Source organism: Thermobia domestica, chromosome 18 (assembly GCF_964235325.1).
Source record: "Thermobia domestica chromosome 18, izTheDome1.hap1.1, whole genome shotgun sequence".
NCBI classification, from domain to species: domain Eukaryota; kingdom Metazoa; phylum Arthropoda; class Insecta; order Zygentoma; family Lepismatidae; genus Thermobia; species Thermobia domestica.
The window spans coordinates 153,309,948-153,454,126 of record NC_137471.1 but is presented as its reverse complement, the minus strand read 5'-3'; the positions used below and the strand labels follow the sequence as shown (position 1 = coordinate 153,454,126).

The window sequence follows — 144,179 nt, the reverse complement described above, 5'->3', positions numbered from 1 at the left end:
TAATGCGATCGGAGTTTCACCATTGATTTCAGCGACTGCGAAAACTATAAAATCGACACTAATATCGGTCATTTTCTACTACTTTTACATGTCTCTCTAAACGCCCCCCTTACACCCCCTCGTTCGAATTTTGTCAAAAACGCTTTTCCTTGGTGTGGGACCAAGGTACCCGTGACCAAAATTTGGTTACTCTCGGTCAACTTGTCTGGTCCCTAGGCCGTTCCCGGAAAACGTCCCCCTGAGACCCCCTTAGTTCGAAATTTAAAAAAAAAACTCTCCGTCTTGATCTGGGCCCTAGACCAAGCTACCCGTGACCAAATTTTGAAAAGATTCGGTCCACTCATCTGGTCCACAGGCCACACAAAGATAGACAGACAGACGCAAACAAACTCATTATTTTATTTATATTAGAAAGGTCAGATCCGCCGTTATTGTAATAGAGCGGTACTTGAGCGATTGATTGAAGAAATTCAAACTCTGATGAGTGATAATTTCATAGGCTTGTTTTATTACAAGTTTAAACTCTTTAGTCAGTAGAGAAGAGGGCGTGAATCATGGGTCAGAGTTGATGACAATAGGTTTTGGTGGGTCTGTGGGTCACAGTGGGTGAGAGTGGTTCATGGTGGGTGGTGGGTCAGAGTGGGTCACGGTGGGTCATGGGTCACGATGGGTGGTGAGTCAATTGGTCGTGGCCAAAGTTTTCATTGTCCCACGCCCTCTCTGAACTACAGTGTTGAAAATTAATCAGTGAAAATCAATTGCAATTGATCAATCAATTGAAAGTAATTGCTGTAGAAATCAATTGCAATTGAATTAATTGCCAATTGATTTCAATTGCAATTGAATGACTGAATTCAATTGCAATTACTTTCCACTGCAATTACTTTCAACCAATTGATTAATTGCAATTGATTCTCCATTATTAATGGCCAACTGCAATTAACAATTAACCATTAGACCTACTTACTTCAATTGTCAATTGCAATTAACAATTAATTTACAGATTAATTGTTAATTGTTAATTCAATTGAAATTTGCCCAACACTGGCAAGGACTGTCAGGTGTAATCAAAATACAATGTGTGACAGAATTTATTCCTAACAAAGACAGCGTATTTCTATGTATAAATTTCTAATGTTACCGTACTATAATTCAAGTATTGTTTGAAAGAATCACGAGCCGCCACTGACAGTGTATACTGCGTATAAAATGTACTGTAATATAAAGAACGATCAGGTACATTGCCCTTTTCATTGTACGTTAGAAATTTGAACTCCCTGAATGAAACTTGATACATATATTTCTTACAAGAAGCAGGAATGGGTCAAAATAACTCACTTTACCTAACATTGTAAGCTTGGTATTCTAAGGGTTAATCCACTCTAATCTTTACCACCAATTATTCAACTCGCAATTGAGCAGTTCATCTCTCAAACCGCATATATATCACCTCATCATCCTAAAATTCCTCCACGCTACTTTCGTCTAGTTAAACACTCACATCAAATGTATACAGAATATGTTTGCACTGGCAACCACGAAGCTCTTTAGCATCATAGAGCCCTCCACCGAACAGTGTTTAATTATCTTAAAGTATATAAATTACGACAATGGATTAAAATTTGAAACAATTTCCGTCATATCACACCCTTCGCAATATTAGATGCGTTTCAACGCATTAGCTGGTAAATTTACCCAAACCTCTTATCCTCTCTTACATCACGATCAGGAATTGCACAGAGACCAAGAAGAAGTTAAAACCTTTGCTTCCTAATTATAGGAGATTTTCACACCTCTATCATTCACTTAGCATTTTTATTATCATGCTGTAGACCATTTCAACTTCAATTCACCACATATTCATCTTCAACCCAACATATCTACTCACAAAGCACTCACTACCTTCATTTCTACCACGCAAATCACTAATGTCATCTATCATAAATGTTATAATGACCCTGAAATCAATAACATCTATCGATATGTAAGACAAAGTATACCAATACTGCTCAATCTTAGAAATCATCCAAATTTATCTTGTTTTTTAAAATCAAGAATACCGTCCGATACAGCTCAACAGAATCTTCACCAAAATCCTAGGAAAAAAATATCCTCAAATGACTTCATATTTATCTTTCTCATTACCATCTTTAACACACCATCAAGCAGGCTCCCGCCCACAAATTAGCATCAACGATCAGTTTTTGCGTCTCCTCAACTGCATCCATAAGCAGTATAATACCACCAAACCATCCTGTCTGGTAATCTTTAATTTAGAGAAGGCATTTATTGACGTGTAGCGTTAGGCCAGTTTTAGACGAAAGCATTTATCGTAGCATTTCTCGTAGCAGATGTGCTGCAAAAATCTCGTATAATGTTCTATGGCATCAAAAGTATATTGTGGTTTTACACGGTAGCATTTTGATAAGCATTTTGTTGTGACGTAGCAAACAAATCACTGGAGAACAGCGCAATTATGGCTCCAAAACTAAAAACAGATATTTCAGTCACTATTTCTTCTAAAGCCCTTTTTCGCATATGCTTATTATGATACAAAGGACTTTTAACGGTGCAGTTATACTATACAGATCCATAGATTTTAAAATTTACAGAAGAAATTTCTAATATTTTAATAGAGTAGTGTATAAGTAATGGAAATATGGTGTGCACTTACATCTGAGATGCGTATTTACGTGGAAATATAGAAATTAAAGTCGAACCTGAAATGCACGTAATCTTCAAAAAGCTGCCATAAAATTTTGGAAAGTCTGTAATTTCCCCATTTTGTATCGAGAACAGAACCCAACAAACCCCTTCGGGGCTTCTAACCCGTCCCACTACTACTACTACTACTACTATTACTTACTCCAGCAACTACTAATACACCTACTACTACTTACTCCTCCTCCTCCTACTACTACTACTACCACTACTACTACTTATACTATGGATCCGTATAGTAAAACTACACGTTGCCACTAGTTAAAGTGAACCTGCACCGGAGAATACAAGAGCACACCTCAGAAATGATTGCTGAAGGTACAATAAATGAAACGATAATTTTTTTTATGAATTTTTGTGTGGATCCGTAAAGTGAAACTGCACGCTTTTAACTTTGAACAAAATAGGATGTTCCTCATATTTTTTCATCAACGTAATAATAGTATCCCTACTCCAACTCATTTTTCTTTACTACCGGTGCAATTCAATTTCCCACACAAAACAAAGAGCATGGATATTTGACATAAAATCAAAAATACATCGCTTCCTTTTAACACACCACGGCGCTGGAATCGGAGCAGAAATGCTGGCGAAAATGCTACGAAATAGAGCACGTTCTATCGACAAGAAATGCCATAGGATATGCCATGGAATGGGAAATGCTATAGCATTTGCTACTTTACACGGTAGGATATCGATGATAGGGTTTTGCTACGAGAAATGCTACGATAAATGCTTCCGTCTAAAACTAGCCTTAGGGTTTGTTTACAAAACTGCTACATTTTCGCCTTCTTATCGCATATATCCGTTATATTTACAATTTCTTATTTGGCCACCGTACTTACGAATACATTAATCAACAGTCATATCAAATCATATTTATGCACTCAGGCATATCTAAGGCTCTTTACTTTCACCCTTTTTATATCTACTTTATGTTGTTGATATGCCTCTTCCTCCACAAAAGATTCAGTTATTTCCATTCGCTGATGATACAACTTTTCTTGCAATTTTCCGTATTATTCACTAAGTAAACAACGCCTTACAACCAATAATACACACTTTTGTTCTGTGGTATAATAAACGGCGACTGAAATCCAATGCTGCTAAAACCCAAACTACAGTATTTCTGCATCATAAGAAACTCTCCAGATTTCACAATAATTCACACTTACTTCCACCACTCTTAACGACAACCGTGTTAGAATCTCCAAAACCGTTACTACTTAAGACTCACCATAGATAGATACCTCAGATGGAAGACCATGTCCAGGACATCAACAAAAAGGCATATAATCGACTCAATCTATTAAAACGACTTACTCGCAGAACCTGGAGTATTTCTGCAAAGCTACTGTTAAGCACTTATATAGTCATTCTTCGATCTGTGCTTAGTTATGGCCATACAGTTAGGTTTCGGCAGTTACCCGCTTTTATCAATATCTTAAGGTTCTCGAACATCACACACTCAGAATTCTATACCACATCAAACTCCCGAGCTCTGCTCCAGAGCTCTATGCTCGCGTGACTTTTCCATACATTTGGTTCCATGTAGAAAAACTTTGCTTCAAATACGTCTGGAATGCTCAGTCCTCATCATCTACCAGGTGCTGAACGTGCACAAGGTTTTAGAAGCAAAGACAAATTTTCCTTCACCGCTGATAACGATTATGTGAGATGTATATTATAAAAATATTTGAGAATATGAAGAGGTAGTAGAGAATTTAATATAAGAGTAGAGAGTTAGGTATTGAAAGTATATTTAGAACATTTTTGTATCATTCTAATACCAGAGTTCGTGGCTTTATAGTGACAGTAGTAAAAGTGGGTATACAGGGAGGATTATGGCATGATGAATTGAGGAGGATTGGGATACTGTCCCACTCCTTTCTACTCACAAGTGTGAAAACATTAGGTAGCTTTATTATAATTCCTGTGTTTCCGCTTGGCTAACGCTATATTTATTTAGTATTTTTCACATCTGTTTCAGAAAAATGCCACGCAAGTGGAAGAAGATAAACCTAGACTAAATACAATCACCAAACAGTGATATTCTGCAAGATGTAAAGATAGTAACAGAGAAAAAGAAAAGTATACAAGAGGTAGCAAGAGAACACAACATATCGAAATCAGCCTTTGCTAGACATATTAAAAAGTACAAGGAAGACACAAATAGAGATTCTGTAATATTTCAAGAAAATCTATTTTGTGGGAAACTCTCCTTAGTGCAAGTAAGATGAACTATGTGCTTATAACGAGGGGTGGACGAACTTTGACTTACGCATACGAAAATACCTTCAAGAAAAATATGCCGGAATCTTAAACTGTGCACAAAAGTGCGAATATGGATGGCTTAATGGTTTTATGGAGCACCCCCTTCAGTTATCACTGCGATCTCTGGAATCAAAAGTTTATCAAAAAGTACCAGCTTCAATAACCAGAACGTGGACGACTTTTTGAACAATTTGATGTTATCATATAAGAAATGTAACTTCACTCTGAAGTATACTTTTAACTGTGATCAAACTGGATTTAGTACCGTACAAATAACGCTACGTGTGATAGCTTCACGAGGACAGGAAGAAGTCGGACAGGTAACTTGAGCGAAACGTGCTCTACAAGTGACAGTCCTATGTACCTTCAATGCCGTTAGGAATAGCATTCCTCCAGTTTTTCTATATTCGAGAGTAGGGTACAAGGATTTCTTCCTGAAGAAAACACCACCTCATAGCAAGGATCACTGGATGGATGATTGCTGAGATATTTGGTGTTTGTTTAGAACACAATAACCAAATTTCAAAATATTCGAAAGAAAATCCAATCATATTGCTCCTCGAACATCACAAAACCACGTGAACATCATTGAATTAGAGAATGCTTAACAAAATGGCGTGTAATGAACATTTTCTCCGAATTGAGGTCACAAACTGCAACTGTTGGACGTTTCGGTTTGTGGACCTCTGAAGACCTATTACAATCGGGTGTGCAATGACTGGCTGATTAATAATCCAGGAGAAAAACTATTTCTCCTCATTCTATGGATGAGTTTATAGGACGGTTATACTCCTGTGCTACGACACAATAGAATATCGTATCTGAATTTAAAAAGGCTGTAAAATACCCTTTCAACAGTGTTCCTTTTATAGAAGACTAATACCTGATATCTTCAGTAAATGACCGTCCAAATCCGTCGTTGCAAAGAAACGCACCATCTCACCAACGAAAATTATAGACAACCTTACCGGACGGAATGTTGCTGGCACATCTGAGGGTATGGACCATGGTTCATCAGAGCTTCTGCCTCAAAGCTCGCTTACATTAGCTATCCAAGAAACTACATTTGTTATATTTTGGAGCAATATCTTCCACTACGTTAGTAACCACTCAGAATATCCGTCCTTATCCGAAGGCTGCCTACCCCCCTTAATAAAACCAACCGTGGGATAAATAGTAGTGGTCGAACAAGAATACTAACAGCAACTGCAGAAAAGATGAAACCAAACAAGAAGGCTTTGCAAAGCTAAAGCGAAAGAGATGTCGGTATTAGAATTCATTTACAACAAGTAATAGGAAGGTTGATACAAATTCAGAGTCCTCAATCGAAGACAGTATTTTCTCTCGAGAACACTGTTGATATATCCTTTAGTAATTCTGTTAGTGATGTAGATCTATCAATGAACGAAATAGGATGGGAAAACATTAATGTGAATGTTGGAAACTGTAATATTATATTTCTTAAATTTTACATCAAAAAGTGTGTAGTGTATTATGTAGGAATTCTCTAAAATGTTTAGAGCAGTGGATGCGAAGTGAAAAGGATGCGTAAGAAAGTCGGATGTTCTAAATTTGTTTCTCGTAAACAGCAAGATACTAGTTCGGTTGAGCTTCAAAATATAGTTCTGAAATTAACTTATCCTGTCATGGGTAAGATAACAGTACGTGTGCCGTCTTCGTATTCGTTTTGCCTTAACCTCTCTGCATATAACATCCATTAAACAGTAATCTCTAGAATAGAGATTCTTGTCTTCTTGTAATTCAATTTATTTTCATATTCGCTGTATACTGTCCCAGAAAATTCGAATTCGACTACAATAACGTGTGCATTGCTTTGTTGGCGTTTTTTGTTTTCTTTTTAATTCTAATTTTCGGCTTTAACCCTATTTTTGGATTTTTGGAAAAAAGCAAAATTATAGTCACACAGGAAAGTGGTAAGATGCCTGCTTACCTTTATTGGCAGAACTATTATTGTTATTCTCAAACTGAAATATTTAGTAGGATGATAGCGTAGTACACAATGTTGTTTAATCACTTTCAGTATAGCAATATAATATACTGTATTTCTCGCCACTTTGTTTTATTTCTGAATATCATTTCAGTCTGTCCCATTCCTCTCTAGGGTCTACAGGAACGAGACAATTGGGGTAGTGCCTAAAAGAATTCAATATTTTCAGAGTAATAAACAAACTGCATGGCTCTGGATAAGTACAGTAACAAATAAAACACAGTTCTGACCAGAGCAGACTGAAATATATTAAAAACTATACTTACAATGTGCTACAGTTTCAAGGACCTAACGTCCTCTTCATCAGATACAGAAGAAGATGCCTGATGAAGAGGACGTTAGGTCCTTGAAACTGTAACACATTGTAAGTATAGTTTTTAATATTTTCATTCTGCTCTAGTCAGAACTGTGTTTTATTTGTTATTTTCAGAGTACTTCAACTTAAAACGCTGTTAGTGTATATATATACAGAGTGAATCAAAAGTCTAGAAACGGTGGAATAACTCGAGAACTTAACCTCGAATCGAAAAACAAAAAAAAAAAAAAACACTCGTTTAGTAATATTTAAAAAATCTGAAGAAACCAAACTCGCCCCTCTAGACCCACCCCCTGGGAGCTGGGGTAGGGTCAACTTTGAAATTTCAAAGGGAAACCCCAATTTTTTATTGCCGATTTGGATTCTACGGCCCAAACTATGTAAGGTTTCATCAACACTTTTCCGTCAATGCGTAATATGGCGCTATAATCGGCGAAAGTAAATTAACTGTTTGGGATCAAAAAGAAAAACATTTTGCTGTTAGACCGACATTTGTTACCAACAGTTCCGTCACCGTTAAGGACACGCCACTTATAAACGAATCGTTCAGGTGAACGTCGCTTTAACCAACAGGTTTCATTGTGAGCCTCTCCGTTGGGTAGAAACACGGAGAGGAGGGGAAAAAAACAAGTCAGTCTGACGATTGTTTCTGGCGTGATAATAGCATGTAACCACGCAGTGTCTAAATCAAAGACTTAGACGAACAACAGTGTTACATACTGGTTACATATAGTGAACTATGTTACATACGTAATGCACTCAATTACAATTCTTAGCGCATCAAAAGTTTAAAAAGTACAACGATGAGCCAACACTAAATATAAAGTGCATTGATTATGACTATAATGACGTCGAGAAAAGAAAACCTAATGCCTGTCTCAGACGGGACTGAAGTAAGGCTGCATTTCACGATCTAAAACTCACGACCTTACTTAATGATTGTGTGAGAGGTAACTTGCCATTAGGTCATGTTGAAATTTTCTGCTGTTTTTATTTGGATCCTGACTTGGAAGAAATAGAAGAAGTTTCTATTTTATTCTGGACTTATTTATTTATTTATTTATTTCATTTTCCGCCGTATGAACTTAGCGTTCATGGCTTCGTCAAGAGATACAGTTACTGTTACAATTAATAATAATAATAATTACAAGAGAAACGCTACAATTAATAATACAGTTATTTAAAAAAATATTATATAATAATACAATATATAATAATAATAGAAAATATATACGTAACAATAAAACTAAAAGTACATTTTTAGAGAAAATATAAATTGTACCTTATTTTATATATTTTAAAATTCAAGTAAATCGTAATATTTATACTACAAAGAAATATCACACTGAAGATATTCATCTAAACCATAGAAAAGATGTTTAAGTAACAGCAACTTGAGGTGTCTTTTAAACTGCATGCTTGGCATTCGTTTGATAAGATCTGGTAATTTATTATAAAGTTTTATTCCTATGTGGTGTAACGAATTTTGAGTTCTTGTTAGACGGAAATTGTGTATATGAATATGATTCGTTGTTCCTGTGTTGTATTGGTGTAGGTCCGAATTGAGTTGAAAGTTCCTTTTATTCATACGTATGAATGATGTTGGTTCGAGAATGTATATACACGGCAATGGTAATATTTTAAGTTTCTGAAACAGTGATCTACTTGGTGTATGAAACGGAACTGATAACATTATTGTAACATTTTGTTATGCATTGTAAATACTTTCTTCGCATAACAGGTATTACCCCAGAAAATGATTCCATACGATAGAATTGACTGGATCAATCCGAAATAAATTGTTTTCAATGTTTCTGTAGTTAGAATCTTACTAACGTTACGTATAAGATATATTTTCGCGCTTAGTTTTCTCAACAAATCATTCACGTGATCATCCCACGTTAACTTAGAGTCTAATTTTAACCGTAAAAATTTAGAAGTGTCAGATACCTGCATGAGTTCCCCGTCTATACGTATTTGGTGTATATTTAGAGAGTTCAGTTTTCCTTCATTGAAACTCGTTATAGTTGTTTTCGCTGTATTTAAGTTAAGTTGGTTTGCTTTTATCCATTCTGTAATTTTATCTGTCCTGTTCTTAAATATGAATTCCTCGGAGCTAATGTTATCTGGAATTTCAACAAAAATGTTTGTATCATCCGCAAAAAGTATGCTTTTGTTTGGAACTATATAATCGGGAAGATCGTTAATGTATAGGGCCTAATGTTGATCCTTGTGGAACTCCGTGCCTAATGTGTCTTACCTCTGACTTGGTTGGACCTATTTCTACATATTGCGTGCGGTTAGTCAAATAGGATTGGAACCATAAATTAGCATGACCTCTAATGCCATAACTACGCAATTTATTCAATAAAATTTTGTGATTAACAAGGTCAGAGGCTTTTCTGAGATCCAGAAAAATTCCATATATTTTATTTCTTCTCTCTCCCGCTTTATATATATCACTTAGAAAGCAACTACAGCATTGTTAATTGATTTGCACTTCCTAAACCCGAATTGGCTCTTCGTGAAGATATTATTCTTTTCCAAAAAGGGCACCAATCTGTTATACATAACTTTTTCTCAAATTTTGGAGAAAACAGATAGAATAGAGATAGAACGATAATTTCCTGGGTCAGTAGTTGATCCTTTTTTGTGTATAGGTCTTATTTTTGCAAGTTTAAGATCTTCTGGAAATGTTCCCGTTTCAAGGGAGGAATTGCATATATCAGTCAACGGTATAAGAAAATATTCGGCACACATTTTAAGCAAATAATAAGGAATGTCATCGGGCCCAGAAGATCTTTTCGTCTTCATTTTTTTATTAATCGATCTTATTTCTAACTCTGTGATAGGTATTAAATATATAGATACAGAATTACTAGATAATTTTATGTTGTTCGTCTTTTTAGACTCAGAATTTGAGTATGTTTTCGCAAATTTGGCAAAAAATCATTAAGTAGGTTTGCAATATCGTGTTTATTGGTTATTTCTTGGCCATGATGTATTATTTTTTTAATTCCTATATTTTGCGGTTTTGATGCGATTGATTCTTCGTTTACTACTTGCCAGTGTTTTGTTCTTGTTATTAGATTTAGATATCCTATTTGATGTGTGCATTTTCTTTGCTTCTTTTATTACTCCTTTAAGAATATTTCTATATTTATTAAAATATTCTTTTAGTTTCCTATTATTCGTCCTTTTTACAATTGTATGTAGTTGTTTCTTTCTCATGCAGGCATTAACTATGCCTCGTGTTATCCAGTTGCATCTAGTTTTGTGAGAATATACCTTTATCTTCTTAAGTGGAAAGGCTATTTCGAAATAGTGCCTAACGGTATTAATGAACTGTCTGTATTTATTGTTTACGTCATTTTCTAGTAACGTGTCCGTCCAGTCTTTCTTGCTAAGAAGATATTGAAAGTACTTAACGTTCGTTTCATGAAAGTTTCTTGCCCATTTACATTCTTTCCTATCAATTTTCCGATCTTGGGGTTGAAGTGTTATGTTTATTTGAACTGCATTATGGTCGGAGAGGGATGTGTTAAGATTATTTACTTTAAAGAAAGTAGTTTCATTATCTATTATAATTTGATCTATACAAGATTCTGAGTTTTCTGTAATGCGGGTTGGAGTGTTTATAGTGTGTTGTAGGCCGAAGAATTGCAAAGTGTTTGATAATAATGTTAGGTGATTTGATGGTGTCAGGAAATCAATGTTTAGGTCGCCACATAATACGATTGGTTTACTTTCTTTCTTAACTAGAGTTAACAGTTCTTCTAATTTTTCAATAAAACGGGGAAAGGAGCTGTCAGGTGTTCTATACATGACAATTATAATGAACCTATATCCTAATTTTTCGATTTCTATCACTGCATGCTCAAATGTCTGTTCCTCATTTAGATACATGCTGTTGTTTTTTACCTTATACTTTAATATTTTTCTCACAAACATTAAAACACCACCGCACCTACTGAAGGTCCGGCAATATCCACCAACACATATATAATTTGGTAGGACTGTATACTCTATTTCACCTTCCCTCAACCAGTGTTCGGTAATACAAATTACATCTGGGTTCATCAGCTCACTGTCGTTTCTAATTAGTATGTCTAGTTCATCTATTTTATTTCTAATGGATTGTATATTCTGATGTAGTACCTTTAGTTCAACTGTATTACATTGGTTTGATTGATAGCATACTGACCTAGAAGAGGTATCTATGTCGATGAGTGGAGCATTTGTTACCTCTTTGATGGTTAGATTTTCATCTAACTTAGATACGTGTTCCCCATTAACTACTTTAGAAGTGATATTATAGTCTCGTCGCATAAAAAATCATTATTCCTGAGTTTTTCAGGTAATCCCCTTTGTCGATTTGTCACACGCATACTACTACTCGGGACGCCTACTGTTGAATGTGTATGTTTCTTGTGTGGTGTCATGCATTGAGAAATTGGGAGGATAACTTCCGCGTTTCTTTTGTTGTGTTCCAAAACGATTTCATTGCCTTTTGCGTTTTTGTTTTGTTCCGAAACGTTTCCATTCCCTTCTGCGTTACCATTAAAGAAAGCAGCCATGGATTGCGAACTCACAGTTGATGTATCTGTACTCCTTTTTTTAAAGTTACATGTTTGGTTGTGTACTGTCTTTCCACTATTAAGATTTACTACTGTTACTGATGTACGCCCCAAATTGTGTAGCATCTATTTTGCTACTGATAACATTTGGCTATCCTCACTGCGCATTTCAAGCAATCCATTCCCCATAGCTAAACTAAAACTTACGTTGGAGAACTGAAATGTGTTCAGAACTCTAGAGGCATCTTTTACAACTGTGCATTTGGACGTTACATTTGTATTACTAGTAACCTGTTTGCAGGCTAAAGATCTTGTTTTCCCATTTCTGTACTGTACTATACTATATAACAACCTTCCACCGTCGTGCCTAGATTGCATGGGGATGAAACGATAATTGACGGTCGAAGATCGCTGCTACTCACCATCTATAATGAGTAGGTTGAGGAGGAGAGAAGTAACCACATAAATTAACTTTGAATTAAATCTCTGTATTTTCAGAAATATCGTGTAATACTGTTGTTGATCGTAGACTGTGTATAAACGCAAGATCACATATCTTAAGCATCTAAGAAGTTAACCACGAATAACTCGAACATAGCTGAGATACACATACCTTCGAGCAGATGATGCCTGGAACTGATGTTGATGGTCTGGAAGATGAATCTCTCGATGTCAATAGTCTGTAGTAGTTGACTATTGTTAAATCATAATCCACTTTAATGGTTTACTGGAAATAGTAGATCTCCTGATCTAATCGTAGACTGGAATCACAGCTAAATGACAACTGTGATCTAAGTATCAGTGGTTCTCGATGTGAATACTCAACGTATGACGGTCCACTTCTGATCGTAGTCTGATCCCAATCCTTTAGGACCATGAGTTTTTATACTCGGGTTCCAGACATCCTGGAATTCATTGTTGTTGACTTTCTGTATATCTCAGCTATTGGTAAAACATTGGTTTCACCCGAATTACATCGTGATCAAATTCTCAGACGAACAAATTTCTGCAAACGTAACGATTATGCCACAGTCAAAGTGTGTCAATGTTATAGTATTACAACTTGATGACAATTCATTCCTGAATCAAAACATTACAAATTACAAATTACAATAGCATACGAACTGACGACTTAGCGTCTAGCCGTAGCAAAACATAACATTCATCACATATACAAAACATTGATGTAAACACACAAACACACACACGTGTTTACGTTATATGACAACATTGAGTTTCTTTATTCTGACATAATATTCAATAATTAAATATGCTTCCTTTCCCAAAATAATATATTCCTAAATAATATCAATCGTATGTATCAACATGCCCTTCCTTCAAAATGAGGGAACTCCGTTCTCGAATCAATTTCTTCCTTGAAATTGACCATAAAATAATTGAGTATAATTATCCATCACCCTGTATATATCTTTATATTCCTTTAACTATTTATCACATTTAAAATCTTTAAAAACATCATTTATTTACATTCATTGTTTTCTTTTTTTTTTAAAAAAAATACTTGTCAAGAGCCCTCATAAAAGTATGGGCTCCTGCCATCTGTTGAGTTATATACATAACTACTTGTAATTGTCTAGCACGTCTTGTGCTCTTGAACACACATACATATAGTTTCCTGTTCTCGTTCTCGGAAACTTTCCGCTACATTCAGTCGCAAAGTCCAAACCAGTGTTTATTATCTCTGCGCTTTCTTACTAGTATCAGTGTCCATATCACCGATGCTTCCAATGAATAAAACGCACTTTATTATACACTATTTAACTTGTTGTAGTACACTAATATACTAATAAACAACGTCTCTTGTCGTTGCATAATTTTAGAACACAAAAATAAAATTTGAAAAATATTAATCACTTCCCTAATGGTAAGTTTCTTATCCGTAGAGTTAGTAACTCTGATTCACTTCCTTCCGTAAAATGCTATATCAGCAACGTTTTTTTGACACTGACATTGAAAAGTCTCCACGTCTCATCCTATTTGCCGCGTCGCTTCGATAGTTCTAGTTGACTTTGAATACGGGCTCCGCACTTTTCGTTAAAATTTTGGAAATTTTTCACAGGATTATCACGTCGCACGGTCTCATGTACAGTTTTTCGCTTTTCGAGTTCGTAGATGAAAGTCTATCCGTTTTCCGTTTCGAAATTGGATAATTTCGTGATTTTTAGTGCATCCCTCTTATTTTTGGTGCAGTGCAACCTCTCGTGTATTTCAACAGTGTCTGAGTTATTTTGTGATACCTCTGTTTGCTTGTGATTGTGATCTGCATTATTTTCAGTGCTTAATGTGTGTTTTTTATCGTGATTTTTATCTACTTCTGCATAGATTGGAAATAATTCGCAATTATCTATGTTACTAATATCGTCATATACCTTTTTATTCTCTACACCTCCTTCCTTTTCTTTCTTTCTACTAAATCTACGTAATTTAATAACTATATACATTATAATTATAGACGTCGCTAGTACTAATACTGTTAAAGATGTTAACGCAATAGTAAGTACCATAAACTTCTTCTCCATAATGCCTGTAAATATAAATAACTAAGTGTGAAATCGCGTTCTTATTTTTCTTAAACACTAATATTGCTACATCTCGGTCTATGACTCTCTTCTGTAAAAATACTTACATACTTTGTGCATAGGCCTAGTCTAAATGTTCAAAAATCGTTCATTATTCTCTATAAAATGCATAATCGATGCATATTCTAAATAATGACTAGTGTTCTCATAGTTATGTAACCTATTCGGATACAAAAATGCTATCCTCGTTACATTTTCACTCGTTTGACGCTGTCTTTGTCATTTTTTTAAAGTCGTAAAGCCCTACATTTTCGTGCATATGTATGTTCTTAAATACACTTTACTGCTAGTTTTAACGTTGTTTGTAGGTACTATTATCTTTATTGATGTTTAATCTATCTTTCTTTAACATTCCAACATTCTATGTACTTAGAAATCATTCATAAAGCATCAAAATCATTGTGAACGAGAGAGACTCGTCATCAGTGGGAGTGGCCTGTTGCTATATGGCGGCCATGTTCTTATAAACCCCGCCCCCTAGCAACCGCTCCAACTCTCACACGAGAGAGGCGAGCGCACGGGCTCAGCCGGCCAGCGAGTAATAACTAACTCGTAGTAGACGGAAACGCTACAAAACAGAATCTTGTATCCACATGAATATTGAAGATATTCATGAACTGAATACTTTAACTTATTATTATACAAATAATCCATATGCCAATTGATCATTCTATAATAATAACAAATCAATAATTTTCCTCTCTTTCAAAAAAAAACTTGAATTTAGAAAATGAATTTTGACAAAATAATGTGTTTACATACAACTTAATGATGATTATAGGCATGATGCGTTATGACTGTATTCTATTTCCGACTATTTCTCGTCTATTATCTATGATTTTCTTACTTTTCTATTCAAACTATTTACTTCTTTTAACGAGTTTTTCATACTTTTTCGTACTTTTTAACGACTTTTTATTCTAGATTTGTAAGCTTACTGTACTAGTTTATATCACTAGCATCTACGTTATCTATGATTTGTCTATTTATCTAGCCTTACTAGTAGACAATTATTTCTATTTTTTCTTCTTTTCGCTTTTGTTTTCTATAGCTTGACGCTACTGATTTCACTCCTATTATGTTGTTATTTAACCTAGCTATTATCTATTTACACGCTTGTATCTATTTTCATCTATGATGATCTATTAACTATGCTTATTTTCTATTGCTTATTTTTTTCTACCAAAACTAAGAGTTTTGCCGTATTAGTACTGCGTAACCATTTTTATTCAACAACTTATTCGTTTCACCAAATCAAATAGACCAATCCTAGTTTTATCTAGGATGACATAACCAAAGGCTTTTCAACTCACAACTACCTCATGCTGTAGGTAAGTATCTCTACCTATTACCAATTGTTTTAAATATTAATCCGATATTCCCTTTCAGGTTTTATTGCAACTTCGATTTTTTCTTTTTTTTCAAATAAACTCCATTCTTCTTCATATCAAAAAATGTAAAAACTTTTTTTTTCATAACCCAAGGCACATACAATATTGATTTACATACTATGCTTACTTTATTATTACTTTTTGATGATGATGATGATGATTATTATTATTATTATTATTATTATTATTATTATTATTATTATTATTATTATTATTATTGGTTTTCAATTTTATACTTCCGTATTGCTCTATAAAGCTTACAATACAGTACTAATAACAATATTGTCATCAAAATTAATGATATTATTATTCCAAAAATTACATACATAATATAATCTGTTTTTAGATGTAGTTGTGGGATTGACGTATCGACTTTCAATTTTAACAATTTTTCAGTTAAACTCTTTAACTCTTGCGTATGCAAGGTGAAATTTATTTGTCTCTCGGTCCAATTACCGAACAATTTAATATGTTTATTCTGAATCTGAATTATCCTCTTGGTTGGAATGACCAGTTCTCCAATTATTATGTTATCAAATTTATCATAGTTTATGAAATTTGATTTAGATTTAGTTTGATCAAGTTTTGTTGAAGTAACTTCTTGATGTACACCCACTTTTGTCATGTACGCTTCTTTCTCAATAGAAGAATACATCACACCAGCGTGTGTATATCTGAATATCACATTCCCCAAAAATTTCTCAGAATACTGCTGGCATCCTTCCAAAGAATTATTTAAAACGATATTATTCAAGCATTTTGCTTCACGATCCATGGTTATGCTTTCACAAAAATATAGAAAACTTTTAAATTCGCATTTACTTTTGTCTAATGAATGAAATTTACCTTCCGCCAAATAAACTGCTTCCGGTAATTCATAAAATATTCGGGTATTATTTATTAAGTAGCCCATTGATGTTACGTCATACATTATTGAAATACTAGTATCATATATTATCGGAGTTTTTATTATTAAATCCACATTATTTTCTTCGTAATGATATTTTACTAAATATACGCTAGACATTTGGTAAAACATCCCAATGTCTGACCTATAAATAGTATTCTTCAATACGTCATGAAGACTAATTAACTTTTTAACATCAGCATTAGATAATATATGATATGTTAACTGATTATTTAATATGCTATTTACTATTTTATTCACTCTCTCCTGTACAAGATGAGCAAACAAGTTCGCCATTATCTTGCGTTGGGATTGATGCAAATAACAGTATAGCTCCTGAATTTTATTTTTAAAATCTTGCAATACATGTTGCACTTTTATTACAATCCCGTGGACTACTGTAATTTCATTATTAAAAGATTCTTTTAGATTTTTAATTTCATTAGTTAATACATTCTCATGTTTATTTAATTTATCAATAGACTGAGACAACTGTTTATTATGTATTAAGTTATACGTCGATAAACCAATAGCCGATAATCCCAGTAACCACGAAAATATAAATCTTTTATTTCTGTGATTATTATTAAACCTAGTTTTACCATTTTCATAGACAAAATGGCAGGGTAATAAATGTACTATGTTTTGTCTGAATTCTCTCTCTTTTACTGCATAGTCGTTAAGAATGTCGTATGCGTCAGTACATTTATCGTGTACTGGCACCGATTCTTGGAAATTCAAATGCATTTTTACAGTAGTAAACACCATATTCGTAGCATGAACAGCATAAGCATTTTGTGTCAAAGCTAGTCCAATCTCTGTTAATGTTATCTGTTGATGTTCTTCTTCTGCTACCCCAATACTAATCAATAGTATTTGAAAAACGAAAATCTTGAACATGATGATAACTGTAAACAATTAAAACTTAGAATTACTATCTGAATTCAAATTATTTATTTTAATTATTTCTATATCTCTTATTTATTTAATACTTATGTTATTATTTATTTAATTTACTTTGTATGTGTACCTTGGATTATTTCACAATTTAAACAAATTTACTACATATCTCTAATTTTTTTAAAAAATTCTCTAATTTCCTAATCACTTTACACTCTGTAAACAATATATTTTTACCAGTTAAGGGATTTTCAGATGGAAATCAACATTTACTTTGATTCCGGGACACGGACTTTTGTTGATAAACAGCGGTCCAACTCGCTGTTTCACTGATAAAAACATTTTGTCTACAGATACCTAACAAAAAAATACAAACTTGTATACTAAAACTTATTCGTGTTTCGTCGTTGCAAATATTTTTTTTAACTTTTCGTGATGTAGTCCTTTGAGTTTTTAAAACCTCTTGGTTTTTACACGCTTTTTTTTTCTTTTAGACCTCACTGTCTAAATCCGACTCTTCCTCTTCTTGCCTATCCGAATCTTCCTCATTCGCGCTGACAAATGATTTTAAACGTCTTATATCAATGGTGTCCGTCTTCTCTTGTCCTTTCTTAGTCTCGTATTTCACTTTATATGAATTATTATTCATCTTTTGCACTATTACTCCTCGAGTGTTGAATCTCTTTCCAAAACAAGCAGGAATGCCTGCTCTTGGCATTTCACGAATCCAAACTTTTTGTCCTACGTCGAAGTTCGGTTGAGAGAACTTCTTCTCAACCTGCTTGTTTTGGGATTTAAACCGCTTCTGCAAATTCTGGTACGCTACCTTCCTTGCTTCCTTTACAGTTCGTATTCGCTCTTCGTTTTCTACATACTCACAAGGTATGTCCAGATCCTGTTCCAAAAACGTTCTGGGTTCACGCCCTGTAAGCAAATAATATGGCGAGTGTTTGGTTCCGTCATGAATCTGTGTATTCATGGTAAACACTATGCAAGGTAATATCTCGTCCCAGTTTGTGAATTCACGGTCTATATAGTGCTTCATAATCTGTTGGATTGATCCTATAGCTCTTTCCGATGTTCCGATATTATAGTGGGCATCTGTATTATCAAAATTTAACCTCATACCAAACCGCTCAGCCATCTCTTCCATTACTCGGCTTCGATGTGTACTATGCCGGTCCATGGCTAAAATCTCAGGAATACCATGCTTTGTAATCAATTCTTCAAAAATTACTTCTGCTATAATTTCGGAAGTTATAGCAGGAACTGCTCTAGCAATTACGTAACGAGTGGCACTGTCTACGAATACAATTACGTATTCATTCCTGTGATTTTTCGATCTTTTAAACGGCCCAATCTCATCCATAGTTACATGCTGGAATGGCATATAACTAGGATATGTTTGCGGATGCAGTGGTGTCCTACCAGCTTTACGTTTCTGAATTTGGCAACTGATGCACTGGCTGACCTTCTCTTGGAAAAATCTTTTCATATTCGGGAAATAAATTGATTTCAATGCTCGATTATAGCACTTCGTGTAGGAATAGTGTCCACCTCCGTAAATCGAACAATGCAAGTTCTTGAAAACTTGTTCCCTTAAAGAAAAAGGAATGCATAATAGAAATTTCTTTCCATTAGCCATCTTTTGAGTTCTGAAAAGTTTTCCGTCCTTAATTTCATACCAGCGAGCTTGCTTTTCCGATTTTTCGTCTGCTTCTTCCGGATGTTCTATAGCCTTCATTATTGGCCCGAAGAAAGAATCTTTCCTCTGCAACTCAGCTACGTCCACATCTTCGTCGAACGTGATGTTGACGTCGAGGTCTTCGGTCCTTACTGGTAACGCATCTAGATCAATGTCTTCTTCGGTTGGTTGAATATCCGTGTTTCTTGATAATACATCGCTCGGGTTTTTCTCACCTGGACAATGCACTGGCGTATATTGATATTGAGCCATCTCTAAACTATACCTTAACAATTTCGGTGATAATTTTGGCGTTGTTTGTAGATATTTGATACATCTACAATCAGTGTATAACTCGAATTCTTTATTATACAAATAGTAGTTGAATGCTTTAAAGGCACTCACCAAGGCCAAAATTTCTAATTCCACTATATGTCTTCTTGTTTCATTTGGTCTTAACACTCTGCTATAATATGCTATAGGTGTCCACTCTCCATTCACTTGCTTTTGCATGAGTACAGCCCCTATTGATTTTGTAGACGCATCGGTATACACTCTCGTTTCCAGATTTTCGCGGAAAGGTGCTAATAAAGGTGCATTCATCAACGCATCTTTTAATTTTTCAAAACTAAGTTGGTGTTCCTTGGTCCATACGAATTTATGGTTTTTTCTTAATAATTGTTGAAAACTAGCTGACATCTCTGCATAGTTTTTACAAAACTTTCGTACGTAGTTAGTCAACCCAAGGAATGACTTAAGTTCTTTTGCGCTTGTAGGTGGCTTACAAGCTTTTATTGCCTGAATCACTTTAGGACTTATTTCATAACCAGCTTCGCTCACAATGTGACCTAATGCCATTACTTTTTCTTCCATGAAGTGACATTTTTCTACCGATAACTTTAAGCCATATTTTCTTAGTCTTTGAAAAACTGAATGTAATACCGATACCATCTTCTCCTGATTGTTTACATATAGGAATACATCATCCATGTAATATGACACCGCTTCCGGATGAACGTTAGCTAATGTCATTGCCATGATTTTTGTATATATAGCGGGCGATTGGATGTAACCCATGGGCAGCTTAGAGTATTGATACGCCCCTACGCCAGGAATATTGAATGCCGTGTACTTCCTAGATTCCTTAGAAATCGATACCGTGTGATAAGCACTCTTAATGTCCAACACGCTAAAGAATTTGTGACCACCCATACATGTCAGAATCTGATGTATAGGCGGCAACGCCACGGAATGGAACTTTACGTGCCGATTTAGAACCCTACAGTCCAAACAAGCTCTGATCGATCCATTAGGCTTCTTGACAAATAGCATGGGTGAGTTATAAGAGCTATTACTCTCTTCAATGATGTTTTGCTCGAGCAGGATGTTTATCTGTTCTTTAACTTTATCTCTCATAGCTATAGGTATCGGATATTGTTGACGTCTGAACGGGACTTCCGTTTCCAACTCTATCTTATGTTCTACTCCTTTAACTCTTCCTAATTCATTCTCTCTCCACGCAAAAACATCTGCGTAATCATAACATAACTTCTCTAATTTCTTTTTAATTTCTGGTTTAGTCTTATCGCCAAATTTTAACCGTGTTTTATCGTAGTTTTTCCTCGCATCTAACACCTCTTCAATTTCATCTTCTGTTAATCCTTCCTGTCTTAATTCTGATTCATTAATACATGCTTCTGCATCTCCAACTTTCAAATTTCTCGTTAACATGATAGTCTTATTTGATGGATTGATTACTTCTAAATACCGATTTTCTTTCGACAATATCGCTCTAGGTACAAATATGTTATATTGAGACTCTAACAATTTATCTGGCTCTAATAAAAATTCGTTGTTCGCCCAAGAGTTGACTAGGTTAACTTCAACAGTTGTCCTAGTTCTTGGTAACAACTTCACTCTATGTCCAAGGACCCATTTCGGCTTTAAACTTGTTTTCATACTTATAGCGATACTATCGGAAACTGTTCTGGTTTCCTGATCATTTCTACAATGTTTACTCGGTTTCCCAAATCTTTGAACTATGATTTTACCAGTACCATAATCTATTCGACAATTCTGTGTCTGCAAGAAATCATTTCCGATCAACATTTGATATGGGAAATCTTTTATTATCCTAAATTCTTGGTGAAAAGTTTGATTTGAAATTTTGAACTTGATTACAGCTAATTTATTAATTACAAGAGTGTTTTGCGTGATACCTTTGATCTTAGTTTGTCGTGGAATTATTTTCGCACTCGGTGGCACTAATTTCTCATTAATAATCGAAATTTGCGACCCACTATCGAGTAACGCTTTAATCTGTCTATCATCGATCTCTAATGGTAAATATACCATATTGTTTTCCAAATTAACTGAGGCAATTATTTCTCTTGTTCGTACATTTCGATTCCCTGTAAATGCGCCTCGCCCATTTACAGATGTGTTCCGTTTAAATTACTTGGACCTGCTGCTTGATAATAAGTAGTACCATTTACTTGTGCTGGTACCACTTGCACAAATCTCTGCTGATTCTGATTCTCAAAATTATAGGATTGGTGACAACACGAATTCTGACAATTTCCTTGCCAGTCTCCTTGTTGACCACGTCCTCTATTATTTCTCCAATAACCACCACGATTATCACGTTTATTGTAAAAACCGTTATTTCCTCTACTGCTGTTTTGACTTCTGTTACCATTATTGTACCAATTCTTATTCTTATTTCCATTTCCGCGGAAATTATTTCGGTTATTACCTCTATTCTGCCTATTATTTCTATAATACTGATTTTTCCCTTGTTTTCTTCCGTTATTTTCGTTTTTCTCTTCGTCTTGTGTTTTCGCCGATAATGCAAGCTGTAATTTGTCTATCTTCTTCTCTAACTCCGCGATCTGTGTAATACTCTGCGGCTCTTGTTTGATTTTACTCTCTTCCTTATTTTTTATTACGACTACGTGATCTGAATCAGATCCACTTTCGTCATCTTCTACTTGCTCCCTAATCTTTTTAACAAGATCTTTAATCGTGACTTTACCGGATTCTTTTTTCACACGTTTTGCAATCTTACATTTATTCTTTTCTATCTTTTGCAAATCCTCAACGAATTTGTCTAGGCTAGAGTATTCTCGTGTTCCTACTTTTTCCATATAGTATGGATGTAATCCTCCAACTATAATACCTATTTTCTTAATATCAGTCATGTTCGAATCTAACCGTTCACAAAGAACGAGCATGTCATATACGTAATTTATGACGGCTTCGTCTTCATGCTGTAAACGCTCCTTAATTTTACCTTCGATATCTATCGTTACATTAGATTTGGTAAACTCTTCTACTATTTCTGACTGCAAATCCTTGTACTGTATTTCTGCCGTATTTTTCCGTTTCAGGAACAATTTAATCCATTAACTCCCTACTCCTTTGAAAATATTAGGCAGTAATTCCTTTCTTTTGCTTTCGGCGATACCTGCCATTTGACAAGCATCGTCGAATTCATCGAAAAACGAAACGATGTCATTATCGTTCTTGAGATCAAATTTAGGTAGTTTGTTAATATCTGCATAAAATGTTATATTAGACGCCATTTTACAATTCTTATTATTACTATTTATTAATTTCGGATCTAGATTTATGATTGAAGGAAAGTCTTCTGATACGGATTTAGTTACCGGACTACTTGGGAAATTACAAACTGGTTCTCTACTCAAAATAATTTTAGGACTTGCGACTTTGTCCTGACTACAAGAAGTATTTCGTCTTTCCGGTTTCCTCACAGAAATAAATTATTCACATCAATATTTATTCCCTTACTCGCTTTCTGTGCTCTAGTTAACACAGTATTTTCATTCATTTATCTATATACTTAATTCAACTTTGATTACGAAGTGAGGGTGGGTGGTGAGGGTTAACGTAATTACTTATTCTACTTGAGTCAATTGCCTTAGTCATTCGAGATCCGAACCAAATCTCGTATTCAATTGGTGAACGATGATACTACAAAATCTTAACATACTAAATTCCTTAAACTATAAATATTTAAACCGGACTTAAACCATAACCTATTAAAACCTATTCTTACAACTAACATTATTCCGTTTCGGGATTCGAACCATAGCTTTTATCACCATACCAATGGTGAAAGCTACCCTAGAACCGTTACAAAACCAGCAAATCTCCACCATAACAACCTTCCACCGTCGTGCCTAGATTGCATGGGGATGAAACGATAATTGACGGTCGAAGATCGCTGCTACTCACCATCTATAATGAGTAGGTTGAGGAGGACAGAAGTAACCACATAAATTAACTTTGAATTAAATCTTTTCAGAAATATCGTGTAATACTGTTGTTGATCGTAGACTGTGTATAAACGCAAGATCACATATCTTAAGCATCTAAGAAGTTAACCACGAATAACTCGAACATAGCTGAGATACACATACCTTCGAGCAGATGATGCCTGGAACTGATGTTGATGGTCTGGAAGATGAATCTCTCGCTGTCAATAGTCTGTAGTAGTTGACTATTGTTAAACCATAATCCACTTTAATGGTTTACTGGAAATAGTAGATCTCCTGATCTAATCGTAGACTGGAATCACAGCTAAATGACAACTGTGATCTAAGTATCAGTGGTTCTCGATGTGAATACTCAACGTATGACGGTCCACTTCTGATCGTAGTCTGATCCCAATCCTTTAGGACCATGAGTTTTTATACTCGGGTTCCAGACATCCTGGAATTCATTGTTGTTGACTTTCTGTATATCTCAGCTATTGGTAAAACATTGGTTTCACCCGAATTACATCGTGATCAAATTCTCAGACGAACAAATTTCTGCAAACGTAACGATTATGCCACAGTCAAAGTGTGTCAATGTTATAGTATTACAACTTGATGACAATTCATTCCTGAATCAAAACATTACAAATTACAAATTACAATAGCATACGAACTGACGACTTAGCATCTAGCCGTAGCAAAACATAACATTCATCACATATACAAAACATTGATGTAAACACACAAACACACACACGTGTTTACGTTATATGACAACATTGAGTTTCTTTATTCTGACATAACATTCAATAATTAAATATGCTTCCTTTCCCAAAATAATATATTCCTAAATAATATCAATCGTATGTATCAACATATATGATTTTGCACTTGACTTATTACTTATTAATTGATTTACCTTGTCTACAATGAAAAGCTTACCTCTGCGGTTTAAATGTAGATCATGCTGAGTATGGTGCGTTCGGTCGAGAGACTCAAGATCGACAACATGTACATTAGTATATTTGTTACATAATTTCCTAATTTCCTGATTGGTTTTCCTCACTTCTAAATTGACACATGATTTATCAATTAAGTCGTACCGGTGAGGGACTGTACAAACCAGAACATTTGTATTACTTAATTCACCTAACACACTTTCATAAGCAGCTATTACACTATTTGCTTCGTTTTTTAGATACATCATTAGTTCCAGTGATTATTAACACATAATCCTCTTTTGTGAGTTTTTCTGTTTCTTGTACGCAGTCCTTCAACACTTGCTCAGATCGAGCTCCTGGCTTAACAAAGTTAACTGTTCTTACCTTATTTAGTTTGTTGTTCGTAAGTCCTAACCTAACCGACGACCTTGGCTATCTGATAATATAACTAGTTTGTTCAGGTTACTTTCCTGTCTATTACTCCCTTCAGCATTCCTATTTCTACTGTTATTTTGTCGAGTCACATTTACGTCTAATTTTGTTCTCAACTTGTTATGGGTTTCACCGTCTTGAAAGAATTTCGGGATACTTTCCCTGTCCTGCGACGTACTACTTTTAAAATGTTCTTTGTCCATTTCATCTTCAAGCACTACAAATCTATTCTGAGTTCTAATGCCTTCTGGTGAACCTACCTGTTGATATTGTGTGCTGTTTGCATTACGCGTACAAATTTGCGACTTCAGATTATATCGCGATTTACTTTTATTTGTTTCTACCTTTTCTTTGTCCTCCAATAACTGCGTTTCGTATTTACTGTTGGATTTTACATTTACATTGTTTTTCTTTTGCCGAACATTTCCAACAAATTTTGCTGAGTTTTTAGCTATTGGTTGGTTGACACTATTATGCACTGAATGAGAAACATTGTTTCTTTTCACCTGTTGAAGGGTGTTGCTTTGTTGTGAATTGGGGTGTACATTAATATTCGTTTTACAATTTCACTCCAAGATGCACTTCCATTTTCGTTTTGAGAGATTTGTCCATTATTCTGCAGAATGCCTTTAGATAATATGTCTATTATTAACTGTTTCGATAGAATTTCTTCTAGTTTTGCATCTTTGAAAGCCCAGGTGACACCATACGTGAACCTAGATTTTAGTATGGAATCCTAATCACATGAGCTATTACTAGTAATCAAACCCGATTATCCGCTTTCAAACGCTTAGATACATTTTTTTTTATCTACATTTTCAGACTTCCAAATTTTGCTGTGCACAAGTGTCCGAAGTCTTATAAAACAGCTCCGCCCACCAATCTGTCGACATTCATCAGAGACAAAGGATAAGAGATATCAACAAACGGTTTTCTGCAATCAATTTAGTGTCCCAAGAATAGGTCCCACTTCCTTCGTTAACACTGTATTCTAACAGAACTAGCAGAAAGCAACAATTTCCGGTTTGAACGTGGATAGAAGAGAAACGGTAACAAATAGCGACAAACGATTTTTTTGCAATCGATTCAGCGTCTCAAGAGAACATACAATCCGCACCCACAAAACTTTATGGAAACCGGAAGTGGTTGAAATTTAGTTGTACTTCTGGTTTTATTATATTCATTAACAGTGGCGGCTGGTGACAATTTATTAGGTAGTGACAGAACTAGATTATTATTATTATTATTATTATTATTATTATTATTATTATTATTATTATTATTATTATTATTGTTGTTGTTATTATTATTATAACATATATAGAATTTCAATTTAATTATAATCGATTGTGCTTACATTATCAGTAATCAGGTAGGTACTGGTTCTCTTGCTCCTTTCACTGAAGTTCTATTCTTCTTCATGCCAGTCAGTTATATGTTGAAGTGAATTCAGAAATCAAATTTGGGGAATAAATCTTGAGATGCTCTTATTTAACTAAGTTTGTTATTTATCTTGTTGATAAAAAGGACACATACACACTGATATTGAATAAAACACGAGAACACTGTTTAAAAAGAAACACTTCAATTGCACTGTTTATTCTCTTCGAACTTTCAACTGAACACGTTTGGTTGACTAGTTAAGATGCACGATACTGAAACTCCATGCGACGATTTTTCTTGCTGGAAAAGACGTCGATATATATATATATATATATATATATATATATATATATATATATATATATTGTTAAAATTACCTATCTCATTAACGAATGTATGCTCACATAACAACATGCCTAACGCAGTTAATCTTCCCTCGTTCATGGTATTTCTTAGGAAAGTTTTTATTCTGTTCAACATCGAGAAACATCTCTCTGCTTCTGCTGTTGACATTGGCATAGTTAACAATAACTTTAAGAGTTTAACTGTTTCTTGAAACGTGTCGCACAATTCATCGTCTATAATGAACATTTAAGAGTGACACCGCGCCAGACACCGTTCTCAGTTCGCGTCTCGAATAGCATACTTGAAGTTCGCTTTTTAATTTCTTTTCCTCGAAGAAGGGATATTTTTTAACCATCTCACTGAGATAATTATCTGGGAACTCCTTTTTGTAATTGTCAAATTTTTGTACAGCAAATAATCTCGTAGCTAGAAGGTGCTCAGTGAAGTGAAATCTAGATTTGAGCTCCACTAGGATTGCATGACAAACTTCTAATGCTTGTCTTTTTTTGTCGTTATAGAATGCCTCACTTCGCCATATTTTTGCACATGGTCCGTCTCTTGCTGTTTCTAATTCTGTTTCTACTTCCTGAATAATGTTGTCAATTTGTTCTCTGGCTGACTGCATACCAAGTTCAAAATTATGCAGATGTTCTCGCACTTTGACAGGATCAGTACATTTCTTCTGTAGTCTGCTGAAAATAATTTCTACGTGTGGCATAATCTTGTGGAAAAAAGTCAACCAAAATACGAAATTTTCTTCATTTAATAATAGCTTGTACGCGGAAGCTTGAGTTAAGGTGGTTTGTACTGTTATATCTTCACAGTTTTCTATTGCTAACATAACATCAATTAGATCTTTCCGAAACTCGTAAACTGTATTTACACCACGAGACTGAAAATTCCACCTGGTGCGAGAAACCCGCGGCAACCCCCAAGCAGTATATATGAGATCGTGAAATATCGGCTGCTTTCGGATTCTGCGTGACAAGCTTTTGTTGTCACGAGCTAGAAGCAATGGAAAGCCTTTCCCGTACACAGCTGATAGGACGCGTATATGGTGATACCACTATGCCAAGCAGCATTCAGAAGCAAGGGCCTGGTGACAGTCACCGAAGCAGAGTTGCCACCGCCAGGTCTTTCGCGCTAGGTCTTGCGACTAAAGAGATACGGCAGCGGGCAGAAAAAAGGAAGAAATTCAGAAGCAGTTATGAAATTTAACTCGCTTTCTTTTAATATTCTGAATCTTCTACCTCTCAAGGTAGTGACATGTCACGGCGTCACTGCCTCAGAGGCCGCCACTGTTCAATAAGCAAAAACGGTATGATATATCGAGAAGTGATTTTATGCAATTGATTCATCGTCCGAAGAATAGATTCAAACTGGAAGTAGTAGAAATCAACCGTTTCTAGTTTTAACATTTTTCACCATAGAGCCACAACGATAATATGTATCAAGTTTTTTTTTTTTTTTTTTTTTTTTTTTTTTTTTTTTTTTACAAATCGATTCAGTATCTCCAGCTTCGCCATTTTACTGAAACCGCTTAATTTACTAGTACTCCCGGTTTCAGTTCTTATTTCAACAGAGACAAAACGTTAAGATATGAAGAAATTAAGTTTCCAGACTCAGATTCATCCCAGGAATGAGTTTTGTCTAGACTTTTATAGTATCTATCTACTCATACCGAAAGTGTGAAAAACTACGATTTTTCGGTTAGAATACTGACCGCATAATGGACAAAACAAAAATAGATAGCGGTATTTTTTTTATACGGGTTCAGACCGCAGCAGTTTCACCTCTGATTTTATTCCTCTGTTGTAACCTGAAGGGATATATAGGATGTCCGAGAATTCTTTCTTTGATTACAAACATTCATAAGGCATAAAATATGACACATAGACAAATACATATAACTTAAATTCCATGTAACATGTTCAAGTTTTTGTGCACATATTTACTAATTGTCTGTTACAGGGTCCAGTGATGTAACAGCGAAATCTGACACCATTTGCAGAAACAAGTACTCAAACCAGGGGAAAGTCCAATGTATCCTCTGATACCACGATACACATCCACCAAGAAAAGACCAGAGACAATTCCAGACGGCATACCATAGACAGCCACCAGATGTTAAGAGCATCAAGATGAGGTATGCTAAGTTTAAACAAAAGGCAGCGTCAGTGATCTCCCTAGAACAGGCAAGCCTTGACCTAAGGCTTACGTAATTCAGAGAGTGAGAGGTGCCTTCGTGAGAAGTCCCAACAAGTCAGTCCGCAGAGTCTCACGTGAGTTGCAGTCCTTAGACATCAGTTCGCCGCATCTTACATAAACATCTTTTCCGTGCGTACAAAGTCCAGATCGTGCAAGCTCTACAACAGACGGATTACAGTGCTCGTTATGACTTTCCTGTTGCCATGCTGTCTGAGATTAAGGAAGATGTTGACTATCTGAAACGTGTCCTTTTCTCAGATTTAATTTGAAAAATGAAATGAAATGAAATCTTTGAGTTTTACGTCCCACGGTTATGCCGGTTAGGCTAAAGGAGACGGTGATGATGAGTAATGAATGAAATGAAGAAAGTGGGAGGAAACGAGAGAACCCCGTGAAAACCCACGCACACGGTGTTTGTCCACCACAAAGTTCACAGATTTAATTTGAATGGTGTTGTCAACCGACACAATGCTAGGATCTGAGGGTCCGAGAATCCCCACGTTGAGTTTGAAACCGTCTGAGACAGCTCTAAACTGAAAGTGTGGTGCGATCTTATGCACAATAAAATCATAGGACTTTTTTCTTCAGTGAAAAGACGACCACAGCCAACACCTATCTTGATATCTTCCAGTTAGTTGTTGTCCCACAGATTCAGGACATTCCGGACTTAATTTTCCAACAAATTGGTGCGCACCTTGTTGGGTGTTAGATGTCCGTCCCTATTTGGATACAATATTTCCTGGAAGATGGATTGGGCGTGATGATCCCATAAACTGGCCTCCGCGATCACCGATCATAACAGCACTGGATTTCTTCTTTAGGGTTATGTCAAGGACTAGGTTTACCAAACAGCAGAGAACGTCATCGCAGCATTACGGCATAGAATTACTGAAGTCGTAACATCCATCTCTCACGTAATGTTGACCAACACATGAGTGGAATTGGAATATCGCCTGGGTATCCTTTGGGCACCGAAAGGATCAAATGTAAAAAGTTTTAATTGTGTATATAAAAACTTGGATATGTTACATGCATTCACGATTAGTGATGCGCAGTGTGAATATTCCCGGTGGGAAGGAAAATAAAAAAATGAGAATATTCCCGGGTTTTTTCTCTGGCATACAAATTTCCGGGAAGGAATTTATTTTTGTTTCTCTATTTTATCTTCCAAATTATAAGAGCCGTATGACTAATTACTTTACTTCCTTTTTGTTATGATTTACTTCTTGGCTTTAAATAATTTGGAGGTTAAAAAAAATAAAATTCGTTGACTGTACTTTATATAACTAATCATATGTTGAGGGAGAGGTATATTAGAACATCTCTCCCTCAGTTCCATTTCCATTTGCACTAAAATGTAGCAAAGAACTAATTTGCAAATGATGAAAAGGAACCAGTTTGTAAAGTAATGTGGAAATTATGTAGAAATAGAGATGAAGTACAATTAATACACCCCGAACCATCGTTAGTAATACACGTCGGTCTTTCTCTTGTCTTTGACTGAATTTCTGAAGAGGTACTCGGACTTCTTTTGCATGTGAATTAATGCATGGAATTTCGAGAAATAGGTAGGAAGAAAGGTCGTGTGTGGTAATATTATGTGGTAAATTATAAAGATAGTTCAGTATCTTGCAAATTTTGTGAACATAAATATGTATGTACAAATGTTGATAAATTGGTGAGACATGAATCTTCTGGCAGTTACCCAATGTAATTTATTTATAACGTGTAAAAAGTTAATATGTTTGAAATATCAGTAGTAGAGTGAAATTTAGAAAATCCACTTACTTATAAATTTAAACTTTTTAGCGGTGTAAAAATATGTGGACTTACTATACCATTTTTTCCACATATTTACTTTCATATAACATATTGTTAGTAAATACGCATTTATGCGTACTCTCTAAATATAATAAAATATTAATAAAGTAACAGTACCGTTCAGAATATACATTTTAAAGAATCCTCTGGAGACAACTGTAATAATATACTGCGATAAAAAGCGAATTTAACTTTGAAATCATAATATAGTAGTAGAATGCAATTTTCTTTGTGATTGTACATAAATTCCCGGATAAATTCCCATTTTGGAAATCTTCCCCCCAAAAAATATCTTCCTGGGAATTTACCCATCACTACCTGTCTATTTGTCATATTTTCTGCCTTATAAGTGCTTGTAATCATGGAAAGAATTCTGGGACACCCTGTACATCAATTAGCACCTGTGATTCCAATAATAATTCCCACAGGAAAAGAGACAGTAAGAGATTGCGAGTTATGGCTTTTTTTTATGTGGATCATGGTTCAAGGAACATGTTCTATCTTTGATTTTATTCTTCTATTGCAAACAAATAATTATTGATCAAGTTCGACTATTCAATTCGCATAGTTTGGAAGTCGCCCGTAGTTTTACCCCGTGAAACGTAACTCATCTCTTTTTCAAACAGAAGAGGTCTCCTCATTTGGAACAATCGTTTGGCCTATTGCACCCCATACCACATCACTTCATGTGCTACTCACTAGGCTATTACTCCATATATTATTAACATAAGACGGTGTCAGCGTACGAATGTTCAGTGATAGGGGAAGTGGGGGCATAATGACCCCCAGTGGTCTCCCCAGTATATAATGGTGTTTCTCTGATGACAGAGAACTGGTACTACTGCACAAGCCGTAGTTAGGGTGGCGTGAAGTGTTGCGAAAGGGAACCGTCGCTACCTTCAATAGAATGTGAAATAAGTGGAGAAAACCATTTTCATGGTACGTCAATATAAGGTATGTAGTGAATATTCTACCAGTTGGTGAAAAAAGTAATTACTTGAATAAAACATATTACACACATTGATAGTGAGAAAGGTTTGGCCATCAAACATCAGGTATGATTTCCTTGTGAAAGATGGCGGATAGCAGATAAAGGGTTTTTAAAAGTTATATTGGGATTGGTGCAAAATGGCCCCTTAAAATTGTACACGAGACCGTAATGGCTCCCTGATCTTTCTTCGTCTTCCATTGATATTCTTCCAATCCGGAAACGCCCATGCCACTTAAGCTTGTCGTTCATGTTGAAATCGCAAAGGGGGTGACGCATCCACGGAATGCACAATCGATGCAACAATAAACTCTCTCTTAGTCCACTGATGTATGAAAGTCAGTGCTCCCTGTGACCCAAGGTTTGGCATTGTTCTGTCATCTGTTGGCATATTAGAGACCTAGTCTCGATTTTTTTGATAGCCCAGTATTTCACTTGGTATTTTCTTTTCCATTTAGTTTTACTATTATTTTCGTTTTCATAGTTTTTCACTCATTGTTTTATAGTTGCACAACTAATTGTTTCATTAACATTTTCAAGGAATAAGAAAACTACCATTTCTTTGTCGAATCAGAACATAATTATGGTTAATATGTATATGTTCTAAGGATGGAGCCATTTTACCCAGGTGAGTGGGGTGAAACGGTCATTCACTATAGGTCAATTTATTTGCATATACAACTTGTTTGGTAAAACTTTTACGACTTACACCTCTTTACATTGATAAGAGAAAGAATAAAAAATATTATATTGCAAAATCATCGACTTTTAATTCATAGCAAGGTTGCTATTTCAATTTTAACCTTAAGGAGTCCATTAAGCCCCCGCCTCCCCTACTAAGTTACATAGATTATTTGTTCCATACACGGGTATTTGCATTATTTTGATAACTTTCAATAGTTTATCACAACATGTGGAGACTTGCTGACATGCAAGAAATTATTTTCTCCAACAACTTATACTTTTAGGAGAATTAACTTTAATCTTATTTGATCAATTTAGGATAGGTTTTTCTTTCATATCATCCTTCGACTTACATGCAGTGGCGAAGCGTAATCCGATATGTAGGGTAGGCCTGATACACTAATAACACAAATAATATTACTGTATCATAAAATGTTTAAAATTAAAGTCAGAAGTATATTTTTCTTAGACAAAAGAAACTACCAAATCTATTTATTTTGAAGAACATTCTTAGCTGTATTTCTAACACTGTTTAGAGTTAAATTTGTTTGCGTGTATATATAGCAGTTTTTTGTTTGACAAGAAGGAATGAATATTTATATAAGCAAAAGTAGATGGAAAGTAGTCTATTATTATTATTGTTATTGTTATTGAGCATATATTTACATGCTACGCAATATGTATTAGTGGAATATTCGCATTTAGCTCCACTAAAAATATTTTGAAGTACACTTAATATTTTCTTCATTCTGGGGTTTGCAGGGGGTAACGGGAATTTCCTCCTCACTAGCTATTTTAGTTTCCTGCATATTTGAAAATGGACGGAGAGAAAAAGAAAGTACATCATTACAGTTATTCTTATTGAATCTCTATTTATATATACTGCAGAACTTTCACATTTCCAGGAATAAAGTTAGCAAAGCTCCTCCCGAAACAAGCAAAGCTCCACCGAAACAAAATCTTAAATATCCCGCTGACTCTATGAAATGGAAAACTTAACTAAAATTGCACACAAATATTATTTTATCCTGTACAGTAGCGTTTAGTAAATTTATACATATGTTAGTGTATTCTACAAACTATTATGGTCCAGGCCCCATGTAGGAAAAAGAAAAAAACAGCTACTCTGAATAACTTCTGAGAGTATATACCTAAATTAAACAAGTTATCACTAATAGAATTGCATAATTTTCCACAAAAATTTCTTACTCTGTGTTAATGAAATCATTTTATAGCATATTAGCACTGAAAGATGCCTTGAACGCTAAAACTAAACTGCCAGAGGCCAGTGTTGGCACCTTCCCAACAATGCGTGCAATCCACAGCGATAATAGCTTCGCTCACTGAGCAGCATAGCCTGCAAACCTGTCTAACGAGCTGGTGAGGCTCAGACGGAAGGGTCTCCGAATGTTTCCAACCTAATATTTTGTTACCGGAAAAACCGAAATGAAGTATTCACTTTATTTTATAACAAATCAAAGACACAGAAAATATATGGTAGAAAGCTGGGTAGGCTCGGCCTCAGAGCTTTATAGTACGCTTCACCATTGCTTATATGTACTTAGGCGAAATATTAATTGACTATTACCGATTGCAAAAGGTTCAAATTGTCTTGATCTCAATGGTGAATGTAGCTTCACATTTTTAGTCTAAGTGGTTGAGTGGCATTACCTCCAAAGAATGAATGCATACACTTATGTATTGATTCAACATTTGTCTTTTATACAATTATATTTATCTTAAAAGCTATCTTTAGGATTATTCTACAATTATATCTATCCTAAAAGCAATCTTCATAATGCTTTAATACTTAATACTCAAACAAAATTGGCTAAACGTCAAGAAAAGCACTACAGTTCGATCAAAGAAAGACACGAAATACATTTATTTTCTTCTTTATTTTATTTATTTTAAAGTTTAACAAAATATCACTCAGTACATAAAGAAGCTATAATCATTAATATACAAGCAACTCTTTGCAGAAATTCTTTGTATAAAAATAAGTTTATCTCTATTCATATAAAATCAGTCTGTCCCGCTATTTATATACCATCTTTCTCATATCACTGCTTAAAGAATACAACCCAATTTAAATATTTACATTTACATCATTTTCGTTTACTGTTACTACAATATTTGAGAAGTGTTTCTAGTCAATGAAAATGCGCCTAAAATAAGTTGGTTGAAGAAATATCTGAACCAGTTTTGTTTCGGAGCTACAGGGTTTACAGCACACGTGAAAACCTTCGAGACTACACAGCAGACCACTAATGACTTTAGACAAAGTACGTAGTCACCTTTGAGATACCAAAATCCAAAGAGATAACATTGTACTCTACAAGAGATTTGATAATAGTATATCTTCGCCGGAAGATTATTAAAGATTTGCGGGATCCTCTTGCATACGCTTTGAGTAGTATCTATGAGATGTTAAATTGAACATTATTAGCTAATTAAAGCACGACTGGCTCTGAAATTTCGCACGCCGCTTTCTCTGGAGCCAGTAGTGTTTGTGCTATGTAGCATCAAAGCTTGTTTTACATTTCCCAAAACATGTCTTGGAAGCTTGTAACATAGAAACGAATCGGATTTCGACTTCTCTTCACATTGCTTCTTTCCTTTCTTCGTCAGTAGAATCATCTCGAAAATGTAAAATGAATTTTATCACATTTTAAACTAATATTAATATTATTTATACTTCAGTCTTTGGAATAGAACAAGAGTCTCGTTAGAAGCTACGCAAGGAGTACATTCGTTTTACGGGCAAATGCTCGTTTCTACAATGTGACGTACTGAATGTGCATTTATTTAGACCTCAACAAACGATTTTTATGAAGTCAGATTAATGTGAATTATGCCTCGGATATAAAATTCTTTGATTATTGCTGTCTTCTGAATGGTATAGGTTAAAAGATAAGACTTCTCCTGTTGTAAGAGTCTGGCAGCTTACGCCAATAGGCTTTGTACTATTGCTAGTTTCACCATTGTTTTCTTTATTACAAGTTTCTGTTGTTGGTTTCGTAGTCGTTCCCATTGATTCTATAGAGACGCCGTTCCATCTGCTCAGACCAGCAAGAAATTTAAATGCAAGAGAACGAGCCTCTCTGTTTTTCTTCACAAATCCATTTTCCAACAAAAACTGTCGTACATATTGATATAAGTTTGGGCATTTAAATGTCAACGATTTACTCATTAAAGAAACACCATCATTAGAATCTAAGAATGTAGACGCAGATGATGATGATACTGAGCGATCTGCTTCTACAGATAATGACGATTTCTCATTAGGAACGACCGACACACTCTTCGTAGCTTCTATGCATGTGTTTATGTTGAATTCATCAACATTTAGACAATCATGACACTTTTCACATAAAAACAAATGATCTAGAACTTCGGAAGAGATGCTGTCATCTGATGAATCGGTGTCCTCAGTGCTTTCCATTTCCTCCTTTTGGCTATCAGCTATTACTGCAGTAGCACCTATCATAAGGAATAAATAAACAGAAGTATATTAAGATCACGAATATCACTTTCGAAAGATCGCACTAACGATATTTAATTGATACGCACTAACGATTGAACGGTACAAAACTAGAAAAGGTCAACTGAGAGGTTTCTGGAAAGCCCGTATAAATAACCTACTTTTAAAAAAAGTTTAATTATTTACATTATGTGTATAATAGTAGTCAGATCATTAACATTAACAATGTTACACTACGGATTACCGTACTTCCGTATTAATTACAAGCCTCCACTCTAAGCTCCTTATTTGAATCCTAACATAAGAAAGAATATTACATATTTTCGCATCCATCATACGAACCAATTCCCCCTAGGAGGAATATTGTCCCTTATACATACAAAGTGACTGGTAATTCGACCTATTTCTTGAAAGGGGTTATTCTACAACTAATTTCTAACAAATCTGTCCCTATGAACCGAGAGTCGGGATTCAATGATTTCGGAATAATTCACATGTTTGTCATGCTTTTGACGTTTGCTGATTTACAACCAAAATGCAAATGGAGAAGAAACTACCCCACTTTAACCACGAACGTAATACTTTCTAATAGCTGACGAATGAGGTACTACTGCGAAAAAACAATATATCTAAAATCACCAGTAAATCAGACGTGAGTCGGTCATAAATCGCAAATAATGGTATTATTTTTTTAAAAAAACTCCTTTATATCAAAAAGAATAACCAAAAAATATTGAGACATTTCGCGCACAAATTGCTTTAAAAAATGCCAACTAATTTTATATGCTTTCCACAAAAGTACAAATATGAAGTTTAGAAATAGACGAAAGAACAGCACAAAATGCACTGTAGCACTAATGTGAATTTGATTCGTAAATTTACTTGAGAAAGAAAACGTTGTCAGCAGTACGTCAATGTATTCTATGCATTTATTATTTATAACGCCTTTATCTTTCCACAATTGGTATCATGTTTGGTCATCTGCAATAATATTATTCAGGATTTTGGGATAAAGCGTCACGACAAAAAAATACGTTCTATTGCATGAAGAAAAGCTGGTCCGCAATGAAGAATGAATACTAAACCACTTAATTATTCCTTCATATTTTCTGGATAGTTAGATAGATGTACTTGTCTGGACATTTTCCGCTGAAAGTCCGTTCAATGTTTACTTTATTTAAAATGCTGAAATAGCTTTCATTAAATTATTGTTCAATTCAAACCAACATTTTATTCGATCTTAGAATATGGTCAGCAACTGTATCACATTACCTTGTACAGAAAACACATCAATTTGAAAACAAGAGTTTTAGTAACTAGCTTGTAATCGGAAAAGTAGTACGCTATAATTTCTAATAACGCAAGAAACTCAAATTTTGAAGCTATACAAACTAGAAATAATTCACGGTGACATGTTGCTTTGTTGGCTTCAATATCACGTTCTCAACAAACAATCGAAGTGACATACCTCGCACTTTACTTAGTTTCACAAAGCAAGGCCATATTTGGCAACATTCTTCGAAGCAGATGTTCTTGAAAATAACTGATTTGAAAGGAGAATCCAGGGGTGTGATGCGGTAATTAAAGGATACGATTCGTAGGTCTCGCGTTCCCAAAAGGCACACTGATTGACGACTGGTTTACGAACCTGTTATGCAAGGAGGTTTTCACATTAGTTCTGTACCAGAAGATACGATCCTTACGTACTTTCAGCATAATAATGTATCTCCGCACTACGATGTACATGTCCAGCAGTGGCTGGATGAACAGTTCTCTTGCCACTGGATAGGTAGACTGGCACCGTGATTCCCAGGCCTCAATTTCCCTGACGTAATAGGTATTGTAGGGAAACAAAATGGCCATTGTACAAGGTGTATATCAGGTAAAAATTAACAGTGTCCGTAATTTGCAACAACGCTTGTATCAGCGTGGATCTTGATATGCTCACAAAAAAAAAAATAAAAAAAAAAAATCTTGTGGTATGTATCGAGACAGCTGGCCAATACATTGATCACGTTTTATTAAAAGCTTAAAGTACTAGCTTTATTAATCATTATTCAGTGTTGCTACCTAAACACGGTAGAGTATCAAATATCTAAATTTTAAAAGTCACTGTAACAGTAATAACGCGAGTGTGACTACAATGTACATCTAAAACACTTTAGAAGCAGAAGAGACTTAGAGTTGATACTTCGTGATAATTTGACTAGTATTTACTATAAAATATACATATAAAAATATATGCTTTGAAAATTCCATGGCAAGTTAATAACCATTAATATTTAATCGTAGTTTTGTGATTAAATACTAATCACAAGTTCACGATGTATTTGTTTGTCGTAAGCAAGATTTCTATCAACTAGCATAAAATTACAAGTCTTTATAAAAAATATTCTGCATAAATTCGTCACGGAAAATAATAATCTGAAAAGCCACTAAGAGAGAAGGATTCTAGTTCATATGAGTTACATTATCATACTAACAAGTTTTTGAACTTCATCACTGTTTACCGTTCATACAAAATAATGCAAGATAAACTGTAAGAAGTGAGATGGGTTGAACGTTGTTGCCCAGACTTAATGAGGAAGGTATCAGGGAACATCGAAACACCACAGTTAATAGTACATATTAGACGCAGTAAATACGAATGTACCTTTACAAATATTATAAGCATACGTGAATTCATATTCTTAAATTATTATTATTTTATTTTGTATTTTGCTTCCATGTCCATATCTTTACATGCTATTGCGGGAATAATGACATTTTCTTGTATGATTTTACATTATCTCCTACCAAGTATACGGCCAATTTCTTAAGAGCCTGACTTAATAAAAGTAATACAAAATTTACCATTTTTCTTTTGCTTGTTTACCAGAAGTGAAAGAAGATAATGAAATGCAACATACTATAATCAGAGTTAATGTTATTCTAAAACAGAAAATATGTACCTGAAGAATTTTCAGTGTTGCCATCCATAGAAATTACAGTGTTACCAGAATAACATTTCCCCAAAATCTAAGTTAAGGTAGCGACCACTGGAACGAACTCAACTGCATTTGATTGCGTTTTATGTTGTTTTGGAACCCTGTAACTACTTTTTAAATAATATTTATATTAATTTGTAATGAACAAAATGGTTTTAACATACAATTATTAAAATTAAAAAAATATGTTATTTAAGTAGTAGTTCACAGGATTCGAAGACATGATACGTAATCAAATGCAGTTGAGTTCGTTCCTCTAGTCCTGCTGTAACTTAGATTTTGGGGGAAATGTTATTCTGGCAACTCTGTACTTTATATGAATGGCAACACTGAAAATTCTTCAGGTACATATTTTCTGTTGTTGAATAACATTATCTCTGATTATGGTATGTTGCATTTCATTATCTCCTTTGACTTACGAAAAACAAGCAGAAGAAAAATGGTAAATTTTGTATTATTTTTAGTAAATCAGGCTCTTAATATTCGAATGTTAGGTCAATCTTACTTCTTTGATTTTCTTCTCAACGTGTTCCAAAAGTATAGCTAAAGGATAATTAAAAGTCCTGAAAGAATTTAGCTAAGCTCTTCCTATCTTACCTATGTCGGTTTCATAAATTGTATTAAGCTTCTTGAAAATTTTCAATTACCCTAAGACGTATAAAACCTTTCTTCTTTAACCAAGTCACCATCTAATTCCCGGTTATTTGTAATGTTTAGCCCATAGAGAAAAAACAAAATTATGGTCAAATCTTTACTTACTGCGCGTGATACTTTCCAATTACTTCTTCGTCCTGTGATATGTTTGCTAAGATACCTAAGAATATGTGCTAAGATCTTTTAGCAAGTGGGTAATAAAGTTACACAATAACTTCAGAATCTATTTGGTCTTCTTATTTAAATACTGACACTATGTCAAACTCTCTTTCTTCTTTGGGATCATTTTTCGTATTTGCTATAATATACATTTCTATGAACCATCTGATATAATCTTTTTTTTTTTTTGCCTTTATTAATTCGGTTCGTAGTGATTTGGTGCATTAACTTTTTAAGATCTGTTTCGATCTCTGAGAGGAGCTGTTCCCTTACTAAAGGGTCTGCACTTTTAATCCTTTGTAACTTAGTTCTCTATGGAGCTGAAGAGGTTCTACAATTGTAAAATCAATAAAGCAACTCTCATATTTTAGTATAGCCACAATGTACAGGAACCTCTTACCTATATCTACATTCATGACGCAAGCATCGTTACAACGAACTCTGTAATTGATTTGCTCATTTAATACCAGATCGTCAGATAAAATCCGTAAGGAAAGTATCCTCAACCATCTTAAAAAGTTCGTTACTGAATTCTCAATGTCTGTCTGTCTGTCTGTGTGTGCATATGTGTATCTGTTATTTGCGATTTTTTTCAATTTTGATCCCTGCATTCGATAGAGAATCAGAAACTATCTGAGAAAGTAATGGATGTTTTGCGTCACTCTTACCGTTCCCGAGATACTGGCCAAAAATGTTCCGATTTCCAAAGATATAAGGAGCCATATCTCGGGAACCGTAAGTCATAGATCATATTGGTGGAGATCAATACTTAAGAGAAAGGTAAACATTTTGGTACCAAATAGTAACCAATGGCCACCTGTTGATATTTGGTGCCAAAATATTTACCTTTCTCTTAGGTATTGATCAGCACCAATATCATCACTTTATGACTTACGTTCTCGACATACTGACCAAAAAAAAAAAGTTCCGATTTCGTCAGATTTAAGGAGCCATATCTCGGGAACAAAATGTCATACAGAGATCATATCAGGTTGATCAATACCTAAGAGGTTGGCGAACATTTTGGTACTAAACAGTAATCAGTGGCCACTCACCAACTCGAGACCGTTTCTCAGATATTCCCAATGTCTTTGGTTGTACCAACATGCACTTTTCTCAACTCGATTTTGGCAATTGTGCCGTGCGAAGACTAATCAACTTTCTTTTCAGGATGGTAATAACTATTATTATTATGGTAATAACTATTAGTTATTGACTCAATAATTATTGCGTCATTAGTTATTGGTACAATAATTATAGCGTTAATAACAGGGCCGGCCTTAAGCCGATTGGACCGATTTCTCCCAATCGGGCCCCGCGCTAGTGCCGTCTACCCTGCCGTCCAGTTTAATATATTTTCCAGTGCTGTTTTAACAGCATATTAGGTTCCTAAGCAAACAAGTGTGTTGTGGTCTCTATTACTAAATTTTGCTCCTAATACATGTAATTAATACATGCCATTATGCTCGTGGAACCTGCAATGCTTGCGGGGCCTCCAGCCAAGAGCTATTATACCGTTAAGATGGCTCTACTACTCAGCTGTTAAGCTCACAACAGCATATTGCAATACAAGTAATCCATAGACTCCACAAGGGAGGGTATGGCCTCTCCCTAACAAGGAAATGAATAGTTTGTATTAAGTTTCCAGGTATAAGCAAAACTTTTCTGAATTTATTGCTGCAGTAGTTTATTTTTTTTTTACAACTTCTGTTGTAGAAATAGATATTACGTCCAGGGAGTATTGTGCAAACCCCCAACACACCCCAAATTTCCTTACATACACCCCTGGGCATAAAAATATTGTTTTCTTTGAGTTTGTGTAAAAATGTACGGTATATCACTACACTGGGTGCATACCCTCTTTTATTTTGAACACCCCACTAAGTAAAAGTTCCTGGCGTTCTTACTGATTATGTAATGTGATACTACCGCAAATACCGAGATGGTATCAAATAAATCAGCCTCAGTGCGACTTCTATGCATATCCTTTCTCTTATTTCAGCGGCGCAAATCTTCTTCAACTTTGAAGGAGACGGGTAAGACAGTTTTTTTTTTTTTTTTTTTTTTGGAGCGATGTTCAAAATATTTATGAAGTTGAAAAACAATGCTGTGGGGGATTAGGGAAGCAGAGTTGTCTTCAACAATGGGAGGCTGGCAGAGGCTTATTCTGGGGGGACATCAAGTTAAGTTTTACGTCCCACGGTGGGGGGACATCAAATTCATCTCACTTTCCTTTATGGTTGTCGGAAACAAATTATCACATTTCTGTCCAAAAAACAAATTTCAAATCGGATTATGGGCGGGACAGTCCCCCAGTTCCAAGATTGGGGGGACATGTCCTCCTCATCCCCCGGAATTTGCGCCAGTGCTTATTATAGCTATATTAAAAATACAAAACCAGAGGACAAACTTTGCCCTCTCCTGCGAAAAATCCCGTGATTTTATTTTTAAAAAATCAAGTCAGGAAAACCGAATGTATACTATTCTTTTAGTAGTGCATAATGAATAGGTGGCTGCTTATGAAGGTTTGTCTTCTAACTCGAATAATCCAATCGAAAATATGTCATCCATCTTCCATCAGTTCCTTAAGATTTATGATCGCCTCATCACCATTTCATTTTGTCTGTAGTCGATAATGATTTCAAGTTGATTATACCTTTCATAAGTAGCTGCCTAAGGCATTCTCACTAGCGTACATTAGGTTTTAATGACTTAAATTCAAAGATTTGAAACATTGCGTGACCCTCTTCCTATTTTAAAAGTCGAGATGACCAACTTCAAGATGGCGACCATGATAAGCATACCCTCAAATAAATGTCTACTTCCTTCCGGTGTCAGTTAACGTGTTTTTGTTTTTCATCCCTTTACCCGTTTTACAAATAAAATGAAATTTTCAAATCTTCAAATGTCTTCTGACTCAAGAACAAAAACGCACTCGGTACTTCCTATCCGTGGACAATTTGAAACTATTAGAACGTGATGTGGACGACTTTCTCTGTCGATTCGTCACTATGGACGAGTGTTGGATACACCATTACAGCCAGAAACAAAACAACAATCCAAACAATGGAAGGACTCTACCTCCCCTACCACAAAGAACCCTGCTCCCGCCAAGTGAACTTTGTGGTGGACAAACACTGTGTGCGTGGGTTTTGTCGAGGTTCTCCCGTTTCCTCTCACTTTCTTCATTCCACCATTTCATTCATTACTCATCATCAGCGTCTCCTTTAGCCTAACTGGCATAACCGTGGGACGTAAAACTCAAAAATTTCATTTCATTTTTCTACCCCAAAGAAGGTAAAGGTGATCCCCTTCGCTAGCAAAGTGATGGCATCTGTTCTTTGGGATTCCCAAGGTGTGATATGCATTGATTACCTGCAAACGGGTCATATCATCATAGGACAATACTATAGTGAACTTCCAGTCTAAATTCAAGAAAAAGGGCCGCAAATGCTCTCCGGAGGCGTTCTCTACTATCATGACAATGCTCCCGGCCACACATCAGCAGTTGACATGGCTTCTATTTATGAATACGGCTTTGAACTCGTTCCTCATCCACTCTATTCTCCAGATCTGGCCTCTCAGTCTTCCACTTGTTCCCTAATCTAAAAAAGGCTCTTGCAGGACGAAGGTTTGCAAGCAATAATGACGTCGTGACAACCGTGAAGGAGTTTCTATGGTCACAACCTAAGGAACTTTTTCCTACTGGGATTAGAGCACTGCAGCGCGTTGGAGCAAGTGTGTTGCTGTCCAATGGGATTATGTTGAAAAATAAAAGGTATTACCAAATCTGTAGTTCTTATAGTTTCCTCAAGGCTCAAAACTTGTCAGTTACTCCTCGTGTATATATATATATATATATATATATATATATATATATATATATATATAGAGAGAGAGAGAGAGAGAGAGAGAGAGGAAAGTCGGGTATTGTGGAATACGTCGGGTAATGTGGAATCCCAGTGTTGCAGCAGTGGTAGTGGGTGACATCTAGCGAAAATGTCTTGTACTACCCTCCCAAGGGCAATGTAGGCTGCCATGAAAATATGAGCTTGCTGTTGTTGCAAGCGTCATAGTACCAGAAGAAAATCTAATTTGTCAGAAATACTAAACTTTTGAAGGTATGCATATTTTACTTATGTAATATAATTTTTTGTGCATGAGTGGACGTCATAATTATGGTGCTTAATAAGGAAAGTGTGACGTAAGAAAAGAATAATATTTGATGTGGATTCTGCCAATCAGTTGAAAGTGAGGGGTTAAAATACCAAAGTGGCGACGGGTGGGTATAGTGGAATACCTGTAGGGAGGATAATGTGGAATACTATTCCACATTACCCGTTAATTATCCCTTTCAGCACCGGGAGCGAATGTTTTGGCATTTTAATTTGTACATGATTTATTTTATTGTTCTTTAAGTAAATAAAGTAAAATCCATGAATTTGTGATTTGTCTGGTGATAGTTTATTAATGGCGACACCCTCACAAATAACTCAGATGACCCTTGAAAGTGTGGCAAAACAGCCGTCAAAGATTCAAGCCAGCTTCCGACAATAGTTTCTGGAGCCATTCCATCTACCTCAGGAACAACTTCTTCTGCCATTCCATCTACGTCACGAACAAATCATACTGCCATTTCATAAGTTCCTCTGCGTCAACACACACAGAGATACATCCAAGCAAGTTCTCTCAGTTTCATTACAAGTTGTTTCATCGTACCCTCATTAAGGAGACGCAGCTCAACTCGAGGGAGACCCAAGTCAGCAGCAGCAGTGATAAGATAATCACCTTTCAGGAAGAAACTACAGACGAGTCTTAAACGTCCGTTGAGGGGCAAACGTCTGTTATCTACATCCAAACAGCAAGAAGTCTCATTTGCAACTCACATGTCAGAATGAACAATCCGACAGTGATGCTACCTAAAGGGCAAACGCTTAGTGCACCTACTGCAATGGGAAAATTTCCAAAGACAATTCAGGTGAACAATGGATTTGGTGTCTCTCGTGTTATCAATTGAGTCATACCGAGTGCACTGAAGGATACGGAGTTGACTTCATTTGTGATGACTGCTTGCAAATTTCACACACCGTGCAGTGTTGTACGTGTTCTTCTTCACAATTTGCTTATTGGTGTGGATATGGTTTACTTCTTTTTTTTAAGCTCGGTTTTTACGTGGTATATTCATATGTACTCCTGAAGTTGAACAAACATACCTGTTGACGTCCCATACTTTCTTTGTCGATTTTCTATTCCAGTAGTCATGAAAATATGAATTGTAATATCAATATGTTATTTGGAACTAGCAGCGTTCACCCCGCTTCGCTGCGGTCACCCCGGAACGCAATAAACTTTGTTACTTAGATAATTTTTACTTTTTCGCTTTCAAATTGCAGTAAATGTTAACATTATAGCGCCTGTCATTTATGTTAACCCGCCGAGTGACACGGTCATGCGGGTTGCATATAAATACGTTTATTTTTATACCTATGATGAACTAATAACAAAGGATTTGTACGTATGCACACTTGAATGGTCAATTATCTCAAGACACTGGTAATTAAAAATTAAAGTGATATGATAAAAACCATCTAGGGTCCAAATCCTAATAACCCCCCAAAAATAAAAGAAATTGGTTCAGCCGTATTAGCGTGATGAGGGAACAAAGGATTTGTACGTTCTCTTTTATAATATAGATAGTATTCCACATTACCCTCCACTTTTGCATGACCTCAAATTCTGTCATTTTTTGAAAATGTTTGTCAAACTCCGAGAATGTAACGTGTATAGCTACTGCAGTATTGTTTCCTTAAAGAGCATACATCACAGCATATTTTAGCATAAAACTCATTATTGTAAGTTCATTCACGTCTCTTGTATCGTTGAAAATAAAAACAGTATTCCACAATACCCGACTTTCCTATATATATATATATATATATATATATATATATACATATATATGTGTATATATATATATATATATATATATATATAGTTGTAAACCTGGGGCCCCGCAAAATGTTCCCAGTCGGGCCCCGCACTACCTAAGGCCGGCCCTGGTTAATAACTAATGACGAAATCATTATTGAATCAATTACTGGTATTGGTACTGAAAACTTCGAGCATTCTCAACTGGTTTTTAATGAAGTCTTGTTAAATAATAATGCATTTCCCTGACAAAAGTCAAATTCGCTTACTTTCTTAATTTGTAGAAATCCTGAATGAGAAAACAGAGATCTTAGATTACAATATTATCAAATGAAGTGCCACTTAAATAACTGATCTAATATTGAGTTGAAAGCTCAATAACAATTAAATAAGAATACCTTTCATCCTTCCAATCCTTGATGCTAAGTTGTTCTTTTTTGTAACGCTTCCTTCTGTATAAATTGTACAGCAACTGAAATTTGGAAGTGGAGGAGAAAAGCACACCAGTGGTGAATAACGAAGACGCAAGAGTAAAGTTCTATCATACTGCAGGCGAGAACCTGGAATAAAACTTTCCTCAAATTAACAATAAAGCGTTAGAGACCTCCGCGAAAAAATGAAGCAGAAAATATATCATAAAGACAGAAAATTCTTGTCACATTAGAAAATACACACAACACTTAAAACTACATTAAAAAGTAAATTTATATGTCGTATAAATATGTTTTACACAAATGTGATATGAAGCTGAATTAAAGGACAGAGAATAAAAATTTTAACTAAAAAATAAAATGATTTTAATATATTGGTATACACATTCTTATATAGTAAAATCACATTCTCAAATGAGAACACCGGATAACTGTAAGTGGTTGGTTCGTTGGTTTAACGTACCTTCCAGCAATAAAGCCATAAAAACACACGAACTACAATAGAGGATAACACTAGGTGGTTTAGAAGACTTGTCGTATCAACAGAATCAATAGAAAAAAAGACTTGAAAAGTATGAGTCACATTATTCTTTAAAAAAGCGACTCACGACTAACTTTACTTGAGGCTGGAGAAAACCGACTTCTATGCCTCTGTGTCTTTGCATTTAGGATATCAAAATATTTGCTCGTGTTTTTTTTTCTTTCTTTTTTTTAAAACTCGATCACTATTGGTTTGGCAGAAAAGTGTACTTATAACTTCCATTCACTATAGTAGTATCCTCTTTTGTCAATTTCATAGACGTTTATTTGGACATACATACGCATATAACTTAGGTTCTAACTAAAGTAAAATGACGACTTATACTTTACTTGAATTGCAATTAGGTTGTCTTTGTTTTGGTAAAAGTTTAGTTTCAATACTCTCAAAAGCAAGGAAATAACAGAATGAAGTTTCGAAAATTTCCGGACAAAAATGTCCGTTTCCTGATTTTATTCACCTATAACTTGGCAAAAATGCTTCAGAGATAAACAAAATAGAATTTAGGAATACTCTATTACATTTTAAAGCAGTCGTTACTCCGTGATACTTAAGAAAAAATAAACTATATTCGCATTTGTAATGAAAAAGTAGATAATGTTCACTCATATATGTTCGTACAAGTTTATTTTTCTTTCTTTCCTTTTCTTTCTTTCTAGAGTATTCACATGTCAGTTCATTTGACAGTCCAAAATGTTCGCTGATGCCTGAGCATTTTGGATATTTAAAGAGAATACCCAGACTGAAGGCGAGTTCTTCACAGTAAAGCGTTGTACTGACTAGGAATAGATCAGATGACTAAGCGTATCAGACCATTTCCTCTTAACTAGTAATATTATAAAGTGCTATATATGGAGCATTGGACTTTATGGTTCAAGACTTAGACATTACGGAAGTTAGAGAAGAAATATTCACAGAGCTTCGAAATGTGGTGTTGGAGAAAGATGGAGAAGATAAAATGGATAGAGAAAGTAACAAAAAATGTTTCAAAGCGGATAGGTGAGAAGAGGACGCTTCTAGCCACCATTCTTCCTAGAAAGGCCAATTGAATTGGATATATATTTCGAAGAAATTGTCTTCTTCGTACCGCCATAAAAGGAAGAATAGGAAGAACACAAACGATCGATGATTTGAAAAATAGAAGAATATATTGGAAGTTAAAAGAGGAAGCTGAAAGTCCAGAAACATGGAAGAAACATTTTCAGGCCCAAACTGAAAATTAAGAAGAGGAAAAGAAAACTAAACCTCATTAGTCCCAGGTTCTGCCATAAGGCAGAATACTTAATAATAATAATAATAATAATAATAATAATAATAATAATAATAATAATAATAATAATAATAATAATATCACAACATATCTTCCAACTGCTAATACGTATGCCTTGACCGAAGAAGTTTATTCTCGTCCACTTGGCTGCAAGTCGCTTGAAATAGAAGCGCATTTTTACCGAGTGCAATAAAAGAATATATGGAAGCTGGGTAATGGGTACTCAAAAGCAACACCTGCTAAAGCAGTTTATACGGCTGCAATATCAGTAGAGTTGTTTTCCTGAATGAATTACACAGCTCTTACTGTAAAGAATGACAACTTACAAACCGTTCAGAAAGACGCGGAGAGCGTGCTTATTTGTGCAGAGAATTGTATTCATCGATAGTCACAGATATTGATGGGTAACTATAATCACTAACTAATAAATTTTGTGAAAAGTTTGAGTATACTTATTTATTTATTTAAGTGCATTGTACCCCATACATGAAGAGTACGTGATAAAGAACTTATATAAAATATCCAGCGAAATTTCCACACATGTTAATTGACTGTGTTGTAGCATTCTTGTTTTTAATGCTTCGTCGGTTCCTTGTCTGAGATGACTTGTATTTATAATAAACAAAGGAAGAGAGAGAATTTCCTTTCTGATTCAGTCCTTTTTCATAACGAGCTCGTACTTGAGTAATCTCTTATTTAGCGCTTTTCAGCGTCACCAGGAAAAACAAATGTGTTCGTAAAAAAAAATCGTATTTCCTTTAGCACAAAACCAGTACTTCCCAGCTTTTAAACTGAAGGCAATCTATTGGACAGTATTGCTGAGAATTTACTTGGCAGTCAGGTGACATACAGTTCTTGGAAGATTAATTCTGTCTATTCAGAATGAGTTTCAAGATTTGACTACAATACTGCACGATAGATATTATGGTTAAGGCACAGAACAACTTCTGAAACTTATCCCTTATTAATATTCTATCTCTAGCCTTTCTCTTTTTCTAGAAAAATCCAGGGTGCCCACTCATTTGGAATTTCAAAATTCCCTGACTTTTCCAGAATTAAAAATTTCCCTGATTTTTCCTGCTTTTCCAGGTGAGTGGCCACACTGGAATCAGTTCTAATTAAAACACAAAGAGCGAAAAAGTGTATGACTGTTCTCGGAAGGACTGAGTAGCATAATGGTTAGTTTTTGCACGGTATGCCGAAGATTCCGGTTTCGAGTCTGTGAAATCATGGACTTTGTATTCTTTGTGTATTATTGAATTTGCACCTAGAAAAAATTTGTTGCGTAAAAATAAGTTTAAATTATTTGTTTCCTCTTTACATTAACATAATTACTTCATTCATTTTTCCCTATCCAGTCTATGACTGCCCTCTTTTTTCTTTTAATGGGCGTCCCTTCGATCCTAAGTACGGTACGAAACCTGCACCCTATTTCTGGCGACATAACCTTAATAGAAACTGAATTTGTCATTCAACTGCCATTAAATGGCGAAGATCTGGATTATTCATTATCAGTAGAGATTGTGACCGTAACATGGTGGACAAAATCAGTCCTTGAAACTACTCTTGTACAGTTTAAATTAGCATGATAATTTGTGCGGTATGATTCGGTTCTTTGAAATGATAATATATAATAGCAGGGGTGTAGCCATGGGGGGAGGCCCAACGGGGCCAGGAATGATTTCCTGGCCCCCCAAATGACCAGCTTTAACGTTTACATGTAGTTAATAATTTACCGTAAAATAGTAGGGGGACTATTTTACCATACCGATCGAAAAATAGCATGGTATCTCTTCTTTATACCGATCGGAAAATAATATGGTATACTTTTTTGTGACAACAGATTACACAATTTACTGCGATTTATATTTGACAGTTTGACGTCAAACGCTTTAACGAGGTACTATAAATACTATCATTAAACAATGGTACTAAACTAATTACTAAGTATATTTTTTTATATGTAATTAGTACTTTAAACAAACATTTTTTTCAGATGGAAAATTTCGTGAAAAACAAACGTTTTTGTTGTTTTTAGTTTGGATTTCATTCGCTCTTTTAATGCCACTTGGTGTAAGACAGGAAGTGAGATATAGCTGTTAATAAAATAATTATGTTTTTTAGTCACGAATAATAAATAAATATTTTTGTCAGGAAATCTTAAAGAAATTAAGTGCAATTTCAAAGAAAACCAGTCTTATGTATAAAGATAACACAGAATATTCTGTCGCTTTTTGTGGAGGTGTGTGTTCAATTGGCTCTCACACCGTGAATTGAATGCGAATGGATAAGGCGAAGGTCAGTTGTTGTTGTGGGTACATCCAACATACTATCTGCTTGTGACAGTTCAGTTACACTGTGAACTTGTGTAAGGACATAGTGAACATGGGACCTCAACAGAGCGTCATAAGGACGTGTATGCTGTACGATTTCAACTGGGGTCAAACGCTGCTGCAACGGGGCGGAAGATATGTCAGACCTTTGGTGAGGGTGTCCTGACTACGCGGATAGTGCAGTGGTAGTTTTACAAGTTTAAGGACGGTGACGAAACACTTTTGACCAACTCATGTACAAAATGAAGATTTTCAAGCAGCAATTGAGGCGAACAGTGGCCAGACATGTAAGTAACTGGGACTACAGTTCAATGCGAGTGGAGAAATCATTCGACAGCACCTTCATCAACCTGGAAAACACTACAAGTTGGGTCGATGGGTCACACATAATTTGACTCCGGGGAAGAAGGCAACGCGAGCTGACATCTGTGTTTCTTTGCTGTCTCGTCTGAGGAAGGATCCATTTCTGGACAGGGTGTTGATATGTGATGAGAAGTGGGTCCTGTACGAAGCTCCACGATGCCGTCATTATTGGTTAGCATCCATGAACCGGTTCCAAAATAGACGAAACCACCATTTCACCAGAAGAAACCACCACTGTCACCGTCCTGTGTGTTTGGTGAACTGCTCGCTGCATCGTGCATGGGGACTGCTAACAGCTGGTCAGAGCATTAATGCTACTATGTACTGTCAGCAGTTCACCCGTGTTCAAGAAAAACTCAAAAGTCCGGAGCCAGCACTTCTGAATCTCAAAAGGGGTTCTCCTGTTTCAGGTTAACGCTAAGCCCCACCTGGCTTGAATGACCCGGGACACCATTCTACGCCTTGGATTGGAAACACTATTGCATCCGCCATACTCCCTGGACACTGTACCGTCCGATTATCACCTGTTCCATTCCTTGGAGAATCACCTTCGAGGACACCAATTCAAATTCCTAGTAGAGGTGCAAAATGCACTTGATACCTTCTTCGCTTCACGGCCCACGAAGTTCTACCGCGATGGAATCCATGGCCTCCCTGCTGATGGGGACTATTTTTGATCTTGCAGGTACGTCTTAGGTGACATATCGATGTTCGAAGGTGGATGGTGAAAGAGCGATATAACTTTCATGGTTACGTTTATAATAAGTTCTGTGTACAAGAGCTTAAATTGAAATAGTTATGCACAAAGATATAATGTTTGGTCCGGGCCAGTAGTTCTTGGGTAAACATAATAAAAACTACCTGGAACATAGTTTATGGAGAAAAGGCAAATAATAATAATAATAATAATAATAATAATAATAATAATAATAATAATAAGCAAGAAAAAACAGTGTTTTTAGTTTTCCGGAACGAAACCAAAATTTTCCGGTTTTTCAGGCCTCAAAAACACTAGCTGCAACACTTTTTTTTTGTTTTGTACATTGTAGCTGGCCCCTCTTCAGAAACGACGACCCCTCCTACCAAAACCTGCTGGCTACACCCCTGTATAATAGGTTAATTTTACCTGATAGTTGCTCTTTACAGTTACTTTTACCTGTATTTTGAACCAATAGCGAATCGTTATCCTTTGCTGGATTTATCAGCATTATTGTTAGTCCGAGTAGAAGAATTTCTTTGTGTACAATTTCGTTCGCTATATGTGTAATCTGGTGTTTTCTTACGGAAGAATAGTTTATTTATTTTTCCTATTGTGAATTAACATTTTCCGTTTTTCCTGACGCACTGAAATGTTGGAAATCTGTAGCGTCAGAGAGTAGCATTCTTTTTAACGGACTTCTGTATTGTTGTAGCGGAATGGCATTCTGTTGAATTTCGACCACTAACAATTGAAACAATTTCAAGAGTGCAGCGATCAATATTCTCCGGCGAAAAAAACAGCTTTCTGCAAGAGCATTCTTCTAATTTTGTTTCTTGTTTGCTGTTAATTCTGCAGTTCATACGGAACTATGACAATGCAGACTAAATTTGGAGATGCTTTGGTTAGGAATAAAGCCAGGGACAACACAATTTTCGTCTTTTAAATATACAGAACCCCTTAAAACAGAATCTTATTCTAGCAACTCTCAAAACGTCTGCTAGAACTGTTGGGCATTTGTGCACTATTTGGCATCGAAAGGCGAACCTTGCTTGAATGAGCAGCCAAATACCAACAGGTTTCTAAAAACAGAGGACCATGCAAACTTCGACAGAGAGGCTCTCATAAGGTCGGATTTACAAGTGATAAATATCTGGAGACTGCGCAACACATCGCTCGTAACGCTACCCAGAAGGAAAAATTATACCAATGGTCAGCAGAAAGCGCATATGAGCAGCATAGCTCTGAAGAAGCTATTCACGACAGTATACTATGGTTGGCTAGTTTGTTGGCTTCTACATAAGTCTAGCAACAAGAAGTGCTGGTGCTTCTCAGACGCAGAACCATGATTTAACTTGGATCGAAGTAGACCATAAAAAATAAACTTGTATATTATTTTCAATTAAATTATTAGAATTCAATTAAATTATTGTTGCTTTTCAAATAATAAGATACATGGCCTTGAGTTATACATGGTCCACCTTGTATATATATGACTGCATACTACCTCATAGTAAAAATCGTAATGAAACAAAATAGGAGACTTACTTTGCTGATTAGTTGTTGGAGAGGTACAGGAGGCCAGAAATGTTTGTTGTACAGGAAACCGTGGCTTCAGGTAATCAAGTTCGTCATCACTGCTGGAGGACTCCGTCTCCTCAGCCGTTGAAATGCTTGATGTGTCTAACTCTACAATTTCAACTGGTAGATCGTGATTTCCATTAAGAAGTAGATATTGGAGCTTATATGCTTCTATTTCCTGTAAAAGAAATGCATGATCTTAAACTATGGATCGTTCCATGTGTACAAGTCCTTAACTAAAACAGAAGTTTCCTATATATATATATATATATATATATATATATATATATATATAAACGTTACTTTTTTCGTTTCAGAGAATAAACCAGAGTGTGACCAATGCAATGAACAGGTTAAGAATTCAAAACGATCCAACACAGTACTGACACTTAATACACCAAATCGGAACTGAACAAAAGAAACGCTGACGATAGGTTCTGATGACTCACATACCCTTTGAAACTGGAAGACCTAGTGAAGTGGGAAGAACTAATGCATACATTTCTAGAGGAGAATCTTCCGTTATGTGAATTACCGATTAAGTTCGCTGAAACGTCTACGGGTACATTTGAGATGGTTCCTGAAGGAGAAGAAAACAAATAGAGATCCCACACACTATATATTCGTTATAAAGAAAACTTTCAGCACCTCCCAACAAACTGACAAACAAAGAGCTGTTTTGATTTAAACCTGAGCAAGCAAGAAGTATGCTTCTGGGGTAAATGTCGATGTGGATACATTTCCTGCTTTAAAAACTGTATCATGGCATGTTGCTCACTGTCTAAGGAACTTTCACGTCAAAACATCTTAGCGCTTTTATGAGTTTTGATAATAACGTTGTTGAAGTTACTGTATTGTAATTCGAATAACTTCTATCTCATTATTCGAACAGTACATCGGTAAGGTTCTGATGCACTCAAGGCGTTAAGAAGAAAAGGATTAAGAAGACGTAATTTTGCTTCTAAATCATTTGAGTGCAACGGCCTTTTTTCAGTTGAAAAAAAAAAAAAAAAATTCAGTTGAAAAGTGTAAAAGAGGAAAGAGAAAAGATCTGAAAAATGTTCAAATACAATGAAATGAAGAAATAGTTTTGTTCTGAAATTTGAAAAGATGCATTTAATAATAATAAAAAAAAAAAAAAAAAAAAAAGACGGAGATGTAAGTGAGAGGTGAGAAACCTTTAGTGTTGCGCAATGGGAACAGGAAGTGAGTACTCGAAATCAGGAACACTCGAAGAAATTGTGGATTATTGAAGAAATGGGTGGGAAAAGGAGTTAAAGATAGCACCGAGTGAGTAAACTATGTACAAGGAATCCATCAATCAAACAAAAAACGAAGACAAACATACTAAACCAGACAAGGATATTATAGAAATAGAACGTTTATTTCTTTTCTGACCAAAAATTTTAATTCAATTGAAGAGGAAAAGCGCTGCTTCAGCTATACCTCTGTAGAAAAACGTAGAAATTGATTCGTTTGACAGCATGGATCAGTTTCCTTCTTGCTACTATATGTTAGTTAGAAAACGATGCTATTGGAGAGTGTCTTACTGAAATAATTTTGACATAAAATGATAACTGTTGCTTCATCTTAAAAACTGACAAACGTAACTAAATATGTCTTTAAGGAAACAGTCTCCAAATGCGAAAATGCAATTGTTAACATAAACATTTTGTCCATCTGGTTGATACAGGTTACATTGCTTAATTCCATCTTCCGATGAACCGATCGCTCACTTTGAGATTTCATGTTAAGAAGACTGATGATAGTGGATCACAACTTACAAGCAACGTTGTTCAACATTAGTGAATTGAGATCGAAAATTTGAATGATTTTAAGTAAGTTTCAAGAAAATTTAATGTGACATAAAACATCTAAATTAAGAAGCAAGAATTGAATTTTTTCTGGCGATGTGAGTTTAGTAACGCTTCTCGGGTTATCAGACAGGTGAATGTGTTGACATCTGACGTTTCGAATGTCCTTTTCAGGAACAGGAAACAAACATTCAACAAAGCTATTTCTTGTAGCCACAACAACAGGCAATCAGAAGCCAGCATCTCCCTCAATCAATCATACGCCTCCATTCACAGCTCTGCCCCTAAATAGCCCCTATACATATATTCTCACGTCTCGGGACTCTTCATTACAATCCCCGAAAATGAATGCGATGTCTGCATTTGAAACGTCGGATGTCAATACCTTCACCCGGTTGACAGCCCGAGAAAACTTGCTAAAATCTGAATTTAGGTTTGGCGTTCACAATTATTGAAATATGCAATGACGGGTAAGTAATAAATATTCGTTCTCTGAAGTTAATACAAACGAAAGACATTCACAACGTATAGCCATCTGACTTGATTTATATTGTAAACAGTGCGGCGGATTTCATTATATATTTCATAATTACATTTTACAACCAATATCACATTCATTATTCAATTATAAAGAAGTTACAGTATTAAAAAAAAAAAAAAGCTTTGAAGGCATGTACAAAAGTAATAATCCAAGTGGCACAGACGACCCATTTAAAGTACCTTGGTGAAAAATACTCTGACCATGATCAGATTTATTTCGAATAAATAGAGAAACTTTTACAATAACTATTGACTTCTAAAAAAAAAAATTAAAAAATACGTAAATAATGCCATATAATCATATACATGGGTTTCAACAGATGCAAAGATCATAATGCCATTTACATCTAATTGATATCTCTCAAACCATTCCAGAGATATGACAAGAATTGGAAAAGTTTCAAACAATGATAAAAAAATTATGTAACAGCAAGAACTGGTTGTAACTATAACAAACAAAATTATTGGTGCAGTATTGCTGAAGCAAAGAAAGCTAGTAGTCATTCTAAAAAAATTCCAACAAATACGTCATTTTAAGCAGTATAGAAATCCCTATCTATTTTCTTCTTATCTTCGGAATGGTTTGAGATACCGAATTTCTTGTATACGAAAAAAGACGAACACTGACCACAGCACATATTAACTAATAAATAATTGCGTTAGAGTCTTGGCAAATTAACTTTGCCTTCATCAGACACATTACATCAAAAGGCAAACTTAATTTGCCGAAACTGTAACTCTATTATTTATTAATTTATACATGTTTGGTCAGAATTTGTCTTTTATTGTATACAAGAAGCTACAAAGCAAAAATGAGTGGTATTCAAACAGAATTTCTTTAAACTGTATTATTATTTTAAGTCCATTGAAACTAACTAAATGACTGTATGTGATACTTACTTTCGAATTTATTGAAATAAACCCTTTTGAAGAGTCAAATTTTCAAACCTTTGTCATTTTTCGTATTTTATTCGAAATATTTGAATCGTGACCATTGTATTCGACGTCAAGGTACTTTAAATATGCATTGCCTCGTTGATCTTCGTTATTCCTGTTGTCGGTACCAAACTTTAGATGTTTGTGATACTGTAGCGTCCTTTCTTTGTAATACAATGTAATAAATGTGAAATTGCACGAACTGTTAACATGTACGAATACTTACAAATTTAATGGAATAAATTGAAGAAGTGGAACTTGCCGAATTAATATGGCGCTGGACCACTTTTCCGGTAACAGCTTTTATGTGACGTGGAATGAGGTCACAGAAATCACGAATCGTACTAAGATGAAAAATACACCATTCCGCGCATTGTGCATCAGTTCAGTGAGAGAGGATAACGACAGAAATGCCCCGGATTCGTGTCCGGAGAACGAACCACGTATGCCCAATTATGTTTAGGTCTGGGAATTGTGCGGCCAGGGAATACTTTTCCGTGGAGCATATTTGAAAAATATATAGTACGTACGTATTCTAGGAGGCTCAAGTGGGCAGGTCATGTACCAAGAATGGAAGAAAGTGGGAACGCTTTCAAAGTTTTAACTGCAAGTCCAGTCGGGAAACAACCATTAAAAAGACCTATACGCAGATAGGAGGAAAATATTAAGATGGATACCGCAGAAGTAGGATCCCAAACTAGAAACTGAATCCAGTTGGCTAAGAACAGAAGTCAATGGAGAGCTTTTATGAACGTGGCATTGAACCTCTGGACTCCATAGGCCACAGAGTGAGTTAGTTTATATGTATTAAAATTTACAACACGGGGTGGATTTTATCTATTATTCCTAATGGATTGCAACTCCAAATAATAGGGTAAGTTCTGCTATTTGAAGATATATATACAGGGTGTCCCATAAGTCCGTTTACATAGGACATCTCGGTAACTATTGAAGATACAAAAATGATAAGAGAGCAATGTTGTTGGAAAGTATGTGTTTTCAATCTAAAATGTTGGAATTTTCGGAATTGGACTAACGGTTTGGGCTCTACATTGGTATAACGCCCAATAATAAAGAAAAATGCGACGTTGCCAGGTCTTTGTTGGACAACAATGAAGGTAAGTGCGTGTGGTTTGAAGCATCCTGGACCAAGGAGAATGGAAGCGACGGTCAAAATGAAATCAAAATGAATATAAGAAGGATCACACGCAACATCAATCCAAAGCAGTGGCGTCACCATCAAAAGGGGAGGGGGCAGGTACGAAAAAGAAAATAAATTGGATTTATTTACGACAAACGTATTATTTGCTTAATGATGTCAACGAGATGAGACAAGAGGACAAATGAATAAAATTAGAAAAAGCCTAAGCACCAACAACCAAAAACCAGTGGAAAATCTATAAACATGAGTTATCTGGATTTTGAGTTTTGGCACTTACGCCCTTTCTAATTTTATTCGTTTGTCCTCTTGTCTCATCTCATTGACATCACTAAGCAAGTAATGCCAGTTTGCCGTGAGTAAATCCAATTCAATTTCTTTTTCGTACCTGCCCCCTACCCTTTTGATGGTGACGCCACTGCTTTGGATTGACGTTGCGTGTGATCCTTTTTATATCCTTCATTTTGACCGTCCCTTCCATTCTCCTTGGTGCAGGATACTTCAAACCACACGCACTTACCTTCATTGTTGTCCAACAAAGACGTGGCAACGTCACATTTTTCTTTATTATTGGGCGTTATACCAGTGTAGAGCCCAAACCGTTGGTCCAATTCCGAAAATTCCAACATTTTAGACTGAAAACACATACTTTCCAACAACATTGCTCTCTTATCATTTTTTGTATTTTCAATAGTTACCGAGATAGCCTATGTAAACGGACGTATGGGACATCCTATATATATATATATATATATATGTTTTATTAAAATCAGACAAGTTTTCATGAAACCACGCTCCAGCTGTGCAAATGAGCCCAATACTATCCTGAAACATGACACCATTGCCTGGAAGTAATATCTGGATCATAGGATGTACATGGTTCTATTAATGGCGTCATGATTGCGTGGAATAATATGACGGTAAATATCAGTGCAGGACCCAGTAGAAACCAGGATACTGGAAAATACAGCATAACAGAACATTTGTCATGTTTTACAGTAGAAACACTGTTGATCATATGCTTCTCTGGGCGTTGATCACACATAAACAAGACCTGTGGCATGAAATAAGATGAATAATGACTCATGTGATCATATGACAGGTTTCCAGACATTAGCAGTTTATGTTCACATTTACGACATCATTAACGTTGTGGTCCCTTATGGTCTCTTATCAGTGGTTTTGTCCTCTTAACTCGACCCACTACATCCATGTAATGTAATTCACGGCGGACTGATTCTCAACGCAAGTCATGGAAAGCGTAGCTCGAATTTCGTTATCACTTGTACCACAGTCGTACCAAACTGCTCTGAGTGGCAGTCTGGTTTAATGCTCGGTGGAAACTGTCACTGAGAGTTTTCTTCTGACCATTGTTCCTCTTCGCCAATGTTGTTTCTCCGGGAGTTTTGTACGCTGTTATCACCTTAGAGTTTCCCTCGCGACACACCCAGTACATTTGCCACTTTCGTTATGCTCGCACCACATTTGTGAGAGTAAATATTTGCTCTGTTTCGAAATCATAGAGATCCCCATATCACCGTCTGCTCAGTTTACTGGACAATACCATTCAGCTACTCACGTAGCTGCTGTCCCTATTTTACCGTTGTCAACCAAACTATCTGAATTGTTTTCATCTACATGTGTTCCATTAAACTGTTACGTATATGTATGTTTAAAATATGTAATAATCTGATCTAATGCCATTGAAAATAATACAGTTCTATGGAGAGCTGGCAATGTTATTCATGTGGTATCATTTATTTCCCAATATTTGTATCGTAAAGAATTTGAGTAATTTTTATTTATTAGTTAATAGTCAATTCAAGACTAATGTTCCACTCTGTACATGAGATGGTATGAACATGAAATCATAAATTTGGGAAGTTATTTTGTATCCCAAATTAAAATTTAGAAAAGAAAACGGTTCGCATGAACATATGTAGTAAACCACACAGTTTTCACGCGAGATGCTGCTGAAAATGGAAGAAAAGGAACTTTGGAGTTGTTTGTCGCATATGATGACGGACATACGCTACAAATAGCTAACAATTCATGTAAGTATACTATGGTCAATAAATTATTTATATCTGTGAAATTCATTGCACGTCGACATAGTCAGCTCTTTAGTGTTATTATCTAGCCACGCATAGCATTATGCGTTAAATTTAATCCAATTGCAATATTCACTTCCCGACAACGAATTCCTGTTTCCTAATGGTTTCCTTCCTTTATTATTATTATTTCAACCCAACTTTATTTCAGAAACTTTCGCGGAACCCCTTGTGCAATCAATAGGCATGTTTACCTTTCTCACGTTTTCATCAGCCTCTCTCTCGAAAACTATGCGGCTTAGAACATATTTTCATAACATTTTTCCTTATTTTGGTGTGCAGTTCGTTAACATATATACACGAAATTCTGTACGATACAAATATCGACAGGGCAAACAGTTGGCGTTTTTTCTACCAAAGATCATTTTATTTTCCTTCTTGCTGGCAACCATATATAAAGGTATATAGTTCCCAACTATTAAAAAAAAAGTTGCTCTTAGCTTACATAATAGAAGAAGTACACTATGGACCTTTGAAATTTTTGATTTAAGATGTTTCAGTCTATTAGCATTTGATACACTGAAATAATTAGAAGAAAACAACTGATTAAATAAACTGTTTAAAATTCTTTCAAGTGTTTATCCTTCTTGCTACCAATCGTGCCATACATGATAAAAAAGGAAAAAAAAAAAACTTGCGAGGAAAGTGGCTACAGATTGTTTCGGTGCTAAACAGCTAATGCTATCTTAACTATCACGATTTGTGACGTCACCTTTCACCTATTTCCTTTCTTTAGACCGTCCAAACAATTTAGTAGTTGGTTGCTAGTTTCTGTGTTTTGCTTCTTATTTATGATTAGTTCTATTTTAGGTCAAATAGGCGAGAGTAGAATTCACGTAATATACTTTTTTTTTTTTTTTTTTTTACGTATTTGAGGTTCTGTGACATGTAGCGGTATAATGTAACGAAATATCTAAACGACGAAGATAGTCACTCGATTATGACATTCTGGCCATTCTTGATTACATAGTCACATCAAAGCGTACATGAGGAATATACGGATGATGATTTGAGCTGGGATACAACATAATTGGAACCCAGTGATACGTAAGATGAAAGAACAACAAAACAAACTTATTTGTTATAACAGCAATAGGTTTGTGTGCGAAGTACACAGCAAATGGTAGTGCACTAATGCCAATAGTAAACTTCTAACTAAAGAGATTTAAAATAATTAGATTTCCACACATCACATGAAATGTTATGATCCAAAAGATATATGGATTTCGAGATACCTTTTCTGTATCTCTTTCTATATACGTAAGTAATTTCAAACTTACTTCTTAAAATATAAGTACAGCTGTTTTTTATGTAATATAATTTAGAGAAAAATTAAATAGTGTGGTAAACAGTGTTCATTTCTAATAACATACATTTTTTTTCCTGGGATCATATTCACCCCATGGTTCTTCTAAAGTTTAAGTTTTTTCATGGTAGACCTACAAGAGCAGGATTAAAAGGAAGTTCTATGAAATCGAAATACGTTGATACCATTGATACTGGATAAAAAATGTTATTTTTTCATATTGTGAAACCGACAGACATCTTCAAATGAGGTGATGCATACAAGATTAATATTTTACCATAATCTTTGTGTTGTGCGTATTTTTCACACATTTTTACTGAATTAGAAGATATTTATCAACACTTCAAGCACGTACATGATGTAAAAGTTTATATTATTGTAGTCCTTACCTAGGTATGCATACTTTATTTTCATTCCTTTACCATTTTTAAAATTCGAAAGTATATATTGCAACTCCCTTCTCACCAATACTTACAACTGTTAAATTATCCGTATATAATCTCCCGGCATCGTATAATACGCCACTGTCAAATCAAAGTACAGAAAAAGGAAATTACCAGTTTCCTCACAATTTCTGGTTGAATATTCCTTTTCCTACACCATATTTTGACATTACGAAGAAATCCCATACGATTCAAAGTTGTGATATTCAGGTTATTGAAACCAATCCAAACACCTTCCACGTTTCTTCCATCACTTGTGAGATCAAAATAAATCTTCTCTCCTAAAACGACAGGAAACATATACTGAAGAAAATATTAGAACAAAAACTCGTACATAAAAATTAAAAAAAAAATAACTATAAAGGTAATTACAGACAAATTACAGTAAAGAAATAATATACCCACAATTTTCATCATTTCTAAAGAGATGCTATGAGTCTCCTGTTGCCTCATACCTTCTCGTCTATGCAACATAAAACACCAAGTATCAGTGCTCTGAGAGAACACGTTCAAGGAATACTTTGAAAAAGATCGTAGTCCATTGGAACATGGACATCGCCCAAAAAAGTAAAAGTTACGTAAATTATATTTACTTCTTTTATCGTAACTCTCTCCCAAGCCTCATGAAACAAAGTACCAAATTGTTCAACTGTCTTCAGCAGGTGATTTTGGCAAATGTTAGTCACTTGATACACGAGTACTTCGCCGCAGACAATAATTTACTGATGTCTACTTCTGAAAATGATACTTAAATATTAAAAATATAAATATATATCCACATATGAGTCATTTGATAAATAATGCATAACTTAGCAACATTGTGTACTGGATGATGCTATCACAATAAGCCTTGCGTCACTTGAACTTCAGTTCATTCGACAGCAAATATGTGACTCCGAGTTCTGTAGTGTAAGCATCATGACTGACAAATGTTAAAAATAGAAACTATAGATGTCGGTTACTGTGTCAATTGAAGAACAGAGGTCGTATACTAAGTTTAGATAGCGACAACTTGCAGAAATCCTCTGTGTTTTATGTGAGGACTGCAGTGACTTACCAGCGGACCTATATAGTTTATCGTTGCGTTGCTTGTTTTCGTAATGGTCGTGTAAGAGTGGAAAGCTCCAACTTCTGCTGTGGCGCAATTTTTTTTTTTCAGTAAAGTGCTTACCTACGCATTCTGGTCATCGTTTTTTTTTAATCAATTTTCTTCTTACTCCACATACAACAAGGTAATGATAACTACTGGATCATAACGGTATTAATACTACTACTAATTAATGCCACGAGACCCATAGATAGAAGATCTAATTACGATTGTGTATCATCATTGGCTTGAACTGGCATTGTTCAGCACCAGACTTTCCTCTGCTACTTTCAATTTAGAAGGAGAAAAGTATTGAACACGAAAGCTAGCAAAGGAGATAAAGATCCACAGTAAGATGGGCCCATATGTACTACTCATACATATTAGTTAATATTTCAGCGACTATTTAAAAAAAATACAAGGATCCTGGAATTTTTACTTCATCAGTATTGTATATTATCATTTAATTGTATCGATCTACTGAAGTAGAGCAGTACGTTTCATTTTTTTTTTTTTTTAACTGAATTATAAGGATTGGGGTCATGAATGTTTCCATGATAAAAATAGAATGGTTAATTTGGGTGAGATGTACGTATGTGTTAGACATATGTGATAAATGCAAGTCAAGTATGTTGAAAGGTTGGGAGAAGAGTATATAGTATAAATGTATAGTTAAATTAATAAGATGTGAGCAGGGTTTTCTGAAAACGAAAAATTAAATACTATTTTCTGTGTAACGAAGCATAATATTTCCTTTAAGTTAATGGCGATCAATAATAAATGAAAATAGATTATGACAGAAACAATGATGAAATGAACTTAGTGGAAAAAATAATGGGAACCCTGTAGGAAGTTCACAAACTGGTGATCTTAATTACGATACTACCATCTTCTAGATAGAACCAAGCATCCGTTATATCAAATGAACATTTTATTACTAAACCATAGTTCCCTTTCTTAAGTCCATTATTTCTATGTTTTCAAGTCTACCTAATCACTACAGCGAAATATGTTCATTAAAAATTCACTGATGAGATATGCATATCATGTTATATATTCGTTGGCAATAGAAACTTTATTCGCATTGAAGAAACTTCGGAATTATCTTAAACTAGAAATACAAATCGCTGAGCAAAGCAACTTTCTTTCTTTCTTTTTTTTTTTTTTAAATAATAAATGTGTAATAGTTTCACCATTTAACTGAACATATTGGCTTCATCACACACTGACGCAGCCTGACATCTGATGAAGCCAATATGTTCACTTAGTTACACAATTATTATTTTTAAAAAACGTTGCTTTGTTCAGACATTTGTATTTCTAGTTATTTAAGATAGCAAAGCTAGTATGAACAAATTACTTCCGAATTATGCTACTTCCCTGTATCTATATCTATATCTATCTATCTATCTATCTATCTATCTATCTATCTATCTATCTATATATATATATATATATATACAATAGTTAAAGCATCGGGCGTCGCACAACAAAAGTAAGTTCATGGAAAATGATTGAAACTTTGACTCCCTTTTATCTCTTTAGAACGTGCATCTGAGTCGAAATGAAAAATAAAAAACATGTTCACCCTAGTTTAACTCCATTTAAAGATTCATACATAACAGAGACACGGTATGGCATTACGTAACTGGCATAAATTATTATTTTTTTCAGGATAGGTATTTCTACAAAAGTGCCATGATGAAACACCCGGCTCGAGCGAAGTGCTATGAAACTTTAATTTTGAGTATGGAGAAAAAAAAATGTAAATTGCCCATCTATTGCCTTAGGGGGATTTTTTTTTTTTAGAACGGTGGGGCACGGGTTACCTTATAGGAGGTTTATATATCAATTTTTGCCCTTATAATTTGAGGAGTTCGTGAGACACACTATTATTTATGTAAATTTTGATCGAACTCCCTTGTGGCTAAGCAGTTAGAGTACGCACTTTTGGTGTTGGAGACCTGGAATTGATTCTCGGAAGACGTTCATGTGGTTCAGATCCTACATTAAGCTGTAAGACCACGTGTCATGTAGCCTCGCTGCTGAAAAGGACACTAAGCTGGAAATTAAATCAAATTTTGAACCCTCTCTTTAATATGTGAACCTCAATTAAATTATACATAGCCTACGGTGTCCTCCCTAAAATTACCTATTTGCATAAAAAAATAAATATTCAGCTTTATATATAAAATTATGCATAACTCACCTGAAGAAAGCAAAGACGTTAATTTGATGTCGGTGTTCGGTATTGGAATTCCAAAAATTTTGAACTGATTACGTGTGAAATGAAATACGCGGGAAAAGGCACAAAACACTCCTTCTTCTTCGGTTACTTCCGTCAACTTAGCCTGATTTTGTTCCGGCGGACTCCGTTGTCGTTCTGTAGGTTCTTTACTACTTGTAAGAATTCCACCCGACACAATAGGTGAAGTGCTAAATTCTCCCTTTTCTATAAATGTATCCAAAAACTTCTCCACTTCTTGGTTTATTTCAGGACTCCATGTGCATACGATATGTAACTGGCGACATTTCCAATTTTCAGTTGGACCAAACCCGATAATCCAAGATTCGACCCAATCTCCCAATTCCAACTCTTTATTTCTATGCCCTCATTCACGCGAGTACACTGAACCTTTGCTGATTTGGAACGCAGAATCAAAAGTGGCAACATATACTTCGTAGGTCTTCTTTCTCACTGCATACACAACACTTGGCACACTGCGTACTGGCAAAATCCCGTGGTAACTGTTTCTAGAAACATTCGATATTACTTTCTGCGGTTGTTTTGCAAGGGTCAAACGTGTGTTGAAAAGCGTTAAATATTTTTCCTTACAAAATTCAGGATCCCAATACACCTCCAAAGGAACGAAATAATCTGTGGACATTCGAACAAATAATGCTCGTACGATTACAAAATCACTGCAGCTCAAAAGAATTGAGTCAGACAAGTTCTGAACTTTATACACCACAGACTCATTAAATGGCTCCAGTCTGATAACGATTACTTCCGGAGAAATACTAATCACATACCCGAGAATGTCTACAATCGGTTCTGGTAAATTCAATTTTGTCTCAGATTTACACCATAAATCTGTGATGTAGAACTTCTCATCGAATGGGTAATAATTCACTTCTGGCAGCTTCCATACGCTTATCAGAACTTCTGTTGGAGGTGAAAGGGTACGATCTAGGTGTTTATGACAAAGTTTAGGCTTGAAAATTGAACAGAATGTTTTACTTTCCCACTGAAATGATACAATTATGCCATTTACCTCCTTGCTCACAGCCACGGCTTCAAGGACTTCAATGTATCTAGGCAATGAAGTTGTACCCATGTCTCCAGACACCTAAGATAAAGAAAAGAAGATTTTAGCTCCATGAAAACTACAAATATACCTATGTTACTTAAGTACAGTGAGAGAAGTTAAAGAGAGTTTGGTTAACAGCCAAAATAGCATTTTAGTTTAATTTTCGGTTATTGTGTTCATTGTTCGTTCCAAAAGGAGTTCGTGACCCGAGCAGCAGGGCCTGCCTTAGAAGGTGGAAAGTTGAATTGGGAACAGTACTGAGTTCCCTCCTTTCTTTCAGCCATCTTGTGCAAAGGTCTACTGTATTATATATATATATATAATGAACTTTATTTCTCTAGAAAACAATTAAAATATACGTTTAAGAAGTTTATACGAGTTAATAGATCAGATAGATGTAAGCTACATTTTAATATAAATCTCCATAATAGAAGCGTGAAATGATTTATTAAAAATAAATTTTAAAAAAACGGTGAATTGATGAATGAAACTAAGTTTTGATCAGTTTCAACTTGGAAAAGATCACTTTGCTAGATGGTATGCGTGTATTTTTTTCCTTTTCTCTCACCTAATCTGGTGAACACTTTTTTCCTCCTCTATTTGTATACAGCTGCTATAATGTGCTTTCGCGGAAGGAGAGCCGTTACTGAGAGAATGAAATAACCGAGGGAAGCACAAACGATTCGTTACCAAAACCTCATTCTTGGTTGACTTCAACTACACGCCGTAGGAAATGTGTGATAGTCTTAATAAATACATACAAGGCATTCACAAAATCGAATAATTTTACAAACGTTATCGTAGAATATATATATGTAAATCAGGAGGGAAGGCGATAAGTTGCCCTATGCATTTGCGAATGCTTTTAAATTCAAGTACTGGGGATGATTGTGAAGACTCAAAATTGATTTGTGTCATATTGAATCAAATCTTATACATAATTGATACAAATTTATCATGGTAGAAGTATTTCAAATTGCTGGATACGTCTACCCAATATTATGAGGACTTAATACGCCACTCATTCTTGAATGATTTTAAGCAAACGCAGGAGGATGTAGGAAAGCCTTAAAGAAATATATATATATATATATATATATATATATATATATATATATATATATATATATATATATAATTATATTAAAATTGAATTATTTTCTACGAAAGTTACCGTGGAATATTTTAAAGAAATCGACCGGTATCATTTCTTTATTCTTCACTAATATTAACTCCATAGTAGTAGGAGTGGCTTTATATCTAGCCGAGTCAGCAAATTTTTTTTAAAGGTCAGGGGTCAATGATCTACGGGTATCTAGGACCATCTACTCTAAATTTTGGCAGAGATACTTAACTTTGGGGATCAAAGGTCAAGGCCCACTTCTGAAAGAAGGGTGTGTGCCCAGGGCCACGGCCCAAAGCTGGATAGAACTATGACCCCACCTTACGTTATCTCGTTTTCTTTCATGGGCATAAAATTACCAAAAATTATAAATTTCGTAGGTTTTCTAGGAGGACTATCTAATTTGGGGGTCAAAGATTAAGGTCAATTTTTGACAGGAGTGTCTGTGTCCAGGGACACAGTCCAGGGCTGTATACGACGATCTAGGGTACCTTGACACACCTTAGCATCATCTCATTCCCTTTCACAGGTAAAACGATAAAAAATATAAATTTTGGAAGTTTTTGACACAGAGTAAGGAGAGGTACAGTGTGTCCCACAAAAGATGAATATTTACATTAAAAGATCGGAACTCTAATCTAAAAAGTCAACGAGAATTTTGATAGACAGGGGTATGAGTGAGCACGGAGTTCAGTGTACACTAATAGACATTGGCCTCCGAACCTAATATTCCGTCAGGATTAACCACATAGCATCATCAATAACGACTGAAATGAGCGTGAGCGAATCGTTATCAGACTGCAGAGCAATTGTACATTTTATGATCCGATGAATCGCAATACTGCCTTCATCACATCGATGATCTAGTCAGAATCCGTTCTCTTCCATGAAAACAGCTGCTCGAAACGTGTAGAGCAGAATGACAGCCCGATGGTGGCTCAATTACAATTTTTAAAAAATCATATGTTCATCCATGGACCCACTAATGCGTGTGGGGGCAACATTACGGCTTGTAGCTATCGGCAGCTCACTGCTGAGCACGTACATCCATTCATATCCACGATATCTTGAGCCAGGAATGGCATTTTACAGAGGACAACACACCTTTCCATAAGGAAAACCTTGTGCTACACTGGGTAGATCAGCAGAGTGGTGAATTTTAGTAACCGTAATGGCCACCAAATTAATCTGATCTGAACTCAGTTGAACATCTGTGAGATGTCATTGAAGTCAGATTCGAGCTCGCCTACCCCCTCCGCGGAATTTCTTTAAGTGACCTGAGTACACGGATGTGATGTGTCATGTTTCTAACCACCTACCAAGATTTCATTGTTTCCATGCCAACCGCATTGGTTAGGGATGGGCACGAGTCGAGTTTCGAGCCGAGTCAAAAGTAGTTTTCTCGAGTCGAGTTACTGTTTTTGACATCGAGTTTCGAGTCGAGTCGAGTTTGATACATGGCTCGCTCGTTTAGCTCATTTTGAAATCATGGCCTGATTAAACTGGAAAGCGAAAGCCAAGAGAAATGTAAGCCGTAATGTGGAATACTTTTAGTGTTGCTCACGAGAGGGGACACTGCTTACATCTCACCTCGTCTCGATAACGAGACAACAATAGATTTTTTAAAATAAAAAGACAGCCTCAAATGTCGTGAGCACATATATATGTATATACTGTAGCTTTTACCATCAAGGCTGAGACCTGCACGGTCGTATTTCTGAACCTAAGCAGAAGCCCAACCCGGGTAGTGATGCCAACGGGCTCGGCTCGATTCAACTGAGCAAACAGCTCGAGCCGGCTCGGTTGGGATGAGCCATCGACTCGGCTCAATTGAGCCGATGGCCTGACCCGGCTTGTTCGGGATGAGCCACCGAATCGGTTCGGTTCGGCTCAGGCGAGCCATCGGTTTTTGCCGTCTCGGTTAGGTGAGGTGTTGACTCGGCTCGGCTCGATAGTAGATGAGCTGTAAGCCGAACCACTCGATCCGTTGACAACCCTGAACCCGGGCCGAGCACCGCGGTGATTCAGATAACTGCTAACTCCAGAACAGAAAAATAACAGGGTTGCCGGGTTATTCTAAGATGGATATAGGCCTATACATGATGTGTCTCATGTAACCCCTCTTTAATCAAATTGATGTCGGTATCAATTTATCTCCTGGTACACACTTTTATGCTATAGCCGTGTTGAAGAAGCTCTCACGTTATGAATACTGGTAATTAATTAATACGTAAAATTTACCATATTTTCCAATATTTTCCAATATATATCGAATTACCCCCTCCAACCATAATTATCAACAATTAATCTCCTTGTCTTTATATTTGTGACTGTATAGCTGCGTTGAAATGGCTCTCATTATGAATGATTATTAAAAGGAATAATTTAAAATTGATCACTTTTCTGAATATCTTATCATGGGCTATATGAAGAAATTACTAATTTTTCAGTATTAACATATTGCTTTATTAGTCTGTTTTTCTGTCAGCATCAATCATTATAAGGAATTCTAGGGACAAAAGAAATCATACTTAACTTTAAATTATCTTCCTAATACTCTTTAGTAATATTCCTATATTGTCTTTAGCTGTATAATTTTCCTATGGTATTTTTAAATTCCTAATATTTGGAATTTCTTGCGAGAAGAATAATCGTCATTTATTATTATTATTATTATTATTTTTATTATTATTATTATTACCAATATTTGCAAAAAGCCTATTCCGTATAACAATGTTGTTATTTGTATAATATGGGCAGCTTGTGGAAAGATAATTGTATGCCACATTTTCTGACATTCGAGTAAGTATGAAAATAAAGTTCATCATTCCTATGCAATTCGATACAATGACACATACCAAACAAGTTTATCTTGTGGTTTAATACCAATCCAGTCCACCTAATAACTTAATTTTACCAGAAGTGACAATTATCATTATGTTCGCTAAATCCACCGGTAAAAATTAAATGAAATCTTCAAGTTAGGCTAAAGGAGACGGTGATGATGAGAGATGAGTGAAATGGAGAAAGTGGAAGGAAACGGGAGAACCCCAAGAAAACCCATGAGCAAGTTTTGTCCACCACAAAGTCTACACGGCGCGAGCTGGGATCGAACCAGGGACTCCAAGCACCGGAGGTGAACGCTCTACCACTGAGCTACCGCGCTCCCCACATATCATGGTAAATAAAGTGCTGACTTCGCTTCTTTATATTTCGTATGGCCGGAAATTCTTTTATCTTATTCATTGGAGGCAAACGTTCTTACAGATTTAGACTGGATTACAACTGAGCACGTGTGGTTTATTGTTCAACAGCCCTACAACTATGCAAGTAAACAAGTTACCACCAAACGGAATCTGTAATCAGAGGTCCCTACAGAGATTCAGACTTTTCTTTACTGAATAGTTTTAAGCTCTTTCCTTTTTTATAGTAGGTAATAAAAATAAGAGAACAATATTACTTTTCTGCGGCAGTGTGTCATTTATCTGAGCAAAGCTATGGTAGTCAAAATTTGCAGACACTCCTCAAATAACCGGAAGAATCCCACAGCTATTTACAAAGGCAATCGGGAAAACAAGTTCATTTACCTGCTTTCACGAAATACTTACATGTGTGACACTTTGCGTGCTGAAATTATTATTATTATTATTATTATTATTATTATTATTATTATTATTATTATATTATTATTATTAATAGCGAATATCTACAATATATTATAATTATTAATACTTTATCTTATTTCTGACAGCAGTGTTACATACATAATTTTGTCTTCTTCAATCACAAGCCACTGTTGTGCTTATCCGATTTAAATCTCTCCTCCGTATCGTTCTACCTATTTGCTCAGTAAAGTACTACTAGACTAATATTCATTCACAACAATTCTTTGATCAAATTTGTTTTGTATATACCCACATTCATGTCCAGTTCCATCTAAAGAAACTAGCGTAAAAACAATTTTGATCCCGAGTGTTATAGTAGTGTATGATTTAATTTCGGATATATGAAGTCCCATAAATATGCAAATTACATATGGGCCATTAAAATTAGTGCAATATGCATTGGGCCGCGGAGAACTTTGCATTTGAATCAATTTTACACGAATCTCGAGAAAACCCTTCGCGAATATAGCATAGATTGTGTCTTAGAGTTACTCATATACAGATCATGACAATAGTCTAGGAGACGAAGTTTGTATCTGTCTCGTATCGAAAAAGTATCGTGAAAGTGGTGGTCTCTTAGGAAGTGTATATGTACCTGGAAACGTATGACTTCATGCCCACCATCAGCCATCTTTTGCAGAATTAAGTGAACGAGAGATATTTATTTATTTCTTACTAAGCTACCAGATACAATCTTAAGAGGCCATTTTACACTGGAGCACTCAACCATTTAACAATAATAACAACATTGGGAAAGGAAGTAGGAGGACGGCGGTCAGGGTCTGTATTTTGAGGTACCATCTCAACATTGACCTGGCGTAACTGAGGAAAATCCTGGAAAACCTGTCAGGATACTGAACTTTGGATTCTAGCATGGGACCTTCCGATTGCGAACCAAAAACGCTGTAATAATAATACATCTTTGAGTTTTACGTCCTACTCTTATGTCGGCTAGGCAAGAGGAGAGGGGGATGAAAAATGAATGAAATGTTGGAATGAAGAAAGTGGGAGGAAATGGGCGAGCCCCGAGGAAACCCATGCACACGGTATTCATCCATCACAAAGTTCATTTGGCGGAAGCAGGGATGGAACCCGGGACCCCATGCACCAGAGGTGAACGCTCTACCAATGACACGGCGGCCCTTATTATAATAATAATAATAATAATAATAATAAGTTGTAGTAGTAGTAGTATTAGTAGTGTCATTAATAATAATTTTATTGTGTAGGTATGATACTTGAAGAGAGTACTTGAACTACACACACGATTCGGCTCGACTCGACTCGAAACTCGAACCAAATTCGAGTCCGGTTGGAGGAAATTTTTCAAGCCAAGTTCTCGAGTCGAGTTCAAAGATGTCTGTTTCGAGTCGAGTCGAGTTTCAAAAAAAACTCGCTCGTGCCCATCCCTAGCATTGGTGCTGTTCTACTAGCTAAAGTTGGACATACCATATATTAGGTAGATTGAAATAATATTTGGCTGGTCAGGGTATATTTGAAGCATACTGTTGCAGATGGTTAAGTTCTTACATAATTCTGAGGATTAAGTTACCATGTCCATATTGACAAAATAGTTATCAAATTCTTTTCCAGAAGGTTCACCGGTTTCAAAAGTGTTAGCAGGATCCATAAGTTTTGGTGAGTTTATATATATTAATTGTAAATATCTTATGTGTTAATTTATTTTAAATCGTGCCGTTTCTGCAAGGAAAGTTTGACATATGTTAATAATATGTGTAATTTCTTACATATGAGCAAACAGCGACAGACTAGATGGAACATCTAAAGTAAAAAATTTGTGCTGTAGTACGTGGAGAGGTCCTTTCGACATTTCTGCGGGGAGGTCCATGCTTTTTAGTTACGATGCTCTGTCTTAGGTATATTACAGTTCTTGGAGACGATGGCAGGACTTGTCATGCTAGAGAGAGGACACTAACGGGTTTTATGTATATATTTAAGGCACACTTAGTAAGTAAAGCGAGAGATGAGTAAATGGTGGAATTATTCACTGGCGTGAGCTTTTGTTAATGCTTTTTTGTAAAGGAATGTTTATGAAATTTGTGGGTAATAGTAGGAGCAACTAGAGGAAACTTGGAAGTATCGGTTTCCGATTCTGAGGATCAATTACGCTTCTCGCAGAAAAAATTCAGTTTTATATGATTGATTCACAGATGGTTCCACTTCCCCTCTGTTAGTCATAGACACATACAGTGTCATATCATCATATCATGCTGTTAGTAATCATTCAATTGATTGTGACCTGACTGCCAACCTAAATATAATGGAGAGAATTGTAGGAAAGTTGTTATTCAGGATTCTTCCTCTAATATTCAATGAAACTAACGAAATGATCACAAATTAGTTACATGTACCAGTATCTTCTTCTCCTTTGGTTACAGCTCGCAATGCTCCTTCGGAAGTTAAAGATAACAATGATAATTCACATTTAAAGGCTAAGTAGTAGTCATCAAAAGAAACCTGGAAGACTTATGAAGAAGTTAGGTTTGATATGCAAGTTTTAACTTCTCGAGTAGAAAAAATGAAAACTAGATGAGACAGGAAGTATGTGCTGAATCACAAACTTGGACAACCGCATTGATGAGGTCAGTTCAGTACAAGTAAACCATGAAACTCAAATTCAAAATTTAGAAACTGATATTAATAAAAATAGTACAGCTATAGATTTTCATGAAATTAATCTACAGAGTACATCAAGATCATTGCAAGAATAAAGCAGTCCTATGCATTCTTTGGGAAACTACTGAGTCTTTCTTAGTTCTTTTGGATAGTCGTAATCACTAGCTTGATAAAGGAGTTGAGTTGATTTTAGTTTAGCGTCCCTTTCAGCAGTGAGGCTATATGAGACGTGGACCTACTGCATAACGTGGAATCCGAACAACATGAGCTCCCGCCGGGAATCGAATCCGGGTCTCCCACGCCAAAGGCGCGTACGCTAACCGCTTAGCCACGGAGGACCTTAGCTTGATAAATGAGTCAGTGTCTTGCAATAGAGGTTTGACTTCCTTATGATAATAGTACCGAAGTTGTCACTAATCGATTACGTTGTTGTATTCAATCTGTTACGCGTTGAAGTTCCAGCAGTGCTAATGAAACGACTGAGAAGGAAATTCCCTTTAAGCAAACACTTAGTTTAAACGCTAATAAATAAAAAATCGTATAAATAACATGAATTACTCTAAAAGTAACGCTCTCCTTAGTATGAGTTTGCCCAATATAGTTACTTATTCTTGTGACAAAAGCTACAACGGTATTTTTATCCGGTCCCTATCTAAACATCAATCCTTTTATTACCTATTCTATGGGAATGATTTACACGCATAACGTATCTTTGATTTATTGCTCTAGTGGTCTTAGTTACCAAATGACGTTCAATGTTGGAAATATACAGGGTGTTTAAAAATAACACATTTTGAGAAGTGGAAGATAAGAAAATGTATAGACCAACCTGGGCGCACAAATGCTTACTTTCGGAGTTACAGGCTGCCGAAAATATGAAAAAAAATAACTTTAAATTCCATAGCTCCTATACTATGAGACCCACTGTGGTCAGATGAAGACTTCAATTAGGAACTAGTATGTGCCCTGTCCATATATCTATATTCAGAATCCTGCGGTATTTTATATAGTTAGTGAGAACTTCAAATTATATGCCTGTAGCCAAACTCCCTCTATAACATAGTTACGCGGATGCCTTAGGATCCTTAAATATGAATTTTTGGATAGAGCACGTAATAGTTCTTAAGTAAGTGTTGACCCGACTATGGTAGGTCCCATGCGTTTGGAAATATGGACCTTAAAAATTCATTTTTTTGCAGCCTACAACTCCGAATGGAAACATTTTTGCACCCAGGTTGGTCTATAATTTTTGCCTTATCTTGGTATCAGAAATCATCTTCTTAACGTTGTCGGTGTTGTTTTGAAACACCCTGTATACTATTTTTGTCATTGTTGGTGCTCCTGTCACTACTAATATTGTTCGTCAATTAGATCATTGCATTTCTGGAATGCCAATGTCCTCGATATCCACCAGTGTTCTTTATACAGCATTTACAGTAATACCTCCTTCGAGATCTATTGGAAATGCTGTTCGTACATCAATATCTTTTCCTGATATTCATATGGGTAAAACTTTGACTTCAGTATCGTTCATGAGTGATCACAATATCAATTTTCCATTTAATTACGTTCTAAGCCTAATACTAATATACGATGAACGTTTCAAATGCAAGATTCTTAAAGATTTCCCCATGTTTTCTTGAGGTCGCCTTGGCGCAGCCCATTTCTTTCTACAAAGTTTCCAATGTTGTGGCGATATGTTGCACCTAACTGACGATGAGAAGCGTAAGGTTATCCAAAGTTGTTTGTTAGGTAAAGCAAGAGCTTGGATGTAATTTTTATCGTCGGAACAAAAACGCAAAATGAATTCATTGACGCCTTTAAGAAACAATGCTGCTCTACAAAATAGAACGATACCAGAAGTATAATCAATCTTTGATAAAAAAATATTTTTCTGTCTTAAAGTTTACGTGGTTTTTGAGACCTACTATAACGTAAAGAACAAGCCCAGCTCTTCTGAATTATTTGAATTAGTTGCTGAAAATTTAACACAATAGGATACTTGTTTCCTCTATATGGGCCTAATCGCAAATGACTAAGACCTGGTGAAAAAATCTCATTGTTAACGAATGGATTAGCAGCACCTTCCGAATTTTGAAAAAGGAACTGTAGAAGCGTAGATTTGCAAGGCAAGCTAAAGTGCGAAAAGAAAGCAGTGAAAACGTGGATAGTATTTCAACAGAGTAAAAATTTACTTTTAACAATTCTAATAGAAGTAATAATATTTAATATAATAATTATCGAGTAACTATATTACCTGTATACTATTTTTGTCATTGTTGGTGCTCCTGTCACTACTAATGTTGTTCGTCAATTAGATCATTGCGTTTCTGGAATGCCAATGTCCTCGATATCCACCAGTGTTCTTTATACAGCATTTACAGTAATACCTCCTTCGAGATCTATTGGAAATGCTGTTCGTACATCAATATCTTTTCCTGATATTCATATGGGTAAAACTTTGACTTCAGTATCGTTCATGAGTGATCACAATATCAATTTTCCATTTAATTACGTTCTAAGCCTAATACTAATATACGATGAACGTTCAAATGCAAGATTCTTAAAGATTTCCCCATGTTTTCTTGAGGTCGCCTTGGCGCAGCCCATTTCTTTCTACAAAGTTTCCAATGTTGTGGCGATATGTTGCACCTAACTGACGATGAGAAGCGTAAGGTTATCCAAAGTTGTTTGTTAGGTAAAGCAAGAGCTTGGATGTAATTTTTATCGTCGGAACAAAAACGCAAAATGAATTCATTGACGCCTTTAAGAAACAATGCTGCTCTACAAAATAGAACGATACCAGAAGTACAATCAATCTTTGATAAAAAATATTTTTCTGTCTTAAAGTTTACGTGGTTTTTGAGACCTATTATAACGTAAAGAACAAGCCCAGCTCTTCTGAATTATTTGAATTAGTTGCTGAAAATTTAACACAATAGGATACTTGTTTCCTCTATATGGGCCTAATCGCAAATGACTAAGACCTGGTGAAAAAATCTCATTGTTAACGAATGGATTAGCAGTGTTAACGAATGGATTAGCAGCACCTTCCGAATTTTGAAAAAGGAACTGTAGAAGCGTAGATTTGCAAGGCAAGCTAAAGGTGCGAAAAGAAAGCAGTGAAAACGTGGATAGTATTTCAACAGAGTAAAAATTTACTTTTAACAATTCTAATAGAAGTAATAATATTTAATATAATAATTATCGAGTAACTACAATAGAAATTGTAATTAGTGAAATAAGCCAGCCGTAGCTGTTGGTGACTGTTTCAAAACTAGAATAATTTTTAAATATTTCTTGTGCACAACTATGTAACTGATATTAGAATGAGTGTATGTGTGTTGATCTAGAACCCAGTGTAATCGAAGAAATATAAAGTTAAATTTCTTCTCAACACACTTTAGATCACGTCACTAAAGAAAAAGCTTCTATTTATTCTTAAAATACCCCTTCCTATTTTTGAAAATCCCCACAGGATGTAGGTGTGCGGTTGTAAAAGTTTCAGCTTTCAGATGAAGTGGGTTGTTGGGCCTTAGTCTATTTCACATGCAATCCAACCTGAAATCGCAAACCGTCGGAATGGGATACGTTTAAGAATTGTTAAAGAACAACCATCATAATTCATTGGGTTCGGTAAGTTTGTGGTTGGGTAAGGTCCGTGTTAGACCTAAGTGCTTTAAATCAAACAAGTGATTTCTTCTAAGATTTAGACAGAAAGTACTTTAGACATTTTAAGAGTAGCAAAAGCTAGCCGTTTCAACCCAATTGATTTTTCTGCTGGGTATTATGCTATTGGCCTAAATCCTTCTCCGTACTATTGTACTAGCTTTCTAACAGTGGCGCCTGTATGTCATTCCTTTGCTTTTGATGGGTTTAAAAATTCACCTGCTATTTTTCCAAAATGTGATGTATTTCTATTTTAGCAAAACAATTAGGGTGATCGCTATTGTATTATTGTACAATTTATTTGGAAATAACGTGTGAAATTTTCACTGAAGCTTTTTTTCCTTAACTTCCGTAAGTGTCAATTTGTAGAAAATGAAATGTACTTTCTTGGGCATCATTGGTTCCCAAATTAAAGTGGACCTTAGATATAATTAAATTTACTGTTTCTCTGTTCCTAGTACAAGGAAAACCCTGAGAGCGTTTTTAAGTTTGGCTAATTGGAGAAAGTTATAGGTAATTTTCCCTCTTTGTCAGCCCCTTTATACGACTTACTGAAAACCAATCGTAAGTTTCATAACATTTACTTTAATTGACAATTTCTATAACGTTCATGAGATATCCAATCAACCTCCAGCCTCAGAGAAGAATGATTTCTCATTGTCTTTGTACATCTTTTCGGATTCTAGTGTCGGGTATGTGTTGGGTTGAAGAACCACAGGCAATTGCATATGCAAATCGAAGGATAAAATCTCATCAAATGTCGCTCAATCTAATCAACATTTTAACTCAAAGATTTGTCAATCTTGTTTAAGAATAATTCGGCAGTTTAAAAGGAGAATCTACTGAACTTCATTTTCTTGCTCTTTCCCTCAAGAGAAGCGAGCTCTTAAACAGATACACTGTAATTTAAAGGAAGCAATTTATCATTACTTCTGTATTTAAAACATTCCAACGACTATATATTTCTACATTGTATTATTTTCGTAGTAAGATTGTATGTAGTAAGATACGTATACATAACAATTACATGCATACTTTTGAAGATTTAGTGAACATGTCCTTCTATTTATCTTATTCAAATTAACATTCTATTTGTGTTAATACTCTCTCTATATCTATCTATCTATATATATATATATATATATATATAGGATGGCCCATTTTAATCTCTCCACAGAGTAAAACGGTTGAACATAAACGAACCAAACAAAAATAGGAAAGCCATGGAGCAAATAGAATGGTGTTGTCGCGATACCACCCAGGGCCGCCCTTTAAAGGAGCCGAAGGCCCAACTTTAGAATTTTAAATAGAAACATGGCGCGAGTAATACCTTGTTTGATAGATTTTTAAAACCTAAAAAGCGTTGCGGCAAAAGATTGTTCATATGGGTCACCATTTTCAAAATGACAAGACATGGTACCTGTATCAGATAAACCGTCCAATACCACTAATATGAAAACGGTCGAAGATAACAAAGGATGAACAGAATAAAGCTCATGTAGAAAATCACAGAGGGTATTTACCATTTCATGGCTCGAAAATGTTGCAACAGATATGATGATGATTAGAGTAAAAGTGCCATAATGCAGAGAAAATCTAATTTCTAGAAAATCATCGTTTTAACGTCCTCCATAAGTTGTTGAAGCGGGTCGGGAAGGAACGGTGAAATTGCAAATTAGAAACTTAGTCTTTGCAAATTGTATCTACACAACAAAATTATCTGAAATGTGCTTTTATAAGAGACAGATGTTTTAATGGAAAAAAGTATGTAAATTTCGTCTTAAATGGTACCTTCCGTTTCGATTGCAGACAATGATTTGTTCAAAAATGAATTATCTAAAATGTGAAACCAATTTGTCGAACAAAGCAATTTTAGAATAATGTGTACAAACGTTGATTTTGCTTTAAAGTCGTCTGCACAATATTGGTTCATTATACTACTAATCACTTGTACACCCAAGTGTTTCAGAAAAAACACACATATTGCAAGTGAAAGTGGGATTCTCATTTGAGAATTTACCATTCATTCCCACTTCACCCACTTACGCAGGGAGATCGGAAAGATAATTTTCTAACAATTATATTTCCCATTTAGCATTATGTCACTTATACTTTAATCTTTTTCTCCGTTGGATTATTCTCGAGGTGTGGAATGATAAATACAAACTGTGATTTCCTATACGAGTTTTATCATATTCATTTATCTCCAACCGTTATCATGTTAGTGGTACTGGACGTTTTGTATGATACAGGCACCATGTCTTGATGGCCATTATGAAAACGGTGACCCATATGAACAATTTTTTTTGCCACAACGCTGTTTAGTGTATGAAGATCTATCGAACGAGGTATTTCTTGACCGATATTTTCGTTTAAAATTTATAAGTTGGGTCTGGCCCCTCATGAAAAAGGGCTCTGGGGGCACCGCGACGACAACATTAGTTTTTCCTCATGGCCTTCCTATTTGAGTTTTTTGTTTGGTTCATTTGTGTTCACCCGTTTTCATATTAGTGTTACTCGACGTTTTCTGATACGGTAACATATCTTGGAGGCCATTTTGAATACGGCGACCGATATGAAAAATCTTTTGCCACATCACGTTTGTTTTTAAAGGTCTATCGAACGTGGCAATACTCATTCCATTTAAAAGTTTAAAGTTGGGCACCAGGCTTCCTCGAAGAGCGGCCCTGGGTGGCACCGCGATATCACCATTCGATTTGCTCTATGTTATTTCCTATTTGAGCTTTTGTTTGATTCATTTACGCTCAACCGTTTTCGAGATACTTCCGTGGAAAGATTAAAATGGGCCGCCCTATATATACATATATATATGAAGTGACTGGTAACTCGATGCATTCCTTGCAAGGGAATACTCTACAAATAATTTTGAACATTTTCATCTATATGAACCGGAGTTCACATATCAATAGTTTGAGTAATTTGCACGTGTGATTTCCTTGAAATTTGCAGCTAACGAGAGATGCACGAGAAAGTTTTAATCTGAACCGTTTCCGCATACCGCAGAATGATGAAGTGTTACATGTGTAATTCTGCATACCTCTGTAGGTCATGTGGTAATGTATAGCTCGTAACTGCACCGTTATTGTGTTATGGATTCGAACGTGAAATAAGGTGTTGGTGCAAAATCCATTACCGCACCTCAGAAGTCAGCTTGGCAACAAAGCAGAAGTACTTGCACCGAGAATATGACTGCACAGTTGGGAGGAGGTAGTATGAATGTGCTGTGCGGTCAAGAGAAGACGCGAACTATGACAGATTCTATACACAGGGTAATGCACGTCTAGCCAAGATTCGTCACGCTCTGGGATTTCACAGAATCCCGCAACGCACACAGCAGCGAGACATAGTATATATTTGTATTAGTGGTACCCTTTGCCTGAAAAGGAAGTAATAATACCCCATTATGAGCCCAGGAAATAAAATGTGATCATCACTTTGGTCGCTCAGAGTTGAACACGGACTTTCTTTGTTGGTGGTACGTCGGCACGCTGTCATTGGTTTCACTGGTTTTCTTTACTCCCACCAGACGAAGGCTGGGATTGTACCTTCTAGAAGGCTAGGCACAGTGCCTTCCCTAATACTAGACTCGCCTAAAAGATCAATGTGACCCTGGAAAATGAAATCTTTAAATTTTAGTCCCACGTTTATGCCGGCTAGGCTAAAGGAGACGGTGATGATGAGAAATGAAAATGGTGGAATGAAGAAAGTGGGAGGAAACGGAAAACCCCCGAGCACGGTGTTAGTCCAACACAAAGTCCACACGGTGCGAGCTGGGATTCTCCCAGGGATCCCATGCGATGACCCTGAAATGCGAGGTCCGAATCCTTCCTTGAATCATTCACTTGCATAAATACATGCATAAAAATCTAGTGAAGCTAATGATAGCTTGAAGGCGTACCATCACAAAAGGAAGTTCGTGTTCAACTCTTGAGCGACCAAAGTAATGATAACGTTTCTGGGGAGATCAGTATGAGGTATTACTACTTGTTTTCTAGGCAAAGGGTACCACAATTACCAGGATATACTATGAATCACTGCTGCGTGCGTTGCGGGATTCTGTGAAATCTGAGCGTGGCATGCTGACAAATGGTGTCCGCCTCCTAGAAAAGAACGCACCCGTTCACTTTTCGAATCTTGGCCAGACTGATGCATTCCCTGTGTATGGAATCTGTCATAGTTCCCGTTTTCTCTTGGCCGTACACCACCCCTTCCCAGCCATGCAGTCATGTACTAGGGGCAGGTACTTCTGTCTTGTTGCCACGCTGCTTTCTGACGTGCAGTAATAGATTTTGGACCAATACACTTTACTTCACGTTCGGGCCTATAACACAGCAATGGTGTAGAATTACGAGTTGTACATTAAAACATGACCTACAGAGGTATGCAGGATTACACATGGAATATTTAATCGGTCTAAGATATGTGGAAGTGGGTCAGGGTAAAACTTTTTCGTGCTTCTCTTGTTAGTCACCAAATTTCAAAGAAATCACACATGTGCAAATTACTCAGAAACTATTGATATGCGACCCCCGGTTCATATAGGTGAAAATGTTTCCAAGTACTTGTAGAACATCCCCTTGAAACGAATGCATCGAATTACCAGTCACCCTGTATATAATCGTTCTTCTATAAGCTTTCTTGACTGATATTCCTACGATATGATCTTTCATTTTCTTTAAAGAAATAGGTGGTGTTGCAGTCGACTTAGTCTTCTCGGTTCGCAGATATTACAAATCTAAATATCAGATAAAAATTCGGAATTATACTTTTCTTAAAGCAATAAATTCTATATAAATTTCCCTTCTTGTTCCATACTATGGATCTCATGTTTGTTTCTTCTAAGGCAATACAGAAGAAGTATATTTTCATTGAATTATTATAATGCGTTTCTAAATGTTTAGGCCATGGCACAGAGAATGTCCATGTAGTCAGTCGCCTGTATAAGGGTATTCAAAAATATATGCCTTTCGTTTATTTTCCCAGGGGAGAGGATATACTGTAGTGACTTAAATTTCCTTATAGCTTTCATCGTGCTTACATTCACCCTTCCTTTTTGTTCTCTTAAATCTACTGCCTATCATTTATTACTTTTTGGTAGTAGAACGAAAGTGATCTTCGTAACTTTTCGCCGCCAGTAAAATATACCTCTTTCAGCAGTGAAGTAAGAGAGAGAGTGTGAGGACAAAACTTTAAAGGTAAGACGTTAATCAGTATATTTTATAAATCATCCTATCATTTTCTCTTATATTTAAAAGAAATCTAAATAGGTCATTGTGGAGTGCAATTAATGAGAAATTTTTGGTCTTAAAACCATTCTTTGCTGAATGGTTAAATTAATTACGGTACTACTACTCAACGGAAGTACAGAAGGACTTCGGCGAGCACGAAAGCTTGTAGCGAAGAGAATGTTGGGCAGTTAACAGCTCTAATGCTGCACGGAACAATATTGCGACGTTTCACAATACAATTATAGTAGTCTTCAGTGTGACAACGAACAGGTAACTCCGATAAATACATTTATGACGTCATGAAAAATACAGTTCTTAATAATACTCCTACTGAGATAAAATTTGCACTGAATTAACCAGTTCCAAGCACTCTTTAAACTGTGTGGCATATCTTTCGATATTAAAGTAGTCCTTTTTCAGAAATTATACTGGAGTACTCAGTTAACCCATAAAGATACCGTCATACTTATTTGCGGAAAGCCCGTTATACGGTTGATTAAAGTACATATATTACTTCTCTAATATTTCCTCTCCTTACGGCAAAGATCAAATAGTTCATATTAGTTCATATCTATAAAGGCGTTTGACGTAATTCAATACAGTTCTAATATCTCGCTTATTATGTTAGATATCGACATAGAGTTTTCACTTTTTAACAAAGTTCGGTGCACTTATTATGGTGCTTGAATGAAATCTAATGTTGAACGTGTCCTTCGACGGAAATTATATTGTACTCACTTATGCCATAGCGATTCCCTATAATCAACTAAAAAATTCCCATCAGACTCAAATAAGGTACATATGGTTGCATCATGCTTTGTGGAATTTTTCCTCCTTATAGACTAAAACCAAAATTAGATATTGACATGAAATTTTCACAGTACTACCAAGCTCCATGTACTCTTTAAACTGCGTGGCTGAACTTTCGATACTGAAGTACGGAAGTTCGCTGTAGAAATCACTTAATTGGGAACGCCTATTAGTTTATTTTATTACATAAATGAATTATTTTACTTCTTTTTCTAATAGCAAAGAGAAAGTAAGCACATTCATAAGTCTCTATATTTATGGCGTTATCAAAAATATAATTCCTTACATCTCCGTTGACAAATATTGACTTGAAATTTGCATTCTTTTATAACACTCCATGCACTCTTTAAACTGCCTTGAAGAACTATCCATACTTGCCTTTCTGTAGAAGTTACAATGGGTACTCACTTAATCTATAGAGATTTTATCATACTTAACAGCACACCACCGATTAGACTATCTATTAAAGTACATATATTAGTTTTTTTTTTAATTTTTACTCCTTAAAGCAAAGAACGAAATATCCAAATCGAAGAATGCCTCTATATTTATTACGTCATCAAATATATAATTTCTAATATCTGCTGCTTATTAGATATTGACATGCAATTTTCAATATCTTACACGGCTCTATGCACTCTTCAGACCATGTCTTCCTATAGACATACTAGTAAGGTATTCTTTTAATCCATCGGAATAGAATCGTATTCAAATTTTTGTTGGGAATCAGTAATTGTTTCTGAAATTTTAACATCTAATACACCTTTATTTCACGGTATGCCTCTAACGTTGGGCGACCAACTAAAAGATTTTAGTAATCACATATCTGTAACAAACTTCAAAACCACGTGGAGTTACATCCCTTGAAATTACAAAACTCAATGCAGACGCCTAATTATTTTCCATTGGAATTCCTTCTGGAGTCCTTATTAACTCTCAATAAAACGTTTCGGAAATTATATAATTGAATACACAAACTGTAGATCTACTGTGATTTGATATTTTGATAGACATTGAACGTATCGAGTTATTGTTTTCATTGGATACAAGCGAGTAAATTCTTCAAAACTACGTTAAGCTATGTTTTGGAAATATGTATAAATGGGAGTTCTACGATCCGAATTTTATGCCGAAACCCCATAGGGTTATACATTTGTCTTGAACTTAAACTGCACTTAGGAGTTGTTGCTAGGTCTCAGTAATTTTCTTAATATTGAACAGTCTACTATGCATACTCCACATTATTATGGTGTTGATATTATTTCATGGTTTCTCTGTCACCATTTAGATATTTCGACTTGCAGCTTTCGGTAAACACATATCTGTAACTTTCTTCAAGGCCCTGTAATGTTATATTTTCCAAATATTTGAAAACTGAAGTTTCACAAACTTCATGGTACCCCGAAGCCCCATAGAGATGAACATTTGGTTTGGATTATAAGTGTTCTTGGACCATTCCACGCGAAAGTGAACCTGTACCCAAATTTTCACAAATTGTTAAAACCAATGCGTTTTTCAATGTATATAAACGAAACAAAACCAAATTTACTCTCCCGGAAAGAAAATAATTTTTTATACTCAGAATTCATGCAAAATTTTAAGTATAAATTGTAAATTTGTAATATCAGCTGAGAGGAATTTATTTATTCTTGTTATAGACAACACTTTATGGTACATTGTGCATATTTGACTGTAGTAACTTCGTGCCGTTCAAAGTGCTATTTTCTACAATCTGAAGTTAAAAGATTGTGTACAGGGTAAATATTGTTTATAATATCATTGAAGACATACACGTCAACTAGAGTGTCATGCTCGTGAAAGAAAACTACCAAATTGTTATTGTACTGAATTACTAAATTTGGGAATGTGGTTCGTATGTAGTTCGTATTAGAAATTTGCACGTACATTTCCCATCTACAAAAGTTTGGACTGAAGCTACTAATAATATTTCGATTCATTTCAACTTGAAAACATGTCTTGCCCGTGTTAGTGGAAACACCATGGGGTGGAGAGGGAAGTTGGTGTAGACTGGTTATTCTTAATAGAAAATGAATTGCCATGTACTAACGTTTTCTAAGCATGAGCATTACCTACTTAAATGAAGGTCAATCCATTACTACCAGTATGATGATTTAACGAAAAATAGGTGTTATATAAATGTTATCATTTGCATCATTTTTTTATTAGTTTCCTAAACAATTTAATTAATACAAGGATCCAGTTTGGCCAAACTGATTGAAGGGAATAGGATGTTAAAGGGTCTATTCTATAACATACTATTCTATTTAGGAGGAAGATAATACTATTCATAGTTTCTGTTTAAAGTATGTATTTATGGTATTCGATTCCAAATCAGTTCGTTGCTATAAGTGCTTACAGTGAAGAGTATTGAGTTATGAACACACGGAAGAGATTCTTGATTCTTTTAACAATATTTTGTAGTAGTTCAAAGCGTTATGAGCTTTAGAATTTACATCAGTTAACTAATAAATTGTACTTAGCATGAGTCTCTTACACACTGTATCATACCAAGTTACTGCATATTTAAACCTATTTGTCAAGTATCGAGAGCACAGCCTTACAAGTTTCTTCCATTTGTCTTTTGTTGCAGATCAGCAAAACCTGAAGGATTGAGTTAGCTGCGAATGAAACTGAAGGGATACAAAGAGGAATATGAAAGACATCAAGAAAGAGAACAAGAGAGAGACATTACACGGAAGATGAAAGCACAAGTAATACCTAAAAAGATTGAAAAGAAAAACCGACGAAATGAAGCTGAAAAAAAGAAAGTGCAGATTAAGGAGACAGTGAAAAGCAGTTAAAAAACCGAAGAAAGCTGCCGAAAGTTCAAAATTTGGGTCATATGTGCGCGTTCATGCACTTGGGAAGACAGTAAGTAAATTTTTAAAAAACAGCTACCTTTAAATCCACAGAAAAAGGCAACCATAGACAGAAAACTATTAAATGATACAATGCCTGACACTATTATCAGTTTATTCTTTGCAGTGGACAAAACACAGACTAGAACGAAAATTCATAATGCGCTTGATGAAACTGAAATGGAAAAAAGGCTTTATTGAAGCGGACGAAACCCTTGTGAAGGGAATACATTCAGTTATACAAAACAAGAAAAAGAAAGATACAATCAATCGAGTACAAAAGATACAGTGATATACAAAAAAAATACAGGTATACATTAAGATGATAAAAAAGTGGTGCTTCAACAAAAAACACATAGAGATACAAGTGAATAATGACAAAAAAAGCAGTAATGAAAAAAGCATACAAATACAAAGATGAAAACGAATACAAACCGATAAATAACAGACAAGTGATGGGTAAATTAATAGGAAGATATTTTTCGACAAAATTCCCAGGGAATATTCCGGGAATTTATGTACAAACGCAAAGAAAAATTCATTCTATTATTATAATTTTAAAATAAAATTAGTTTTTACTACAGTATACTTATTACTGTTGTCTCCACAGGATTCTTTAAAATGTATATTCTGAATGATGATTTATATTCTTATGATTTATATTCTTATTTTATTCTATTTAGACACTACGTATAAACGTATGTTTACTTACTATATGTTTTATTACGTAAATATGTACTAGGAAAAACACTTGGCATAGAAAGTCCACATACCTTTACACCGCTAAATAGTTTAAATTTATACGTAAGTGGGTTTTCTAAACTTAACGCTAATATTATAATCACAGAAGTTTTCAAACGTTATAAGCAAATTAGGGTGATAACTGCCAGAAAACATGAAAATTTCGTAAGGTTACCAGAGTATGGAATTGCATATATACAAAATGTTGATTTGAGGTACACTGTGCTTTGTTACTGTGTTCTCACTGTAATATTAGATTTCTACATTAAGAAGATATGCTATTTCGAACAATATACACAGTGTTACAAATATTTACCAACAATGCTTGGTATATAAATACACCGTAAAACGAAGCAAACAAATCCTAATAAACACAGGTTCGGAAACAATGATACCAATGAAACATCCTGAGATACAACCCTAATTTTGATATGTAAACCCTACATTTTAAAATTATATGTATTTACGACTACATAGATTTCCTTATTCAATATCTGATTCTTTCTCAGAGAGCGAAATTCGAACCAGAGACAGCAGACAGATCGACATCTATTACTTACGGTGGTTCGAGATGTATTGACAGTATTTCACTTCTGTCTGTACAGAATTACTAGATGACTTTACAAACTGGTTCATAAATTAATACTTTGCTTCTTTCTTGTGTAAATGGAAATTTTAAAAATCGTGTAATTAGTTATATAAAATAAGTCAACGAGTTTCAACTTTTCACCTGCAAATTATTAAAAACCTAGATCTAAATCATTATAAATGAAAATAAATAATTAATCATTTGGTTCTTATAATTTGGAAAAGAAAGTAAAGAAATGGGAATAAATTTCTTTCCGGGAATTTATATGCCAGGGAAAAAATCAAGAATATTCCCATTTTTTTTATTTTCCTTCCCACCGGGAAGATTCCCATTGCCCATCACTATAACAGACGAAATAAGTTATGTGTGTCATTGACAATGGGGAGGGGATGAAATATTTCTAAAATGCATGATTATTTAATAAAAAGGAAAGTGTAGTAAGTCAAGTCTGTTTCGTTTACGTGTTAGAATACAAATCATGGGTACCTGAAGTTAAATTTTGTTGGTTAAGTAAATACAATTAACATTTTCTTGAAGTAATTAAATGTTTTAGCTTCTACTACATTTGGTAGAGCATTCCATGACCTTGGAGCTAATACTGAAAATGCCGCAGTGGTTTGCTTCAGTCTATGGTGTGCAATATCAAACATAGTTCTTTTATGTGTTGAGTGTGAATAGTTGACCTAGCAATGACTTTCTTATATAAATACGCGGGACGTGTTGTTTTAAGAATTTTATAAATGAGACAGCAATAATGCAAATGTCGTCTTCTGGACATTATCAGCATGCTGTTGTTCAGAGTAGGCAAAATATGATCTATTGTAACAGAAGCGGATGCATGAATCTTGTACCTTTTGAATCGCAATTGCATTGCAATTGTATTTTGTAAGAAGTGGGCCATATACATCATCACAATAATCAAACAAACATAGTGTTTGTGACACGAGTAGCTTGGTATTTTTGGACAGACAGTCTCGTATTTTGTACAAGTTTCTTAGTAATCCAAGAGCTTTTGAACATTAGGTAGAGACGTGATTATTCATAGAAAGTTTATCACTCAATTGTGCTCCAAGACTTCTTACACAAAGTGAATAGCTAATGTTTGAGTCCATTATTTGTAATTCTAATTTTTCAGGAACAATTTTATTCAGATGATTAGCGGAACCTTGAACAGTATAAGTACATTTTAAGGGATTAATAACAAGGCGGTTATCAACAGACCAGTTACTGATAGCATTAACATCTTGATTGAGGAGTCGAACAACTTGTGGTTAAGTCCTGAGGCAAAGCTTATATAAACAATTGAGTGTCGTCCGCGTAACAGTATATCTTTGAATGCTGTACAACATATACCAGATCTGCACTGTATAAGGTAAACAAAACTAGACCTAAAATTGAGCCTTGTGGAACACTTCTATCAGGAACAGCAGCTTCAGAAATTTTGTAATGAGAGGAACTTCGTAAAGCAACTTGCTGTTTTCTCTTATATAGATAGGATTCGAACCATTTTATGGTATTTACCGAAAAGTATAGTATTTCATTTTCGCTAAGAGAACATCATGCTGGACAGAGTCAAATGCGTTTGAGAGGTATAATAAAATTTGTATTTCCACATATTAGTCATTTAGTGCATGAAGCACATCGTCTTTAATACCTAACAAAGCAGTACAAGTGCTGTGAGATTTTCGAAACCGAGATTCTTCAGATGGAAGTATGCTAGAGCTATCAAGGTATGAAATCATTTTTGAAGCAATAACTTTTCAATTACCTTTGAAAGAACTGGCAATATACTTATTGGCCTAAAATCACTAACTGATTTAATGCAAGGTTTCTTTGGTAATGGCAGAACTTTAGTTTGTTTCCACGGATTAGGGAATTTATCATTCGATAAAGAGCAGTTCACAATATTAGTTAAGGGATATGTGATAACAGGTAAAGCTATTTTAAGCATATATAGGGTTATTTCATCAAAGCCCGCGGCACTGGATTTAATGTTAACAATTGCTCTTCTAACTTCATGTTCATGAACAGGTCTTAACATGAAAGGAGTTCCACAATCAGCGTGTTTCAGTGAACTGTACTGTTTTATTTGTTTATTAAATGTATCGTTACTTGTTACTGAGATTTCGGAAGCCTTGAGAAAATGACGGTTTATAACACCATTACAATTTAGATCTTCAGAGAGGTTCAACGATGAACTTTTCCCACCTATTCCCAAATTATGCATCGTCCACCAAATGCCTTTGTTGTTTTTAGCGTTATTTATACGAAAGGAAAAATACGCAATCTTTTCTTGTCGAATAACTGCCGAAGTAAAATTACAAAGTTCTTTGTATTCATCCCAATGTTACTGCAACTTAATGCGTTTGAACCTACAGAGCGGACGGTCGCGCATTTTCACTAGCAGCTTAGTATTACCAGATACATAAGGTAATTTGTTATTTGAAACTTGAACCGTTTTCATTGGCGAGTGCTGATCGAACAGACGTTTTAAAGAAGTCTGAAGAAAATCAACTTTAGCATTTATAGAATCCTGAAATTTAATTTGTTTACAGTTCAAGGTTTCGGCATTTTGTAGAATTGCGTCGTGATTAAAGCTATTAAATTTGCGATACCGAATAATATCAAATGACCCTCTTGACGGTTTTTTAATGTTCAGGAAAGCATGTGCCACCCAGTGATCGGATGATCCAATGGATGCACTAACGCCACTTGATGCTATCATGTCAATTTTATCGGTAATAAGGAGATGGTGTAATCATCACTGAATTCTGTTATTCTGGTTGGTGTGAAAATTCAAAAGTTCTTCAAACGAAATTATATCAGTTGTCAAGCACCTAATATCAGAAGTGGGAAGTACGTTATTCTCATTTCAAAATCTGGTAGAGAAAGAAAAGTGCAAAATGTCACATGAATATTATAGTGAAAGAGGCTTACCAATTATTTGTTGACGAAAATCCTGATATTCAAGTTAAATTGTCTAAATTTCATGAACCTCTCCAAGTGCATATAGTTTTTTCACGGGAATTGCTACATAATATATGTCTTTGCAAATATCATATAAATTTCAATTTTCTCATTCAGGCTATCAGAAAAAAGCTCCAACCTTTCCTACTAGTAGTGATGGAATTCTTGAAAGATTCTGTTGTGATACAAAAAGTTAAAGAGATATAATAGGTGACTACAGTAAGTGCACTAGTGATCTGAACATCTTAATTAATTATGATAGGAATATCTATTGTACTCTGACAAACTGGCCAATGGAGGGACCGTGAAGGTCGAACGAGGTCTACTGAAACTTAGTTGAGCTTTAGTCTGAGCTGATTTACACCCAAATAAATAAATAAATAAATTCAGTCAAAACTATTTTACGAAATGAAGAAAATTTGGACTATGACAAAGTAATGTCGCAAGTTGATTTTGCGGAAAATTACTGCGTTGCATAAGACAAAACAAATTACGATTTTCATTGCCTTCACATTATTTTAACATGCTGTGCGATCATTTGCTGTCGTAAGCAATGATTTTAGCCATGTGAAAGATTGTGTTTACGCGTGTGTAAAGAAAATAATACATGGCATGAAACACGAGGTTTCTGAGCTAAATGCCATAAAAATATTTCTGGATAGTAATGGATCACAATTTTAAAAAATTTATCTAACTTGTGCAAGATGTACATTCAGCAAGACTTTGGCATGCAAGGATATGGTTCTTCATTGCTACCTCATGGTAAGGGAACAGTAGATGGGATTGGAGATATACAAACAGAGCAGTATTGTACTTTGTAGAAAAAAGAAAAGTGGCTGTAGTATGTGCTGCTGATTTCGAAGCAATCTCTTCATTTGAAAATACATCTATTTTACTATTATGATCAGCGGAAATTAAAGAAAACCAAGAAGTTCTTAATGATAGATGGAAAAAGATTCTGTTAACTGAACGAGTCCAATCAAAGCAGTTTGTTCTTGGATTTCACAGACAAAATTTGGCTGTTGTTGAAACGTTTAAATAAGAGTTTCAACCGTGTATAGTCTTCAAATTTTTAATCTTAGACGTTTGTTGAGATTTCGAAAATGATTACGCCGAAGGCCACGAAGCTCCCCTCAGCGACTTAGGTTTGAATGATAACATAGCGTGTATTAGGCCAGCTGTTGAAAATATAACACACTGAACATTTTTGTTGGTGGAATTTCTTTCTAGCGGAAATAATAAAACATATAAGTATTCAGCCATCGCATAAATCTCAGCGGAAGAGGACAAAGAAATCAAGTTAACTTCTATGAATAACGTCAGCAACAGCAGTAAAATTTTCAGGACTGTTAAAGATGTGTCTTATATGCGTTTCGACCAAATAATGTGTGTTACAAACACCTATTTTATAAAGTATAAGGCATGTACTAACTTTTGAATAAGATGGATGTAAATGAGCAAGCATTACACCTAAATTGTAGATGGCAAGAAATAAATGTACAGCATAATATAATTTTTGTGACAAAAGCAAGCCTGAAGTAAAGTAAGTAAGGATTAATTGTGAGAGTTTTCAGTGCAACAATAGCAGAGCAAAAATTGTCCTACTTTCGAGTATTATTATTTTTTAAATTTTCTTTAGCATTTCAGAAATCATTAATATTGAGATTTTGCGTATTGATTCACACGGTGCCGTGTCCTTCAGAACCACGCGTAAAGTTTACATCTCTTTTTATTAATGTAAATATTAATCGTATTTCGCTTATATGAAATTTGTTGAAAGAAACGCATATTGAGCTAAGAATTCAATTTTTAAGAATTCAGATTTTATATTTAAAAAAAAAACAAAAAAAAAAAACAAAAAGCATCACCTACGTGTACTCCTAAGATTGCATTGCTCACATATCACATATTAGAAAAGTTTACCTTGTAGAAATATACAATTCAATGCTTCAAATTTGTAGTGTTAATGTCCTGCACGTGACGATGGAATAGCGCTTTTGGAGTAACTGTTATGCGTCAGTAAATATTCTTTGTTTCTTTCTTTTTTTTTTAACAGTACTGTCTAGTAAGCAAACTCTGCTGTCGCTCTTTATTTTCACTCAGCAGCCGTTAGGTGTGCTGACTTGAGATTTTCAGTAAACAAGCACCTGTAACATACCACAAATATTTCTGTAAAGATATGTTTCGGAAATGTTTAAGAACTACAGTTTTGCGAATTTAAACCTCCGATATTAATTTTGGAAATTTTAACACCTAGTACGCAAACATCACACCCCCATTAGATCGCTATTTATTAAGCAATATTTCGGTAACCATGATGTGTACGGACTTGTGGTTTTCGATAAAGAGACAACTATGACGTTCTTTATATTTCAGACATGTATTTCGTAATACTTGAAAATGCAGAACCTAGGTACTCCACAGCACTAGGAAACTCTCTGGGGTGCCCATCAACTTTTACGGACAAATATATTTTCAGTTGTTGTTTTAATAAGCACTCTTTTAAAATTCATCGTTGTTCTACTCGAAATCCAGGAGTCCATACCCGACCGACAAACCTCAGTGGCCGTGTCAGGTGGACACTAAAAAGCACAAATCCTATTTAACCGAGTGCAGGCAGGGCGAAGCTGATCGGCTAGCGCAAGGATGCGTTCGTATAGAGCAGGTGCGACCGTGATGGCTGGGTGTGTCCATAAGTGAGAAAATTCTAAATACGTGAATTTTCGCAATGAAACATTTCTTATATTATTTGTAATGGCTTGCCACTAAAAACGATCGCTTATAAGATCAAAATACAGCTTATGTATACTGTGCAGAAATGCTAGGCCGTGAGAAAATAGTATTTAATACAATCCTTTTTCGTACAGATAATTAGTTTAACATTCGTAAAGCAGTTTTGACAATTTTACACTAGAAATCCTACAATTGTAAATATAGAATACAGCTGTATTACTTACTATTCAAACCAGTCGCCTACAGATTCCGTCTCCTCCCCCCCCCCCTTGCTTTATAAACGTATCTACCTGTGCAATGTTCAATTCTAACTGTAAATTTAGCATAATTTGTTGTACCTATACTTGACCTGCATTATATAAGTTCATTACTACAAACTTTTCAGATTATGTGATTTCAATTTTACTTTTGTATAAGGTTTAAGAAAAAAAGCGCGGGAGTAGTTTTGGCACATTACAGTTAAGATAGTTTACGGGTTAAATTGAATACTTTCCATAAAAACGCATATTCATAAGTAATTTATTTCTGCAGGCAACAAAATTAAATACAGCTGAATGTTAGCTTTACAAGTGCTCTTCGAGAGACAAAATAAGTGAGTGCTTATGAAAGGTGACTCTATCAGATTCAATTTTCCACCAGCGGTGTGTCTGAACAATGAACAGAAGGTTTATTGTATATTTAAAAGTGCTGTGTTATTAGTATGAAGCCATTACAAGTGCTACTGAAAATCGTATCAGTGCCAAAACATAGTTCTTTCTACTACCCACGCTTACGCGAAAACCCACCGTCGCTGACACACCCGGTCTTTGAAGAACCTCCTCATATGCCTACTTGCATGTCTCTGCTCTGACTCGGTTAGATAACATTAAAGCATTTTAGTGGCCACCTATCGCAGGGTGGTTTGTTTCCTGTACTAACTTCATGCCATTCATCCAAATAATTTATAATCCATATATTTGTAATTATATGCAAATCGTAAAAGAATTGTATTCTTTAAAAAATTATTTCTAGTGACTCCTTGAACTCTATCTATGCCAAGTGAAACATTTACATGTCATCTAGCATTAATCTTTTAGGGAACAATAAGAATAAAATTAGTGAAAGAATATAATTGTTCAACACTTATTTCCAGTGGTGTGCCAAAAGTAAACCTTGGCAGAAGTAAAAATGCCGATTTAGACATAATTACCACCGGTCGCTCCTACAAAGATTTTATTCCTGCAATCTTGTCTTCTTGGAATGATCACTGAGAAATATCTATATATATATTTATATAATTCTTTTACTATGGCACGAGCTTCTAAGACCAGTGTCGACATTCTTGTCTTGTCTAGTCGTATGACTATTATCAGTCAATGCACCAGCGTACTAGTCATATGTGCTACATATGCTAAATTGTCAAATGTGTACCTCAAACAGAGGATTTATGATTCAAAAACAAAGTAGAGTATAATACAGGACACAATCGGGAAAAATGACACAAGTCAGGAAATTGGTCAAAGTCAGAAAAAGGTCAAAATCGGGAAAGAAGTTCAGACAGGGAAAGAGGGCAAAAAGCCAAGGTTAACAGGGCAAAAAAAAATTAAGGGTAAGTAGGAAGTGTAAAATGAAAAAGAAAGCATATAAAAAAGAAGGGAATCTATGTACGTGTAAATGTAACAGAAAGGGTGAGTCTAGTGTAGGTATATAGCAAGTCCCACTTAGTCTTGTTCCTCACGGAGCACCACTAGACACTAGGTACCCACTACAACAGCCACTGCCGAACTCTACATTCTTCGCGATCGTGATTGTATACAGCAGTAGACGAATTTGCCAACGAATATTACAATTTATTACTAGATCAAAGATTAGAAAATCACTAAACGTTAACACTATATATATATATATATATATATATATATATATATATATATATATATATATATATATATATATTCATCCTCACGGCATTGTCAAGGCTCTATATTTGTATTTTACATTTATTATTGCAACCGGGTGTCTCTGACTGCCGTATTCGGTAGCCCGATCATCACCCCTGTTCTTCGCGCGCAGAGTCATTCGAAGAACTGAAAACGTACTCTGTACACAAACAGTTTATGGTTGTGAACTCGGAAAGCCTAGTACTTCTGCTTGTGAAGGTCAAAAAGTGGGAGAAAAAAGGATGTGTAGAATGTAAAGAGGCTTCAACAGTGACTGATACTTGTAAGAACCATATTCATTTGTAGTTCGTGCACATTCCGCCTGTAGCGCTACTGTGGCACAACGTATATTGTAACTATATAACTCTTGTACACCGCTAGTAGGTCTATTCGCGTTAGTAACGACCGAAACTATGTTGTCAGCTCTGACTGCGATAAGGCACTGTCGTGCTCCTTTTGCTTTTCTTTTTTCCCCTTTTTCATTTGTGAGACGCTAAACATGTTGTTTTTGCTTGTTGCACGCGCTGAACGGGTTCCTGCGAAGCGTAGTATTTAACAAGTTGACTACATATTCTTGTTTGCGATAGTTTTAAATTGGTTAACTGTTGAAAAACATACGAAAATAAAGCTGTACTTGTAAAGGTATATTAGTCGAGGACGTAACTACTGACAGTGTTGATTACAGATTTTTTCGAGGAAGAATTTAATTACAGTTGAGGTGAAAAAAAGACGTCCATTTAGACAGCCCCCCCATTATCAGACTCAATCGGAAATGGTCTCAATCGTTTGTAAACGAATGTGCAGGCGAAATTTTCGTTTGTACACAATGAGGGGCGCCGTCAGAACGAAAACAAAGTGGGGGCTGTCTACGTGGAAGCCCCCCACCATGTCCAATTCAATCACAAATTGTCGCAATCGTTTGTACTTCGTTTGTACAGAAATGTGCAGGCGAAATTTTCATTTGTACACAATTAGAGGCGCCGCCAGAAAGAAAAAAACTGGGGGTTGTCTAAATGGTAGCCTTCCCACCATATCCAATTCAATCACAAATTGTCGCAATCGTTTCCACATCGCTTGAGCAGAAATGTGCGGGCCAAATTTTCGTTTGTACAAAATTAGGGGCGCCGCCAGAACGAAAACAAGTGGGGGCTGTCTAAGTGGTAGTCCCCCACTATGTCCAATTGAATCAGAAATTGTCACAATCGTTTGTACAGAAATCTGCAATCAAAATTTTCGTTTTTGACAATTAGGGGCGTCGCCAGAACGAAAACAAAGTGGGGGACTGTCTAAATGTTAGCCCCCGACACCATGTCCAATTCAATCACAAATTATCGCAATCGTTTCTACACCTTTTGTACAGAAATGTGCGGGCCAAATTTTCGTTTGTACACAATTAGGGGCGCCGCCAGAACGAAAACAATGTGCGGGCTGTCTAAATATTAGCCCGTCCACCATGTCCAATTCAATCACAGATTGTCGCAATCGTTTCTACATCGTTTGTACAGAAATATGCAGGCGAAATTTTTGTTTGTACACAATGAGGGGCGCCGCCAGAACGAAATCAGAGTGGGGCCTGTCTAAATGATATCCCCTCTACCATGTCCAATTCAATCACAAATTGTCGCAATCGTTTCTACATCGTTTGTACAGAAATGTGCAGGCGAAATTTTTGTTTGTACACAATTAATAGCGCCGCCAGAATGAAAACAAAGTGGGTTGCTGTCTAAATGGTACCCCCTCCACCATGTCAAATTAAATCACAAATTGTCGCAATCGTTCCTACATCGTTTGTACAGAACTGTGCTGGCGAGATTTTAGTTTGTACACAAGTAATGGCGTCGCCAGAACGAAAACAATGTGGGGGCTGTCTAAGTGGTAGCCTCCAACCATGTCCAATTCAATCACAAATTGTCGCATTCGTTTCTTCATCGTTTGTACAGAAATGTGCAGGCCAAATTTTCGTTTGTACACAATTAGGGGCGCCGCCAGAACGAAAACAAAGTGGGGACTGTCTAAATGGTAGCCCTTCACCATGTCCAATTCAAGCAAAAATTGTCGCAATCGTTTCTACATCGTTTGTACAGAAATGCGCAGGCGAAATTTTTGTTTGTACATAATTACGGGCGCCGCCAGAACGAAAACAATGTGGAGGCTGTCTAAGTGATACCCTCCACCATGTCCAATTCAAGCAAAAATTGTCGCAATCGTTTCTACATCGTTTGTATAAAAATGTGAAGGCTAAATTTTCCTTTGTACATAATTAAGGGCGCAGCCAGAACGAAAACAAAGTGGGGGCTGTCTAAGAGATAGCCCCCCACCATGTCCAATTCAGGCACAAATTGTCGCAATCGTTTGTACTTCGTTTGTACAGAAATGTGCATTCGAGATTTTTGTTTGTACACAATTAGGGGCGCCACCAGAACGAAAACAATGTGAGGGATGTCTAAATGTTAGCTTCCCATTTCCAATTCAATCACAAATTGTGACAATCGTTTCTACATCGTTTGTACAAAAATGTGCAGGCTAAACTTTTGTTTGTACATAATTAAGGGCACCGCTAGAACGAAAACAAAGTGGGGGGCTGTTAAAGTGATAGCCCTACCACCACGTCCAATTCAATCACAAATTGTCTCAATCGTTTCTACATCGTTTGTACAGAAATGTGCATGCGAAATTTTCGTTTGTACATAATTAGGGGCGCCGCCAAAGCGAAAACAAAGTGGGGGGCTTTCTAAGTGATAGCCCAATCACCACGTTCAATTCAATCACAAATTGTCGCAATCATTTGTACATCGTTTGTACAGAAATATGCAGGCGAAATTTTTGTTTGTAGACAATTAGGGGCGACGCCAGAACGAAAACAAAATGGGGGGATGTGTAAATGGTAGCCCCCCACCATGTCCAATTTAAGCACAAATTGTCGCAATCGTTTGAATATAGTTATACAGAAATGTGCAGGGGAGAGTTTTGTTTGTACACAATTAGGGGCGCCGCCAGAACGAAAACAGAGGGGGGGCTGTTTAAATGATAGCCTTCACACCATGTTCAATTCAACCACAAACTGTCGCACTTTTTTTTACGCCTTTGTACAGAAATGTGCAGCTGAAATTTTCGTTTGCACATAAATGTGGCCCCGCCAAAACTATAACAAACTATGGGCTCTCTAATTGATAGCCCTCCCACCATGTCGAATTCAACCAGAAACTGTCGTACTTGTTTGTACGGTATTGTACAGAAATTTGCAGGCGAAATTTTCGTTTGTACACAATTGCGGGCGCGCCAAAACGATAAGAAAGTATAGGCTGCCTAATTGGTAGCACCTCCCTACGTCCGATTCAAAAGAAAATTATCTCAATTGTTTGTACATCGTTTGAGCAGTAATGCACAGGCGAAAGTTTTTTTCTACGCTATCAGGTGCGTGGACAGAACGAAAAAAGGGGGAATTGTCTAAGTGCTAGCCCCACCATGTTCGATTGAACCACAAATTGTCGCGATCGTTTATACATCGTTTGTGCAGAAATCTGCAGGGAAAATTTTCGTTTGTAATAACTAATATACGGATGTGAGTATTTTTTATATCTGCGATCAACGTTAACCGGTTTGAATAATGGTTGCTGAGTTTGAAAATGGTACCTATTACACTAGTCGAAAAAAAAAATTCTTTTTCTCTGGCATACGGAAGAAAATGCCTGATTCTAATAGAACGTTTCACGTAGAAATCGAATCTGCAATCAGTTTTTCTCCATCACCCTCAGTATTCCCGTGACAGAGGTGTTTTCGGATAATTTCCCCTCAAATTTCTTTTCTTTTTCTTTTTTCTTTTTTTAAAAACCATTTTCATACTTGTAGCTTGGGTACCTTAGGTATATAAACGCACAAATTATATTGTATGTTAGCTTGATTTATACTTAGTAAGCCCTCTAAGTTTCATAAGAATAGCATTATTCTATCTAGAGAAATAAACATATTTATATAAAATATGCTATGTGTACTGTTCATTTTACAATATTCATTAGTGCAGATAAAATCACATATAACTTCCACGAAAATTACAATATAAGCACGGTTTATATCTTATTGGATTTGTAATAAAACATATTTTCAATGATGTATACACCGTGTCACAATTTTATATCTACTTAATAAATAATACAATAGAAGTGAGTGGTATCTTCTTAATAAATGGACACTTACTTACCTCAACTAATATGTTTTAGTTGTCGACTTTCTTCTGTGTTTGGTTCGGGGGGCGCGGTGGCTCAGTGGTAGAGCGTTCACCTCTGGTGCTTGGGGTCCCGGGTTCGATCCCAGCCCCCGCCAAGTGAACTTTGTGGTGGACAAACACCATGCTCGTGGGTTTTCTCGGGGTTCTCCCGTTTCCTCCCACTTTCTTCATTCCACCATTTTCATTCATCTGTCATTATCACAGTCTCCTTTAGCCTCACCGACATAACCGTTGGACGTAAAACTTAAAGATTTCATTTTATTTTTTTTCTGTGTTTGGTTTCTGGAACATCTCTTTTAAGTGTCCAACAGTAATCAGCTAGCATTTTTGAACTCCACTGTCACTGGTATCTCTTTTCCATGGAGGAAATGTCCTGATGAAAATGTTCCCCCTACTCATCACTAACAGCACCAAAGTTTTCAGGAAAGAAATGCAGGTGGGAGTCTAGAAAGTGAACTTTAAGGGACATGTTGCAACCCATTTCATTGAATGATTGCCGGAAATCACCCACAATTTCACGGTAATTTGGGGCTTTCTTGTTTCCTAAAAAATTCTCTGTTAAACATTTAAATGGACACCAAGTTGCTTTCTCAACCAGAGTTAAGAGATCCGCAAATTTTTGGTCACGAATCAAACATCTTATTTGGGGGTCTACAAAAATCTTTAGCGTCACTAACCCGAGGAATTTTTTCCTTGAGGTAACAAGATCCTGCATTACTTTTGTCCATTGCCCTAACAAAGTTTTTTGAGCCCCAACTTTATGTGAAGAGGAGGTAGAATTATCTAATCAGGGCTCACCAGTGAGGAATAAACAGCATTCTTCTGTCCAGGAGTTAATACATGCGTTGGCCATTCCTTCTTGATGTAATGTTCCGCTTTGTTCCTGCTCTCCCATTCGCAGTGGAAACAACAATATTTCGTATAAGCAAGCTGCAAACCCATTAACAAAGAAATGACTTGTAAATCACAGCAAACGGTCCACTTGTATTTCTCATACAGATTTTTTCTAACACTATTTCGATGTTTTCATAGGTTTCCTACATAGTAGTTGCATAAGCCAAAGGCACTGAAGGAAATTTGTTGCCATTGTGCAAAAGGACAGCCTTAAAACTAGTTTTCGAAGAGTCAATAAGCAATCTCCACTCTGTACTTATATGTGCATGTCCAAGTGTATCCATCACAGCACAGACATTATTACAATACACTAAGTTATTTTCTTGAGAATAATAGTTTTGAAACTCTGTATGAAGGTTTCGAAAAATACACACCTTAGTGTCACGATGGAGCAGATTCCAGCCTTAAGTTTAGAATCAAGAAGTTCTGTCTGTGTCTTGGAGAGTTTTAAATCCCGTACGAGGTCATTTAGTTCACCCGGAGTTATCAGATGGGGATCGAATGTAGATGTGCTTCCTACATAAGTAGGATCATCTTCTTCATTTGGAACTTCAATAGTTGCCTCAAGTACGTAATCCTCATTTACCGTAAGATGAGAAGGAGGTACTGGTACAGGTAATTCTGCACTGTTTGGAACTGGCCTAATTGCTGATGGCAAATTAGGGTACTGTACTGTTTGGTTAGATTTACTGCTTATTTCTTTTATCTGTGTCAAACAAAAGTAGCAGTCTGAAGAATGATCTTTTGGTTCCCTCCAGATCATCGGTACTGCGAAGTTCATGTTTCGTCTACCATTTGCCCACCCAGTCAGACGTTTCACGCAAGTACAACAAATGTAGTGAGGAACCCAGTTCTTATCCTGGTCTCCTACACAGCAACCAAAACATAACTGATAACACTTCCTCACAAGTGGAGTAAAACATCGACGTTGTGATTTAAATATCAGCTCCCCACATACATAACAGAAATTGTCCGGTTTATTTACACACTTCCTCGACATCTTGTATCCTGTAAGGTATCACACACACACATACACACACAGGAATCTACACTCCATCAAATTCCCACAAAATCCCTCTAGAAATTCCCTCATACAAAAATGGTGACATGGTGTACACATCATTGAAAATGTTTTATTGGAAGTCCAATGAGGTATAAACCGTGGTATATTGTAATTTTCGTGGAAATTATATGTGTTGAAGACCGACCCGACCCCACCCGTGACACGAATTGACTGACCCGACCTGACAACCCGACCCAAGCTGACCGATTGGACCGACCAAAAGTGACCAGAGTGAACCGACCCGAGGTGACCTAACCCGACAACCGACCCGAGTGACCTGACCTTACAATCTAACCAGTTTGAGAGAGCTAGAACCTTACAAAACTGCCACCAGAAAAAAATTCTGACCAATTCTTATGCATAAACCATTGTTTCGGCTTTTTTTATTTGTAGTATAATTATCCTCCTCCTCCTCCTCAGTGTTCTGCCATTAATGACAGGCCAGTTTCCGTGAACTAGGTAAGAAGCTTCCATTTTTGCGATTTCCCGCTAATATCTGCCTCGCAACCCAACATAAAGTACCACCCTCCTTATTACAATCTATCAATTGCAACCTTCTTACACACTCTCGCTCTCCTCATTATACTCCCTTTACTACATCTCTCAGAATGCAATCCCTTAGCAAGATCGAAACTTTTGATCCGTCCATTTTTTCGCTTCCTTATATCGTCTAATATTGCTCTCGTCTCTTGCATTTTTCAACATTTCCTAATTCGTTTTCCTCTCTACCCTGCTAACCTTCTTTATTTTACTCCACATCCAAATTTCCAAGGTTAAAATTTAGGCAATCAACTTCGAAAGTCAAAATAAAATTTGACTGAGTTCTGAAGACAAGTTCTGAAGACTAAAAGAATAAAAGTTCTGAAGACAACATTATTTTCTAGTAAGGAATGTATATAGAACTTCTTTTAATATTTTTCGCTGTGTAACAAACAAAAGTTCATCACGTTAACATTCCGATTTTTCTATTTAAAAACATCGTTGCTGTCTGATAGAATCATAAGGAACTAATTGCACTGAAATATCATTCTGTAGGGAAATACCTTTTATTTTTTTCTTGATTAATTTATCTAGAAGATATTTGCAACGTTATATAAAATTAACAAGTATTTTATTGCGGAGAAAGTCAAATCACTACCGCAGCAATAATAATAATAATAATAATCCGAAGGTGACCAAGAAAGTTCTGTCTCTTTGTGGAAGTCTGTGTTCAATTGGCCCTCACACCGTGAGTTGAATGCGAATGGATATAAGGCGAAGGTCAGTTGTTGGACGAGACGAGACGAAACAGAATTTTCATGAAGGGGTACGAGATGAGACAGAGCTCTTTCAATAGAAACATATGCACTTTTCGAGACGAGACTACCTTCACGACACATTTTCGAGACGAGAATACCCCAAACCTGGTCTCGTGAGCAACACTAGTAAGTATATAAAACATACTACTTGGTTGTGGCTATTCAGATACACCGTGAACGTGCGTAGGGACTGAGTGAACATGGGGACTTCACAGAGCGTCATAAGGGCTTGTTTGCTGTACGAGTTCAAATTGTTGCTCCGCGGGGCGGAAGATATGACAGGCCTTTGGTGAGGGTGTCGTGACTACGCGGAGAGTGCAGTGGTATGCCGGTTTAAGGACGGTGACGAAACACTCGAAGACGCACCACGTGCCGGAAGACAAACAGATGTGTTCTTCAGGCAGCAATTGAGGCAAAGACAGACATGTGAGGAACTGGTACTACATTTCAGTGTGAGTGGAGAAACCATTCGGCACCACCTCCATCAACTTGGGAAGCACTGCAAGTTGGGTTGATAGGTCCTACATGATTTGACTTGGAGCCAGAAAGCAACGCGAGCAGACACCTGTGTTTCTTTGGTATCTCGTCTGAGGAAGGAGCAATTTCTGGACAGGGTGTTGACATGTGATGGGAAGTGGGTCCTGTACGAAGCTCCACGGCGCCGTGATTGTTGGTTAGCATCCCATGAACCGGTTCAAAAACAGCCCAAGCCAGCACTACACCAGAATAGGGTTCTCCTGTGCATTTTGTGGACTTCTCGATGCATCGTCCATCGGGAACTGCTACCAGCTGGTCAGATCATCAATGCAACTGTGTACTGTCATTATGTACTGTCTGAATCCAGCAGTTCTGAATCGCAAAGGGGTCCTCCTGTTACAAGGCAACGCTAAGCCCCACGTGGCTCAAATGACCCTGTACACCATTCTACGCCTTGGATGGAAAACACTATTGGATCCGCCATACTCCACGGACATTGTACCGTCCGATTATCACCTGTTCCATTCCTTGGACAATCACCTTGGAGAACGCCAATTCAAATCGCTAGTAGAGGTTCAATATGCACTTGATACCTTCTTCACTTCACGACCCACCAAGTTCGACTGCGATGGAATCCATTGGCTTCCAGAAGGTCGGCAGAAGGTCGTAGAGGCTGATGGAGACGATTTTTTATATTCCAGGTACGTCTTAGGTTACATATCAATGTTCGAAGGTGTTGGTGAAAAGGCGGCGGAACTTTCTTGGGCACTCTTAAAGTTATAATAATAATAATAATAATAATAATAATAATAATAATAATAATAATAATAATAATAATAATAATAATAATGCATCCTGCCCAAAGGCAGATGTTTGACCCGAAGGTCCATGGGTATTGATTCCAGCTCGTACCAAGTAAGTTTTCTGGTGGACAAACATCGTGTGCATGGGTTTTCTCGGTGTTCTCCCATTTCCTCCCACTTTCTTCATTCAACCACTTCAATTATTTCTCATCATCACTGTCTCTCTTAGCGTTGGTGCATAACGTGCGACGTTAACTAGATATTTCCTTTCAATTTCACTTAATGTGACATTTAACTTGACATAAAAACGCAGAAAGGAAAAAAGTCAGTAGTAATATTAATTACAATTACAATTACAATGCCAATTAGTTAATATAGGGTTAAATTAAAATTTTATTAGTATTTCACCTTCAATTAGTCACAATTATCATTCATTCACCAACTTCGAATTGAATTCTACAACAAAGCTCCTTATAGTATTCCGTATAGAAAATAAGTGAAGAATGTGACGACCCGACCTGAGTGACCCGACACGAGCTAACCCGACTGACCAGACCCGACAACCCGACCCGACCCGTTTGAGAGCACTATCAGAGGGGTAAAATTTACAGTGCAATTTAGTTTGTATGGTTTAGCATACTTTAAGACTACCATACTTTTTGAAAACAAAAAACAAAACAAAAAAAAAACAAAAAAAAACGGGACATCTTACAAATTAGTAGTAAATATTGCATTTTGTATTAATTTTATCTTTCGAATTCTACTACAGTATCGCACTAGTTATACAACTTAAAATAATGTATTAATATAGTCCATACTTAATCAACAGTGCTAAAAATTATTATAGAAGCTGTTGTACAATATAAACGCAATCAGTGAACATACAATATTTAGGCAAAAATTATATTTTCAATATTATTACACATACCACCTTTACATGCTCTACATGTCTATAAAGAAAAAAATCCAGATTTATGAAGTTGTTTCCAAATTTCAAAAGACTGATTTATTTTTGTTAACCTAAAATGCGAACTAAAAGAAAGCAATTCGCATAATTGTTTTTCTGAAGCAGAAAAAAAATGTGTTTTTCGGGGCTGGTCTGCAACGTCACAAGAATTTGTTGCCACCTCGGGGTATACATTCTTACCTTTAGTGATAAGAGTGCTACTTAGGAGGATTTAAACATTGCATGTTATATCCGGGGAAGCAGCGATTGCAATAATAATAAAGATTAGAATGAAATTGTTCCTATAGTATTGTCGGAATTGAAAGCAAAAGGAATAAGTCGATTTTATTAACTTTTCAGAAATTTTGATATGTAATTAATAATAATAATAAAGAAAAAACAGGACAAGAATTAAAATTTCTGCACACCGGGACAAATTTTAAGAAACCGGGGCGTATGGTAGCCTTACATACTTATTTACATGCGGAGTGTCAGTACGGAGCCATTACGTAGCAGAGTTGAAACAAAACCTCTTAAATAGGTTGCCAACTCAGGAAAACAAAATTACCGGCACACCCTCAAAATTCTCTGTACAAACGAGAAACTGAAGACTGTATTGATCGTTATTGAATTTACCAGCAATTGCCACTTGTTTAAAATTATCGAAACAGATGAATAATACTGGATATTTATCTTTATGTAACAATAGTTGATTCATAAAATGAAATTTACTCTATAAACTTACACTGCAAACAAAGGAAATTGTTTTAAAAAGTCATTTTCTACTCTCAATAAATGTAAAATTTTTTTACAATAAAATATAAGTGTTATCAAATTTCTTATGTTAAATAAATAAAAAAAACTGCCATACATTAAAAAAAATATCGATAATGTATAATACAACGGAAATTTGTGTCTGTAAAGGCCCTGTTTAAAAATTTCGATGTTCAATGTTATATTCTGGATTGCAGATTGCAAAATACCGGTCAGAAGGGGGCTAATAAGAAGTTTGTACCGGTTACCGGCCTTATTAAAAATCACTGCAAATACCGGCCAGTTAGCAACTCTACTCGTAAATCAGAATGCTGAATGCACCAAAATACTTCACCATGCATTCTATAGTTTCTGCAAAATGAGCTTAAAGAAGATGATCAAATAAAACAAAATACTGTGTTATAATTTTCCCTTTAACAGTCTACTTTCTGAATTTGTTATATCTTCCACTTATCAATTTCCTGTACGAGATGAGAATAACGGTTTCTGCGCAAGATACAAATAAAAAAAATAAATTTTTCTCATAAGGATTCAGCTCACGTAAGAAATAATGAATAAGTTTAATAATAAGAGCCAAGTTTAATAAACTAACTCAGCAATATTGATTGTAAGTATAAATATAAATATAAAAAAAAAAAAACAAAAAAACATGTAATTCCATCATCGTTAGAATAAGATCAATATAGTGAATCACACCATAGTGTGAACATACCAAACCACACAAGAGTGTGAACAAAGTCCTGTTAGAAAAATACTCCATAAATGTGACACTTTTTTTTAATGTTCCTACTATTTATACAGTCCCCCACATTGTTTTCGTTCTGGCGGCGCCCATAATAGTGTACAAACGAAAATTTCGCCTGCACATTTCTGGGCAAATGATGTACAAGCGATTGATATAATTTGGGATTGGATTGGATATGGTGGGGGCTACCATTTAGACAGCCCCACTTTGTTTTCGTTCTGGCAACGCCATTAATTATGCACAAAAGAAAATTTCGCCTGCACATTTCTATAAAAACGATGTACAAACGATTGCGACAATTTGTGATTGAATTGGACATGGTCGGGGGCTACCACTTAGACAGCCCCCACTTTGTTTTCGTTCTGGCGGCGCCTTTAATTGTGTACAAACAAACATTTTGCCTGTACATTTCTGTACAAACAAAGTACAAACGATGGCGAAAATTTGTGATTGAATTGGACATGTTGGTGGGAAGCTACCACTTAGAAAGCTCCCACTTTTTTTTCGTTCTGGCGACGCCCCTAATAGTGTACAAACGAAAATTTTGCCTGCTCATTTCTGTACAAACGACGTACAAACGATTGCGAGAATTTGTGATTGAATTGGACATGTTGATGGGAAGCTACCACTTAGACAGCCCCCACTTCGTTTCCGTTCTGGCGGCGCCCCTAATTGTGTATAAAAAAACATTTCGCCTGCCCGTTTCTGTACAAACGAAGTACAAACGATTGCGGCAATTTGTGGTTGAATTGGACATGGTGGAAGGGGCTACCACTTAGACAGCCCCCCACTTTGTTTTCGTTCTGGCGGCGTCCCTAACTGTGTACAAACAAACAATTCGCCTGCACACTTCTGCACAAACGACGTACAAACGATTGCGAAAATTTGTGCGTGAATTGGACATGGTGGAGGGCTACCACTTAAACAGCCCCCATTTTTTCTGTTCTGGCGGCGGGGGGCTACCAGTTAGACAGTCCCCCATTTTATTTTCGTTCTGGCGGCGCCCTTAATTATGTACAAAGAAAAATTTAGCCTGCACTTTTCTGTACAAACGAAGTACAAACGATTACGATAATTTGTAATTCAATTCGACATGGTGGAGGGCTACCACTTAGACAGCCCCCACTGGGTTTTCGTTCTGGCGGCGTCCATAATTTTGTTCAAACAAACATTTCGCCAGCACATTTCTGTACAAACAATGCACAAATGAAAGCGACAACTTGTGATTGAATTGGACATGGTGGGGACTGGGCTACCACTAAGACAGCCCCCATTTTTTTCTCTTCTGGCGGCGCCCCTAATTGTGTACAAACGAAAATGTCTCCTGCACATTTCTGCACAAACGGAGTACAAACGATTGCCACAATTTGTGATTGAATAGGGCATGTTGGTGGGGTGCTACCACTTAGACAGCCCCCAATTTGTTTTCGTTCTGGCGGAGCCCCTAATAGTTTACAAACGAAAATTTGGCCTGCAAATTTCTGAACAAACGGTGTACAAACGATTGAAATAATTTGTGATTGAATTGGACATGGAGGAGGCTACCATTAAAACAGCCCCCACTTTGTTTTCGTTCTGGCAGCGCCCCTAATTGTGTGCAAAGGAAAATTTTGCATACACATTTCTGTACAAACGATGTAGAAACGATTGCGAAAATTTGTGCTTAAATTGGATATGGTGGGTGGCTACCACTTAGATAGCCCCCACTTTGTTTTCGTTCTGGCTGCGCCCCTAATTGTCTACAAACGAAAATTTTACCTGCACATTTCTGTTCAAACGACGTACATAGGATTGCGACAATTTGGGATTGAATTAGGCATGGTAGGGGGCTTCCATGTAGACAGCCCTCCCACTTTGTTTTCGTTCTGGCGGCGCCCCTAATTGTGTACAAATAAACATTTCGCCTGCACATTTCTGTACAAACGAAGTACAAACGATTGCGAAAATTTGTGCTTGAATTGGACATGGTGGGGGGCTACCACTTCGACAGCCCCCATTTTTTTCTGTTCTGGCGGCGCCCCTGATTGTGTACCAAGGAAAATTTCACCTGCACAATTCTTTACAAACGAAATACAAACAATTGCGATAATTTGTGATTGAATAGGACATGTTGGTGGGGGGCTACCACTTAGACATCCCCCAATTTGTTTTCGTTCTGGCGGCGCCCCTAATAGTGTAGAAACGAAAATTTGGCGTGCATATTTCTGTACAAACAATGTACAAACGATTGCGTCAATTTGTGATTCAATTGGACTTGGTGGGGGCTACCATTTAGGGGAACTCCCTCGAGAGGTATCACTCTACTTAGTTATTGAAAAAAGCAGAATTTAAAAATTCGCATTCGTCCAAAGTTATCGTGTGAAGTAACAGCCGTTCGTATGTACGTACTAATATCGATAAGTTCCACTACGCGATCCCAATTAATACTTCATATGCCCGCGCCACACACACACACACACACTAGCATATGTACACACGAAATATACCTGGTAGTATGCACACGCTTACGCCGGAAAATAGAAACAAAAACACACACCCACAGAGAGAGAGAGAGCGAGAGAGAGTGAGAGAGAGAATATCTTGTTGTACCTTTATACTGAATGCACCATTACTCACAAAATCAGTTAAAAAAGAAAAAGGAAAAAAGTTGAAAATGAAACTTTCAAAGATTGGTACCACTGCTGTGTGTCACACATGAGATTGTTCCATAATGATTGATTCGTAATATGATGTATATGGGTTTCCTAATGGTAGTATAACAAAATGCCTTCAAATTGACCACTAAATAAAAAGTGAAATTTATTTCTCAAATTTTGTAAAATCGAAGTCGGTGGGCATTATGGGAACAGTCTACAATAACAATATATGCAAATAAATATTAATATACTTCACGTTTTCCAGTGGGTGCGAGAAAGCTTCGAATAGTACTTGTTGTCATAAGCATTAGCTGATGTATATATATATATATATATATATATATATATATATATATATATATATATATATATATATATATATATATATATATAGTACTATAGTAAAGTTTAGTTTAACTATCATTGTTTTTAGAAATTCTTACAGTTACAGCACTAAAAACATGGGATCCTATGCAGAATCGTTCTGAAGTATAATTACTGTCATACTAAAGAGAAAAAAAAGAAATACCGTAAGACGGGGTTATTTTGCACAGCAATTTTAAAGAAAATCGCATTTAACTTACAAACGTAATTAGAACACTGCATTTTAAACATATACCTCCTTATGCAGAGTTGTTTCGAAGTATGATTAGCGTCATACTAAAAGTCTGACTACTGCAGGAAACATAGTCGAAATCTTTAGTATTGCACTAATCACATTCAGAACGACTCTGCATAAGGCCCATAATATCTAGATATATAAGGAAAACAATAGTGCAAGTTTGTAGTAAACATTTAATACAACCATAGTTATTGAAATATAAACTTCGGTACAAAGTAACTGCATAACATACCAAGAAGTATCTTCATCATACGAACATAACGTTTCTGTGCAATGTTTTCCCTACACAACACTGTATGTAGTCTACAAATATTGACATTAGAATGATGGAACCGCTATCAATACTTAGTTTGAATTATCGATATTTGTAAAGAAAATTATGTAGTTTCTGGTAGCGGCACAAGAGCTGTATCTAATAGTTTACCTGTATGTTCCACAAAAATGTCAACTCAGGAAAAAAAAAATAACCGTGAACTGATTTACCTTGGTTATTCCTTATGTCCAAGAATATAATCCCAACCGCAATTAGGGGGAGATTTACGGGATTTGGGACTTTCAGGCTGAAAACCACCTAAATTGAATGATCTCTTTTTTTTTTTTTTTAAATCTAATGTTAGTAATTCCTATACGTATAAGCTGCAAGCTCGCCCCTTCAAAATTCTACTGATTTCTAAAAAAAAAAAAAGAAAGAAAAGAAAAGAAAAGAAAAGAAACGAAGTCTTTGTGAGCGAAGTCACTCTCAAACTACCTTTCTGTATCCGCCATTGTTCATAATTTATTTAATAACAAGAAATTCATTCCGGCGTATTCCTAAATAGAAATTTACCTAAATTTAGAGTGCAGGAGGTTCCAGTAGTAGTCATTTTCTATCTAAGCGGTATTTTGAACCTGTGCAAAGTAACTCCGAGTTGAGACTGAAACTGCCTTCTCCCAGTTTTACTTTTTTCTATGACTTTAAAACGTTTCACATTTGAATTTCAACTATTGCATCGAAGTCCCATTATACACAGTCGTATTCTACGAAATTGGCGGAAAATCTTGTACGTGATATCTTTCAAATTTTGGCGGCTTTTACACCGACTGTTTTCCATACCTCTACAACAATGAACCCTCCCGGTAATTACAATTGATGTTAACCGCGAACTTTATAGCCGAATTACAGTTAGATGTTCTATCTTACTTGCCAATTGAAACTTCCTTTTTCCTGTTCATGGTTTTGCCGACAAAGGGCTGTGAGACTCTTTTGATATTTGGTGCAAAATACCCCGTCTTACGCCGCCTTATGCAGATTCGGTTTGACGTATGATTAGCATCATACTAAAGGCATGACTACTGCAGGAAACATAAGTTAGTAGAACACTTTAGTGTGACACTAATCAATCGTCAGAACGACTCTGCATAAGGCTCACGGTATTTAAGTTTTATGCCCCATGGTTATGCCAGTTAGGTTAAAGGAGACGGTGATGATAAGAAATGAATGAAATGGTGGAATGAAGAAAGTGATAGGAAACGTGAGAACCCTGAGGAAACCCACGACCACAGTGTTTGTTCACCACAAAGTCCACACAGCCATACTAAAGAATTCGAAAAACATATGTTTCCTGCAGCAGTAAGGCCTTTAATATGATGCTAAGCGTAAGTCAAAACGACTCTGCATGAGGCGGATGATCTCTCAGAACAAGGTATAAGCGTTAATTTGTTAATATCAAATGCTCAAATATCAAGAATGAAAACAGGGACCACATGAGTTTAGTGGTGATGGTCATTTATATTTGAAATGCATACACACCACTCTCTACAAACGTCCATCTATTCCTGGATTATGGTCCTTCCAATACTTTTTGATAACTATCTATCTCGGATAATCCGTTTCCAAGATATTCGCAGTGCTAACTAATATCGTCACTCCACTTTGTATTAGGATACTGTGTAGGTCGCTTGCTAGTCATTTGTGGTATCCAGTAAAAATTTTGCTTTTATCTACCTTGTATGGTTTGTGTCTTTGTTCCGTAAAAGAATTTATCTCTCTCTCTTGTTGGGTTACTTTATATTATCTGTGTCCTATAACTTTTAAGAACACGCTACTTTCTATTTTCATATGTAAATTCTGTATATTACATTGAAGTTTTTGTTTTTTTGATTAATTCTATTCGCAATGAACAAAAGTTTTACTAAAACTAACAAATTCGATGAAGTTTAACTCTTGTGTTTACACATTTTAATCTCCAGATTTGACAACACTACACTATTGTTGAGTTGGCGCTGTTGCAGAATCACTGACCGTGTTTTTAAGCTCAGTTACCAAGTCCGAGTGGCTGAAGTGTTGTGTAAACCTGACAAGGGACATCACCCAATTGTCCGGCTCCAATTTCAATGAATTTTTTCTAGCTGATAGAGGACATATATGTATTATTTGTGATGACAGAAATTTTTGCCATGGTGCATGTTTTCTATTTTTTATAATTTTTAAGATTTGCCATGTGGTTATTAGAGATTACTGCAGAAGTCCCTTACTAACCTTTGTAAACGTAGCGTTAATGAAAGAATAACCATGTAGATACATATAAGGCCTAGGGGAAAGTTGTATGGTAGGTATGACCTTGACCGCAGCCATCTTGAAATCCGCCATTTTGAATTAAGGTCAAGTTTTTAAAATGGGAATAGGGTAATATGATACATAATTTCGGGCTAGAATTTAATCAGGAAGACAATGGTGAAGCTAGTTTTGAGATACACCTATTTGGGAAAAAGTTACAGACATTTAGTTGTTCACTTACTACGTGCGAAAGTCCGTTACCTCCGCTTCTAACCCGCGTATTAATGATAATAAGTAGTTAAAAGCTTCGGTAATACATATTATGCCTAGAGGGAAGTGATACGGCAAGGGTATCCTTAATGGCAGCCATCTTGAAATCCGCCATTTTGAATTAAAGTGAAGTTTGAAAAATGTAAACCATAGAGTGTGATACCTTATTTTAATAGCAAATTTTCCCCAAAAGCCAATGGAATGCTTATTTTTGTTCTATAATTAACCAGTGTGAATTTAGGACTCTTTCTAATGAGGACCAAACATCCATTATTCGATCTTTCAAATTGGCAACACTCTTAATTTTCACCGCATGTTTTATGTTTCCAACTGGCACTTTGTAGTTGTTGCCATGGCTCGTGTTTTCTAAATTTATTAAATTTTTTAAGAGTTGCGATTTGTCAGTTCATGAATAGTGTTGGGATAAGCATCCAGCAATCTTTCTGAATTTTGAAGACTTGCCATGTAATTTTTTATTTCCTATACCTGCCCTTCAAAAACTCGTTTACTGACATGAATCATCGCACAACGAAACAACTCCAACTTTGCATTCAGGTAATACCGAAGACGTAGCTTGTATAGTAGATGAGATGAAAAATCAAATGAAAATTCACTTCAAAAAGGAAAACGAAATATGATTGTTGTTGTGTAAATCAAGGGTCTTTCGTTTTGTTTTATATTTATTTCTTTATTGTATATTTATTTATTTTCTATGGCATTTTTTTTAGCTAGTTAGACAAAAAAAGTCATTCGTTTTCTAGCGATTGTTGTCGATGGTTCATGATTGTAAAATTTATAATCAGTATTGATCGGGCACTCAATTAAGTTACACCTCTTCATAAACAAGTTACCTGTTTTCATATTATCTTCATGGTAGAAACAATGTTGTGGGAAGTCATATAATGCCTCTTTGATATTTTCTAGCATTGCTGCTGTTTTTTAAATGTTGTATTAATTAAAAATATTTTATTGTTTGTCGATTGCGCAACATGAAGGGTACATTTCGTGATAATTTTGTGTTCGTATAACACAAATTTGTTATAATTTCATTTGTATTTCTTTACGTCAATAGGCCCATAGGTTCTTCATGTATTCCCGTTTAAAATAAATAATTACATTGCAAGTCTTCAAAATTTAGAAAGATTGCTGGGTGCTTATCTCAACACTATTCACGAACTGACAAATCGCAACTCTCAAAAAATTTAATAAATTTAGGAAACATGAACCATGGCAACAATTACAAAGTGCCAGTTGGAATCTTAAAACATGCGGTGAAAATTAGGAGTGTTGCCAACTTGAAAGATCGAATAATAGACGTTTGTTGCACATTAGAAGCAGTCCTATATTCACACTGGTTAATTATAGAACAAAAATAAGCATACCATTGGCTTTTGGGGGAAAATTTGCAATTAAAATGAGGTATCACATTCTATGGTTTACATTTTTTAAACTTCACTTTAATTCAAAATGGCGGATTTCAAGATGGTTGCCATCAAGGATACCCTTACCATATCACTTCCCTCTAGGCATAATATGTATTACCGAAGCTATTATCCACTTATTATCATTAATACGCGGGTTAGAAGCGGAGGTAAGGGACTTTCGCACGTAGCAAGTGGTCAATTAAATGTCTGTAACTTTTTCCCAAATAGGTGTATCTCAAAACTAGCTTCACCATTGTCTTCCTGATTAAATTCTAGCTCGAAATTATGTATCATATTACCCTATTCCCATTTTAAAAACTTGACCTTAATTCAAAATGGCGGATTTCAAGATGGCTGCGGTCAAGGTCATACCTATCATACAACTTTCCCCTAGGCCTTATATGTATCTACATGGTTATTCTTTCATTAACGCTACGTTTACAAAGGTTAGTAAGGGACTTCTGCAGTAATCTCTAATAACCACATGGCAAATCTTAAAAATTATAAAAAATAGAAAACATGCACGATGGCAAAAATTTCTGTCATCACAAATAATGCATATATGTCCTCTATCAGCTAGAAAAAATTCATTGAAATCGGAGCCGGACAATTGGGTGATGTCCCTTGTGAGCATTTCAAATTTCATTGTTGTGCAGTAAAATCCATATAAACATAAAGGTTAAGCTATATGAGTGCAACTTCCAAAATTTATTGTTTACAGACAAAGAATTTAGCAAATGAGTTGAGAAAACGAGAAATAATAGCAAAATGTGTGCCGTAAATTTATAAAGTGTAGCTATCTCAGAGCCCATAAAACTGACTTAAATAAATACGTATATCCTCGAAGATTAGAAAGGTATTATTTTATTCTATCTTCGTCCATTTAATTCATTGAACACTGCAGTACGGAATTTGCCTTAACACACCACTGTCAACATCCCGGAACAGCGTCGGCACCTGATCGTTGCCAGAGATCTCACGTATTTCCCACTTCAGATGTTTTGAAAATCATTTTGTTTTCAGTTTTCCATCCCACGATTATGTCCTTTAGGCTAAGGGCAAGTGAATAAGTACGAAAGAATCAGCGTAATGAGAATCTGGGAGGAAATGGGAGTACCCGGAGAAAAGAGACGGACACGCTGTTTTCTATTACGAACATGCTTCACCGGGATTGAGCCACAGACCCCACGCACCAGAAGTAAGCACTTTATCAATGAGTCATAGTGCCACACGTATCTATCTATCTATAAATATATATATATATATATATATATATATATATATATATATATATATATATATATATATATATATATATATATATATTTAAAAAACTATCTGATGAAACCAAATTCGACCCTCTAGACCCACCCCTTGGGGGCTGAGTGGGGTCAACTTTGAAATTTCAAATGGAAACTCCAATTTTTGATTGCAGATTTGGATTCTGTGGATCAAACTATGTAACGTTTCATCAACACTTTTCCGTCGATGCATAATATGGCGCAGTAATCGGGGAAAATAAATGGCCCCTAAATATTCCCATTTCGTACATGAGCTTGGTAGTAATTTCGACCTCTGTTCTCGTTCAGTGTCACTGGTTCACTTCTCTGTTCCTTCTCGTCACTGGATAGAAGCATACTACACACAGACAGAAGACACAGAGAAAGGCACACCTTCTTCATTGGGGCTTCGGGCAGTATCAGTGTTGCAAACCAGAAAATTCAAAAGCGGCGAGTAGAGGACAAAAAATAAAACAATTAAAAGTAAAAGGAAAATTAAAGAAAAGTATAGCTATTGAAGTATCTGCTTATTGCACTATGGTGTTTCTTGACTTCTGTGTCTGAGATGAAAATGTATTGATATAACTGTTTTCTAATCGCTAAAATATGATATTCATTAGGGTCAATTGTACCATTCTCTGATAAAGATAAATTATCGGAATGATCCAACCTTGTCGCGGTAGTAGATCTCATCTTACACAAAATAACACATGACCAATGCGACCAGTGTTATTTTATCTGATGATTAAAAGATATCAGGATAGTATAGAATTGGCCCTATAACGTGCAAATGTTCGAATCGTGTGAAATTATCAAAAGTAGCCTGTAACTGTCAAGCTAATTTATGTCATAACGGGTGAACCAAAAGTTTGGCCACAGTAGAGTAAATGGAGAAATATACTTCTGATTAAAAAAGAGCAAAAAAAAAAAACATTTAATATGTTTCAAGAAGCTATCCGATGATATCAAACGCAACACTCTACCCCCACCTTCTGGAAAGGAGTGGGGGGCATTGATTTTTCAAATGGAAAATCCAATGTTTTATTGAAGATTCGGAGACTGTATCCCAAATAATGTAAGGTATAATCAAAACATTTTCGTCGATGTGTGATATCGCGATGTAATAGGCGAAATTAGATGCTCCCCTCTTCGTTCATGAGCTTGATATTAGCTCCGCCCATCTGTACGCGGTGCAGTATTTTGAGAAATACGCGTCGCATCAACAAAGTTATTCAATGGTACCAAGCACGATACCACACCCTACCGCTAAGTGTGGTTAGCTGAGACATTTGAAATGGAAGCTTTTATTTCTTATTGCAGAGTCGGATTCTGCGCACAAACCTGTATAAGATTTAGTCGAAACATCGTTGTCGCTGTGTGACGTGGCGCTATAATGGCGAAATCAGAACTTCCTATATGAACTTTAATTAGCTTCAATTCTGTGGACATGGTGAGGTAAGTATACAAGTGATCAAAAAACAAAAGAAAATGTGTGTCTATTGGGTTTGTTAGGGTGTTTATCGTTCCTTTTCTGCAGTGGGACGCGAGAGACGGGACCTACAGTTGAAAGTGGGATCCGAACCTCAATTAGGTTTTGGAACCGAGACGTTCCCCATGAACAATTGCCGACGAAGTTCGTCCGACCGTCGTCGGTTATTGGGTGGCAGCAGCTAAAAGAGTGAGCTAGTGCTGGTTCAAAGGCGGCTGTCTATTTGTCGGCTTGGAAGCGGACACCGTGACGGCCCCGCCGCTGTTCAGGAACGGCAGCTATGAGACAGACGGTTGTCTTCGGCCCAGCAGTGGCACGTCGTCGTTCACCGAAGCGATGGCATCATGAAGATTTTCGCCATTGTTTCGCCTGACTTGTGTGAGTAGTCTCACGAGACTGCTCGCGGTCTCGCATAGTTTTAGATGGGTGAAATTATTATGGAATTCTTTCTTTTCTTCTTCTTCTTCTTCTTCTTCTTCTTCTTCTTCTTCTTCTTATTATTATTATTATTATTATTATTATTATTATTATTATTATAATACAGGGTGAGTCAAAATTCCTTGGACACCTTTATAAGTTTGAAAATCGACGGGAAAAGTAAAAAGTGATGGGAAAAGAGGTTTGATGAGGGGCCGCAACTTTTGGAGTGTATGCCATTCATGGCCGCCATCTTAAAATCCGCCATTTTGGATTCAAGTCACTATTTAAATGGGAAGGGGTGTATAACACATCAAATAACACTAGCTTGAGCTCAAGAATTTAGTGGTGTAATTTGTTTTTTTTTCTATCTTGTACAGTTTAGAAGTTATTAATGTTCAAAAGTGGGAAATTACCTTGATACTGACCCAGTTCTCTCTTTGCTCCAGGTGATCTAAAATGGGTCTGACACGTGAACAGAAGATCGCAATCATCCTTATATCAGGGGAACGCAGCTACCGAACAATAGCAACTGACTACAACAGACGGCACCCAGACAGAGAACCGGTATCGAACAGCACGGTGGCTCACGTGATTACCAAATTTCGGGAGACGGGCTCTGTTCAAGATAGGGCACGTAGTGTGCGACCAAAGACTGCCACCAATGAGGAAACTGCAACGGCGGTTGTTGCGTCGTTTGTGAAAAGTCCTAAACAAAGTATCCGTCGTGTGTTCCTAGCATGTGCAATAAGCCAATCCTCCGTTGTCCGGATATTGCACGCCAATCAGTGGCATCCTTACAAGCTGCACATACAACATAAACTGAACGAGGATGACCCTGATCGCCGGTTGGAGTTCTGCATGTGGGCTACTGAACAACACGAACTGGATCCTGCGTTTACCAAGGGCATACCGTTCAACGACGAGGCGTATTTCACTTTGAACGGGGAGGTTAATCGACATAATTGTCGATACTGGTGTGACGCAAATCCGAACTGGGTTGACCCGAGTCGAGAGCATAGTCCAGCGAAGGTGATGGTGTGCTGTGGCATATGGGACACCCACATCATTAGGCCATTTTTCATTTACAACACCTTAACTGCACCACAGTATCTGATGCTGATGCAGGACCTTGTGTTCCCTGCACTGAACGCTGACGACATTTTCCCATCTTATTTTCAGCACGATGGAGCCCCTCCACACTATGGACTTGGTGTCCGTGAACGGTTGGATGAACAACTGCCAGGGAAGTGGATTGGTCGCCGTGGTCCCGTGGAGTGGTCGTCCAGATCCCCTGACTTATCGCCACTTGATTTTTATCTATGGGGACATCTTAAGCAGATAGTGTATGCTGAGACAATCCGTTATTTGAAACACCTGGAGGAACGCATCCAACAAGCCTGTGACCAAATTTCAGGAGACATTCTCCTCCGTGTGCAGTCAGAGTGGTTGCGGCGACTACAGATGTGCATTGCACGGGATGGGCAACACGTAGAACTTGTGTTGTAGCATTCAGTATCAAGGTAATTTCCCACCTTTGAACATTAATAACTTCTAAACTGTACAAGATAGAAAAAAAAAATTACATCACTAAATTTCTGAGCTCAAGTTAGTGTTATTTGATGTGTCATACACCCCCTTCCCATTAAAAAAATGACTTGAATCCAAGATGGCGGCCATGAATGGCATACACTCTAAAAGTTGCGGCCTTTCATCAAACTTCTGTTCCCATCACTTTTTACTTTTCCCATCGATTTTCAAACTTATGCTGGTGTCCAAGGACTTTTGACTCACCCTGTATGCTATATTATTATCTGCTAGTAGTAGTAGTAGTATCAGTGGTAGTAATAGGAATTGCAGCATTAGTTGCAGTAGTAGTAATAGTAGTAGTACTAATAGCAGTAGTAGTGGTAGTAGTAGTAGTCTGTAAAGGGTAGTAGTCTGTAGTAGTATTTTTTCTTTTTATTTTTAATCCTTTCATCCTTTAATTTTTAAATGTCTATAATGTGTCATCAACAAATTGATCACATCGGACCCTAGACAAGATTTGATTCTGTCGTTCCGATATAATTTCAAAACTAAAGGAGTTACCACTAAAGAGCATTGTGTGAACAGAGTGCACATTTCAATACGTACGTATGGTACCACCTTAATTTCGTGGCATGAAGGCCTCTTAAGAACGTTGGTTGAACTTTCGTTCGGGATAGAGATGACGAAGGTTATAGGCGTAACCTGTAATTTCGGCATTGTAGTGGAGCATTTGTACAAGAAGTGATACCTGTGTGTGTGTGTGTGTGTTATTCGTTTCATTATTGTTTTCTCTTCTCACATGCAATGTATTCATGTGTGAATTATAACACGTTTAGTGACACATGACATGGGATTGCAACATTGGGATGGCATTGCTCGCTCGTTCATTCACATGTTATAGCGACGTTCACATGAACGATTCTTTTAAAAGTGGCATGTCTTTAACGGTGACGGATCTGTTGGTAACGATTCTCGGTCTAACAGCAAAATGTCTTTCTTTTTCACCCCAAACAGTTTCGCCGATTATAGCGCCATATTATGCATCGACGGAAAAGTGTTGATGAAACCTTACATAGTTTGAGCCGTGGAATCGAAATCTCCAATAAAAAATTGGGGTATCTATTTGAAATTTTAAAGTTGACCCCACCCCAGCCCCGAAGTTCAGTTCTCGACTTATTCCACCGTGTCCAGACTTTTGACTCACTCTGTATATATATATATATACCCTAGTAGCAAGAAAGTTTCCGGACAGTTGGAGAGTGTTTGGCTTTTGGCTTTCTACGATTGATAGATAGATAGATAGGAGTTGGACAAAAATCTAAAAACACTTCATACAAAACACGTAAGTATGGCCCTCCACTGTACAACACGGAGCCTACCGGGGGGGGGGAGTGTTGGACTCCTGCCTGCAGTGGGACCAAACGGAGGTGGGGGCGGGGCCAATCCCAGGAATCTGGGTAACGGTTCTGATCCTGCCAAAGGGAGGAAAGACTGTGGGATATGGGCCAGCACCAAACTCAAATGGTGACTTAACACGTACCATTGGGTCCGGGATGAGATACGGGAGTATCTCGACGTGTGCGTGGTACCTCTACACGACAAGGCGGTTGCCAGTTGAACGATAGAGGTAGGCAGGGCCGGGATTGAACGAGCCCCCTCTGGCATTGCTTGGGGCCCCGGAATTGGGTTGGACTCTGTCGGGCTGTGCTCATACCGTGGGATTCGGTAGCTTGTGGGGGCCAATCCCAGGAATCTGGGTAACGATGAACACGGGCGGGAGGTGAGCTTGCCTTAATACGCTCGGGCGCCATGCCTGCAGAGCATGGTAGGACTGACTCGCTAGCAGTCTGCCTCAACCAGTAGGTAACTGGTAGGCACTCAGGACTTGGTCTGGCCGCGCAGTGGGTGTATCCCACTCCCTCAGAGAATGGGGGTTATAGTAGTAGTAATCGCCCCACTTGAGGCCATTTTTTCCGCCCCCTAGAGCGTGGCGCCCGCCACCGCCAAATATTTGCGCCCCGGGCGCCCGGCACCCATTTTTTGGGTTACGTGGCCCGGGGGTCAATGACCTAGGGGTGCATAGGACCATCTTTTTAGATTTTGGTAGGGGTACCATGGCCCACCCCCTAAATTTTGGCAGGGGGTACCTAGGACCATCCCCCTTAAATTTTGGAAATTGCCAAATCTAAAAATTTGGTGTGGTAGCCTAGGACCATAGTATGGACCTCTATCAGTATTGGATGTCTATGTTGTTCCCTTTCATGGGTAAAAAATTGCCAAAAATTCAAATTTCGGGGTTTTTTGACCTAATTTATCCTCTTGGATGAGGTGTTATTATCCCCACCTTTGATGAGGTGTTATTACCCTATATGGATATATGTGCATATACAGGGTCAATTACCTTTCATAAGACATGGGTATATTTGTGCACCCCTTTAAAAATTTGGGAGGAGTACATTGGCCCACCCCTTAAATTTTGGAAATCGCCCAATTTAAACATTTGGTATAATAGTATAAAACCCTAATATAGACCACTATAAATTTGGGTGGTCTACCTCGTTCTCTTTTAGGGGTATAAAATTGGCAAAATATAAACGTAAGCAATACGTTGTATCACGTGTTTGGTTGTTTTGACCTAATTTATTCCAATGGATGAGGTCCTATTATCTTATATGGTTATATGGTCATGTATAGGGGTCCATCCCCTATTATAAGACATAGGTACATTTGTGCACCCCTTGAAAATTTTTTTGGGAATGATACCTTGGCCCACCCTTAAGTTTTAGAAATTGCCAAATTTAAACATTTGGTATCATAGTACTGGACCCTAATATATATTACTATAAATTTGGGTGGTCCACCTCGTTCCCTTTTAGGGGCCATTTTGTTCCGCTTTAGGGGTGAACATGGATACAGTGGTCCACCTCGTTCCCTTTTAGGGGGCATTTTTGTTCCGCTTTAGGGGTGAACATGGATACCTTGGAATCGTCCCGAGTTTGATTCTTGGAAATGTTGAATTTAACGTCCACGCGAAAACGGAGAAATGATAGGACGAAACATGAACTTACTTAACTGAGGATTGAAGCAGGGACCTCATACAGTAGAGACAAGTGCTAAGCGACCGTACACGTGTGTTGATTACTATGCAATGGTCCCGAGTTTGATTCTTGGTGCTAGTGTTAGAAAAATTTAACGTCCCACTTGAAACGATGATGAGAGATGAGAAAACATCATAAACTTACTTGCTTGCGGATTGAAGCAGAGACCTCACACATCAGATATAAGAGCTGAGTCACCATACTCGATTGAGAAGTTGAGTTTGTTGATTACTATGTAATGGTCCCGAGTTTGATTTTTGTGTTAGTTTCAGGAAATGTTGAGTTTAACGTCCCCTTGAAACGATGATGAAAAAATGATAGGAGGAAACATGAACTTACTTCGTTGTGGATTGAAGCAGGAACCTCACACGTTAGAGACAAGCGCTGAGTCACCGTACTCTATTCAGTGCGAACAGTTTCGCGTATGAAAAGAAGACGAGCAGATTATGTTACATTACACATTTCAGTGCGAGCAGTTTACACTAGGTTTATGTTTCATATAGAAAGATAGAAGATCTGTGTTGTCATCTTTTTACTTCGTGTGCGACTTTGACCTTGAAGAAAAACCTTGCTGACTCAGTGCTAAGCATTGACGTATACACATAATCTTATTGTTTAGTTGGCTGTATTTAGAGATGAATCAGACAATTAAGGTTGTTGGTTCGAATCTAGTTGTGTTCGCTGTAACTCAGTGCCTGAGCGATACTTACCGAAATTTTCCAGTGTTGCCAACACTATCAGGATGAATCGATTCATTTAGTCGGAGCAGTTTCGTGCTGTTTTTTGATTTGTACACAAAATTTTTTCTGAAACAGAATTTTGTTTGTACACAAAAATGTTTTCTGAAACAGTTTTTGTTTTGTACACAAAAAATTTCTGAAACAGAATTTTGTTTTCGTACACAAAAAAAAATTTTCTGAAAACATTTTTTCGTACACAAAAAAATTTTCTGAATCAGTTTTTGTTTCGTACACAAAAAAATTCTGAAACAGAATTTTATTTTGTACACAAAAAATTTTTTATTTCGTACACGAAAAAAGTTCTGAAACAAAAAATTTAGTTTGATTTTTTCATAAAACATTTTTTAGAAATTTTATTTTATCGGTAAACTGATTCAGAAAAAAGAAATTGAAATCGCAGTACAGGAAAAGAATTTGATTTTAGGATGTGAAATAAAAACACAGAATCATGTTTTTGTACATTTATTTTTAGCATGTGAAATAGAATACAGAATTTCTTTTTCTTCAAAGGAAGACGTGTTCGTGACGGGTACAAATTCTGTAAAGAGAAAATAAAACATATGAATATGCATGGTAATATTTATTTTGTTTCCTGTGAAAGAAGAAAAAACAGATTATTAACATCGAACTAACTGATCAAGAGAGAGTGAGGTGAGAAAAGAAACGCAAATGTGACGTACCTGAATTCTTTTTTTTTCTCCAATGGTTTCTGCAATGTGATGTCATCTGAGTTTTGTTTCCGCTGTGGCCTCGCTGAAGCATGTCCCGTGTTGCGGTTGATTCTTTGCACCGTCTTTGGGAAGTGATGTTGGTGGAATTAGGGAAAAATATGTCTGTTATTCTGTTCTGGCTTTTTATACCCATAGGGCAATGTCTCGTATGTGTCTGGTATTAATCGGCGTTTTTTATAGTTGAAACTGTACTTCTTTTCTTCAGGTTTTGTGACAAGATGATGATCGTGGGTTCTGTAAATTTTGTGTGGCGTACTAATGGAGATTTTTTCACTCGATTGATTTATAATCATTTGCTCCAGACTATTGAAATTTAACTTTTGACTTGCAGTATAATTGAGTGTGAATCCACGAATTTTGCATACATAACTGGTTGATTTCGTGTCGGGGTCGTAGATTTCCAAGGCGTATTGTCTTGGGCCACCAGACACGAATTTTTTAATGTATGCTTTTGGTCCAATTGATTCCAGTTCATTTGACATTGAACCAAGAAATACTTCTGGTTCTATTTTGGGCTGTGATGGTCGCTGCGTGAATATCACGGAATCTGTATCGAAATATAGTACTCTTTCTTGCAGCAATTCTAAATATTTGAAGAGTTCCAGACGAGCTTGACACGTTGTAAATGCTCCAAGGACAACATTAGCATTGTGATTTTGTAGTGGAACATCATCTTCATACTGCCAATAAAGGTATAACAACGAATCATTAACAGGTAAAATTTGGTTGACTTTTATATCTGGAGCAGTTAATTTCTGGTACAGTTCTTTGGGGTCGTTAATGATCGTCGTTTGGCTGAAATTGTCTCTTATAGCGAGTCGTCCCCAGAAGGCATTCAAACAGAGTTTTGCAAGACTACGACGTGCTGAATTTGTCATTATATTTGCTGCATCCAAAGTTATGCCTTCCCGTTGTTGTATCACTTGAATATACTGCTGCTTTTCTTCTTCGGTGACGCAATTGGCAGGCCAACCAGAAGCTTCCAGCTTAGATTTCAAAAATGTGTTAATGTATAGGCTGAATAATCCGCCAGTCTTGGTTTCTGGATCATATACGGTGATGTCGTAATCCCAAATTTCGTAAATTTCAATGAATTGATACCCAAGTTCAATGGCTTTTTGAATTTCATAGGACACCCACGTTCCTGTTAGACTTCGTTCACTGTCCGAATGTGTACATTCAGAATCTTGATTTAATGCTGTGGCACAGGCAGCACAAAGTGGAAACAACAACTTCTTATTTGAGCGAAATGGCAGTACTGGATGAAACACATTTCTGCTAGGCAAAATCTTCAACTTGACTAATCCGTTGACATCTTGAATGTCGGGCATTTCTGGATCTCCCTGTAGATATATTCGTGGATGCCCTATTGGATACCGTCCACATTTATTCACATAAGGATACAGGGAAACGATATCCAAGAATTTTATTTCTTCGCCTTCATTTTCATTTGCGACGTGGTACAATTTAATGGCATTAACACGACCACCATAGAAGCTGTCTCTTGGATTTAATGGTGTCTTATTAGTATAAGGATGTGTGCTTAAAGAAGAGGCCAATGCTGGATTGGATTTTAACACTTGACGAAATTCACATTCCCACATTTCATGTACTTTATATCCCATGGATCGTAATAACTTCATTTTACGTTGTGTTCTCTCGTAGCGATAGTTCATCGTTTCTTCGGAGTTCTCATAAATGGGCTGATCACGGCCTGTAGGGACATATAGAGGACAGCCATGATAAAAACAGCCGGCATGCTCATACACGTGTTCCTCTTTAGTGTCGGGATCTTTGTAGTAACCTTCCAGATGAAAACCAGCAACATAAACTTCTTTTCCTCTCGCAGCATGTAGAATTGGATGGGCCTCTTTTTCCTCCATGTAGGCAAGCCACTGCAAAGCAATCCGTGACTGATTGTTTCTGTGACGGTATCCTCGTGCAGGAAGAATGCTAATAGTATTGGGCTTTAAGAAATTTCGTCGAAATACCAAATTGCACGCACTCGCCAAAGTGATAGCCTCCAGGAAAGGATTGACGTGAGTTTCTTGTTCAAAAGTGGTCATGAAAGATATACAAGCCATTCGAAGTACGTTGACGTCCTGGACACAATAGTTCACCAATTCTTCTTGGAAAATAAACGTATCGTTCTGGTGTTCGTTGTACCATGTCATAACTTTTTCTCGTTCATCCACTTTCATTTCATCTGCACCATAATAATGGATGTCCGGTAATTTTCCCACATACGCTTGATTTGCAGCAGTATTAAAAAAGTGTGGAAAATATCCTTTGGTCGCTGGTAAATGAAATGCCTTGGATAATTTACTTAAAGCCATTGGCATGCAATTTAAGGAGTCAATAAACGATAAGTGATTCAGTTTCATGCTTAAAATGTTTGCTCCGTTCAAGATCAAGGTAGGTTTCAATTCATGTTCTTCCACTAAAGATTTAAGAATAAAATGACCATCATATCCCTTAAAGTTATGTGCCAAAGATACAATAAGTTTGATGTTGGGTCGTGGTTGACGTAAATACGCAAGAAAGACATTGATCGGATCATCTTGAAAAATATGTTCCCGCTGTCCACAAACTTCACACGGATGATGTATATCTTCATCTTGAACACAGTTGTAACATACTTGTTGGGCCACCAGTAATTGGGCTTATGAATAAACGTGTCTTCATCGAAGAAAGTATGCTGTGTGGCTTCGATATCATAGAAGACAATCATAGCCTTCTTGGCATGTAACACTGATGGGACTCCAGGCTTTAATTGAGTCGTATCAGGCTTCATGTAGCATTGGTGGGTAGACGTAACGTGTTTATGACACACATTACAAAAATAATCAGTACAATGATGTTCTCTTTCCCCTGTATGGACAAACGAATAAATGCGTAGACATTTGGAGCACTGTTTCACCATCTTGCATATTGGTTGGCCCTTATGATATGGTACAGTCAGATGATTTGTATAGCATGTTTCACCATAAAATTCACGATTGCATTCTGGACACTGCTTCTCTGTATTGGTTTTACTGCATGGTGGTTTCTGCAAACATTTCTCACACATGGCCGAACAGTTCTTGACGTGTGCAATACGATGATCATATTTTTTATGGCATGCAGCACAATAGTACTTAGTAGAAAAAACCGACGTTAATGACGTGATGATGTCATAATGAGAATTGATGCACATTAAATTGATTGGAATCTTGTCTTCGCCACAAGGCCCTTCATACAGAATATTTTCTCCGGAAAAGCTGGTGTATACGGTAAGTTTATAATTTGTCAAGTAGCGTTGCAATTGTCGCAATTCTTCCACGGATCCCCCACTAGATGTCTAAATTCACTAAGGATCGAGACAAAAGTTCATGTACGTCTGGAATAACAACAAACTTGCGCTGTTTCCGATATTGATTGTACAGTTGCTGATTTGTATCTTTATATTTTTTCAATCCAATAGCAATCACAATTGCATAAGCCAAGCATTTCTTGTCGGTGTTTTTTACTCGTAGGATGCCTTTCTTGCATTTTAATAATTCGTTTGATAAAAGACCTCGACGCACCAATCCAAATCCACGGGGCACATCCACATGATGAAAATGTACAATGAACGGTTCGTTCATGAGAAAACTATCGTTACTTTGAAGGATGCGATCAAAGGAAGCCCATAAAGTCTCCAGTGTCAAATTACTTGCACGCCGAAAAGATAAATAAAACGGTTTGTTCTTTTCATCATGAGATAAAATCGATAATCCAACCATCGATAATTCGTCGACATTTTCCAATAAGTAATCCAACATCTGTTGAAAGGAGGCCTGAACCCACTCAACAATATCCGTGTTACTAGTCGGAGCATTAATTTGAATTTCCAGCATTCGTCCTTCACATTGGCGTCTCTGGCATGTAAAATTGGGGGGGGGGGCATCAAAGAAAATGATCTAACTGCTAGTATCTCAGCGGAATTTTAGATTATGTCACTCAAAATATTGGGGGGACGCGTCCCCCCCGCCCCCCCGCCAGAGACGCCCATGGTCCTTCAAGATAAAAACGCCGATAATGTCTATTGATTTCTCGCAAGACAGTAAAGCCAGAAGTAGAGGTGCATTTCGCCAGCCCCCCCCCACCTTGGAATTTCGAAACGAAACCTATGGCAATCGTTTGTGCTACGTTTGTGCCGGAATGTACCGCAAAAATTTTCGTTTGTACCACTTCCGGTACGAAGTTATAAGAGTTTTAAAGTGGGGGGCTGGGGAAACGGTAGCCCCGCCACCTAGGAATTTCAAAACAAAACCTATGCCAATCGTTTGTGCTACGTTTGTGCCGGAATGTACCGCAAAAATTTTCGTTCGTACCACTTCCGGTACGAAGTAATAACGGTTTCAAAGTTGGGGGGCTGGAGAAACGGCAGCATCCAAACTTGGAATTTCGAAACAAAACCTATGGCAATCGTTTGTGCTACGTTTGTGCCGGAATGTACCGCAAAAATTTTCGTTTGTACCACTTCCGATACGAAGTTATAAGGGTTTTAAAGTGGGGTGGCAGGAGAAACGGCAGCCTCCAAACTTGGAATTTCGAAAAAAAACCTATGGTAATCGTTTGTGCTACGTTTGTGCCGGAGTGTACCGCAAAAATTTTCGTTTGTACCACTTCCGGTACGAAGTTATAAGGGTTTTAAAGTGGGGGGGAGGCTGGAGAAACGGTAGCCTCAAAACTTGAAATTTCGAAACAAAAACTATGGCATTCGTATGTGCTACGTTTGTTCCGGAATGTACCGCAAAAAGTTTCGTTTGTACCACTTCCGGTACGAAGTTATAAGGGATTAAAAGTGGGAGGCTGGAGAAGAGGCAGCCTCCAAACTTGGAATTTCGAAACAAAACCTACGGCAATCGTTTGTGCTACGTTTCTGCCGGAATGTACCGCAAAAATTTTTGTCTGTACCACTTCCGGTACGAAGTTATAAGGGTTTAGTAGTGGGGGGCTAGGGAAACGGCAGCCTCCAAACTAGGAATTTCAAATCAAAACCTATGCCAATCGTTTGTGCTACGTTTGTGCCGGAATGTACCGCGAAAATTATCGTTTGTACCTCCTCAGGTACGAAGTTATAAGGGTTTCAAAGTGGGTGGCTGGAGAAACGGAAGCCTCAAAACTTGGAATTTCGAAACAAAAACTATGGCATTCGTTTGTGCTACGATTGTGTCGGAATGTACCGCAAAAATTTTCGTTTGTACCACTTCCGGTACGAAGTTATAAGGGTTTTAATGTGGGGTGGCTGGAGAAACGGCAGCCTCCAAACTTGGAATTTCGAAACAAAACCTATGGCAATCGTTTGTGCTACGTTTGTGCCGGAATGTACCGCAAAAATTTTCGTTCGTACCACTTCCGGTACGAAGTAATAACGGTTTCAAAGTTGGGGGGCTGGAGAAACGGCAGCATCCAAACTTGGAATTTCGAAACAAAACCTATGGCAATCGTTTGTGCAACGTTTGTGCCGGAATGTACCGCAAAAATTATCGTTTGTACCACTTCCGGTACGAAGTTTTAAGGGTTTTGAAGTGAAGAGCCTAACGAAACGGAAGCCGGCAAAATTGGAATTTCGAAATAAAACCTATGCTAACTGTTTGTGCTACGTTGTGCCGGAATATGCCGCAAAAATTTTCGTTTGTACCACTTCCGGTACGAAGTTATAATAGTTTTAAAGTGGGGACTAGGGAAACGGCAGCCCCCAACCTTGGAATTTCGAAACGAAACCTATGCCAATCGTTTGTCCTACGTTTGTGGCGGAATGTACCGCAAAAATTTTCGTTTGTACCACTTCCGGTACGAAGTTAAAAGGGTTTTAAAGTGGGGAGGGGGGCTGGAGAAAGGGCAGCCTTCAAACTTGGAATTTCGAAACAAAACCTATGGCAATCATTTGTGCTACGTTTGTGCCGGAATGCACCGTAAACATTTTCGTTTGTACCACTTCCGGTACGAAGTTATAAGGGTTTTGAAGTGGGGGCTGGAGAAGCGACAGCCTCCAAACTTGGAATTTCGAAACAAAACCTATGGCAATCGTATGTGCTACGTTTGTGCCGGAATGTACCGGAAACTTTTTTGTTTGTACCACTTGCGGTACGAAGTTATAAGGGTTTTGAAGTGGGGGCTGGGGAGACAGCAGCCTCAAAACATGGAATTTCGAAACAAAAACTATGGCATTCGTTTGCGCTACGTCTGTGCCGGAATGTACCCCAAAAATTTTCGTTTGTACCACTTCCGGTACGATGTTATAAGGGTTTCAAAGTGGGTGGCTGGAGAAACGGAAGCCTCAAAACTCGGAATTTCGAAACAAAAGGTATGCCAATCGTTTGTACTACGTTTGTGCCGGAGTGTACCGCAAAAATTTTCGTTTGTACCACTTCCGGTACGAAGTTATAAGGGTTTTAAAGTGGTGTGGCTTTAGAAACGGCAGCCTCCAAACTTGGAATTTCGAGACAAAACCTACGGCAATCGTTTGTGCTACGTTTGTGCCGGAATGTACCGCAAAAATTTTCGTTTGTACCACTTCCGATACGAAGTTATAAGGGTTTCAAGGTGGGTGGCTGGAGAAACGGAAGCCTCAAAACTCGGAATTTCGAAACAAAGGTATGCCAATCGTTTGTGCTTCGTTTGTGCCTGAATGTACCGCAAAAATTTTCGTTTGTACCACTTCCGGTGCGAAGTTATAAGGGTTTTAAAGTGGGGTGGCTGGAGAAACGGCAGCCTCCAAACTTGGAATTTCGAAACAAAACCTATGCCAAACGTTTGTGCTACGTTTGTGCCGGAGTGTACCGCAAAAATTTTCGTTTTACCACTTTCGGTACTAAGTTATAAGGGTTTTAAAGTGGGGGGGCTGGAGAAACGGTAGCCTCAAAACTTGGAATTTCGAGACAAAACCTATGGCAATCGTTTGTGCTACGTTTGTGCGGGAATGTACCGCAAAAATTTTTGTCTGTACCACTTCCGGTACGAAGTTCTAAGGGTTTTTGAAGTGGGGGGCTAGGGAAACGGCAGTCTCCAAACAAGGAATTTCAAAATAAAACCTATGCCAATCGTTTGTGCTACGTTTGTGCCGGAGTGTACCGCAAAGATTTTCGTTTGTACCACTTCCGGTACGAAGTTATAAGGGTTTTAAAGTGGGGGGGGGGGCTGGAGAAACGGCAGCCTCAAAACTTGGAATTTCGAAACAAAAACTATGGCATTCGTTTGTGCTACGTTTGTTCCGGAATGTACCGCAAAAATTTTCGTTTGTACCACTTCCGGGACGAAGTTATAATTGTTTTAAAGTGGAAGGGCTGGAGAAACGGCAGCCTCCAAACTTCGAATTTCGAAACAAAACCTATGGCAATCGTTTGTGCTACGTTTGTGCCGGAATGTACCGCAACAATTTTTGTCTGTACCACTTCCGGTACGAAGTTATAAGGGTTTTGAAGTGGGGGCTAGGGAAACGGCAGCCTCCAACCTAGGAATTTCAAAAGAAAACCTATGGCAATCGTTTGTGCTACGTTTGTGCCGGAATGTACCGCAAAAATTTTCGTTTGTACCACTTCCGGTACGAAGTTATAAGGGTTTTGGAGTGGAGAGGCTGCAGAAACGGAAGCCGGCAAAATTGGAATTTCGAAACAAAAACTATCCTAATCGATTTTTTTTTTTTTTTTGCTCAGATCGCGCCTTTCAGTTTCGGCACCTGAAAGTTTAACCGAAACAGGGCTATCATCATTGCAATCTTCTTTGCTTTATTATTTTTCATCATTCATTTGGTTTACAATTTGGACAAGGGAGGACAGGGACGAGGGATAGGAAAAAATGGACGAAACCACAACACTAAGAAACAACAAAATAAAATTTTGACAAAATCAACAAAGAAACAAAAAGAAAGAAAAAAAGATTTTTTTTTATAAACTCCTAACTACCTAATATTTGTTCATCTTCTAGTTTTCCTATTCTATTCTATTCTCGACTCAAGTTTAGCTTACTCTAGTCTTCAATTGTTTCATCCTCGTTCCTTTTATCATACTTAGCCTTTCTCGTATGTTTATCATCATCTTCATAGGTCTAGGTTTCACCTGCATGATAGGCTTTCCACCTAGTTTTTATGATCATCTTCCTCATTGAGTCAGGTTTCTCCTGTATGATTAGCTTTCCACCTATATAATATCCTTTCCACCTATTTTTGTACTATCATCATCTTCATTAGATTTAGATTTCACCTGTGATGGCCTTCCACCTGTATGATAGGCTTTCCACCTATATAATAACCTGCCACCTATTTTTTGTATCATATTCATTGGATTTAGGTTTCACCTGTATGATAGGCTTTCCACCTATTTTATTTTGTTCTTTTTATTTTTGACATTTTTTAAATTTAGGTTTCCTCCTGTGTGACTTTTTTAAATAAATTTTTACTACATTCTTCTAATAGAGGATGATAATATTTGCACCACTGAACTCAGCATCTTTATTGTACACTTACATTTAAATATTGCACGCTTAAATAAGCACTACACACTCCTGTGTGTGAAAACACAAGTTTTCCATAAATAAAAACAACATACCACTATCACCACACTGCACACTACAACACCCATTCACTTTTCTGCGATCACGCAAACATTGATTTCCTTATTGATCCTAAGCCGTGTTAGTCATTTCAGTTTTCCACAATTGACTTCTATGGTTCTGGTCCTCAGTGCAACGGTTTGAGGTCCAGGACCCACTCGGAGCACTTAGTGCAGGCCCTGGTCAGTTGTGTCCTGCCACCGTGAGCGCTGGGGCCGGTGTTGTCACCTACACGAACAAGGTTCGAGGTGGACACTGTATGACATTTACCGAGTAATTGGATTTTGTTGTGCATAGGATCTTTAGTGTATGTTATGTATATGCTATTTTTGCTTTGTTTTGAAGTTTACGCTATTTCCCACCACCTATTTCCGTGCACACCCGCTCAACACATCCGGAGTTCCAATCCGGCTGGATGCCGGTGATGCGTCGAGCGCACATTCACACTATTCTTCCGGGGCACGCGGAAATCCAGCGTTCCTGGAGCAAAAACTCCGGTCCTGGAAGATATTCATTTGCACTCTGACACATTCATTTTCATTCCTTAGTGTTTTCTTTTACATTTTGTTTATTCCTGTATCACATTTCCAAAAAGTCTTTCTCTTATTCTTGTTGCCTTTTATATAATTGTTTTCTTAGATCAGAATATTCCTTTGCTATTCTACTTAATATTTTGTAGTCCTCTTCCTTAGCTAAGACTTCCCCTGTTTCTTTTGTTCTGATGTCATCTCTTCCCTGTAATTGATCTTCCAAGAGGGGACACCATAGAATATGGTGTTCCGGCGTGCCTAGTTCTTGGCATTGGCATCTGGGATGTTCTTTCAAACCCATTCTGTACAGGCATTGTTCATATGGCCCGTGTCCTGAGAGATAATGTATCAGTCCTGGGTTGGGGTCAAAGTGCTGCCATTTGAGACGAATATCAATTTTTGGTATTATATTATACAATCTACGTGAGACATTGGTTTCTTGCCAATTTTTGTTCCAAATTTTTATTAGTTCGTTTTCTATATCTTCGACCGTTTTACTTTGAGTGCTTAGTAATTCTTGTACTTTCCCCATGTTTGATTTTTTTAACCAATAAATTGCAGCTCTTTTCCTGATAATTAAACTTAATGGTTTGACTCCTAACAAGACATTTAACGTAATAAGCGGTGTCGTACTGAATGCTCCACTTAATCTGATTAATAAATTCCTTTGAGGTCTATCGACATTTTGTTTTAAGGTATTATTTTCCAACAATCTGTGGGCCCACACGCTTGAAGCATATGCCATTGTTGCACTTAATAAAGTTTCTTGATATAATTTAATTATTTTCCTTGGTAGTTTGTACGTGGTATTTGCTATCGATATTAACTTGTTGGCAACTTTATGACCCCTGTCTACTATATATCTTATATGTGGCCCAAAATTTAGTTTTTCGTCAATGTGTATACCCAAGTATTTGAATTCTGCTTCCCTTTTTATCGTATTAGTTCCTAATTTGATTGTTGGATTCCTACGCAGTTGTGTACCGAACAACATATACTTTGTTTTCTTCGCAGATAGCCTTAGCTTACTTTTGTTACTCCAATTTTGTAAGATATTAATGACTAATTCTGCTTTAATTTCTAATTCTCTTCGTGAATTAGCTGAGATGATAATTGCAATGTCGTCAGCAAAAGCCACTACTCGGTCTATTTCTTCTTTACTATTTAGAATTTCCAGACAGGGTTGCAATTTTATGTCCCACAACAACGGTCCCAAGATCGATCCTTGGGGGAATCCTTTTTCTGTCTTAACAACGATATTCCCTTTTTCACCTTTAATTAATATTTTTCTATCTGTAAAGTAATTCTTAATAATGTTTAATAAGTATTCCGGTACATTTATTTTGATGAGATTTTGAATTAATGAAGGAATCCAAAGATTGTCAAACGCGCCTTCGATATCCACAAATAATGCCAACGCGTATTTATTTATTGAACAGCTTCTTCTAATTTGTTCTACAAAGGTGTTGAGAGCATCTTCTGTCGATTTGCCGGGCCTAAAGCCAAATTGTAGTTTATCATTTTCAATGTTCCTAACATTATTAATTCTACTAGCTATTACTTTTTCAAAAATTTTCGCGATGTTTCTGAGTAGACAGATAGGACGGTACGAACTTACATCGGTTGGGTCTTTATCTTGTCCTTTTAACAATATTATTAATTTAGCTTCTTTCCAAATGGTTGGGAATTCCTGTTTTCTGAATAAAAAATTAAACAGTCTTGTAAAATAGGGAATCCAAATACTTTTCTTATTTTTATAAATTTCATTTTTTATGCCATCCAAGCCTGGAGCTTTTCCTGTTTTTAGTTTTCTTATAATTTCTTCTACTTCGGTATTTGTTATCTCCTGAATATCGTGTAAGACTTCTACGGGTTGAATGTTCTCAAATTCTCTTCTTATTTTGCGTTGATTTTCATTTTCATTATCTTGTAAGTCCCTTGGAAAAAATTTGCTAGATAGTTTCTGTATGGTTTCTTCCCAAGTTTGGGTGTAAGAACCGTCATTATTTTTTATAGTTGATAATGTCGTTGGGTTTGTTTTTTGCATTATTAATTTATATGGTAGGCCCCATGGATCCAGTTCTATGTTTTTTCTTAGAAATCTCTCCCAGCTTCTTTTCTTAGATTCAAGCAATTCTTCAGTATATTCTTGTTTCGCAGTTCTATATATGATTAACCCTCGCACTACAAACGGGGGGGTATTTTGTGCCCACCACATTATGTTTCTTGTAATTACTATTTTGATTATTACTTTAAAATTATGGAATAATAAGTTATTGTCGAGCATGTTTAGCTAAAGCATATAGCTTGCGTTGGTGAGAATTGAGCGTTAGTTTGTCTCATAAATTTGTTGTTTAATGTTGGTGGGCACAAAGTACCCCCCCGTTGGTAGTAGGCGTGACTCATATTTAGAACTGTCATGTACAGATGGCAGTGTAATAAATAGCCGTTTTCCGCCTTTTCTGAATTTATCGGTCAGTCTTATCGCGTGTACTGTTCACTTAGTCGCTGTTGATTGTTGTGAGAGTTTCTGTACGTTGTTAGAACTAATTATTTAGCTTCTAAGATTTTTTTTTTTTTGCAAAATGACTTTTAAAAAGTTACAGATACATGAAATAGAAGAAGAAGGGAGGAAGCTATCACCTGATTCTGCAACAGAGTATGATGATAATGGTTCAGCAGCGAGTGAAGATGAAGATTTCGTCCTGGATCGTGAAGATATCGGTGGAGAAAGTTCCGACACAGTGTTTCAGTGACTTAGATGACACAGTGTGTGACGAGTATAGAAAAGACCGTTTACATGGTGACATACTCATTGCTAAATCTGGCCGGACATACATGTCTGAGCTTCCACACAAACGAGATATGTGGGTCAAAATATTGTGAGAGAACGTCAGTGTCTAAGAACTGACGGTAAAGTGCAAACAGTTCGTGAATCATTCGAATATTTTTTTTACAAAGCGCATTCTTACAGCAAGCATACAAACGAGGAAGTAAGAAGACTGCACATTCCTGAAACGAATGAAAAAGAGATAATGGCATACATAGGTCTTCTCATTCACATGGGAGCAAATGGTGATAGCCGATTTGATGTAGCTGATTTGTGGTCTAGTGCCTCTGGGAAATTTCTTTATATAGCTACTCTGAGCAGAGACAGATTTCAGCAGCTATGTAGAATTATTCGATTTGACGACAGGAATAGAGAGGTTCGAAGAGCAAAGGACAAATTTGCTGCTATTCGCGAAGTGTTCGACACTATGAACGAAACGTTTCCGCATTATTTCTCTCCTGGTGTGCACACAGTTATTGATGAAATGTTATCTCTGTTATTGATGAAATGTTATATCTGTCTCTCTTTCATAAATACTTTGTTCTTCCAAAGTATTTATGAAAGAAAAACCAGGAAAATACGGCATCCTTATTCGTATGCTTACTGATTCAGAGGTAAGGTATATTCTAAATATGGAGCCCTATGCTGGAAAGAATTGCGAACAATCAAATTCTTCGGCAGATTTTGTAAAACGCTTAGTTGCTGCAATAAACAACTCGGGGAAGAACGTTACAACAGACCGCTAGTACACATCAGTAGACTTGGCCGAAGGTATTGTGGAACAACCACGGCCAAACCCACGTGGGAACGCTTCAGTCTAATAGAAAACACATTCCTCAAGAATTGAATTCAGTAACCTGTAGGGAGCTCTATTCCAGTAAGTTTGCTTTCACGGATCCATCTACTGGAAATCCTCCACTAACATTACAGTCGTACATTCCACGTGAGAAACCAAAAAAGGTCCTTCTTTTCTTGTCTACCCAACATTCAGATGCAACAATTGCCTCTGTTAGTGATCCCAAGAAGAAATCCGTGATCAATCTTTATTACAATGAAACGAAGGGAGGTGTGGATGTAATTGACCAAATGGTAAGGAAATATTCAGTAAAACGTTCAACTAGAAGATGGCCTATGTCCATATTCTACACGTTGGTTGATATAGCAGGAGTGAATCGTTTCACGATATTTCGTCTCAATTTTCCATCTTGGAATGAGAAGAAATCCAACAAGAGACGTCTGTACCTTGAAGAGCTTGCGAAGGAACTCACAATGCCATCCATTGAAGAGAGATCAAATATTGCTACAGGTCTTCAGAAAAGGATAATTGTTGCCATGGAGGAAATCTTAGATCGGAAGGTGGCACAAGTTGCTCAAAGCAAGGAAGTGTGTGGTGGTAGGGGAAGGTGCCATATGTGCGCTCGAGAAGCACCTACGAAGAAGATGAAGTACAACAAAGTCAGCAAAACAACAATTATTTGTAGTCTGTGTAAAAGGCACACTTGTGGAAAGCACAGTAAGAAAACAGTGATCTGTAACAACTGTGAACAAAACACGCAATCTGAAGACAGTGATGTGTAGAACCGTGAGGAAAACTCGCAGTCGAAAAACAGCTATACAATAAGTATATACTACTTTAGAATGTTTATTATGCCACATATTTCTTGCTTGTTTTTTTTCACAATTATGAAGTATTTATGTACTATGTGTTTAGTAATTGTGTATTACGAATGTAAGTCCAAAAATATAGATGCTTTTCATGTCTGTAATGAGATAAACTTAATCTTAAAAGGTGGGCACAAAATACCCCCCCCCTTGGTAGTCCGCGTTACAAAAAATACCTTCGTAGTGCGAGGGTTAATCTTCTCTGTTTGATTATTGGTGATAAAGCTGATTGATAACTTTTTCTTTTAGCTTTTAGGATTTTCTTTAGGCGCTCTAATTTAGGAGTCCAGAATTCGCTGCGTTCAGGTTTTGGATTACATTTTGGTGTCGATTCCTGTAAAGCTAGCTTAGTGGCCTTTTCAATTTGTAAAGCAAGTCCATTCACATTTTCTGAATCTTCTATCTGAGGTAAAATAAGCTTTTTCTCGAACAATTCCCAGTCTGTTTTCTGAACGTTTGTTGTCTCATTAGGGGTTTCTATTTCGCCTATTTTCAAATCGAAAGATATTACTTCATGGTCACTTATAGTTATTCTGTCGTGGACTGTCCAATTACTTATCGTATTTTCTAAGCTTAGAGTACATAACGCAACATCTATGAACGATTCCCCTCTGGGGCCCACAAATGTTGGTTTATTTCCCCTGTTTAGTAGTAATAATCCATTTTGCTGTATAAAATCTTCAACGGCCTCACCTCTTATGTCTGTGGTAGGTGAACCCCAGGCAGTGGATTTAGCGTTTACATCTGCCGATAAAATAAACTTTTTATTAGGATGTTTCCAGATTAAGTCTTGTAGTTTTTGTAAAAATACTTGAGTTTCTATGCTATATTGAAAATAAGAATTTATGAGCCAGAAGCTAACACGTCCATATGAAATTTCTATACAAACGTTCCAATCGTCACAGTGTTGTGATATTTTTAGGATTTCGAGATCTCTATTCATAATAGCAATGACAGCCTTTGGCTCATCTCCTCCATAAATAATTCTTGCAGTCGCTGGGAAAGCTGCCAATTTGTTCTTTATTAAGTAAGGTTCTTGAATTATTAGTATGTCTATATTATTTATTTCTGCATATCTTCTTAGTTCCATCGTTGCAATTTTTGATCTATGGGCGTTATTTTGCAAAAATCTTAAGGTTTTGGATGTTTTATGCATATTTGGTGTGTACCATTGCTTCCGTTCCCGTTTTACTAAAATCAAAGTATAACCTACCGTGGGCGTTTACCATTTGTTTGTATACGTTATCAATGTTCCAGTATATTCCTCTTCTTTCAAATGCTTCATCAATTAAGTCAATTAATTCCCAACCATTTGCAGGTAGATCATATATTCTGAGCTCCATTCTGTCTACTTCTTCCAGTACAGGATATGTAATGGTTCTTCCTTTTTCGTGTAAATCTCTGATAATCTGTCTAAATGCTACTGTTAGAATTTGTTTATCCTCTAGTTTGGCGAATTTATATTTATGTTCCATTCTTTCGTACAGAGGTCGGGGCTCAGTTATTATTGGTGAGTTTATTTTTGCCTCTGATTCTGATGATGATATTGCGTTATCTTGAATAGGTTTTGTTTTTTCCGGAAATAAGTATTTTTCTTCTCCTTGTGTAAAGGAATCTTTTAATTTTGGAAATTTTTGTTGGTTAAATTCTTGTTGGATAGTATTTTGTTTTTTGTATTTGTTTTTCATTCTATTCTCCAAGAGGGTTTTAAATTCTCCTTCAGATTTTGTTTCTAGATTAGAGTTATTTATTTCCAATAAATCAGTTTGCACGTATTTATTTTTAAATGATTTATTTCCATTTCTTTTCCTCTCTAAGAACTCTTCCAATCTTTTTTATCTCTTTTTTGTTTGCTTGGGGATTTTTTCTTTATTACTACTTTTTGCTGCTTTTTCTCAGCCATAATTGATCTTACTGATTATTCTTTCTCTCGCGACCCTGTATGAAACGCATTCTTCTGTATTTGGAGTCTGACATGTTTTATGTCTGAGTTTACATGGGACACATACGTTTTTGTGCTTGTCCTCGCATTCTTCGCTTTTATGTCTTAATGTGCCGCAGTACCTGCATCTTTGTTTGTCCTTGTTATCACAGTATTTGCTTACGTGTCCAAACTCTTGACAAACAAAATATTTTGGAACAACTATAAAGTCTTTTATCTTGTGGGACTCATAGTCTATATAGACCTTATCTTTATTAATTAGCAGTCTTCTTATTTGTGGAGTAACTTCTACGACCAAATGACACTTTTTTTGATTTTTTCTTCCCTAATCGATTGTGCTACGTTTGTGCCGAAATGTACCGCAAACATTTTCGGTTGTACCACTTCCGGTACGAAATTGTAAGGGTTTTGAAGTGGCTGGCTGGGGAAACGGCAGCCCCCCACCTAAGAATTTCAAAGCAAAATTTATGGCAATCGTTTGTGCTAGGTTTGTGCCTGAATGTACCGCAAAAATTTTCGTTTGTACAACTTCCGGTATGAAGTTATAAGGTTTAAAAGTGGGGGGCTGGAGAAACGGAAGCCTCAAAACTTGGAATTTCGAAACAAAACCTAAGCTAATTGTTTGTGCTACGTTTGTGCCGGAATGTGCCGCAAAAATTTTCGTTTGTACCACTTCCGGTACGAAGTTATAAGGGTTTCAAAGTGGGGACTAGGGAAACGGCAGTCCCCCCACCTTGCAATTTCGAAACGAAACCTATGCCAATCGTTTGTGCTACGTTTGTGCCGGAATGTACCGCAAAAATTTTCGTTTGTACCACTTCCGGTACGAAGTTATAAGGGTTTTAAAGTGGGGAGGGGGGGGGGGGGGCTGGAGAAAGAGCAGCCTTCAAACTTGGAATTTCGAAACAAAACCTATGGCAATCAATTGTGCTACGTTTGTGCCGGAATGCACCGTAAACATTTTCGTTTGTACCACTTCCGGTACGAAGTTATAAGGGTTTTAAAGTGGGGGGCTGGAGAAGCGACAGCCTCCAAACTTGGAATTTCGAAACAAAAGCTGTGGCAATGGTATGTGCTACGTTGTGCCGGAATGTACCGGAAACTTTTTTGTTTGTACCACTTTCGCTACGAAGTTATAAGGGTTTTGAAGTGGGGGCTGGGGAAACAGCAGCCTCAAAACTTAGAATTTCGAAACAAAAACTATGGCATTCGTTTGCGCTACGTTTGTGCCGGAATGTACCGCAAAAATTTTCGTTTGTTCCACTTCCAGTACGAAGTTATAAGGGTTTCAAAGTGGGTGGCTGGAGAAACGGAAGACTCAAAACTCGGAATTTCGAAACAAAAGTTATGCCAATCGTTTGTGCTACGTTTGTGCCGGAATGTACCGCAAAAAATTTCGTTTGTACCACTTCCGGTACGAAGTTATAAGGGTTTTAAAGTTGGGTGGCTGGAGAAACGGCAGCCTCCAAACTTGGAATTTCGAGACAAAACCTATGGCAATCGTTTGTGCTACGTTTGTGCCGGAGTGTACCGCAAAAATTTTCGTTGGTACCACTTCCGGTACGAAGTTATAAGGGTTTTAAAGTGGGGGGCTGGAGAAACGGCTGCCTCCAAAGTTGGAATTTCAAAACAAAACGTATGGCAATCCTTTGTGCTAGGTTTGTGCCGGAATGCACCGTAAACATTTTTGTTTGTACCACTTCAGGTACGAAGTTATAAGGGTTTTGAAGTGGGGGCTAGGGAAACAGCAGCCTCCAAACTTGGAATTTCGAAACAAAAACTTTGCTAATTGTTTGTGCTACGTTTGTGACGGAATGTGCCGCAAAAATTTTCGTTTGTACCACTTCCGGTACAAAGTTATAATAGTTTCAAACCGAGGGCTGGGGAAACAGCAGCCTCAAAACTAGGAATTTCGAAACAAAGACTGGCATTCGTTTGTGCTACGTTTGTGCCGGAATGTACCGCAAAAATTTTCGTTTGTACCACTTCCGGTACGAAGTTATAAGGGTTTCAAAGTGGGTGGCTGGAGAAACGGAAGCCTCAAAACTCGGAATTTCGAAACAAATGGTATGCCAATCGTTTGTGCTACGTTTGTGCCGGAATGTTCCCCAGAAATTTTCGTTTGTACCACTTCCGGTACGAAGTTATAAGGGTTTTAAAGTGGGGTGGCTGGAGAAACGGCAGCCTCCAAACTTCGAATTTCAAACAAAACCTATGGCAATCGTTTGTGCTACGATTGTGCCGGAGTGTACCGCAAAAATTTTCGTTTGTACCACTTCCGGTACAAAGTTATAAGGGTTTTAAAGTGGGGGGGGGGCTGGAGAAACGGCAGCCTCAAAACTTGGAATTTCGAAACAAAAGTATGCCAATCGTTTGTGCTACGTTTGTGCCGGAATGTACCGCAAAAATTTTCGTTTGTACCGCTTCCGATACGAAGTTATAAGGGTTTTGAAGTGGGGTGGCTGGAGAAACGGCAGCCTCCAAACTTGGAATTTCGAAACAAAACCTATGGCAATCGTTTGTGCTACGTTTGTGCCGAAGTGTACCGCAAAACTTTTCGTTTGTACAACTTCCGGTACGAAGTTATAAGGGTTTTGAAGTGGTGGCTGGGGAAACAGCAGCCTCCAAACTTGGAATTTCGAAACAAAAACTTTGCTATTTTTTTGTGCTACGTTTGTGACGGAATGTGCCGCAAAAATTTTCGTTTGTACCACTTCCGGTACGAAGTTATAATAGTTTCAAACCGGGGGCTGGGGAAACAGCAGCCTCAAAACTAGGAATTTCGAAACAAAGACTATGGCATTAGTTTGTGCTACGTTTGTGCCGGAATGTACCGCAAAAATTTTCGTTTGTACCACTTCCGGTACGAAGTTATAAGCGTTTGAAAGTGGGTGGCTGGAGAAACGGAAGCCTCAAAACTCGGAATTTCGAAACAAAAGGTATGCCAATCGTTTGTGCTACGTTTGTGCCGGAATGTACCGAAAATTTTCGTTTGTACCGCTTCCGATACGAAGTTATAAGGGTTTTGAAGTGGGGTGGTTGGAGAAACGGCAGCCTCCAAACTTGGAATTTCGAAACAAAACCTATGGCAATCGTTTGTGCTACGTTTGTGCCGGAGTGTACCGCAAAACTTTTCGTTTGTACCACTTCCGGTACGAAGTTATAAGGGTTTAAAGTGGGGGGGCTGGAGAAACGGCAGCATCAAAACTTGGAACTTCGAAACAAAAACTATGGCATTCGTTTGTGCTACGTTTGTTCCGGAATGTACCGCAAAAATTTTCTTTTGTTCCATTTGCGGTACGAAGTTATAAATGTTTTAAAGTGGGGGGCTGGAGAAACGGCAGCCTCCAAACTTGGAATTTCGAAACAAAACCTATGGCAATTATTTGTGCCGGAATGTACCGCAAAAATTTTTGTCTGTACCACTTCCGGTACGAAGTTATAAAGGATTTGAAGTGGGGGGCTAGGGAAACGGCAGCCTCCAACCTAGGAATTTTAAAACCAAACCTATGCCAATCGTTTGTGCTACGTTAGTGCCGGAATGTACCGCAAAAATTATCGTTTTTACCACTTCCGGTACGAAGTTATAAGGGTTTTGGAGTGGAGAGGCTGCAGAAACGGAAGCCGGCAAAATTGGAATTTCGAAAGAAAAACTATGATAATCGTTTGTGCTACGTTTGTGCCGGAATGTACAGCAAACATTTTCGGTTGTACCATTTCCGGTACGAAATTGTAAGGGTTTTGAAGTGGCGGGCTGGCTAAATGGCAGCCCCCCACCTAAGAATTTCAAAGCAAAATTTATGTCAATCGTTTGTGCTAGGTTTGTGCCTGAATGTACCGCAAAAATTTTTGTTTTTAGAACTTCCGGTATGAATTTATAAGGTTTAAAATTGGGGGGCTGGAGAAACGGCAGCTCCAAACTTGGAATTTCGAAACAAAACCTATGTAATTGTTTGTGCTACGTTTGTGCCGGAATGTGCCGCAAAAATTTTCGATTGTACCACTTCTGGTACGAAGTTATAATAGTTTTAAAGTGGGGACTAGAAAAACGGCAGCCCCCCACCTTGGAATTTCGAAACGAAACCTATGCCAATCGTTTGTGCTACGTTTGTGCCGGAATGTACCGCAAAAATTTTCGTTTGTACCACTTCCGGTACGAAGTAATAAGGGTTTTGAAGTGGGGAGGGAAGCTGGAGAAAAGGCAGGCTTCAAACTTGGAATTTCGAGACAAAGCCTATGGCAATCGTTTGTGCTACGTTTGTGCCGGAATGTACCGCAAAAATTTACGTTTGTAACACTTCCGGTACGAAGTTATAAAAGTTTTACAGTGGGGGCCTGGAGAAACGGCTGCCTCCAAACTTAGAATTTCGAAACAAAACCTATGGCAATCCCTTGTGCTACGTTTGTGCCGGAATGCACCGTAAACATTTTCGTTTGTACCACTTCAGGTACGAAGTTATAAGGGTTTAAAAGGGGGGGCTGGAGAAGACACAGCTTCCAAACTTGGAATTTCGAAACAAAATCTATGGCAATCGTATGTGCTACGTTTGTGCCGGAATGTACCGGAAACATTTTTGTTTGTACCAATTCCGGTTGAAGTTATAAAGGTTTTGAAGTGGGGGCTGGAAAAACAGCAGCCTCAAAACTTGGAATTTCGAAACAAAAACTATGGCATTCGTTTGTGCTACGTTTGTGCCGGAATGTACCGCAAAAATTTTCGTTTGTACCACTTCCGGTACGAAGTTATAAGGGTTTCAAAGTGGGTGGCTGAAGAAACGGAAGCCTCAAAACTCGGAATTTCGAAACAAAAGGTATGCCAATCGTTTGTGCTACGTTTGTGCCGGAATGTACCGAAAAATTTTCGTTTGTACCACTTCCGGTACGAAGTTATAAGTGTTTTAAAGTGGGGTGGCTGGAGAAACTGCAGCCTCCAAACTTGGAATTTCGAAACAAAACCTATGGCAATCGTTTGTGCTACGTTTGTGCCGGAGTGTACCGGAAAAATTTTCGTTTGTACCACTTCCGGTACGAAGTTATAAAAGTTTTAAAGTGGGCGGGGGGGCTGGAGAAACGGCAGCCTCAAAACTTGGAATTTCGAAACAAAAGCTATGGCATTCATTTGTTTTACGTTTGTGCCGGAATGTACCGCAAAAATTTTTGTCTGTACCACTTCCGGTACGAAGTTATAAGAGTTTTGATGTGGGGGGCTAGGGAAACGGCAGCCTCCAACCTAGGAATTTCAAAACAAAACCTATGCCAATCGTTTGAGCTACGTTTGTGCCGGAATGAACCGCAAAAATTTACGTTTGTACCATTTCCGGTACGAAGTTATAAGGGTTTTAAAGTGGGGGGCTGGAGAAACGTCTGCCTCCAAACTTGTAATTTCGAAACAAAACCTATGGCAAACCTTTGTGCTACGTTTGTGCCGGAATGCACCGTAAACATTTTTGTACCACTTCCGGTACGAAGTTATAAGGGTTTTGAAATGGGGCTGGGGAAACAGCAGCCTCTAAACTTGGAATTTCGAAAGAAAAATTATGCTAATTGTTTGTGCTACGTTTGTGCCGAAATGTGCCGCAAAAATTTTCGTTTGTACCAATTCCAGTACGAAGTTATAATAGTTTTAATGTGGGGGCTGGGTAAACAGCAGCCTCAAAACTTTGAATTTCGAAACAATAAACTATGGCATTCGTTTGTGCTACGTTTGTGGAGGAATGTATTGCAAAAATTTTCGTTTGTACCACTTTCGGTACGAAGTTATATGGGTTTCAAAGTGGGTGGCTGGAGAAACGGAAGCCTCAAAACTCGGAATTTCGAAACGAAAGGTATGCCAATCGTTTGTCCTACGTTTGTGCCGGAATGTACCGCAAAAATTTTCGTTTGAACCACTTCCGGTACAAAGTTATAAGGGTTTTGAATTGGGGAGCTGGAGAAGCGGCTGCCTCCAAACTTGGAATTTCGAAACAAAACCAATGGCAATCCTTTGTGCTACGTTTGTACCGGAATGCACCGTAGACATTTTTGTTTGTACCGCTTCCGGTACGAAGTTATAAGGGTTTTGAAGTGG

At 36.7% G+C, this 144,179-nt stretch overlaps 1 protein-coding gene across 4 annotated transcripts; it reads right to left on the bottom strand.

The window, feature by feature from the left end:
* Positions 1–34,350: 34,350 nt before the first annotated feature.
* LOC145674781 (uncharacterized) lies at positions 34,351–94,418 on the bottom strand. Of its 4 annotated transcripts, none has more exons than XM_081744987.1 (7): positions 93,844–94,418; positions 91,845–92,068; positions 64,491–65,631; positions 61,309–61,475; positions 52,853–53,063; positions 46,071–46,232; positions 34,351–35,943 (listed from the first exon to the last, which is right to left on the bottom strand). In XM_081744987.1, exons 4-7 carry the CDS (start codon positions 61,378–61,380, stop codon positions 35,303–35,305), a joined length of 1,086 nt encoding a protein of 361 aa, XP_081601113.1. In that variant the 5' UTR covers positions 61,381–61,475; positions 64,491–65,631; positions 91,845–92,068; positions 93,844–94,418; the 3' UTR covers positions 34,351–35,302. The 4 variants fall into 4 exon arrangements, with proteins under 4 accessions (XP_081601113.1, XP_081601114.1, XP_081601111.1 ...); XM_081744988.1 differs by having other exon boundaries at positions 65,557–65,631; XM_081744985.1 differs by lacking the exon at positions 91,845–92,068.
* Between the last annotated feature and the right edge of the window lie 49,761 nt (positions 94,419–144,179).

Excerpts from the sequence above, each read along its gene's own strand:
- LOC145674781 (XM_081744987.1), bottom strand. The coding sequence starts at position 61,380 with ATGGGATTTCTTCGTAATGTCAAAATATGGTGTAGGAAAAGGAATATT. Across the intron at positions 53,064-61,308 it reads CAGAAATTGTGAGGAAACTG|GAAATAGAAGCATATAAGCT; the intron begins GTAATTTCCTTT and ends TTTCTTTTACAG. Across the intron at positions 46,233-52,852 it reads TCCAACAACTAATCAGCAAA|GTTCTCGCCTGCAGTATGAT; the intron begins GTAAGTCTCCTA and ends GTTTTATTCCAG.